Source organism: Acanthochromis polyacanthus, chromosome 8, assembly GCF_021347895.1.
Source record: "Acanthochromis polyacanthus isolate Apoly-LR-REF ecotype Palm Island chromosome 8, KAUST_Apoly_ChrSc, whole genome shotgun sequence".
NCBI lineage: Eukaryota > Metazoa > Chordata > Actinopteri > Pomacentridae > Acanthochromis > Acanthochromis polyacanthus.
This window is the reverse complement of record NC_067120.1, coordinates 26,880,615-27,024,793: the sequence shown is the minus strand read 5'-3', so window position 1 is coordinate 27,024,793 and position 144,179 is coordinate 26,880,615. Positions and strand designations below refer to the sequence as shown.

Sequence of the window (144,179 nt, the reverse complement as noted above, 5' to 3'; positions counted from 1 at the left end):
GGGTTTGCATATTTCAGGTTATAGCGCCCCCTAGATTGAAGATAGCTGAAATGCGTCAGCAGGTTTTCGTAGAGCTCGAGCAGACGAACGTGTGAGTGGTGGTTGCATGTCTGTACGACATTCCTGTGCAAAGAGCTGAGACCATTTGTGATTTTTGCAGTATTTGTGTCCTCAGGTGGCGCCATAGAGTTTTTCCAGAATTTGTTTTCAGAATATTGAAATTTTCAGCAGACTGGACCTGTGTCCCAAATTTCAGCAAAATACATGCACGTTTAGGGGGCGATATTGAAGCGAAACATGGTTTCAGGTGAAGACAAACTTTGACAGCTTATAAAAGAAAAACTAGACAAGTTAGCCTTTTTCTTTTGATAACTTTTATTTGGCTGGATATTCACTATAATCTGTGCAAATATGAAGCCGAAATATTGTACGGTTTCGGAGGAGATAATCTTTAAAGGCTTTTCATATTTCAGGCAATAGCGCCCCCTAGATTGAAGATAGCTGAAATTAGTTGGACAGGTTTTCGTAGAGCTCGAGCAGATGGACGCGTGAGTGGCGGTTGCATGTCTCTACGACATTCCTGTGCGAAGAGCTGAGGTTATTTGTGATTCATGCAGGTTTTTTGTGTCCCTCGGTGGCGCTATAGAGTTTTTCCAGAATTTGTTTCCAAAATATTGAAATTTTCAGCAGACTGAACCTGCCTACCAAGTTTCAGCAAAATACATGCACGTTTAGGGGACAAAATTGAAGCGAAACATGGTTTCAGGTGAAGACAAATTTTGACAGCTTATAAACAAAAAACTAGACAAGTTAGCCTTTTTCTTTTGATAACTTTTGTTTGGCTGGATATTCACTATAATCTGTGCAAATATGAAGCCGGAATATTGTACGGTTTCGGAGGAGATAAAGTTTTAAGGGTTTTCATATTTTGAGTTATAGCGCCCCCTAGATTAAAGATAGCTCAAATCAGTTGTACAGGCATTCCTAGAGCTCGAGTGGACAAAAGCGTGAGTGGATGTTGCATGTTTCTTCGACATTCCTGTGCGAAGAGCTGCTGCCTTTTGTGTTGGCCTTGTAGTTTGTTGCCGTTTCTCATGTCCCGAGGTGGCGCTATAGAGTTTTTGCAGGTTTTGTTTTCAGAATATCGAATTTTTCGCGTGACCCGATGTGCGTGCCAAATTTCATAAAAAGTTATGCATGTTTAGGGGGTCAAATTAAGTGAAACGTGGTGGACTTGTAAAATAATAATAATAATAATAATAATAATAATAATAATAATAATAAGAAGAAGAAACCAAGCAAATACAATAGGGTCTCGCCAGCTCCGCTGGCCAGCTCTGCTGGCCTGCTTCGCTGAGCTCTGCTGGCCTGCTTCGCTGGCTCGGTCCCTAATTAAAGCTGCAAGCAGCATTGGGCGGGACCTCGCCCTGCCCCCCGCGCGGTTGGCAAGCAAGTGCCGTCCGTGACCGAAGATGTAACCCAGAGGAGTTCCTCTGCCTCAATATTGTACGGTTTCAGAGGAGATAATGTTTAAAGGGTTTGCATATTTCAGGTTATAGCGCCCCCTAGATTGAAGATAACTCAAATTCGTACACAGGTTTTCGTAGAGCTCGAGTAGATGAACACGTGAGTGGTGGTTGCATGTCTCTACGACATTCCTGTGCAAAGAGCTGAGGCCATTTGTGACCTTTTCAGTATTTGTGTCCCGAGGTGGCGCTACAAAGTTTTTCAAGATATTTTTTGCAGAATATTGAAATTTTCAGGGGACTGCACCTGCGTCCCAAATTTCAGCAAAATACATGGGGTTGAAATTGAAGCGAAACATGGTTTCAGGTGAAGACAAACTTTGACAGCTTATAAAGGAAAAAACTACACAAGTTAGTATTTTTCTTTCGATAACTTTTGTTTGGCTGGATATTCACTATAATCTGTCCAAATATGAAGCCGGAATACACTATGGTTTCGGAGGAGATAATCTATAAAGGATTTTCATATTTTGGGTTATAGCGCCCCCTAGATTGCAGATAGCACAAATCTATCAGACAGGTTTTCGTAGAGCTTGAGTGGGCGAACGTGCGTGCCAAATTTCACAAAAAGTTATGCACGTTTAGGGGGTCAAATTAAGCGAAACGTGGTTTCAGGTGAACACAAACTTTGACAGCTTATAAAAGAAAAACTAGACAAGTTAGCCTTTTTCTTTTGATAAGTTTTGTTTGGCTGGATATTCACTATAACCTGTCCAAATATGAAGCCAGAATATTGTACGGTGTCAGAGGAGATAATCTTTAAAGGGTTTTCATATTTTGGGTTATAGCGCCCCCTAGATTGAAGATAGCTCAAATCAGTCCAACAAGTTTGGTAGAGCTCGAGCAGACGAACGCGTGAGTGGTGGTTGCATGTCTCTACGACATTCCTGTGCGAAGAGCTGAGGTTATTTGTGATTCATGCAGGTTTTTTGTGTCCCTCGGTGGCGCTATAGAGTTTTTCCAGAATTTGTTTTCAGAAAATTGAAATGTTCAGCAAAACGGACCTGCGTCCCAAATTTCAGCAAAATACATGCACGTTTAGGGGACGAAATTGAAGCAAAACAATATTTCAAGTGAAGACAAACTTTGACAGCTTATTAAAGAAAAACTTGACAAGTTAGCCTTTTTCTTTTGATAACTTTTGTTTGCCTGGATATTCACTATAATCTGTGCAAATATGAAGCCAGAATATTGTACGGTTTCGGAGGAGATAATGTTTAAAGGGTTTTCATATTTTGGGTTATAGCGCCCCCTAGATTGAAGATAGCTGAAATGCGTCAGCAGGTTTTCGTAGAGCTCGAGCAGATGGACGCGTGAGTGGCGGTTGCATGTCTCTACGACATTCCTGTGCGAAGAGCTGAGGTTAATTGTGATTCATGCAGGTTTTTTGTGTCCCTAGGTGGCGCTATAGAGTTTTTCCAGAATTTGTTTTCAGAAAATTGAAATGTTCAGCAAAATGGACCTGCGTCCCAAATTTCAGCAAAATACATGCACGTTTAGGGGGCGAAATTGAAGCAAAACAATATTTCAAGTGAAGACAAACTTTGACAGCTTATAAAAGAAAAACTTGACAAGTTAGCCTTTTTCTTTTGATAACTTTTGTTTGGCTGGATATTCACTATAATCTGTGCAAATATGAAGCCGAAATATTGTACGGTTTCGGAGGAGATAATCTTTAAAGGGTTTTCATATTTCAGGTATTAGCGCCCCCTAGATTGAAGATAGCTGAAATTAGTTGGACAGGTTTTCGTAGAGCTCGAGCAGATGCACGCGTGAGTGGCGGTTGCATGTCTCCACGACATTCCTGTGCGCAGAGCTGAGGTTTTTTGTGATTTATACAGTTTTTTTGTGTCCCTAGGTGGCGCCATAGAGTTTTTCAAGAATTTGTTTTCAGAATATTGAAATTTTCAGCAGACCGGACCTGCATACCAAATTTCAGCAAAATACATGCACGTTTCGGGGGTCAAATTAAGCGGAACATGGTTTCAGGTGAAGACAAACTTTGACAGCTTATAAAAGAAAAAGTAGACAAGTTAGCCTTTTTCTTTTGATAACTTTTGTTTGGCTGGATATTCACTATAATCTGTCCAAATATGAAGCCGGAATATTGAACGGTGTCGGAGGAGATAATCTTTGAAAGGTTTTCATATTTTGGGTTATAGCGCCCCCTAGATTGACGATAGCTGAAATCGTTCGGACAGGTTTTCGTAGAGCTCCAGCGGGTGAACGTGCGTGCAAAATTTCATATAAAGTCATGCACATTTAGGGGGTCAAATTGAAGCGAAACATGGTTTCAGGTGAAGACAACCTTTGTTAGCTTATAAAAGAAAAACTAGACAAGTTAGCATTTTTCTTTTGATAACTTTTGTTTGGCTGGATATTCACTATAATCTGTCCAAATATGAAGCCAGAATATTGTACGGTTTCGGAGGAGATAATGTTTAAAGGGTTTGCATATTTTGGGTTATAGCGCCCACTAGATTGAAGATAGCTGAAATGCGTCGGCAGGTTTTCGTAGAGCTCGAGCAGACGAACGTGTGAGTGGTGGTTGCATGTCTGTACGACATTCCTGTGCAAAGAGCTGAGACCATTTGTGATTTTTGCAGTATTTGTGTCCTCAGGTGGCGCCATAGAGTTTTTCCAGAATTTGTTTTCAGAATATTGAAATTTTCAGCAGACTGGACCTGCGTCCCAAATTTCAGCAAAATACATGCACGTTTAGGGGGCGAAATTGAAGCAAAACAATATTTCAAGTGAAGACAAACTTTGACAGCTTATAAAAGAAAAACTTGACAAGTTAGCCTTTTTCTTTTGATAACTTTTGTTTGGCTGGATATTCACTATAATCTGTGCAAATATGAAGCCGAAATATTGTACGGTTTCGGAGGAGATAATCTTTAAAGGCTTTTCATATTTTGGGTTATAGCGCCCCCTAGATTGAAGATAGCTCAAATCAGTCCAACAAGTTTGGTAGAGCTCGAGCAGACGAACGCGTGAGTGGTGGTTGCATGTCTCTACGACATTCCTGTGCGAAGAGCTGAGGTTATTTGTGATTCATGCAGGTTTTTTGTGTCCCTCGGTGGCGCTATAGAGTTTTTCCAGAATTTGTTTTCAGAAAATTGAAATGTTCAGCAAAACGGACCTGCGTCCCAAATTTCAGCAAAATACATGCACGTTTAGGGGACGAAATTGAAGCAAAACAATATTTCAAGTGAAGACAAACTTTGACAGCTTATTAAAGAAAAACTTGACAAGTTAGCCTTTTTCTTTTGATAACTTTTGTTTGGCTGGATATTCACTATAATCTGTGCAAATATGAAGCCAGAATATTGTACGGTTTCGGAGGAGATAATGTTTAAAGGGTTTTCATATTTTGGGTTATAGCGCCCCCTAGATTGAAGATAGCTGAAATGCGTCAGCAGGTTTTCGTAGAGCTCGAGCAGATGGACGCGTGAGTGGCGGTTGCATGTCTCTACGACATTCCTGTGCGAAGAGCTGAGGTTAATTGTGATTCATGCAGGTTTTTTGTGTCCCTAGGTGGCGCTATAGAGTTTTTCCAGAATTTGTTTTCAGAAAATTGAAATGTTCAGCAAAATGGACCTGCGTCCCAAATTTCAGCAAAATACATGCACGTTTAGGGGGCGAAATTGAAGCAAAACAATATTTCAAGTGAAGACAAACTTTGACAGCTTATAAAAGAAAAACTTGACAAGTTAGCCTTTTTCTTTTGATAACTTTTGTTTGGCTGGATATTCACTATAATCTGTGCAAATATGAAGCCGAAATATTGTACGGTTTCGGAGGAGATAATCTTTAAAGGGTTTTCATATTTCAGGTATTAGCGCCCCCTAGATTGAAGATAGCTGAAATTAGTTGGACAGGTTTTCGTAGAGCTCGAGCAGATGCACGCGTGAGTGGCGGTTGCATGTCTCCACGACATTCCTGTGCGCAGAGCTGAGGTTTTTTGTGATTTATACAGTTTTTTTGTGTCCCTAGGTGGCGCCATAGAGTTTTTCAAGAATTTGTTTTCAGAATATTGAAATTTTCAGCAGACCGGACCTGCATACCAAATTTCAGCAAAATACATGCACGTTTCGGGGGTCAAATTAAGCGGAACATGGTTTCAGGTGAAGACAAACTTTGACAGCTTATAAAAGAAAAAGTAGACAAGTTAGCCTTTTTCTTTTGATAACTTTTGTTTGGCTGGATATTCACTATAATCTGTCCAAATATGAAGCCGGAATATTGAACGGTGTCGGAGGAGATAATCTTTGAAAGGTTTTCATATTTTGGGTTATAGCGCCCCCTAGATTGACGATAGCTGAAATCGTTCGGACAGGTTTTCGTAGAGCTCCAGCGGGTGAACGTGCGTGCAAAATTTCATATAAAGTCATGCACATTTAGGGGGTCAAATTGAAGCGAAACATGGTTTCAGGTGAAGACAACCTTTGTTAGCTTATAAAAGAAAAACTAGACAAGTTAGCATTTTTCTTTTGATAACTTTTGTTTGGCTGGATATTCACTATAATCTGTCCAAATATGAAGCCAGAATATTGTACGGTTTCGGAGGAGATAATGTTTAAAGGGTTTGCATATTTTGGGTTATAGCGCCCACTAGATTGAAGATAGCTGAAATGCGTCGGCAGGTTTTCGTAGAGCTCGAGCAGACGAACGTGTGAGTGGTGGTTGCATGTCTGTACGACATTCCTGTGCAAAGAGCTGAGACCATTTGTGATTTTTGCAGTATTTGTGTCCTCAGGTGGCGCCATAGAGTTTTTCCAGAATTTGTTTTCAGAATATTGAAATTTTCAGCAGACTGGACCTGTGTCCCAAATTTCAGCAAAATACATGCACGTTTAGGGGGCGATATTGAAGCGAAACATGGTATCAGGTGAAGACAAACTTTGACAGCTTATAAAAGAAAAACTAGACAAGTTAGCCTTTTTCTTTTGATAACTTTTGTTTGGCTGGATATTCACTATAATCTGTGCAAATATGAAGCCGAAATATTGTACGGTTTCGGAGGAGATAATCTTTAAAGGCTTTTCATATTTCAGGCAATAGCGCCCCCTAGATTGAAGATAGCTGAAATTAGTTGGACAGGTTTTCGTAGAGCTCGAGCAGATGGACGCGTGAGTGGCGGTTGCATGTCTCTACGACATTCCTGTGCGAAGAGCTGAGGTTATTTGTGATTCATGCAGGTTTTTTGTGTCCCTCGGTGGCGCTATAGAGTTTTTCCAGAATTTGTTTTCAGAAAATTGAAATGTTCAGCAAAACGGACCTGCGTCCCAAATTTCAGCAAAATACATGCACGTTTAGGGGACGAAATTGAAGCAAAACAATATTTCAAGTGAAGACAAACTTTGACAGCTTATTAAAGAAAAACTTGACAAGTTAGCCTTTTTCTTTTGATAACTTTTGTTTGGCTGGATATTCACTATAATCTGTGCAAATATGAAGCCAGAATATTGTACGGTTTCGGAGGAGATAATGTTTAAAGGGTTTTCATATTTTGGGTTATAGCGTCCCCTAGATTGAAGATAGCTGAAATGCGTCAGCAGGTTTTCGTAGAGCTCGAGCAGATGGACGCGTGAGTGGCGGTTGCATGTCTCTACGACATTCCTGTGCGAAGAGCTGAGGTTAATTGTGATTCATGCAGGTTTTTTGTGTCCCTAGGTGGCGCTATAGAGTTTTTCCAGAATTTGTTTTCAGAATATTGAAATGTTCAGCAAAACGGACCTGCGTCCCAAATTTCAGCAAAATACATGCACGTTTAGGGGGCGAAATTGAAGCAAAACAATATTTCAAGTGAAGACAAACTTTGACAGCTTATAAAAGAAAAACTTGACAAGTTAGCCTTTTTCTTTTGATAACTTTTGTTTGGCTGGATATTCACTATAATCTGTGCAAATATGAAGCCGAAATATTGTACGGTTTCGGAGGAGATAATCTTTAAAGGGTTTTCATATTTCAGGTATTAGCGCCCCCTAGATTGAAGATAGCTGAAATTAGTTGGACAGGTTTTCGTAGAGCTCGAGCAGATGGACGCGTGAGTGGCGGTTGCATGTCTCCACGACATTCCTGTGCGCAGAGCTGAGGTTTTTTGTGATTTATACATTTTTTTTTTGTCCCTAGGTGGCGCCATAGAGTTTTTCAAGAATTTGTTTTCAGAATATTGAAATTTTCAGCAGACCGGACCTGCATACCAAATTTCAGCAAAATATATGCTCTGGAGTCCCACGAACCTCGAGGTGTAGGATCCTCAAGAAGTTTGCAAGTGTGCTTAAAGCTAATGTTCGGCCACCCCTAAACAATGCTCACAAGCAGAAACGGTTGCAGTGGGCTCAGGAATACATGAAGACTAATTTTCAAACAGTTTTGTTCACCGATGAGTGCCGTGCAACCCTTGATGGCCCAGATGGCTGGAGCAGCGGATGGTTGGTGAATGGCCACAATGTCCCAACAAGGCTGAGACGGCAGCAAGGGGGTGGGGGTGTCAAGTTTTGGGCTGGAATCATGGGGAGAGAGCTGGTAGGTCCCTTTAGGGTCCCTGAGGGTGTGAAAATGACCTCTGCAAAGTATGTAGAGTTTCTGACTGACCACTTTCTTCCATGGTACAAAAAGAAGAACCGTACCTTCCGACTAAAAATCATCTTCATGCATGACAATGCCCCATCTCATGCTGCAAAGAACACCACTGAGTCACTGGCTGCTATGGGCATAAGAGGAGAGAAACTGATGGTGTGGCCACCATCTTCTCCTGACCTCAACCCTATTGAGAACCTCTGGAGCATCATCAAGCAAAAGATCTATGAGGGTGGGAGGCAGTTCATATCCAAGCAGCAGCTTGGGACGCTATTCTAACATCCTGCAAAGAAAATAAAGCTGAAACTGTCCAAGAACTCACAAGTTCAATGGATGCAAGGCTTATGAAAGTGACATCAAGCAAGGGGTCCTATATTAACATGTAACTCGACTTGCTTATTCAAAAGTTATTTCAATCAAAAATATTTTATTTTATATGGTCTTATAATGCTACAAATTCAACATGTGACCATTTTGAGTTCTTTACAGCCTATAAAATGTCTTGAAACGCTGCTATGCTTAATAATTTGGAACAGTGGACTTTGAGTTATTTATTGTATTATTTATTGTAAAAATACTGTTATCATTACGAGATTTGTTCAATGAAATTTGATTGAAACTCTAACGGCTGATGACTTGAAAATTATACTGACTGACATTTGCATCAATTATTCATGAAAATTTGAGTAAAATGTACTTTGCATAATAATTTGGAACACAGTGTATATACGTCATTGGGTGTAACCGTGGCGAAGATGATTCCTCTGAAACACCAACTCACTTCCCGTGCTGTCGTCCCGATCGCACGCCTCAGCTCTGCGCCACCACAGCGTCCCTCCAGGGAGTAGACGGGTCCCGATCGGCCGCAGTCACGTAGAGTAGCGGGTCATGGCACCAATGTAACCATGCACAGCAACACTTTGTCACTGGCTGGTCCAAACCCCTCGACTCTGCGTTGTGTATTTTTAACAAAGGAGGCCAATGTCGTCTGCTCTGTGCCATTTAATGCTGGTAAAACAAAAGGAACCACTGGTCAGCAGGTCAGTCGTCTCAAGCACGGTACACTCATTGACGTCTCTCTGGAACTGACAGCGTTCTATACTAATTATACTACACATTATGCAATATAACAAATTACTGGAACAGAATATGTACCTGGTAAAACAAAAGGAACCACTGGTCAGCAGGTCAGTCGTCTCAAGCACGGTATACTAAAGAAAAAGAGCACGTTCATTCAGCTAATGGTCGCTACATAGCTAGCTCACAGAGTGTCTCATGTCCAAACACATATAAGAGAACACATACAAGCATAAAACATACACAACAAACACTCTCCACTCGACATCCGGATGATCATATTTAACATATACTCAAAGAATAAACAAAATAATAACACGAAAGAAACTATTTGTGATCCCGTGCTGTGCTCTCTGACCTACCTCATTGACGTCTCTCTGGAACTGACAGCATGCCCCCAACACCAGCCACACACCACAGCTCCAAAGAGGGCGCCACTGAGCCAAAAACAACAAACAGAAGCAGATTCCTGCAAGTGGAATTATATACACACGTGGACAAAATTGTTGGTACCCCTCAGTTAAAGAAGGAAAAACCCACAATTCTCACTGAAATCACTTGAAACTCACAAAAGTAACAATAAATAAAAATTTATTGAAAATTAAATAATCAAAATCAGCCATCACTTTTGAATTGTTGATTAACATAATTATTTAAAAAAACAAACTAATGAAATAGGGCTGGACAAAAATGATGGTACCCATAACTTAATATTTTGTTGCACAACCTTTTGAGGCAATCACTGCAATTAAACGATTTCTGTATTTGTCAATGAGCGTTCTGCAGCTGTCAACAGGTATTTTGGCCCACTCCTCATGAGCAAACAGCTCCAGTTGTCTCAGGTTTGATGGGTGTCTTCTCCAAATGGCATGTTTCAGCTCCTTCCACATATGTTCAATGGGATTCAGATCTGGGCTCATAGAAGGCCTCCTTTAGAATAGTCCAACGCTTTTCTCTCAGCCATTCTTGGGTGTTTTTGGCTGTGTGTTTTGGATCGTTGTCCTGTTGGAAGACCCATGACCTGCGACTGAGACCAAGCTTTCTGACACTAGGCAGCACATTTCTCTCCAGAATGCCTTGATAGTCTTCAGATTTCATCGTACCTTGCACACTTTCAAGACACCCTGTGCCAGATGCAGCAAAGCAGCCCCAAAACATTACTGAACCTCCTCCATGTTTCACCGTAGGGACAGTGTTCTTTTCTTCGTATGCTTGGTTTTTGAGTCTATGAACATAGAGTTGATGTGCCTTACCAAAAAGCTCCAGTTTGGTCTCATCTGTCCAAAGGACATTCTCCCAGAAGCTTTGTGGCTTGTCAACATGCATTTTTGCAAATTCCAGTCTGGCTTTTTTATGAGTTTTTTTCAGCAGTGGTGTCCTCCTTGGTCGTCTCCCATGAAGTCCACTTTGGCTCAAACAGCGACGAATGGTGCGATCTGACACTGATGTACCTTGGCCTTGGAGTTCACCTTTAATTTCTTTGGAGGTTGCTCTGGGCTCTTTGGATACAATTCCAACGATCCGTCTCTTCAATTTGTCATCAATTTTCCTCTTGCGGCCACGTCCAGGGAGGTTGGCTACTGTCCCGTGGGTCTTGAACTTCTGAATAATATGAGCCACTGTTGTCACAGGAACTTCAAGCTGTTTAGAGATGGTCTTATAGCCTTTACCTTTAAGATGTTTGTCTATAATTTTTTTCGGATGTCCTGGGACAATTCTCTCCTTCGCTTTCTGTTGTCCATGTTCAGTGTGGTACACACCTTTTCACCAAACAGCAGGGTGATGACTTGTCTCCCTTTAAATAGGCAGACTGACTGATTATGAGTTTGGAAACACCTGTGATGTCAATTAAATGACACACCTGAGTTAATCATGTCACTCTGGTCAAATAGTTTTCAATCTTTTATAGAGGTACCATCATTTTTGTCCAGGCCTGTTTCATTAGTTTGTTTTTTAAATAATTATGTTAATCAACAATTCAAAAGTAATGGCAGTTTTTGATTATTTAATTTTCAATAAATTTTTATTTATTGTTACTTTTGTGAGTTTCAAGTGATTTCAGTGAGAATTGTGGGTTTTTCCTTCTTTAACTGAGGGGTACCAACAATTTTGTCCACGTGTGTAGATAGATAGATAGATAGATAGATAGATAGATAGATAGATAGATAGATAGATAGATAGATAGATAGATAGATAGATAGAAATTGTTATTTGATTACCTTTACAGTTAAATCTTTTGATCAAAAAAAATATTTTCTATATATGTATATTTTTTCTCTCTCTCTTTTTTGTTCATATAGCTATATATCTAAGTATTTGCAATGTAAATCTTACATTTATATATGTAATGGCTGAACATAAAAGATTCCCTGGCCTCTGGATGTAAAGAATAAGATAACTAAAATTGCAGGCTACATTGGTAGAAAGCCTTTTTCCGTTTTTTTTTAATAAATAAAATTTTCTGTATTAATAGCACATGTTTTGACGTCGACAATAAAGTAAACCACATGAAAATCGGTTGAGAAATGAGCAAATTATGTTGCCTCCTCCAAGATGGCCGCCACGTAAGCACGTCGCTTAGCCGGCTGCTACAGAGTACTGGCGTATCGAGTCTTCTATAAATGTATCTATGGTCTTAACGACCCACCCTGGACAGAAAGCCCCACCCACAGCAATTTGATTGACAGCTCAGTCCATCAACTGTCTGTGGAGATGCTGGTTCACATTAATGTAAAGTTTAGAAAACCTAAATATGATTACAACAGTAAGGTTAAGGCTCTGTGTTGTCAGTAGTCCTGAATATCTGCTGAGTCTCTGAAGCTAAACTGGAGAAAACAGTAAATCTAAGAAAGTCCTGCCCAGAGCCATTTGATTGACAGCTCAGTCTATTTAAGTCACAGCACATGCAAAATGGAAAAGACAATGACAAAATAGAAAAAATGACAAAATGGAAAAATAAAAGGAAAAAAGAGAAAATTGAAAAGCAAATGCAAAATTTACCTTTTTATTTATGTATATATTTATTTAATTATTCTTTTATTTATCCCCCTTATATTTACACATTTATTTCCTTGTTTTTTCACAGAATTATTTATTTACTTGTTTATTTATTTATTTATTTTGTCGCCATTTTGTACAGTGCAGATTCAAGCCAGCAGGGTAGCTTGATACTTATATTAATTAAATTAAAAATCATTTTCAAAATAGTCACAAAGTCATTAAAATAAGGACTTATGTTTTTGCATTGAGACATCAGCAGTTTTCCTATTTATTTCAATACAGATTTTTCAAACTAGTGGAAATTGGAGGAACTGCAGCTCAATGCAGTCTGACTGAGACTCTTTAGCAGCTGTTTACAGTATGAGGCACTTGATAAACAGACAGAGTCCCAAGAACATGATGATGCACAGGCAGGAAAAATGGAGGGATAGGAGGAACAGGACATCTCCTAGTATTCTGTTCCCCCAAGGAAGAGGGAGCGGGACAGCAGGCTGGGGTTTGAGAGGGGGCGGGGTCAGAGCCTGAGGCATCTCGCAGTAAACACCTGTCCAGCCTAGGTAGCACTGGCAGGTGAATTTGTGCTTCATGTCCAGGATATCATGATTGTTGAGGTGACCACTGACGTGGAAGCGGGGGCCCCTAGGTGTTGGGTTGCGGTGGATGTGGAAGAAGCGTGGGTTGAGGTGCAAGTAAGCTCCTGAGTCCAGGCTCTTGCGAACACATCTACCATTCTTCTTGCACAGTGCTTTGCTGCACAGCTTAGCAGCTGACGTGACATTGATGACATAATGTCCCAGAGGACCATCAATGTATTTCTTCACTGTCAGGCAGTTCCTCTGAAGGAGAAAGGAGACAGAACATACTGTCAAAGTCTGAAACAGAGATCATAGTAGTGTTTTTCTCATTTTAAACTGGTAACCACAGATTTTCTCTGCTTTACATCTCTTTTGGGCATTTCTCTCCAGTATACCATCAGCTCTTACGTTGGTTTCCTTCACTGAAGGCTATGACTGTTTAGATTTTCACTTTATTGTTTGTACTTTTTGTCATTGTTACCATGTAAAAATTGAAAGGGGTAACAATCCACCATCATCAACATAAATTCTGCCCACTGTCACACATGAATCAGATTTTGTCTTGTAAATTTCCTGACAAAAAACATATAACTTAAATACATATCTCTGGAGAAGACATTAAAGCTGCTGTCCGGAGTTTGAATCGCAGCGTCTCCCAGAACACTGGTGGTCCCACCCTCCCTCCCTCTGATTTCGCCCCTTTATTTGTGCACACGCGCAGTACATGAGAGAAGTGCCCGGAGTGCTGCAGCATCTCGCCTGTTTTGCTGTTTTCCCCTCTTCTACATTTAGTAAATAATAAAGGAATTACGTTAGAATGCTGTATTGAGTCTAACTTGTCCTAATACCAAAATAACATGAATCTGCTAGGACGAACTAGTAAAGTTTCAATATGTGATTACACTCGTGTATCCCTCTCGATGACGTTGTTTATCAAACTTAGTGCATTTACGTGTGTATATGTGTTAGATTGTTTATTTATTTCTATCTAGAGTTCAGAATTGCATGACTCCTCTGACGAAGAGTATGTCCCAGACGCCCCAACATCTTCCTCCAGAGGTCGGGCATCTAAACGAAGCCGTCAGGCGGGCTATGGAGGGCCGTGGTCGGGGAGCGACGCGAGCACCCCGAGCCAAAAAACGTCCTGCAGTCTCTTGGCCTGACAAGCCGTGGGATTGGTAACTTTTCTGGAAGTTGCTGAGCCCTGATGCTCTCTCCTCCACAAGCAAAACAAATGTGCGCCCGGTTGCGTAGTGCGTAGCTCGCCCACCTCTGCATGGGCTTGCTTGCTGTGCGCGTAACCGTTGATTGACAGCATGACAAAGCTGAAGCTCGAACTTGATTGGTCGGCAGCAACCGGCGCTTTTTGGAATAACATGGGGGTCTATGAGAGGAAGGCGGAGCTCAGGAATAAATTTTCATATTGCGTTATACTAACTTTATATTATAGTATCGAACTAGACTAACACATTTAAGCTTTGTTAAAAAATGATACATAAATTGAAAACAAACGGAAACTCCGGACAGCAGCTTTAAAGACACCAAGTTTGCACCTGTGATTAATTTGTGCTACCTGTGATCGAGCATACTCTGATGAACCCCAGAGAACAACACCTGATGCTCCTAAGGCAGCACTCTCTCCAATGGTGTGAACCAGGTCACTCTTCAACAAAAAAACAAATACCTTTTTAGCAATAGTTAACACTGGAGTATAAAAAGTATCAATGTGCAATTTTTCAACTGGTAAGGTGCAAATGCTCTCAAGGCCACAAACACACTTAAGGAAGGAAATTAAGTCTGGACAATGGTGTATGTCGTAAGGGCCTTAATCACAGGTTATTTTTCAACTTAAAACATATCCAGTGGGCACACATACTACAGTGTTTTGGTCCATTAAAAAACTGAAAACTTACCTCTGCGAGAACTACAAAGGTATAGGCATAGAAAGGTCTGGAGTAGACAAATACTGGTAATGTGAAGTCTGGACGAGCAATGGAGGCAATCCTCATGGCTTCCTTCACACGATAGTGGACAAATTTGACAGTGTTGGAGGAAGACTTTAGCTCATAGTCCAGGTAGATGGATGGATAGAGGGCTGTACTCTCCTTCCAGAGCCACATCAGATGGTCATTGCGAACATGCTCAACATTGGGGCATTCCCCTGTGTAGCGTTGTGGATGCTGCTTGTAGCCATAGTTGTAGCAATCTGGGAACAGATAAAACCCCCACAGCCCATCTGGCCTGCGACCTTCAGCCAGTGCCAGGGTTAGGTTCATGAAAGTTTGCCCAGCTCTCTCAAAGCTTTCCTTTGCTTCCTTTTCTACTTTGCTTTCTGGCCAGTTTGGGTGGAGTTTTCGGATCTGTTCCTTGGACTTGTTGCGGTAAATATCCTTGGATCCCCAGTTTCGGACCCATTGAGGCCTCCAGTTCTCCCAGTCAATGACGCCTAGGCCTCGAAAGTCTTTATGGGGAATTAGCTTGTCAATATCAGCCCTGGCCTTGCTCAGATGTTTGGAAATGCTCTGGTTTTGTGGCAAGCCACCATTGACAGGGATGCCAGAGTTGGAATAGTATGGGTAATATCCCAGATGGCTGTGGTAGAATATGGTGACATTTGGTCCACTTAATGTTTCATTGAGGTTTGCTACAATGTCGAAAATGCTGAGGTCCAGGTCTACCTTAAACCGAAAGCGGCATGACTCAGTTGGAGCATTCCAAACTACGACAAAAGGCCGATGAGGGATCAGTGGTGTCCGGGCTGGCTTCATCTGCTCATCCCCAACGTGGAACTTTACCCCAATGCCAGCCCACAAGACCAGCGGTAGGAGATGGAACCCTATCAGTGCCATGGCCCCTTATTCCTCATGGAGCAATTAGTGGTCCTACACAGGGAGAGATATTGCATGTTTAGAAGGAAAATAAATACATTATGTGCTTCAGTGAGCAGGAATAATCAGGCAAGCCCTGTGTGAGGACATGAATGATGATCACTGAAGTGAATGCTCCAAATTCCACAATGCAACAAAACACAAAGCTGCCCTATTCTCAGAGAGAGCAGGCCTGTGATTGAAAGGGATGTTGGTACAAGTCCTAAAGAACCTGAAACAATGGGGACAAAGAAAATGAACTGGAAGTTCTCCATTATCACTCCTTCTTTACTATATGACAGCCACTGTAACTGTCCAATGCTTTCAGTTGGTTCTTCTGTGATTTTATAGCTTCTTCTTGCCCAATTATATCCATTAAAACATCACATAGAGCAGGCATGGGCAAACTACGGCCACATACAGCCCGTTGGGCTTTTCAATCCAATCCACAAAATAATTTTGTCAATATTAGAATTGACGAAATTACAGTAAAGACCACATTCATTTGGCCTTCCCCTGCAGGACCCGATGTTTCTGTTGACCCCACTAGATGGCACGCTCCAGACACAAGTGACCTTTGTTAGTTTATTTTCTCTTCTTCTACTCTGCAACTGCATTGATCCATACAGTAACAATGAGTGGATCAAAGAAAAGAAAAGTCAACAGTGAGTGTCGAGTGTTTCAGAAGGAGTGGATTACTAAATATTTTTTCGCTGAAGTCCATTCAAAGGCTGTATGTCTTATTTGCAATGAAACCGTTGCGCTTTTTAAAGAATACAATATCAGCCAGCACTTTTCCCCGAAGCATGCTAACTACACTAGCAACCAGTCAGCGCAAGAATGGACAGCTACAGCTCAGAGGTTGGCAGCCAGTTTACAGACTCAGCAAAAGTACGTTTTTTCGGCAATCTATGATTCAAGAGTCAAGCACTAAGGCAAGTTATTTGCTAGCATTCAAAATAGCAAAGGCTAGCAAGCCTTTCTCCGAAGAGGAGTTTTTGAAAGAATGCATGGTAGAGACAGCAAGTCTCCTGTGTCCAGAGAGCAAAAACAAATTTGAAAAAAAAAAAGTTTATCACGCTGGACAGTTACTTGCCGTGTTGAACTAATCGATGATGACTTAGCCAGCTCACTGAAGGAAAAAGCGGAGTCCTTCAAGCTATATTCATTAGCACTGGATGAAAGTAATGACATAAAAAACACTGCTCAGCTTTTAATTTTTATTAGAATGATTTATGAACATTTTGAGATAACAGAGGAATTTGTGACCATGAAATCCATGAAGGGGAAAACATGTGGAGTAGACTTGTAGGACAGGGTGTCTGGGGTCATCCAGAGGATAAAGCTGCCATGGTGTAAACTCGCCAATGTCACCACGGATGGATCGCCAAACTCAACAGGAAAAAACGTCAGGCTGCTGATAAGAATCCAGGATAAGGTGAAGGAGACTGACTTTATTCTCAAGACAAATGTCAAAAAAATCCTTCGCTCATTTCCCCTACACTGGCGACGCAGACAGAGGCCAGTCGACGTGGTGAAATATAAGGAATCACTCGATGACCGACATGGAGAATTCTGCCGGCGATTCTCTGATTTTGAAGAAATTGATAAGACACTTCAGACCCAGAAACAGCACCTCAGGAGTTGCAGTTGGAACTGATCAATCTTCAAAGTGACATGGTCTTAAAGGAGAAGCTCAGCTCCCTTAAACTGAATGACTTTTACGCTTCACTAAGTGAAGCCAAGTTTCCAAAGATTCGGAAGATGGTACAGAGGATGCTGGTGTTGTTCAGTTTTACCTATGTGTGTGAGCAGATGTTTAGCGTGATGAACATCAACAAAGCACACCACAGATCCCTGTTAACTGATGAACATCTCAGATCGATCCTGGGAATTGTCACAACCAAATTGACACCAGACTTTGATGCACTGGCAAAAATAGAGTGATCAACAACACTGTTCCCACTGAAACTGAATGTGAGTATTCTTTACTTTGTCAGCATTATCTTTAACATGTAATTCATATTAGTTTGCACAATCTCCAACCATCTGATGCTGGTCTGGCCCGTCTGCCAAATTTCAAAAGTCAATGTGGCCCCTGAGCCAAAAAGTTTGCCCACCCCGACATAGAGAGAACATGGGAGCTCTATAACAATTTTCGGTCATGAATCTAAAACACAGCAAATTAGCAAATTAAGAAGTACTAAGTTGACATGAAATTGTCAACTTAGTACTTCTTAACATGGATGTCATATTCTGATATACAGACAGGCGATAAATTCAAGGAAAAATGGCTTTCACAGTCATCAAATCTCAATTTAAATGAAAACCTATGAGAGATTTTGCACCAACTCATTTTACAGCACTCTTTATCAAGATCATTGAGACACTGTATGAAGGATTATCCTTTGGAAGAATAGTGTTCATGCCAAGGTACACTAAAAGAGTTGTTTTTCCTTGTAATTTGTCACCCTGGATTAGTTACCCTAGTTAAGCCTTAAATCCACAATGTATCTGTCTGTTCAGAAAATCTAAGTAAGTAACTCTGCCATCAGAATCCACATATTTTTGAAACATTGTAGAATGAATGAATAATATATCCCATTAAAATCGGATTAAATGAGATCTGCATTTTCGCTTCAGAACTACAACCTCAAAGCTTCAAAACCCTTTCAGCATTTACTCATGTATACAGTACATAGAAAAAAACACTTTGTTAGTCTCTTTGTAGCTTAGACTTTTTATATTTTCTTCTGGCATTCTTCTGAAACTGGTCCCTCCAGCTTTTTATGTGAGAATTCTCTAAAACCTCCTCATCTAATTGGTCTTGGCACCCCCTAATATGCAAGTAACTTATATTTCAGCTTTTCCATAGTTTTGGGAAAGACAGTGACCCTGCTCCTAGGAAACATGGTCACAGAGATTGCTTTCAAGGACACCATGGAAAATCTCCCATCATTTTCTTTTCAGGACTGTAACCAGAGCAGGGGAGCAGGAAACCACTGGTGGGCTGAGGCTTCTCCGATGATTTCAACTTTTCATTAATTTGAGGTGCTGGCCTGGAGCTGATGTTCTCTGATGATTTTAATGGCACAAGAATGTTATGCTCACAGTAACTTTGGATGTGGATCAGTGAATGGAGAGCTGGTGGAGAAGATGGTGGAAGAAGGATTCAGAATTACAGTTACAAATAAATTGTCTCCTTCAAAGCATTTTAAGAAGGCTATAATTCTTCAGAAAGTTTCCTTATGTCCAGCTCAGATTATGAAAGCATTTCTTTAGACCGAAGGTTTCACACCAGTTTCATAATCCTTCGAGCTGAATGAATTTTCTGGTGATGCTGATCCAAGACAAACACCATGTGGTGCAGTCACTCAGGCTGTCCTCCAAACCACCAAAAGCCAGGAGCCTCTGGAAACACAGGGTCTTCTACCCACAAAAAAGACCCCCCAAACACAAAGTCTGACACAGGAGACTCAGTTTTATGGTTTGTCTCTATTTGAGAAAAATGAAATGAATGAGATAATGAAACAGCAAAAAACAGCTAAACTCAAATAATTGCATCCAGATGTGGACAGGAGGGTGAATTGTTCATGTGAGCTAACTTTTATGATGTTTAGCCACACTAGTGCCGTGTCTCAATGGACAGTCAATGTCATTTTGTTGGCCTACCACTTTGATCCAGACTGAAATTTCTCAACAGTCAGAACTACAAAATAGACTGTCATTATAAAGTGCACAGACAGTAATAATACTTTTGGTTATGGGCTTTTGTGCCTCTATTGATGGGGGGGGGGGGGGGGGGGCAAATGGTCCAAACTGCCTGGATTTGAACAAGGGGTTTGCTGGTCAGAGCATTAGTGTCCACATGATATGCACCATTACTGGGTTGCCAATCCAATTGAAAATTGTATTTGTTTCTTACTTGATTTATAAATTGCGTATTATATTTGCAAAACAACTTGTTGTCTATGGCCAGGTAGCTAATAGAGTAAGTTTACATTATGAACTGGGCAGATGAGAACCAAAAATTCACTCACAAGAGCTTTCTGGTCTTATTTCTGTTTTGTCTGTCCTGGGCCATTTCTACCTTTGATATGTTGTTCTCAGGGTGGTTCATCATTTTCTTTCAAGACTGAGCTATGACGCATATTGTCATTTTGCCAGCTTATTACATGCATCGGATTCCTCCATCATATTGTGCTAAAAGATTGACACTAAAGCTACATGGCGAAAAAAAACAATCAGGTCAGATTCAACTTCAATGATCAAGTATGTTTGTCTCTAGTTTTAAATTTACAGTAGGATTTTCAGTAAGATTAATAAACAGACATAAAGTGAACCTATTCATATTCTTTATTCTTTCACTATTACCTGTGTAATTGGATATGAGCCCAAAATAGTCTTGAACAAGGAGTCTTGTAACCCTATCTTCCAGTTGCCTGTATCACACAATTAAAGTGACATAGCACCTCTATGTCACTTTAATTTAAAAAGAGTTATATCTTTTTGACAGCATTAGATATTATACCTTCAGAATTTCTCAATCTACCCACAGCCAATGTTCATGTTGCAGCTTATGTTAGAGCAGATAGCCCAATATTCAATCCATTATTTACACTTGAGCTTTCATTTTTGTGGCTTTGAAAAGACTGATTAAAAACAACACGTGCTCTTACTATAACCCCATACACACTACTGCAGTGTGAGAATGTCAGACCATCTGTGTCTGGTTAAGACTGTGAAGTTATCATCAAACATATTTATGCTGAATAGTATGATTCAAACCGTGTTTTTTTGGCAGCAGTGTGTGCAGATGTGGTAGTGTATCTGCAGGTCACAGACTGGTTTTAAAGAGCCTGAGTGGGTATGTTTGATTCAGGACCAAAGTAATCTGGAAAATATGAGTCTAACCCTCAATTAGCAGTTAATGATCCAGCATTAATGTCCAATAACCAGAGACAGAATGACTGGCGTTATGCAGAAACACCACACATCAAGGAGTGTGTGTGTGTGTGTGTGTGTGTGTGTGTGTGTGTGTGTGTGTGTGTGTGTGTGTGTGTGTGTGTGTGTGTGTGTGTGTGTGTGTGTGTGTTGGCGACCACAGAAACCACAGAAACTCTGACTCAGGCTGTTGATTGGACTCCCAACATGTACATAGATTATGGGTATGTGAAGTTACAAATGTGTCTGCAAGGTGAGGCCCCATTTGCTGAGTAAGTTAAAACATTTTTTTTATTCTTTAGACTCTTTTGGTTCGCACTTTCTCCTTGGAGCAAGAAGATCCCCGGTTCAAATCCCGGGGTGGGCCCGGGATCTTTCTGCATGGAGTTTGCATGTTCTCCCTCTGCATGCGTGGATTTTCTCCGGGCACTCCGGCTTCCTCCCACAGTCCAAAGATATGCTGAGGTTAATTGGTTACTCTAAATTGTCCGTAGGTGTGAGTGTGATTGTTAGTCTGTATATGTAGCCCTGCAACAGACTGGCGACCTGTCCAGGGTGTCCCCTGCCTTCGCTAGAGTCAGCTGGGATAGGATCCAGCACATCCCGCGACACTAGTGAGGAAAAAGCGGTGTATAGAGAATGGATGGATGGATGGATAGACTCGAGGTTATCGTGGACTTGATCCATAACATAGTCTTTAAATGAGTAAACCAGTCTTTAAATGAGTAAACCAGATTCAGTACTGGACAGACCTGAATTAGAAGTGATCCAGACTACGGTGGTCCTGAACAGACCAAAGCACAGAGATGAAAAAGACCAGGAATACAAATTTTTCTGCATTTCACAGTTCATGCACTTCATTTCAAAGGACATACTTTGATAACCTGAATCCTCTGGAATATTTGATATACTGCCATGAGACCTGCAGTCACACAGCTGAACCCGCCAGACCTAATTAGACAACTTGACTCAACTGTGGGATCTCAGTTATGATCGAGTAAGTGGACTTGTAAAGTTCTTTAGTCCAGAATATAAAAGCTAAGCTTGGCTGTCTTGGTTGAAATCCAACCTGAGAAAGGTATCAGTTTGTACCTCACGTCTGAATGTGCAGTGCAATACTTTGTACCACTTCTGTGGGGATAAATAATGTTTAAATATTGTATTAGAATATTCACATTTGTATTAGAATGTGAATATTCTAATACAAAGGGCAATAGATCTTTGCTAAAATAAAATTGTTCTATGCATTACAGTATCAGACATAAGATATAATACCTACAAATTATAATTTACATCCCTGCAACACATCTATTTACTGAGCCCTAATATTCCAATCAGTCACAACATTAAAACTGCTTCCCTAATCCTGTATAGGTCATTAAGTAATATGATATTTTGGACCCTGTCTAAGTCGCTAACATTTGTTTGCTTGCTTATTTTTCCTGCTTGCAGCACATCCATTCCAAACCCATGATTGAGTGTTCAATTGCTGCTTAAAAGGTCAAATCCAATTCAATGTCAGGTGCCACGGAAAAAGATCATCAATGTTATCTACCTCACCTAGCAGTGTGTTTTAAGCTGTTTCTCTTTGTTACATATAATTGATTCCAATGCAATCATGTTTTCTATACTGCAACATCATTTGACTGATGCTCTTTCAACTGTATCATCTCATGGCACTCTCTTCTTTAGCAATGATTTAATGACACCGAACGAAAAATTAGCAAAGCATGAAATGTGACAGATTGTACTACTCATATGTGTCCACAAAGACAGACAAAATATGCATTTGCAACCTAGTTTAAGCCTTAGTTGACTTCAAGCACAGTGCATGTCACATTTTTGGCATTTCACACAAAGAAGCTCATTTGAAGCCAACTGAGGTTGTTATACTTTAACACAGTGATTATATCTGGTTGATTTCCAGGTTTCAGTGGAGCCTTGTTTATGTTCATGTGTAGTTTTCAGGCTGGGGTCTCTCTGCGGCAGTTTCCAGATGTGATTTTATGGTTTTATTATAAACAGTGCTCAAGCACTTCTATGCTGCAAAATAGACAAGAGGAATTTTAGTTTCTACTTTCGCAGTCTGTCTATCCAACCATCTGCTATTCTTCCTTTTATCTGTCTTGCACATTGTTTCTCAGATGTCACCGTTCAGTTAGGTCAACAAAAAAATCACGTGTTGGCTTAAGAGTAGTGCTTTAACAGTTACAACAACCCACCAGTGTTGCAGCCTGCTTTAACTTGTCACTGCTTTGACTAAATGATTATTCATAATTATTCAGTTCATTCACATATAACATATATGTTTGTCAGGGCCAGTTTTAGAACGTTTTAACGAAGGTGGGAAAATAATACATGAGCAACTTGAAGGGTATGCAGGTCGTCCAGACGTTAAAGAAATGTAACATGAAGATTACAGTTTACAAGCATCTGCTCCTGTTTTAGAAATCATTGTCTTTTTTGCATGATGGTGACAGAAATAAATGTATTAAACAAACAATGGCCAAAAGTCAAAGTAACACAACACTTTGTTTCAATCCAGTCACAAGTTAGACCCATCTATGTGTTTGAGCACATAATTTTTCTAAAACATTGAGATTGTTTGTTCTTTTATCTAACTGAATAAATAAAGTAAACCGGTAAACATTTTATTGACTGGCCAGCAAATGTTTTAATAAATAGTTACAACTGGGAAATATTACAGATATACACTGCCACTCACAAGTTTGGGGTCACCAAGACAATTTCATGTTTTCCATGAAAACTCACTTTTATTCATGTGCTAAAAGAACTGCCCAAGCGTTTTCTAATAATTAATTAGCCTCTGAACCATTAGATCATAGGAGTGATGGTTGCTTGAAATGTATCCGTATGTAGATATTCCTTTAAAAATCTGTCGTTTCCTGATGGAATAGTAATTTAGCACATTAACAATGTCTAGACTACATTTCTAATTAATTTAATCTTATCTTCATTGAAAAAAAAAATTTTTTTCCTTAAAAAATAAGGACATTTCTAAGTGACCTCAAACTTTTGAATGGCATTGTATCTAACTTAGTGCTAAATGATACTGAAACCAAAAGATGAATAAAATGTACAGCACATGCCTGACAATATCCATAATACAAGATAATAAAACTGTAATTTTCCTGACAAGTGTTTTATAGTTGATACAAGACAACATTTCTAACCCTCACAGTGTAAACTCAGCAGCCATCCATCTGATTTAAAGTGTTCAATGTTTTTTAGTCAAGCCCAAGCCTTAAATTGGGTCATCATCAATGCTAGCAGAATGTCACCATCACCAGGAGCTATGTAAATACTGATACAAATCTGTTTCTATTTATGGTTTGATGAGGTAGAATTTTTTTAATAAGACAAAATATGCATACCTTTCCCTTCTCCATTAGCTGTGTTGAGGATGAAGATCTCCAGAAAGATTATTTCCCCATCTCTTGGTGTTTTGAACCTCGGAAGCCTCAGAAAATTGTATTCATCTGCTGAACTCAATTACTTGTCTCTGTCTCCTAGTCTAAACTCCCCTGGGTGTTATTGGGGCAGAGGTGCCCCACTATTGTTGGTTTGGCCCCTCCTTACCAATCAACAGGAAACTCATTTACCAAACAGCAAAAAAGGCTCCAGATTGTATACAGATCAGAACACATTTTAGGCCCTATTAAATAGTGTATGTGGATTACAATTCCTGTAACTGGTGGTAGTAAACTAACATAAAAATATTTTTGACTTTGTAAAACTTAAAGTGTTGGCTGAAGTAATTGTTCTAAATCAGGGGTTGGCAGCCCACGGCTCTGGAGCCGCATGCGGCTCTTTCAGCCCTCTGTTGTGGCTTCCTGTAACTGTGGAAAATAAATTGTTCTGCCTTTCAGGCGCGTTTCAATGCATTTTAATATAGAGAGTTTTACTGTGAAATTACCGCTCTTATTTTGACGTGTCACTCCACCAGATGTGCTGCGATTTTCCCCTGGGACATGAGAGCGCAAAGTTGATGCAGAGAAGATGGAGAAGCAACGCCTGTAGTTTCACATCGTTTTGTACTCAAGAATGGCAAGCCTGTATATTAAAGCTCCAGTCCAAGAAAGACACGTCTTGTCTTTGAGTCAAAAGTACTCATGTGTACTATGGTAAACTACGGATAATTGTCTTGCTCAGTATCTACTCTTTGATAAGGTAATACACATTACTGGCAAGAACATGTCCAGCATCCAGGCAGCAGGTCAGAGAGACAGAGGAGTGTCATCTTGGAAAAAAGGGCAGCGACTTACCGGAGAAAAGTTACTAGCTTAAGATAAATAGATTTTACAAGTTAAATAGACATTCGCAAAATATTGATTTCCAGCTAACATTACGTAACATATGAGGTCCAGGACCAAAAATGACATTAACCAGGTAAGATAAGTATTAGAGGTAGGACACAATTAAAAAAATGAATCTGTTATGGGTTTTTGAAGGAGCTCAGGCGCAGGGAGTGACAGACGAGGAATCAGATGTTAGTGAGATTTATTTCCTACACAAGGAAACTACAAGCCCCAAGCAGGGGAATACAACCGGAAATCGGCGAAGATGAACGTAAAAATATTTTCAAACAAAATAGCGCAGTCTAGTAGCCTAGCCGCGCTAGACAACCCACGGCAACGAATTTAATTCTCTGCCAGGGTGGGTCTAGTTACCCTCCATAAGGCTCGAGGCTGGATTCTCCTAAAACTGGCCAGACCAATCACCATGAAGTGTAGAGTCAGAAGGCGGGCGTAACGAAGTGACGACAGAGGCGTGACGATTCTGACAGAAACAACCAGTGCACAATAAACAGTTATCTTTCGACTCGGCTTTGGCCACAGCCCTTAAAGATTTGAAGCTAAAATTCAACTTGAAAGATAAACAAAGGATGGCACTTAAGTGTTTCATTGAGAAGAAAGACGTATTTGGACTTATGCTGACGGGATATGGCAAATCCTTAATATACCAGTTGGCTCCGCTGGTTGGGAAGCTAATGGGACTTAGCCACAATCCGCCGGTGCTCTCGGAACTACGTCAGCCTATTCGTTGCGTTGATTGGTTGTATACCTACCCAATTGCTGCAGAGGGATTTGATAGACAACCTTTTAGCCCGCCTCCCTCCCTGTCGAGCTTCCCTAGATCCTTGTGCCGTCAGAAACATGGGTATAGCATGGCTAGGCTAGCAGTCTAGAGGATCGGAGGACGAGTTCTCCGCAACTTAAATTCTCTATCACAAGAATACTCAAAACGAGGTTAAACCTTTAACTGAAGTCTAACTGCAATTTCGAAACCAACCAAGTACTAATTCTAACTTTAGGCAAAACAACTCAACTAGTTGCTAATATATAGCAACACACAAACTAGGATGCTCGGACTGGGTTCCAGCGTGATGGAGTGTGTTGCAGCTGCCCGGCGGTCCGAATTGAAGGAGAGTGGCCACAGGTGAGTGGCAGGGACGCCGGGTGACAGGAATGACGCTGGTGAGTATCCTCGAGTGGAAGATGGACAGAGTGGCATGGTAGAGATCCGTGATGAGAGGCGAAATGGAGCGGCTGGACCGAGAACTGAGGCGAAAAGAGCAGAGAACTGAGTTACAACAAGTACTAATGTTAGCAGTAGCAAGAGTCACCAACTGTGTGACATTACAGGAGGTGTTACAATCCGGCACAGAGGAGTGGGTGGCATCTGCTTATAAAGTGAGGGACGAAGGTGATTGATTGTTGCCAGCTTGCTCCTGCGTCATCAGATCATTTTGTGAAACGAGGAACACCTGTTTCCATTCTTGTCTGCCGGGCCAATCTAGGGAGAAAGAGAAAGGTAGAGAGGGAGAGGGAGAGAGAAAAGGGTGACACTAACTAGGCCCAGCTGCCGCTGGCCTGACAGAATCTATCTAATTAGAGGCTTTGTAATTAATTCATCACGACTGATTGACAAGGGCATAGAGGTAAAAAAGTGATATATGCAGTGTCGTCTTCATTTTAAATGCCAAAAGGATTTTGCGGCTCCAGGTGTTTTCTTTTCTGTGGGAAACGAGTCGAAATGACTCTTTGAGTGTTAAAGGTTGCCAACCCCTGTTCTAAATGCTGAATGCGCTACCACTTGTGACAGGGATGTGCCTGTATCAGCTACACATTCAAGTAGCACTGAATATGTATCTATGCTATATCCTGTGAATAAATAAAGAAGGTTTGCAGCCATGCTAATAATTCACCAGACTGTATTTTGGCATAGATCGTTACACATAAATGACTCATTGGCTGTTCCTATTTATTGCAGTGAGGCATCAATGCATCTGTGAAAATGATCACAACTCACTGGAATTTCCACCAGATTTCCTATTGTTTGCTGTAAATACCAAATTAAACACAACGGTACAAAACATTCGGTTAAATTAAAACAGTGAATTTCGATGTAATATATTATCCTTTGTGAATGCTGACTCTCTACATACTATTTTCTCATATTTTGTGATGCATTGTAAAATGGATTCCATTGTATTTTATTTATTCAGAAGTTTTAGTATGTGATCAAGACTAGATACAGTTACAACACCTACTAAAATTCAAAGATTGTTTACAATTTTTTCAGGCTTCACAATTCTACATAAAGCTCGGTGGTTAGCAATGTTGCTAGAAGTAGCTAGGAGATTCCCGGTATGCGGCCTGGAATTTGCATGTTCTCCTTGTGCATGGGTTTTCTTCAGGTTCTCTAGCTTCCTCCCACGGTCCAAAAATATGTAGAGGTTAATTAATGGTTCTAAATTGTCTGTAGATGTGTTTGTGAGTGTAATTGTTTTTCTCTATGTGTAGCCCTGTGGTAGACTGATGAACTGTCCAGGGACTCCCTGCCTTCACTCTAAGTCAGCTGCGATGGACTCCAGCCCCCCTGCGACTCTAATGAGGATTAAGCAGTGTATAGATAATAATCGATGGACAATTCTGTAATGACCCTGAAGCAATATTTCTTCTTCTATCTTCTGCAGACTGAGAGTCATCTTTTTAGCCGGTATTTTGCTTTATCCACAGAAATTCATGGTGCTATCCCACCTCTGTTCTTCACTGTCAGGATTCTGCATTCACTGTGGTGGTACTGGACAAGTTCATTAACCTTGCCAGCAAGTTGATTTCTCGCAATATTTGTGAGTTCACAAATCTCTCAAGAAACCATCTTGCTCCGCTCCTGCCTTCACTTTTCGTACAGCACCAAGTTGGTTCGGGCCAATCACGCAGCAGTATTCGTGTGTGGGGCGGGATATCCGGGTGTGACGACAACACCAAGCGCCAGTAGATCAAAACAAACATGGCAACGGAGGACAACGATCGTGTAGATGCTGCTATTAAGTCAGTTTTAGCTGAATCTCCTATCGCTTCTTTGAAGGAAGAACAACGAGAGGCGCTTTGCGCATTTCTGGATGGTAAATATGTTTGTGCTTTTTTACCTACGGGTTTTGATAAGAGTTTAATCTACCAATTGGCTCCGCTCATTGTGAAGATTCCGCGATTGGCTAAAAACAAACCTGTCAGAGGTGGGACATACTGTTGCATTGTCCAATCCGTGCCTCTTTCCTCTTCGGAGGAAAGAGGCACGGATTGGACAATGGAGCGGTCCAATTGGACAATGGAGCGGTCCCAGATTGATATTGTGGAGTGCTGTCAAGTAGTACACAATTATTAATCTAGCTATTGCCAGGTTACAAGTTCATGCTAAACTTGCTGAACTCCATCTGTACCAAAAAAATAACAATTAGCTTGGACTCATCTCACCAAAGAATATGCTCTCACTTTTCATCATGCTTCTTTTTATATCATTTAATAAATGTCACTCAGTTCAGTGTCAAACAGTAAACAAGAGTTTTCGTGTTGAATGTCATCCATAGAGGTGGATACACCACCCTTGGCACTGTCTGAACTGTCACACAAAGCTTGATTTCCACAGATACCTCTTTGATAGTCTAAAGCACTTGTTCATCTGGTTTTCAAACCTGGATTGTGCAAGGTGGGCACTGTTCATTGCGTCATTTTAAAAAAATAACAAATGTGGCTTTGATTAGTGGTGCTATGGCCCTTTTATACCGCTTATTAATGGCCAGAGCGCAGGGTCAGCAACACTATGGTGCTACTGGAGTAGATAGGGTTAAGGGCCTCGCTCAAGGGCAACTTGCCAGCATCTTCAGTGGCAGCGGTCTGATTCCTGACAATGGACAAGGTACTCCATTGTTCTTCTCCCCCATTTGTATCTATCCAGCTGAGAAAACATGTGGAGGTTTATAATGACTCTCTGTACAATCCCAGCACAACAGAAATGTCCAGAAACAACAGTCTGAAGCTACACAAACAGACAAACTTGGCACCAAAGTTTACTCTGTATCACATTTCCCAACAGTCGTCATGCAGTATCACATGAACGTGACCCGGGAGTAGCCCATATTAGCTAAATATTAGCTTACATGAGATTAAATCACAGCACATTCCTTCAACCGTGGCACTTCCTGGAGAAACAACTGAACAGCTTTACCTGCTGTTGTTCGATATTGTTTTACGTCTCCTCCCTGAATCAACACATCTCAGCTTACTGTGGCCTGACATTTTTCTGTATAATACATATGGTGTGTGCTACGGGTGCTAGTAAGATACCACAGTTCATGAAGTGGCCTATTCTCATTCCACCTAAAAGTGCAGAGCAGATTTTAGCTGTGGCATAATTGCTTCCAAAGTCACTGTCACAGTCAGCGACTGCATCTTTCCATTGTTTTTTTTTTGGAAATTTTTATTTTAAAATATTGAGAAGACAAATGGATACATTGCAATTACCCATCAGTTACAGATCCAGTCTGTAGTCGGTTCACAAATGACCCTTCTCAACATTTAAAAAAAAAAAAAAAACATACAACTGTAAAAATAAACAAAAAAACAACAAAAAACATTGAACATTGGATGCAATATAACACAACAGAAAATGACTAAGAGCTTTCTTCTCATCATAAATTAATAAGTATTTAAATTAAAGGTTGATGCTACGGGTACGGACCCGTACCCGTAGCATCTGTACTAGAGGTACGGACCCGTTAAGGTCACTGAAGAGCTGGCGCCAGTTAACTACTATTTGCTGCACATTACAGGCAGTTTATATGAATGACTTTGACGGCGAACATTGTATAATTTATCCAACAATACACCATCTCCTCTCACACTTTAGACATTGCAGTTTTTACGCTTTTAGACGCCGTGTCTAAATTGTTTGAAGTCCAGTTCCTATTCATTAGTTTACCGCGTTCAGTGGTGGAAGTGGCTGACGAACTCCATTGCAAATGTTCCCATTTAATTTCGGACGCTAATTTACAAGATAAAGTTAAGGATGTCGAATATGAAACAAACACTCGTGAATGGTGAGGAGCAGCTCTTTAATTCGGCATGAATTAAAAAAAAACACAAACTCGATTTACTGTGATATTGTGAGATTTCTTTGTGGTTATGTAACTTAGCCATTCAACAGAGTCCGCTAACATTAAAGTGACTGACGTGCAGGGTCTGTGTTGACAGACGTAGAAAATACGTCAGGGTTTTGTTTAGGTTGTTAATATGTAATAGTCTGTCGCTACTTTTGAAGGTAAAAAAATACTTGTATTTTGCTGGCTGTTAGTTCCGCCATTTGCTTTGTTTGCTGTTTGTGCTTTATTAAAACAGGGTCACGTGAATAAAAATTTTTGCTATTTTTAATAGTAGTGCTGATTTCAACCCCCAAATCGCTGTCCGTGAAAAAGTCAGATAATGATATTTATAAGACATTATGCATGATAGAAAAGAGAACAGCAGATGACTGACATGACAGGCTCGGCACGCAGATTCACCTCGAATCACGGAAGCGCCTTCATCACTCGGATTACCAAGCCGGCTCATTAATATTTATGTACGTCAGATTACCAGCCAATCACAAAGCGCGTTGATCAGCCGGCTCATTAATATTCATGTACGTCTCGTTAATATTTATGGTAAGGGAAAGTGCCGTATCCGTAGGCCACAGGCTACGGGTACGGGTCCGTATCTGTAGACACTACCTAAATTAAATGAAATAAAACAATTCCCCAGTGAAGATATTAACCCCTCTCCTTACATGTCCTGTACATTCAGGGTTGCTACATGCTGCATTTGGTTTGCTGAAACATATGTTATCCATTTTGACCATAGCTTTGAAAATGTTATCTGTAAGTGGAGTGAAAAAGTCAACCTTTCCATCTGATATATTTTGTTGACAATATCTGCCCATTGTCCTATACTGGGTGGTTCAGGGAGGAGCCAGCATCTGGTAATGGCCTTTTTACAAGCAGTTAAAAGAATTCTACACAAATATGTATTGTCTGGGTGCATTTTAGTCATTCCCATAATAAATGTATTACATTCAAAAAGCAATGTATCATTCAATATAGATTCCATAATTTTGTGTATATCCTTCCAGAATTGTATTAGTTTTGGACAGCCCCAGAATATGTGCCAATGATTGGCGTCTTCACTCCCGCACAGCCTCCAGCACTTATAGTGGGGCGGCTTAGCTCCAAATAACAGGTGGATTGTGCATTTTCCCTTAAAAGCATGAAACTTGGCACGTGGTTAGAGTAACACAAAACACAAATTTTTAGCCCAGAGGCCACCGGAAATTGCACCCCCTGAGGCGGCCATCTTGGATTTAAAGATGGACACCGTTCCGTACCTATTTTGTTGGATATCTCCTCAAACAGTAGATATTTTGAGGCATTTGGAATGCCTCTACCCATATTTAAAGGGTCTAGGAATCTAGTGGTGGCATACAAATTGTTAAAATTTGTGGTCGCCATCTTGAAATCCAAGATAGCCGCTATCCTCAGCCAGTTTTGCTGAATAGCTCTGTAACTAGTCCGGTAATCGAGATTAGTTGAAATGTCTATGCCCACATTTTAAAGGAGTAAAAATCAAATGGTTTCATAAAATGTTTGAAATGATTGCTGCTATCCTATTCAATCTAATAGAAAAACCTCACTACCCCACATTTCCTAGGGCTCAAAATCAATGGTCACACAACATCCTCGCAGTTGTATTATAAAGTCAACGTAGACGCCATCCAAGTTCATAAACATTAACTCAAGAAGGAGAGAAGGAATGACTGGCAGCTTATCATCTGTCGGCTTCTCTAGTCCCTGTCGCATTCCCCATCACAAGAACACAGCGATGTACATGGAAGTTGTCAAGTAAGATGCAGATGTTGAGGTCTCAGAAAGCACTCAGGCTCATTATGGCCCTAAGGTAACAAAGGTTTTGAAGCAGACACATAAAGAAACATTATAAGTTAACCACATAATTATGCTTGCTGAAAAGTATATATTCTAGAATGTTGATTTGATTTGATTAAAGTGATGATTTAGATGATTTATTATGTTTAGACTGAGAAGAATGATTTAAGAAGTGATTCTGTGTAAAGTAATCCTTGTTTAGGTTCTGTATGTGTGTACAGGCCTGACAGGCTCTGTGTGTGTAGCCTTAAAAAAGCAGAAGTGCAGAGAGCAACAATCACCATGACTCGGCAGCCACAGTGACACAGCAACCTCCTCAGAAAAAGGGGAAGTTTGGGAAAACCCAGAAGGATCTGTTGAAATGTGTGTGTGTTAAATGTATTTGCTGTAAAACACATGATTCTATGCAACTGTTGTGTGTGTAACAGGAAAAAGGTTGTGTCTTGAACCTATGAGTCAAGGATATGGGCGTACCAAAAGGTAGAATTGTGTGTGGAACGGTGTATGTGTTAGTAGAAGCGGAGAGAGAGTATAAAAATGGGAGAGCAGAGACATTATACGGGAGATGTTCGCCGGAGCTGCCAGAAGAGCTGCAAAGGGAACTTGGCCGGAGTTCTGAAGAATCTTCACCTTCCTCTATTGCCCTAGAGACGGGAAGACTACGCGGGACTTAGGCTCCAGAGATCGCCGAGGACATCGTTGGAAGCAAAGTCTTTTTCTGACTTTGTTCAACAAGCGAGGACCACACTCTGCCAAACGGAGAGTCCTAAGAGGTTCTGCAGTTATCCAGAAGAAACCAATAGAGGGAAGAACCGACTACACCCGAAGAGGCAAAGGAGGCAACAGCACTGGGCTGTTCCCCTCCCCGGGGCTGGGAGATCCAGTGTCCCACCATAGCCTGAACAGACGAGGGTTCTCCATCACCACCATCCCACAGAGAAGACAGCTGGGGCGTAAGCACTAACGTTCCAGCCGATTCCAAAGATAACTGCCAGACCACGATTGGCTTACGGGATTCCTCCGCTCCCCCTGCTGAGGGAAAAGATCCTTTTGTCCGCCAAGAAGACATCGTACTGAGTCCTCTGGACAACTGGACAACTACTCCCAGACGCAAGTCAAGACCGAGTGATACGGTAGTGGCCACGCTGTTCGCTCTCTCTCCTAAATTTAATAATTAGAGAAGATTGTCAGGTACGCTCAATTTAGTTACTTTAGTATAATTTTTAATCAGAAATAATTAATTGTTTAATCATGAATTGATGCTGTGCCCTTGCTAAATTTGCTTAATAAAACGCTTTATTGCATTTAAAGAGAAGCCTAATGAAATTATTATAAACCACTAAAAATCTGCATAGTGGTAAAAAGTTAAGTTGATTGTGTGCATTCAATCCAATGGTTCTTAAAGGTTACTTAGTCCAAGTTAAGAGTGTTTAAACATTACCCCTGAGGTTATTTTTTTCCAAACCTCTAAAACGAACCCAGGAATAGCACCAAGTGCATGCAAGTCCTTAGAGAGAAGCTGACCGATAACGAACATGATTGATAGATCAATTCTACTACTTAGAAAGGCTGCTTAGTGAGATAGCATTTATCAGATAAGAGGGGTGAGACGTTCGGATGCAAGGCAGTCAGAACCTGGGCGAGTGTCTCTCGACTCCAGCTTAATTATTCTGCTGAAACCTGTTAGGTGAAGTACTAATAGGCAGATAGAATCTAACCCATTAAACGGAGAGCTGGACCAGACTTAACCTGAAGTAAGGGTTAAGAAAGGCTAGACTGGCGAACAAAGTGCAGACTTTTTACACTTGCACCGACCAGTACATCGTTTTGTGCATCCACACCGGACAAGTTCATTGCAGATCTTTGCAGCTTCAGGAAGTGTTGTCCAAATCGGTTTGAACTGACCTTCAGGTGTCTTTTCCCAACCCCACTCACTTGGACACGGAAACTGAGGCTGTGCTTGAAATACCTGACCCCAGCATAAGGATCCTTGGTACACTGCACGTCTAACAAGCTGCACCAGAGCGTCATGTGTTGGCGGAATCGATTCTAGAGGTCTTCCTTTCTTTGCAAACAGTTTCCTTCGTGCTGTATTAATTTCGTTGCAGTTACTTGTGCGATCATACATGAGAATGACGAATCATGCAATGATACTCATACAGGACTCTGGTATATCTGTCTGTTCACAGTTAACCTCAGATAGTGCAGTCGTGAGCTCTGGGAACAACTTCCCACACAGCCCATGCAGTTCGCTTACCATGCCCGGCAAATGCTGACACAGTATCACATCCTGTCAATTCATGAAACATGGGGAGGACTTCGCATTTCTCAGGCCCGAAAGCAGTGGCTATGTCATGTGCAGAGATGAATCGAGAGTTCTTCCCTGTTCCGAAGGCTAACCATATGCCCACATTTTAAAGGATGCAAAGGATGCAGAGTTCCCATTTTATGACAGTTGTTTTTTCAGGATGTGGTTCAGATGGATCCACCAATTTCATGCGCTTTGCCATCTCAAGCTGCAGATGAAGGGGCTTTAGTAGCTTTTATCAACATCGATATTGTCCTGAAATGACAAAATGCACTGGTAGTTATTTGTTAGTAGGCTACGATGACCTAAGTAAACAAATTGCCTGAAAAGATGAGAAAAGATGTTCTGTGTTAATTTCCTAGTTTGAAGAATCACTGGTGGATGGCTAAAATGACAAAATGCAAACAGTTAGTTTGATGTCTTTGGTGTGTGAGAACATAAATTATCTGTATATTTTTGTTTCAGCAAATCGCATCTGGATAGCGGCCATCTTGAATTTGAAGACGGCAGCCACATATTAGTATTGTACATTAAAGTTTCAATGGCACAACTGGGTTGTAAAACTCTTAAAAGACGGGCAATAATTGACCAATTAGTTACGGATATAATGAACAAGATCACGTATGGATGACAGCCATCTTAGATTTCAAGATGGCAGCCAAACATTCCAAACATTTTTATGTCGCCATTAGATTCCTAGACCCTAAAAATATGGGTATGGCGTTCCAACTGCCTCGATATCTCTCCTAGTTCAGGAGATAGTCCACAAAACATTTACGCAATAGCGGCTATTTTGAAATTCAAGATGGCCGCCACACAGGGCGCAATTTCCGGTGGCCCCTGGACTAAAAATCCATATTTTGTGATACTCTAACCATGTCCAAAGTTTCATGCTTTAAAGGGAAAGTGCACAATTGGTTCGCTAAGCCGCTCCTCCTCGGCTCCTCCCCGGTACAATGCATCTTTTGTTTGGGAGTGACAAAAAATCTAATCAGACATTTCCAATTGAATTCTCTCCATGAGTGTGAATTTGTACATTTCCATACACATGTCCAGCAACTCCGCCAGTCTTCATCGGTTATTATAGGGGTGCCTTCTTTTTTCCCATTTAATTTTGACATACTGTGTTGAGTATGGCTTTTTACTAATAAACCCTTTATATAACCTAGAAATTACACCTTTTTTCAATTTTGCAGAGTATGAATTTAGTATTTCACTGACTACGGGTTCCTGCACATCCAGAGGAAAGGTTATCTTCTGATTAATATAGTGACGCAATTGTAAATATCTATAGAAATCGTGATTTTCTAGATTGTAACTGTTTTTGAGAGTTTGAAACTTCTTTATCACTCCTTTGTCCATTAATGAGTAATATGTTGTTATACCCTTAGGTATCCAATTTCGAAATCCGGTGTCAATTTGGTTGGGCTTAAAATCCGGATCATATGCACACCATCTCACAATCTTCAATTTGTATTCATCTTTAGCATTTGACCAAGATATTAATGATGACTTTAGCCATGGATTTTCAAGCTCATTAAGGATTTTTCCTAAATCTTTATTTTCCAATATCGCTGGTATTGAGGGGTTCGAAATAATACTCAATTCAATATCCTTCCACCGAGCTTGATACTTAGGGTTACACAGGTTTATTATGGGTTTTATTTGTGCTGAATAAAAATAGTCTTTTAGATTTGGTACTGCCATTCCTCCTTTTTCTTTGCAGAGTTGTAACGTTTTGAATCTCACTCGTGGTTTTTTCTCCAACCATATGTACCTAGACATTATTTTTTCCCATTCCAAAAACTGTTTTTGGTAGCACTTTATAATAACTATACACTATTAAGCATTAGTTAAGCATTGGTTAAGCATAATTTCAGCATTAGTTAATCCTTAAATCCTCATGAACTCATCATGAATTCACCATTAGTAATGCATTACAAAGCATTAGTAAAGACAGTTTTAAATGTTCAACCAACACATTATTAAGCATTAGTTAAACATTAGTAAAGTGCTTAATTCATCGTTAACTCATCATTTGTAACTAATTAGTTATACGTGCATAATTAATCATGAATTCATGATCTGTATGACATTTATTATGCATTACTAAGCACTTAATAAATCCGGTTAAAAATGTTTTGCTGCTCATTGATAATCTCAGATGTTAATACTTTATAAAGGGTTAGCAACTGTGTTAGTATATGATTTACAAACACATATTCATCCTCAATGAATAACTTATTAATGCGGTTACTACTCATTAGTTAAGTATATTCCGTGAGCCCATCTAAAGTGAGGACTATCTATGCTTTATAAAGCATTTATAAAGGACACAGAAGCAAAGATATACAAAGTGTCAGTTTTATTGGTCCCAAACAATACAAGCTCTTTTAAATACACACTTTAAACAAATACAATCTATAAAATTTCAAGTAAACTTGACAAACATCTTCAAATAACAACAGTCTGTGATCGTATAAAATAGAAAAATAAAATACAAGCTCTTTTAAATACACACTTTGCAATCCTTAACATTTCAAGTAAACTGGTGAACTATCTCTTCAGGGCACACACACCAGAGGTAAGTGGCTGCCTGATTCTGGGATTCCGCCAGTGCATTTCAATGGTGTGCCCTTGAAGTGCACAAAGTGCTTTACAGTAAAACAAATATACCGTTTTCAAATATTGCAAGATAACACTAGATAATTTCTGCAACCTGTTTGCCTCTACGATCAGCTGCCATCTTCCCAGCGTGATATGGCTCTCTCTCTCCGACTTCCGCATTTCAGAAAAATTAAAAAAAACCCGCGCGGTCTCGCTCTCCAGAACCGCGGAGGAGGCTGGGACTTGTAGGACTGTGGGACTCTGGGATTTTGGAGCATGCGCACTAGCATTTTTGACGGTAAGAGCATGCGCAGTAGCGTCCTACACGTCCCAGAGTCCTACAAGTCCCAGCCTCCTCCGCGGTTCTGGAGAACGAGACCGCGCGGTTTTTATTTTTTATTTTTCTGAAATGCGGAAGTCGGAGAGAGAGCCATATCACGCTGGGGAGATGGCAGCTGATCGTAGAGGCAAACAGGTTGCAGAAATTATCTAGTGTTATCTTGCAATATTTGAAAACGGTGTATTTGTTTTACTGTAAAGCACTTTGTGCACTTCAAGGGCACACCATTGAAATGCACTGGCGGAATCCCAGAATCAGGCAGCCACTTACCTCTGGTGTGTGTGCCCTGAAGAGATAGTTCACCAGTTTACTTGAAATGTTAAGGATTGCAAAGTGTGTATTTAAAAGAGCTTGTATTTTATTTTTCTATTTTATACGATCACAGACTGTTGTTATTTGAAGATGTTTGTCAAGTTTACTTGAAATTTTATAGATTATATTTGTTTAAAGTGTGTATTTAAAAGAGCTTGTATTGTTTGGGACCAATAAAACTGACACTTTGTATATCTTTGCTTCTGTGTCCTTTATAAATGCTTTATAAAGCATAGATAGTCCTCACTTTAGATGGGCTCACGGAATATACTTAACTAATGAGTAGTAACCGCATTAATAAGTTATTCATTGAGGATGAATATGTGTTTGTAAATCATATACTAACACAGTTGCTAACCCTTTATAAAGTATTAACATCTGAGATTATCAATGAGCAACAAAACATTTTTAACCGGATTTATTAAGTGCTTAGTAATGCATAATAAATGTCATACAGATCATGAATTCATGATTAATTATGCACGTATAACTAATTAGTTACAAATGATGAGTTAACGATGAATTAAGCACTTTACTAATGTTTAACTAATGCTTAATAATGTGTTGGTTGAACATTTAAAACTGTCTTTACTAATGCTTTGTAATGCATTACTAATGGTGAATTCATGATGAGTTCATGAGGATTTAAGGATTAACTAATGCTGAAATTATGCTTAACCAATGCTTAACTAATGCTTAATAGTGTATAGTTATTATAAAGTGCTACCCTGTTTTTTTGTCATCTTAACAGGGAGAGCCTGAAACAGAAAAAGAAATCTTGGTAGTATGTTCATTTTCACTGATTCAGTTCTTTGAATCAGGCTCAAAAAGGGGATGGCAGTCCATCTCTGAATATCTTGTTTGATTTTTATGAGAAGATCATTGTAATTATGTTTGACTATAGTTGAAGTATCCGTTGGAATGACAACTCCCAAATATTTCAAAGAGGTGAGGTCCCATTTTAAATTCAATTGTTTTTGTAAAGTTGATGGTGGATCATAATTATTTGAGTTTTACTCACATTCAATTTATATCCTGAAAAACTGCCAAAGGTGTTCAGGCATTTAACCCTTTAAGCTGCAGTCAATTCCAGCCGTTTTCAGTACAAAAAAATCGCTAATATTCTATTTTTAAATTAAAAAAATTACGAAAAATACGGGGAATATTGGACGCGCATCATGAGATGCATTTCCTTGAAAACGACCGATTCGTGGATTTTATACCGACTTCAGGACATGTTTTGGACAAAATAGTTTACTGGCTTGTGTCGTCTGGATGTAAAAGGTTGGATTATGGCCGTTTTTTTGTGGAATCTTTTTTTCTGTGTGTAATAATGAACCCGGAAATGTGAGTCGCGCTGTGTGCGTTGAAGCCGTGTACAGAGAACGGATGGATGAATATTCGTTTTTGTCGGACAAATGTGTTTTTCTCACCCGCTGTGGTAATCGCATCTGAAAGTGGTTTATACCGGCGGATTCATGAGAATCTAAGCTTTCCATCGGCGTATAGTGTTTGTATAATCGCGTTTGCAGCCGTCGGACATTCTTGAAATTCCTATGCAAATTAGTAGGTGTACCGCCGGCGGTACACCTACTACACACTGAAGCGCAAAGGGTTAAACAACTCCGGCAGTGATTTATTTGGTTCGCTTAAATATATTAAGACATCATCTGCATATAATGCCACCTTATAAATGTCTTCACAAAAAGCGATGCCCTGTACTTCATCTGTTTGTCTTATTATCTGTGCCAGAGGCTCTATATAAAGAGAGAACAAAAGAGGTGATAGCCCACAACTTTGTCTAGTTCCACGTTCTAATTCAATCATGTTTGATAGGTTACCGTTTATTTTTATTCGAGAAGTTGGTTTTGTGTATAACGTTACAATAGTCTCAATAAAATGATCATGGAAACCATATTTCTCTAAGACTTTATATAGAAAGCTCCATCTCACAGAGTCAAAGGCCTTCTCGGCATCAAGACTAACAAGAGCTGCCTCCATCTTATGCTTTTTGATGTGGTTCATTATGTGAAGAGTGCGTCTTATATTATCATGTGTTTGTCTCTGTGAGATGAAGCCCGTTTGATCAGTGTTAATGAGCGTGGGTTCAATATGTTCCAGTCTCTTAGCCAGGATTGATGTGAATATTTTACAGTCAATGTTGCGAACAGAGATGGGTCTAAAAGAGCTACAGTTAAGTGAATCCTCCCCTCCTTTTGGGATTACTGAGATTGTGGCTTGTTTCCATGTTAGTGGAATTTTCCCCTTTTTTAATGCCAGATTTAAAATTTTTAATAAGAATGGTGATAACTCATTTCTTAGTTTGTTTATACCATTCGGCAGTAAAGCCGTCTGGGCCAGGTGATTTGTTTACCTATAGTTTTGATTAGGGCTGGGCGATAAATCGAATTAATTCAATTAATTCGCATTTTTAAAACCCGACGATTTGAAAATTTGTGAAATCGTAAAATCGAGGCGAGCTTCAATATATAACAATACAGATTCTTCTTCTGCCTTTCACGACTTGTGCACTGGCGTTTGCTTCTGCCTCTCATCTCCTTCCGCCAAAACACTCACACCCCCATCAGACACAACAGCAGACGAAGAGTTGGTCGCGAGAAAAGGGCCTCATGTTACATCGATTAAATGGAATTGGTTCGGCTTTGACAAGACTGACAGAGCAAACTACAGTCATGTGCAAGGTTTGCAAAAGTACTGTGAAAACGAAGAGTAGCAGCACAACTAACCTCTTTCAGCACCTCCGGCAGAGGCATCCTAAAGAATGGGAAAAGTGCTCGCAGCTACGGGAGTGCGGCATAGGATCAATATGGGTCGCTACACTTAATAGTCAAATAAAAGCTGATTCCGTATTTGAAGGAACGGGTGGCAACCCTATGCCGCACTCCCGTAGCTGCGGGCACTTTTCCCATATTGATTCAATACGGGACGCTAATTGTTCCGTATTTTCATAAATGTCCCATACACGTCTGTCACACACGCATCAAAACTGCATAATAAACAAAATAAAACACAGGAAATATTAAGGGCAGCCAGTTTCATCTTCCTTAGACCTATGTAGCGAGGACCCAGTGTGAGGTCCAGCGGGTCTGTTTGCCAGTTCTGCCACGGGTTTCCTGGTTACAGATGCTGCTGCTGCTGCTGCTGCTGCTGCTGCTGCTGCTGCTGCTCCTGCGTGTTTAAAAATGTCTACACCCGAAACTCCACCACGTCCAAAGAAACAAAAACGTTTTCAAAAGCACAGGCGTGAGTGGGAAGACTGGAACCCTGGCAATAGGTACAGGGCAAACTGGGGTTTCTGTTGCTCATAGACTAGCTGAAGTAAGGCAGCATCAGGAGACCAACATGTAAGAAACATGAAAACAGATAGAACCCAACCAGCAGGTCACAGTTTATCATCATCTAATCATCTCCTGAAGTCCCTTTGGTAAGAGACATCAGTTGTTAGAGTTGAACTTGTAAATACATTTATCATAATCAAGCAATAGGGCATTAACTGACTGTACATAGTGTTTTTATATGATAATTTTCATAAAATACACATACACTTCTTCCTTTCCTAGCTCCCACATATCCTTGTACTTTTTTTCTCTCTCTCTCTCTCAGCTCCTCATACACACACACTCGCTTGCTTCTCACACACACACACACACACACACACACACACACACACACACACACACACACACACACACACACACACACACACACACACACACACACACACACACACATACCCACTTGTGTAATTTGAGCTATTTCTTTATCTTGTCAGCTATGTACCCACTTGCTTCTGTATAAATAAACCATGTATTGGGACAGCCCTTTGTAGCTGGCACTACCCTTGCAAGTAAACTACTGGTCTCCGTGTGTTTTTCTGGTCTGGTGAAGATCTTCTTATGTTACGTGAGAGCTCTTAATGGAGTTTCTCCCTGACATATACAGTACACACAGTAAAACAGGAGCTGAGCTCATTCACGTATGATTATGTGAATAATGATGATGATGATGATGATGATAATAATAATAATCACTCCACCACCCCTATTGACCTGTAGGAGTCAGGTCAGAGGAGCAGAGAGAGTGAGAGAGGAGAAACCTCTACTGGAAAGGTGACTCTAAGGGATTTTACAGGAGAGAGTCATTTGTGATGCAGACAGTCTTGGATTTTTATGGAACTTGATATGAATATGAAACATTTCAGTCCAGGTGCACCATATAAGACTTATTTAACTTGAGCTTTTATTTATTAGAGTAATCATTGGAAAGCAGAGATAGCCAAGAGAGAGAGATATAAGCCAAATATATGACATAAATAAATAAATAAATAATTTTGCTAGTTTTGGACCTAATATGACTCTGTTTTCACTGGTTGGACTAAAGAAGACTAAGACCAGGAGCACTGTGGCTCTAGAGGGAACACTCTCCTCTATTATGACTATTAAAATGGCTGGTTTGGAGCCAGGGCCGGCTCTCCCTATACGCGAATTAAGCGGCTGCTTAGGGCCCCGCCGCCACTAGGGGGCCCCAGAATTGACTGTGTCTGATGGTCTGACCCACAGACTGCCACCTAACATTACTTGCTTCGGACTAACCTGGCAACCACCCAACACGCGTTGTAAGTTCAGTGTCGCTGACTGGGCGGCAGCCGCAGCCCCAGACATGTCAAGGCACTTTTTTCAGCCGTTACAACAGCTCAACCCGTTATTAGCATCCAGTAACGTGTTTTCCCGAGCCGTCTTTGAATGCACCATGAGCGCATGCTAACGCAGGTGTTCCAGAGGAGACGTGCTGCTGTGCTGAGCAGTGCTGAACGTGCGTCTGGAGTAATGTTTAGCAAACCAGCCAGAGCCAGCAAGAAGCAAAAAACTTTACACAGTTTTTTTTCAAACAAACCGTGTAAGTTGTGTGACCTTGTTGGATCCAAACAATGTTGGACTTGTTAGCTAAATGATGACAAGGTAAAACGTGGCAATATATCAATATGTTAAGCTAGTTAACAATAATTTAAATGTTGTTGCCTCTGTTACATTACTGCTAATTAGTTTATTCTCGGAATAAACCCAGTCCTCTTTAATTTCTGGGCAGAAGATGTGCTGACAATTGCTCTTCATGTATTTAAGTCTTTTGGTCCCAAAAGAGGAGAGTCAGGGAGGAGAAAAAAGAATAGGCTATCTATGGCAAAAATTTACAACTATTTTTTTACTCCTTCTCTTTCTAATTCTATCTCAGAATTTTGATTTTCAGATTTTTTAATGATTATTTCCATAACAAAGAGCAGAGTCAGGCAGGAGATGGACCAGAGGCGGCGGCCAGCAGCAATGTTGACCATGCAGGGTCTGCAGTGGTGAAAAAAAAAATATAGAAGTGGCTGAGAAAAAAATATGTATCTATGGGTTAAAGTGATTTTGAGGTTAAATTCTACTGCAATTTTTACTCTCCCTAATGCTATTTCAGAATTTTTCTTACCACATTTTTTATGTTAATTGCCATAACAGAAAGAGCAGAGTCAGGGAGGAGAATGGATCAGAGGCCAGCAGCAGGGACAAGGATGTAGGGTCTTTACAGGTAAGGAGAGATTATAACTTCCTGAGAATAAGATATGTATTGCAGGGAGAAACCAGGCAGTACTGATCATTTCATGTTCAGTGTTTGGCACCTCTGGCTACTCGTCCAGTAGATGTTCAAGGGACACTGTTGTCAACTTAACTCGAGTTTGGCCACTAAAACTTTAGATTTTATAGTTTAAAGTTTTATACTTTATAGTTTAAAGAACTAGCCTAGTTGGTCCCCTGGTATTGCACTGTGGCTGTTAGGAATTATGTGGTTCTTTAGCCACTAAGGACGGTGCAATTAAATTTAAGAGAATGATAAATCGCTCTAAAAAATTTGTCCCCCTCACTTCTGAGATGGTGGTTACGCCCATGCCTGTCTTTATTCCAATAAAACATAAATCATCATGGTAACATATCAATTTAAACTGGCTTATTAGAAAACTATACGGGAAAAATACAGGAAAGAAAAAATAAACCAGCAGTCAGTTGGTGACTCCATGCTTCGTGCGTAAGTTAGGCTACTGTGACACCACGGCACCGTTTCAAACTTGATCGATTACACTGGTCTGGAGAAGCCAAAGATGGAAAAGCAGTAGCACTAGAGATGGCATCATGGCTCCAAAAAGGAAGTTCAGGAGTGGGCTGAATATTTGCTGTTAATCATGTGCATGTGTGTTTTAGCCCAATTACAAGCTGTGCATGTGATTTGGTAGTTGCCCTGTGCACGTTTTGGGGCCACAAAAAAAATCTTGCTTAGGGCCACCAAAGTCCTAGGGCCATAAATTGGAACCCACCCCAGAGATCATCAAGGCTTCAAAAAAAAGCCACCAGGGAGTACAACATGGCTCACAAAAATTCATTTTTCCCTGTTCTTTTCCTGTTTCTGTTTACAACTGTGCCATTTATTCTGAGTTGACAGTCTTTTTTTTTTTGGGGGGGGGGGGGGGGGGGGCTCATTAATAAGTTATTCATTCATTTATTCCTGGGTTTAGTCCATGATAACCTGCTCCTGTGATATCCAGTCAGATCTGGTTTAGTCCTGATTTTAGTCCATGTCACCCTGTTCCTGTGAGACAGAGTTTAGTGTCTGATTGTAATTCTGTTCAGTGAATAGATAATTTAAGTTATAAAGATGTTTTGCTTTTGCTTAAGCACTTTTTATTGTTTAGTTGGCTGATGTGGTCAAATTGAAGCTGTTGTGCATTAGAATCCTTCAAGACAAATGTTACAAGTGGTTGCTGGAGTTATTTCAGTTATGCAGATATTTATGGAAAATTCTGAAATGTGTTGTGCACATCCAGCCACAGAACTTTCATCCATATTTTACATGAAGAACCATTTTCAATACTGCCTGCCGTTGCAGGTTTTTTTTTTGCCTTTTTTTTTTTTAGCTCAGTGTTGTTGTTTTTATTATCCCTCTATAATAAGATTTTAACAAAATGCTCATAAAATATACCAGAATGCAGGAAATAGGATCATTAATTTTCAAAATTTTCTGGGGGAGGACCCCCAGACCTCCCATCAGCATCCTGCACAAACCAAATTTCACTCTGAGGTCTGGTTACAACTTGGCAGCTCTGAGTTATTGTGTTGTGAGCAAAAGTCATGGCCACTGTGGTGTAAAACATTTACACAGTAAAGTATCTCTGAATAAATCTAAATCTTAATGTGGAAAAGCAATTTCTCAGTTTTTGTTAGCTGTAAAATTAAATGTTCACTCACATCCTGTGCATCTCCTGGGGGCTAAGCCCCCCCTGTCCTTAAAAACTAGTGACGCCTCTGGTGGAGGCGCTGGTCCACATTAATGTAACGTTTAGAAAACCTAAATGTGATTAAAACAGTAAGATTAAGGTTCTGTGTTGTCAGTAGTCTGAATATCTGCTGAGTCTCTGAAGTTAAACTGAATAAAACAGTAAATCTACTCTCTAATGATTAACATTGTTTAATCACTGATTCACATATTTTAGTACATATTCCTGCAGTGTAGACTGGAAAATAGCCTCCCAGAATATGACCAAAGTCACAATTAATAGTACAGTTATTACATTTAAATTGCAGCACAGATAAGTAGAAGAATAAAATCCTTTTTCCTAAAGCTAAAATGACCACAGGCCTTTCTGTCTTTCAGTGCTTGGAAAACTATATGAAATCAGAAATCTTTCCAGGGTCACTTTAAAATGAACCTCTGCTGTTGATGCTGATACTGTGATGTCTGTCTTCATCTCAGGTGTCTCATGTTCACTCTGAGGATCTTCTGAGTGAAGCCACGAGAAGGAAAACCTCATCTGGATGTGAAGAAGGAGACTGAAAAGACAACATCCTCAGTGAACCACTTCCTGTTTTGCTTTCACTTACAGAAGGACAGACCAACTCTTAGTTTATTAACCACGCCCGACGGGTACGTCGGCGGGGTTATTGCATTTGGTGCAGTATCTGGTTGGGTAAGTATGTATGTATGTGGCTATGTCCGGTCCGATATCTCTGCAACCGCTGAAGTCAGGATAATCAAACTTGGCACTGAAGATCAGTCTAAGGTCCCCTGCTCAGTTGTGGAGTTACAGGTCAGCAGATCAAGTAGGGAGGGAGATACGTACGATGATCAAAATTGATACATATTGCATCAGTTGTATAGGGAGGAAAGGGTTTTCGCCAGCAGAGGGCGTGGTTCTGCCCTCTACTGAGGGCTCATCTAGTTATTCTCTGTGCTTAGTATTCACAAGTTCCATTTATCACCTTAAAATTCATCTCTGCTGTTGTAGCATAATGATAATACAGAGTACAAGTTGCCAGTATTTATAGCAGATATGCAGAATTAAAATATCAACATATTCAGAGCAGGAGCTTCATTTTTTTCTTTTACTGCACATTTAAAAACTGCATTATTTAACTATTCTGAACTGTAGAGATGTGTAAACACATGTAATAAATGGATGAAATAAATAATGTGTTGCTGACAGTGAAGTGTAAAAACTGAACAGTCACAAGACAAGTTGTATTATGAAGAGGGAAGCTAAATCTGCAGCATTATTGTTGTGACTGGAACGATGAGGACATCAGTGCTGCTCTTCCTCACAGTGATGAAGGAGAGAAGACTCTTCAGACAACCACAGTTGGATGTTCATGTTTTCTGTAGTTCTCAGTCCATCAGACCAGATGTTCCCAATGATCCAGACCAAGGCTGGAAGGAAAAGACACAGTGAGGAAAAGATCTGCAAGGTTCTTTCATTCCAGCTGCTGGAACATTAAATATCAGGGTGAACACATTAGGATATGAATGGAACACAAGAGAGTGTTGTGTTTTGTCTTATTTTTTTAATCTTATGGAAATGTTTGTTTTCCTGGTTGAGGCTAAAGACCATTTTACTGCCTTAGATGGACAATAAAGTTTATTCTGTTTAATTGTAATGTATCATTAGCATTAGTATGAGCTCCACACAATTATCTGACCATGCATTGTTAGAGAGAAAAAAACTCTGAAGCAAAGAACAGAGATATGAACTCAGAAGTGAACTGAAAGATTAATTATTTATATCTGCTGATGATTAAAACAGCAGTTATCGATCCATTATGATTGATTATCTGTGATCTGCAGAAAACTTAGCTCCAGCTAACAGTTAACTACTTTATGACACTGACTAACCTGATTTAGCATCACTGTTGACACTAAGTCAGGAAACATAACCACAGAAACATAACCTCAGAGTTACAGAACAATTTTAAAGCACAATGTTAGAACATGTTTATATCAGAGGTTACAGTCTGATGTTAACTTACAGTAACTTCACTGCTTTGTATGTGATGTTGTCCAGATGTAGAGAAGAGTACAACTAGTTACAAAAATGACTTACCTGTAGAATTTAGCTTGACTTTTGGACGCTAATGTTGTTACCAGCAGCCTCAGTAAACAGCAGAAGTCCGGAAATGTGGGTGGGACACAGAGTCCTCGGCTCTCAGCCAGTCAATCACTACTGTCCGGCTCCGCCCTTCTTTTCATCTCTGGCTCCAAAAATGCAAGATGTCAACCAGGAAGAGGTTTCATTTTCTCAGTGCAGAAACGAACGGTGACGTCACGGGTGCTACGTCCAGCTTTATATACAGTATATGTTATTCACCCAAAGTGCAAGAGTAAAAATACATAACAGGTGCAGTTTGTGGCGACAGTCAAAGTGTAATATATAGAAGATAAGATAAGATTGACTTTATTGATCTCACAAAGGAGAAATTTACTGTTACAGGGCTCTTCGGAACAAAAAACAGAGTGCAAAAGTCACGAAAGTGCAAGAACAAGATAATAAATATTGTACATAATAACAACTACACAGTAGTGTTATATAGTCTGATGGCAGTGGGGATGAAGGACCTGCGGTAGCGCTCCTTCTTGCACTGAGGGTGTCTGAGTCTCGTGCTAAAGGAGCAGCTCAGCTCCACTACAGTCCGGTGCAGTGGGTGGGAGCTGTTGTCCATGATGGATGAGAGCTTGGTCAACATCCTCCTCTCACCCACATCCATCACAGAGTCCAGTGGGCAGCCCAGGACAGAGCTGGCCCTCTTGGTCAGCTTGTTCAGTCTCTTCATGTCCTGCTCTGTGCTGCCCGGGGCCCAGCAGACGACAGCATAGAGGAAAGCAGAGGCTACCACAGTGTCATAGAAAGTCCTTAGTAGAGGTCTGCACACTCCAAAGGACCTCAGCCTCCTCAGAAGGTGGAGGCGACTCTGGCCCTTCTTGTACAGAGCATCAGTGTTGTGGGACCAGTCCAGTTTATTGTTGAGGTGAACACCCAGGTACTTGAAACTGTCCACTGTTTCAATGTCCTGCCCCTGGATGTTCACTGGTGGATGTGGGAGTGTCCTCCTCCTGAAGTCGACCACCATCTCCTTCGTCTTACTGGTGTTGAGGCACAGGTGGTTGCGCTCACACCAGTCCACAAAGTCCATGATGACCGACCGATACTCCAGCTCGTTCCCCTCGGACACACGGCCCACAATGGCGGAGTCATCGGAGAACTTCTGGAGATGGCAGCTGTCCGTGTTGTAGGTGAAGTCCGAGGTGTAGATGGTGAAGAGGAAGGGCGAGAGGACGGTGCCCTGGGGTGCCCCCGTGCTGCAGACTACCACCTCTGACTCACAGCCACGCAGCCGCACGTACTGTGGACGGTCAGTGAGGTAGTCAGTGGTCCAGGCAGCGAGATGTCCATCAACTCCCGCGTCCACCAGCTTCCCCCGCAGCAGCACCGGCCTGATGGTGTTGAAGGCGCTGGAGAAGTCAAAGAACATGACTCTCACAGCGCTGCCGGCGCTCTCCAGGTGAGTGAGCGCTCGCTGCAGCAGGTAGATGACAGCGTCTTCTACCCCCATGTTGGGCCTGTAGGCAAACTGCAGCGGGTCCAGGTCGGAGCTCACCACTGAGCGGAGGTAGTGGAGGAGGAGCCTCTCCATGGTCTTCATGAGGTGGGAGGTGAGGGCGACAGGTCTGTAGTGGGCCAGTTCCTTGGCGTGAGCTGTTTTTGGGACTGGGACCACGCAGGAGGTTATCCACAGGACAGGGACCCGCTCCAGGCTGAGGCTCAGGTTGTAGAGGTGGCATAGGAGTGGGAGTGTGTGAGAAAGTGTATTTGAATTCACCTGACCTCCCTACCCAGTCAGCAAATCTGCTTTCCAGCCAGTGGTATGGTTGCATGTACCACGCGCTGGGAAGGCTGGCCCTACTACTTAGTAGTGCAGTTTACCTACCTAGCTTGATGTGACAGTAAAAAAAAAACATATGCTACTGATATGTTTCTGAATGTTGACTAAAATCTGCTTGAAAAGCACAACCGATTATCTGTCAAAATGTGTGTAACAAAAGTGTGCACTGAACACTGAATAAAGTCTGTAAAGCATAGACAAAATTTGCATCTCTCATCTAGTAGGGAGGTTAATCACAAAAAATAGGCTTTTGACTTCAAGTCATGATGCAAAGGTCCCCTTTTGTATGGAAGTACCTTAGGGTCATACAAATAAATTTATCCTAAGACACAAGTGAGATCACCTTTAGTATTGGAAATAATTTTTTTCAAAAATGGCCGCCAATAGCTGGCGGAACGTTTTTGCTGTCCTGGACTCATTTGGGTTTGGACCAAAATTCATTAACTGGATCAAATTGCTATATTCTAATCCCCTAGCTTATGTCCGTACCAACTCACAGCTGTCAAAGTCGTTCAGCTTGCACCGTGGCACTCGTCAGGGGTGCCCACTTAGTCCCTTGCTTTTTGATTTAGCCATTGAACCTCTCGCTACAGCTTTACGTGAATGTGAGCACTTCTCAGGAATTATTAGGACCAAACGGGAACACAAGATTGCGATCTATGTTGATGACCTTTTACTTTTTGTGTCAAATCCAACCACTTCTCTCCCTCCGGTCCTTTCCCTGCTTCATCAATTTGGTCAACTTTCAGGATATAAATTAAATCTTAACAAGAGTGAGATTTTTCCAATTAATAGCAAATTACAAACAACTACACTCACCAGTTTTCCTTTTACAATCAGGAGCTATAAATTGTCATATTTGGGGACCACAATTACTCATAATTTCAAAGACCTATTTAAAGAAAATTTGGGGGCAATGCTGGACCAGGTAAAACAAACACTAACAAAATGATCACCTTTGTCGACCTCTCTTGTGGGGCGCATTAATTCAATTAAAATGATGATTCTACCCAAATTTTTATATCTTTTTCAGGCTCTCCCGCTCTTTATTCCGAAGTCCTTTTTCAATCAACTCGATTCTCTTATCTCCTCTTACATCTGGCACGGTAAACGCCCCAGACTTAACAAAGCCCACCTTCAAAAGAATAAGACCGATGGCGGCCTGGCACTCCCCAATTTTTGCTTCTATTATTGGGCCGCAAACATAAGATGCTTGTCTTTCTGGTGTTTTTTTCATGACCGCCCAGACCCTCCAGACTGGGTGACGATGGAATCATATTTAGATAACAACGCTTCCACTCTTGCACTTCTTAGTTCCAAGCTACAGTCTCTACCAACTAACTTTATTAAAAATCCTGTAGTTAGACATTCAATAAGGATCTGGGTTCAGTTTAGGAAACATTTCGACCTGATGGACTTCTCCCTCCTCAGCCCTCTAATCCCAAATCACTTATTTTTGCCCTCTATTCTCAACCCTGTTTTAAAAGTTTGGCACCGAAAGTGGATTGTTCGCTTTAAAGATTTTTTTATTGATAACAATTTGACTTCATTTGACAAATTAAGTGAGAAATTTGACCTCCCTAAGTCACACTTTTTCAGATACTTACAAGTTCAGCAGTTTATCCTCTCTCAATCTCCTAACCTCCTTCGACTGCCTCAAGAAAACTTGCTTGATATTGTCCTATCCTCTAACCCATTTAAGAAAAGACTTATTTCGAGTTTCTATGATAGGATGCAGAACTTAATGCTCACTTCCACCGATAAACTGAAGGTGGCGTGGGAGGAAGACCTAAATCTCTCTCTCTCAGCTGACACATGGTCCGTAATTCTTAAACTCGTGAACTCAACCTCTCTCTGCGCTCGCCATTGCCTCATTCAATTTAAGGTCATTCATAGAACCCACCTCTCTAAAGCCAGACTGTTGCATGTTTATCCGGACATTAACCCTCTTTGTGACAAATGCCACCATACTGAGGCATCCCTCATACACATGTTCTGGCTCTGTCCCTTCATTCGTAAATACTGGACAGGAGTATTTAACACTCTTTCTCAGATTTTTCGCATCAATCTGGAGGCTGATCCCTTGGCTGCTTTATTTGGTTTTATCGACTCAGGTCTCCACCTATCCGCTCACAGACGACACTCGCTGTCCTTTGCTTTGCTTCTTGCTCGGCGGGCAATTCTGTATATATATATATATATGTGTGTGTGTGTGTGTGTGTGCGTGTGTGTGCGTGTGTGTGTGTGTGTGTGTACACACATACATATATATATATGTGTGTGTACACACATACATATATATATATATTTAGTGCTTCCTCCACATTCATTCAGCAGCGGCAGGCAGCCATTGCTAAATCCTAGCCACTGCTCCTCAAATTTCTTTCTTTTTTGTGTTGTTGTCGCAAATACACCACCGCAGCATGTCTCCACCCTTATAGCAGAGTCCTGCACTGTGTCAGGTACTCGCGAATACCAAGGTAAACTACAGATAGTATCTACTCTTTGATACATCGGGTTATTACGACGTTGATGTTGCCAGAGCGCGACCTTGAAAGTGATGTTACATCAAGCAATGAGGCAGCAGGTCAGAGAGTTAGAGGAATGTCGTCTTGGAAAATAGGGAGCGACTTACCAGACAAAAGTTATAAGCCTATGAGAACTCATAATGTATTTTACAAGTTAAACAGACATTCACAAAATATTGATGGCCAGCTAACGCTACGTAACATATCGGTAGCTTGTGTGTGTGTGTGCGTGTGCGTGTGTGCGTGTGCGTGTGCGTGTGTGTGTGTGTACTGTGGTTAATCTAATGTGCAAAGGCATTTTTATGTTGAATTTTAAAAATTTTGTGACAATGCCATGGAATTGTGAAACTATGCCCCCTGCCTTAAGATTATATTGCTTAGCTGCCCATTGTAAAATGTTATTGATCCATCACTGAGTGAAGGTTAAGCATGTTAAATAAACACTGACACACTATTCAAGTACTGAAAGTATTTGATAATTCTGCAGGAAATCTGGTGCTGAACAATGCTGTAAAGCTGCAACAATTTTAGCCAGAAAGCATGATTAGTTTGTTGAATATTATTCATTATTATAGAATAAATTAACCATAAACATTTAAAGTGGATCAGTAATGCTTGGATATCAATGCATGAATCATACATAATAGTCAGTTTTGGGATGGTATTGCTGAATTTTCTTCCCCCGTTGAACAGAAGAGAGGTAAGATATGACTGCAAAGTGTCCAACACCATCTAGTGGTGCCATCAGTAAAATACATTACAGTTTTTCTCCGTCGCTTTGGTACATTTCTCAGATCAGAATTGAAATTCTCAAAACTACTTGTTCAATCTTCACATCATTGTGTCACTTGTGCACATCAAAAAAAGCAGTTTCTCATTTCTTTGAACAAGTTGCAAATGCTTTGGTACATCCATGCAAATGATTATGTACAATTCTCTGCTCTTTCTTACATTATCAATTGCTGATGTCATTTTGATCAAAATGTACTGTAATGGGTCTCTGTTGAATAGTCTCACCCTCCACAACATTTAGGCATTAGTTCATCGCGTAAGTCTTTACCTGCAAAATGGTTGAACGGTATCATAATATGTCAAGGATGTTTCTATACATTTCCATTAGATTTTTTTTTCTAAATCTGTCCTGAATTGATAAATTGCTCCCAGGTGAATCTTGACTTTCTCCTACAAAGGAAAATGTGTGAAGGGTTAGGATTTTCTGAAATCGCTCAAAGACGCAAGAGAAGATATTTCTAATGTGGGTAAGAATTTGTGGTTCAACAGACAGGAACGTCAAGAGGTGTACGAGGACGGCACTGTAATTCTGATAGCACTGCATGTACAGTTTTCCATAAGGAGGTTGCCCTTTGTTCACATTTCTACTTTTTGTTTTTTTGTTTTTTTTCTGTGTTATTCAGTACTGTTTTCCCTTCTGTATCACCATGGCATGATCTGTCAATAAATTACAATATAAACAGTAAAAGCATAAATGTGAATCTTGTCCAGTCTCTTGCAATCAATCTCTCACATACATTAAGGTGTAACTTACAGTTTACAATAATTGTCATCAAAACTTTAGCCATAGTTTACATCAGAACATCCCTCCAGAGTACAATGTTATAATGACAACATGACTAAGCAATTTGATTGTCTTATTCATACACAATGACACAAGGACTTTTCATTCTGATGGCGCTGACATGTTCATTGACACAGATATCTACTTTTGAGAGATGAACTAAGAATTTTGAGTAATCCAAGATGTTTTGCTGTTTGTACGAATTGTTTTGAGAAATGCACTTACTGTTATGCAAAGGTCGAAGATGATTGGACAAATGTCCCAAAGCAACTGAGAGAAACTGTAATACTGTAATTAAGCAGGGTGAACGACAGTAATGGTACAACAGTGCATAGGTGAACAGTACACAGATGTAGAAGAAGTGTTTACATTTGTTACTACAGTTAACATATGCATTAATTTACTCCTTTACAAGTACAAGTGAAAGCACAAAAGTATTAGCAAAATGTACAGAAAGAATTGAAAATAAAAATAGTTGTTCTGTCACTAGACTGGCGATCTGTCCAGGGTGTGCCCTGCCTTCGCCCGAGTCAGCTGGGATAGGCTCCAGCACCCCCCGCAACTCTCGTGAGGATAAAGCGGTGTATAGAGAATGGATGGATGGATGGATGTTCGGCAATCGCTGAGTTTTCATTCAAGGTTGTTAAAGGAAATGGTGGAATATGGAAGAATTATCTAGGAAGGCAGACAGCACATGGAACAACTCTTGGGAGACTGATAGAGGAAGACCAGTAATCTGCAGTTTTTATAAGCAAGACATCAAACCTGATGAAAACAAGAAGAAGGCATAAGGTGATTATCATCATTAGATGCATCTGTCTTGCAGGGTCTCTTTCACTCTAAATCTCTTCTGCCTCATGAAACATCAATAACTCCCCTTGCCCACTTCCCTTTGCCATCTGTTGAACCTAAGATGATAGTTTTACAGGGTTTATGAAGGAAAATAACAATAAGTTCGAAATGTATTCATAAGGAGGAACATGCTCTGTTGGTCTCTTAGTTCCAGTGTGAGGTCTCAGAATGACATGGCGACATGTGTTTTCATTAAAGCAACCTCCATGTTTGTAGCTCTACAGAGCAGAGCAATGTTCAACATCATTTTTTAGCAGGTTAGATGCTAAAATTTGCTACTTAGAACGAAATACAAAATACAACTGCTGAGAGTATTATTAGTTTTGCAGGTATTTTGTTATAAATCAGGGTACATTCTGATAAATACTGATCCGACAATGGTATTAAATGAAAACTTAGAAGATCACTACAATGATCAGTATTCATTCTGTGAGGAGCACAAATTTTTAAACCAAATTTCATGCCAATCCGTCCTGTAGATTTTTGGGCATCTCATTCAGAACTACAGGCTTACTGTGAAGGAAAAGTCTAGTGATCACCATTTTCAATATTTCCTGTAAATTCATCTGGTAGATGTTTAGAAATTTCATATAAGAAAGTTTAAGTGTGATGGTATGACAAGAGGAATAATGAGGCAGTGACCAAAGTCAAGTAAAATGCGAGCAGTGATTGCAATTTTGTAGAAATCTATCTTATATTCACTGAGATATTTCACGCGGTGTGATTGCAGCTTCTAGGAGACACCAGCAAACTGTCAGTCTTGTAACAGTGCAGATTCTCTGATTCTTCTAAAGGGCTTTTCACAGCCTGTCCTCAAACAAAAAACGACCACATAGGTCGTCTGTACACACCCGTATTATGACCCAGTGTTACGTTTTGACGTATGCAACCTCTAGCGGTTGAGTAAATATCGACACTCTGGAGTCGCAGATGAAACGTCACCATGAACAAACTTTTATCTAACACTATCCCTAGCCCTAACCCTAACCCATAATGCGTTCCTTTTCCCCGTAGGGGCGCTAACGTAAATACGCTCTCACGGGTCATATTCCGGTGCACAGTGTCCTCAAATTCATACGACCGATGCGGTCGTATGAATTTGAGGACTTGTTGGCTTTTCAAGCTGTATCTGTCTGACCTTTGATTAGTGTTTTATACCACGGAGCACAGAAAGCAGCTGGTCTACAGATTAGTGTTGGTGTTAATGCTGCTTGATGGTATTTAACCGTGCTGCATGCAGACTGGACCTGCATGACACCGACCGGCACTGCTGTCTGTCCATCTGCCATCATTGCTTTGACAGCTACACACGTGGACAAAATTGTTGGTACCCCTCAGTTAAAGAAGGAAAAACCCACAATTCTCACTGAAATCACTTGAAACTCACAAAAGTAACAATAAATAAAAATTTATTGAAAATTAAATAATCAAAATCAGCCATCACTTTTGAATTGTTGATTAACATAATTATTTAAAAAAACAAACTAATGAAATAGGGCTGGACAAAAATGATGGTACCCATAACTTAATATTTTGTTGCACAACCTTTTGAGGCAATCACTGCAATTAAACCATTTCTGTATTTGTCAATGAGCGTTCTGCAGCTGTCAACAGGTATTTTGGCCCACTCCTCATGAGCAAACAGCTCCAGTTGTCTCAGGTTTGATGGATGTCTTCTCCAAATGGCATGTTTCAGCTCCTTCCACATATGTTCAATGGGATTCAGATCTGGGCTCATAGAAGGCCACTTTAGAATAGTCCAACGCTTTTCTCTCAGCCATTCTTGGGTGTTTTTGGCTGTGTGTTTTGGATCGTTGTCCTGTTGGAAGACCCATGACCTGCGACTGAGACCAAGCTTTCTGACACTAGGCAGCACATTTCTCTCCAGAATGCCTTGATAGTCTTCAGATTTCATCGTACCTTGCACACTTTCAAGACACCCTGTGCCAGATGCAGCAAAGCAGCCCCAAAACATTACTGAGCCTCCTCCATGTTTCACCGTAGGGACAGTGTTCTTTTCTTCGTATGCTTGGTTTTTGAGTCTATGAACATAGAGTTGATGTGCCTTACCAAAAAGCTCCAGTTTGGTCTCATCTGTCCAAAGGACATTCTCCCAGAAGCTTTGTGGCTTGTCAACATGCATTTTTGCAAATTCCAGTCTCGCTTTTTTATGAGTTTTTTTCAGCAGTGGTGTCCTCCTTGGTCGTCTCCCATGAAGTCCACTTTGGCTCAAACAACGACGAATGGTGCGATCTGACACTGACGTACCTCGGCCTTGGAGTTCACCTTTAATTTCTTTGGAGGTTGCTCTGGGCTCTTTGGATACAATTCCAACGATCCGTCTCTTCAATTTGTCATCAATTTTCCTCTTGCGGCCACGTCCAGGGAGGTTGGCTACTGTCCCGTGGGTCTTGAACTTCTGAATAATATGAGCCACTGTTGTCACAGGAACTTCAAGCTGTTTAGAGATGGTCTTATAGCCTTTACCTTTAAGATGTTTGTCTATAATTTTTTTTCGGATGTCCTGGGACAATTCTCTCTTTCGCTTTCTGTTGTCCATGTTCAGTGTGGTACACACCTTTTCACCAAACAGCAGGGTGACTACTTGTCTCCCTTTAAATAGGCAGACTGACTGATTATGAGTTTGGAAACACCTGTGATGTCAATTAAATGACACACCTGAGTTAATCATGTCACTCTGGTCAAATAGTTTTCAATCTTTTATAGAGGTACCATCATTTTTGTCCAGGCCTGTTTCATTAGTTTGTTTTTTTAAATAATTATGTTAATCAACAATTCAAAAGTGATGGCTGATTTTGATTATTTAATTTTCAATAAATTTTTATTTATTGTTACTTTTGTGAGTTTCAAGTGATTTCAGTGAGAATTGTGGGTTTTTCCTTCTTTAACTGAGGGGTACCAACAATTTTGTCCACGTGTGTATCTTCATTTTATTGGTTTTGATAAAGTAGAGCCCTGACTTTTACCTAAAAAATTTCTACAAGACCTCTGAAGATGTCATAAAGATGTCCTGCGGTACCAGACACCGGCCGATTCTTTAACTGCCAGACGCTGTGAGTTGTGGTTGCACTGATCAGACTTGTTTCAGCACATTCCCAAACACCCTTTCACCACTTCCTGGTTCCACTTTTGACCAGGAGCACCCCACAAGACTTGCTGAATGCAGATACCATCGGGCCTTAATGATTTAGAACTTGTTACTGTCATTCTGTCTTTACACCTGCTCATTTATCCACCATCCAAAATGCTATTCACTTACAGTCTAAAAGCCAGTTGCTTGTTTCCATAAGGTCAATGTGTAACTTTGCTATCTGCCAGTTTTCATGACCTTTGACACACACATCAAAAAAGTTAACTGGATGCTTGTTTTGTTCACTGGATGTATGACAATATGCTTTTGTAATTTCACGTCCTATTGTTATAAACAAAGTAGCTCTTCTTTTTGCTGTCAGGAGGTTATCCTGCTGGTTTGCATCTCTGAAACATGCATGCATACACAAATCCTGATTGTAAATTTATAGCACATAGATGGTTCCATGGAATGGCTTTAACTTCCCCCAAACCTTAACATGTGCGAGAGAATTGCCAATATTACTTCATCTGAAAGTAGTCATGTTTTGGCGAATGAATGTATATATGTATAATGTGTATTAATATAGGGCCAGAGGAGCTGTAATATTCATAAAGCTGGAAATGACAGAGTCCATAATTGGTAATCTTTTTCCAGTATCATTATTCACTCACTTAATAGTAATGCGACTACTAGTAGTAGTAGTAGTACACCAACTACTGCTGCTGATACTGTCACTGCTACCAGGGCCGGCCCAAGCCTTCAGTGGGCCCTAAGCGAAATTTACCTTGGGGGGGCCCCCCCACGAACGACTTCAGTGCAAAATCTGAATATATGTCAAGTAGTGATGGGTAGATGAGACCTCATCGTGTGTGTCACACTTTTCCCTCATTGTATCATTCATGTATCACGCAGTGTCGGTTTGACTAATTGGTGCCACGAGTGGATTAAGAAATGTACTGCAGCCAATGAACAATAAAGTTTGAAACAATTTGTGATGAATGAGCTTGACTGAAGGTAATGCAACTATTTTTTTTAAACTGTATGTCTAAAAATAAATACAAATAGACTTGAAAGTGTTTTTGTTTGATAGAGAAAGTAGGCCTACATGTGATAAATTGAATGCTATATTATCATTAAAATGTAGTGTGCTTTGTACCTGTTGTGACCACAGTCAATGTCAAGTGTTGTTTATAATTTTCTCAATAAACTCAGTTGTGTTACCATGCAGGAAATCATACTGGTAGTAATTTTTAAGCCCCCAAATTATAATTCATAGCATGTATTTCAGCAGTTTTTATGCTTTTACTTTACAGCAAATGCTTCTTTACTTTCACTTCACTGAATTACTTTTACATTTATTGGGGTAAATTTTGACCCAATTTACTTTTACTCAAGTAATGTAATCAAGTTCTTTGATCATTACTGACTATGTTGATGTTGGAAGTTCATTTAAATGTTTTTTTTTAAGTTTCCTTTATCTTTTAACAGAAATTACCTGTAAGGTTGCTTAGCTTACTTTTTATTACAAATGATTATAAAACAGAGTATAAAAGTACAGATTGGCATGCCAGAAAAACATATTTTCATAATTGAAAAGGCACATGACATGTTTATATTATTATACATGGAAGATCTTTTCCAAAAGGACAATTCAAAATATTTTGATTTTATAACATACATAAAAAACCAAGTTCTCTAGAACACTAAAATCTTTGCTTTCTTTTTGCTTTTTCTGCTCTCTTTCTCTTTTCATCTGTGTGTAATAATAGGGTTGCCAACTTTCTCACAACTAAATAAGGGACAGGTGCACAGTGCCACTATGGTGTGAGCATGATATGTGAGCACAGTGTATATTCATTGAGTGATTTAACAGGAAATAAAAAATGTGTATATTCCCTTTAATTTTTAACCTAAAATAATTTGGCCCTTTAAATAATAACAGGCAAAAAAATAAATAAATGCAAAAAAACTCACCAAGTTGGATACTTTTTGCTGCCCTTGACTGACTCAAACTGTTTTTTGTCCTTTTGTACAGCCAAAGAGAAGTCCTTACATGACATATCACAGTTCACAGATATTTGAAGTTCATTTTTGATCAGCTCTGTGCTGCACCTGTTTCTTGACCGCAAAGTCCTATAACTAGCATACGTCTGAATGACAGTGATCTGGAGAAGTTTATTTGTTTATCACTGTACAAAACATCCTCTCAACTCTCTATCGTAACTATCAGGTAGCGATACTCCTTCCTGTTCAGTGCCTAAGTTATTGATCTGCATAAGTAGCACATGGCTAATTGAATATTCATGAGATCAGCACGGTCGAGTCGTTGCTGTTGATTATGCCCGGTAGTTGTTATTGACTGAATTCTGGAGTTTGGTCAGCTGCCAGAGTGTAGCGTGAGCTCTAGACCTATATATTTGTAATCAGTACTCTTGTGGTTCTGTAACGTTTTGATTACAAGCATATCTGCCGCTGTCTCAGCAGGCAGCATTTGGGAGTAGACGCACTGTTCCACCACAGTAATGGCGGCGCCCACAAATACGGGACAGCTGAGATCCCGTATGAGACAAATCAATTTAGCCCAATTTACGGGATGTCCCGGCTAATACGGGACAGTTGTCAACCCTATGTAATAATGAACCCGCAAATGTGAGTCGCGCTGTGTACGTTAAAGCCGTGTATAGAGAACGGAAGGATGGATATTGGTTGTTTGTTGGACAAATGTGTTTATATTACCCGCTGTGGTAATCGCATCTGAAAGTGGTTTGTACCGGCGGATTCGTGAGAATCTAAGCTTTTGTTCGGTGTATAATGTTTCTATCATTGAGTTGGCAGTGTCGTTCTATTTCGAAAAATGCTTATGTAAATATCAAAACGGCCCGCCCGCGGGCCGCTGAACCTTAACGGGTTTTAATTCCGGTTATGTTTAGAGTCGAGGATTTAGATCATTTTGGGTTAAGTGAAGGGATTTGTTATATATTAAAGGTTAGAAAATGTAATTGCAATTACCAAATATTCAACCGGAGGAGAAAAAGGCGCCGTGGCAAACAAGACTCAGACTGAGCCCTAAACTTGCGATGCTCACAACATTTATCAAAACAAAAAAGTCATACAACCTACCTTTATCCTTGTTTTTCTTTTCCTGCTCCTCCAACCGTTTTCTCTTTCTTTTTTGTGCCCCTGAGAGGTACATTTTCTTGGACGGCAACATTTCTGTTTGCTTCTGTCCGCCATTGAGCAATGACACTGTCACTGAACTTGCGCAGCTGCTAAGGCATTCTGCTGCAGGAGTAACTAGGTCCACTTATTGATACCATCGAAGGTTGACATACTTGGCAACCTAGCTGACATTAGAAAATTATACCAAAATTATTGTTGTACAACCTGAAACAATGGTTATTCATTGTTTTTATTTTCTAAATTTTTTTACAATTACACTTGCTTTTTATTAAGGACTCTGGGGGGCCCCCTGGTGGTGGTGGGCCCTAAGCGACCGCTTAACTCGCTTATGCCTTGGGCCGGCTCTGACTGCTACTACAACTTGTAATACTATTACAAATGCTGACACTTCTACTACTCTAACGGCTATTTATACTACTACTGCTGCTTGAACTTTTGGTATTACTACTACTACTGCTTGTACAGCTATACTACAGCTACTAATAATCGTCTGGTGTTTGGTTGTCCAGCTGTTAGCTTGCGTTAGTGTTTTGCTAGCGACTAACTGGTTAGCTCTCATAGACTCTGAACAAGATTTAACAATGAAAAAAGAACCAAAAAAAATTCTTACCTATGGAAAGTTATTCCAAGTTTCCTTGTCTCCAACGTTCGACGTAGTGTGCAATTAAATGCAGCGCAATGAGCCGGCATTGTTGAAAATGCCGTAAAATGCAGAAGGGGCCAGAACGAGGGGGGGTCCGTGATGTCACTTTCCTGCGCCACTTGAGAATGCAGGATTTGCATTTGAATTATGAGACACTTTTTGCGGGGCGAACACGAAAATGAAAAAGCATTTCTGAGTTTGCTTTTGCTTTTTCATTTAGTCACAGAATGAGCAGTGTTGAAGAAGAAAATGAAATTGCATTTTGGAATATTGCTTTTTCATTTCATTTTTGAGTCAAAAAGTGCAGTCATGACTTTGAAATGCAAAAGCATTTCTGCTAATGCTTTTGAATTTGAGTTTTGAGTCACATTCGCTTCCATACTGTGAGAGGTATTTACTCTTCTTTGAAATTCATGTAAAACTTTTCTGTTGTTAAAGATACAAATATTGTTAAATATTGTATATTTACACAACATTTTCAATGTGAAAAAGATTTTGCAAATGCCATACAAAACCATAATTTTTTAATGATGTTATGATATAATAGTAGTAGTAGTTTTTCATGATTTTACATGTCTTGTAATATATGTTGTTATTTATGTGGTCATACATTAAAATGTGTCATTATTTTCCCAAACAACTCACATCGTATGAACAAAACATTCATCATTTCATACAATATTTATGATGACAGGCTTCATTTACATTTTCACGGCCGCCACGTGGCTCCTCCCCACGCTACGTCACACTCCTATACAGGCTATGGTCCATCATGGATGTTAAAATCATAGACATATATACGTAGACGCCTCATTGACTGCGGCCGCGGCCATCTTTGATCGGGGCCACTCACTCCTACAATGCATTACTTCCATAGAGGAATGATGTGCTTATACAATTAAAGTTGTCATAAATCGCTCAAATCTCAAGCTATTTTGACGGGGTTTGCTTGTAACAAACGCCAGACATGCTAGATAGATAGATAGATAGATAGATAGACAGATATAAATAGAAAAAACAAACAAAAAACAAACAGAAAATGTTCAGATGTGCTCAGGTTTTTATTGACTTTACATTTACAGCTTTACATTGCATTGGAGTACAATTATTATTTTTGTATTATTGTACTACTACTGTATTACTGTTATTGCTGTTCATATAATTATCGTTATATTCCTATAATATTGTATGATTATTGTTTATTTTTTATATTATAATTACTGGTATTATTATGATTATTATTATTACTATTATCATTACTCTTACTATTATTACTGCTATTATTACTACTACTACTATTACTATTATCATTATTATTACTACTACTATTACTATTATATCAATTATTATTATTTTTACCATTATTACTGCTATTATTAGTATTATTTTTATCGTTATTATTATTATTACTGTTATTATTACTACTACTATTACTATTATATCACGTGTATAAATCACGTTCTTTGAGAAACATGTGAGAAAAGTAGCCAGAGATAAAGAATTGTCTACAACAAAAATAATTCCATCATAAATCAGGGCTATTATTAGATCTATCAGATGCTGTATTCTAACCCACCAATTACTGCAGTAAGTCTGTTTTTTTCTTTGTAACAGGCTGTTGCTAGGAACGCTAGATTCATAACATTGAATTTTAAACAAAAAATTGTCTCAGATCAGTTATTTCACCGGTAAGCAGCTGTGCAATACACAGGATGATGTAGAGAGCTGGTTAGATCATGGGTAGAAGCCAGACACGGAGCTGATGGGGTTCTATCCGTCTTGTCGGCGTTTATTTCACTCTAGCTATGACAACCTGCTAACAATATATTATTCCTTACATACATCTTACATGTGAAAAGTAATCACACGAGCTCTTGTTTCCTTACAGCGCTCATTAGAGCATCCATAGGCTGAACAGAAGTCCGGCATCTTTCGCGAAGCTCGTCTACTGTTTAAATAACTATGCTGGAGTCAGAGATAGTGTGTAGCTTAAGTGCTGAGTGGCAAAACCAGCATTGTAAAAAATATCCGAACACCTTGTATAGTAGCTACACGTGTGACGTTTCTAAAAAAAAATCAAACAGTTTGGCAATCGGTTCAAAATTCAGCAAATAATTCCACTTTGAGATTCAGCAGTACCTCTTGCCTCCGTAGATGTCTATGCACCGATGCCTCCGCTGGCCCCGTTTCAAGATGGGGGCGCTGTAAGCACGCCTCTCGACAGCCTATGAGGCGTCTACGTATATATGTCTATGGTTAAAATCATAGATATATACAAACACTAGATGGCTCGTGAGCACTGTCATCCTATGGGGAGCGACGTAGTCACATGGCGGCCATCTTGGGACAGGGCTGCTCTATCACTCATAACATTAAAGTCAATGGAGCATAGATTTTAAAATCACTGTAGATTTGGAACACTGGAATCACTGGAAGATGGAACACCAAACTGGAGTGAGCTCCTCTGCACATGCCTTTAAAAGCAGTGCAGAAATGCCATCAGGACCAGTGGATTTTTTTAGTACACACATGTTTAAAGATGGACTGAATTCTTTGTGGATCAATTACAATCCTGCAGCTAGCATCAGTTAAGATAGTTTGGTTTATATTGTTACATTCCTCAGCAAAGTCAAGATTTTCAAATCTAAGAAAAAAGTCATTCAGTTCGTTTGCTTTCTTCAGATCATCGTCCGTACTAAAATGCTTCTTAGTAGTATTCATATTTGTAATGGCCTTCGTAGAGTCCCACAGCTTCTTTGAGTCCATTGACATAAAAGTGTGCTCTATTGTGTCCTTATGATGCTTTCTGGCTTCCTTCAGCCTCTGGTTGAGTTCTCTTTGCACCATTTTCAGTCCCACTCTGTCATTGTTTGTAAAAGCCAGCTTTTTCCTATTAATGCAGTCCTTTATGCTCTTGGTAATGTAGGGCTTATTGTTAGGGTACACTGTAATGTCCTTTTTTGTGACCACATTGTCTACACAAAAATGTATGTAGTCTGTTATGGCTTCAGTGGCCTCATCAATCTCCAAATTAGAAAATATGTCCCAGTCTGTACAGAGAAAAGATCCTTTGAGTGTCTCTATGCTGTCCTTGTCCCACACTCGCACTGTCTTAGTCTGTGGCTTGCTTCTTTTAAAGACAGCTTTATAAACTGGAATTAACTGGACAGTATTATGGTCAGAGTTTGACAGTGGGGGTAGTGGTTTTGCAGTGTATGCGTTTTTTATGTTTCCATAACATTTATCTAAGACTCTGTTATGTCGTGTGTCGCATGTCACATATTGTTCGAATCCAGGGAGAGATAGTTCCAGCTTGCAATGGTTAAAATCCCCAAGAATCACAATCGGGGTTCCTGGAGTGCGTTGTAGTTGTTGATGAACACAGTCTGCTATTTGAATAGCAGCTCCAGCCGCGTTTCCGCTGGGAGGAACATACACCGCACATATTAGAACATTTCCAAACTCTCTGGGAAGGTAGAAGGGTCTCAACGACCGGCACAGTAGTTCTACATCGGCCGTGCATACAGTCTCTCTCACAGTGTAGTTCCTACACCAGCTGTCATTCACAAACAGACAGGTTTGTTATAAACGTCAGAGATGTACTTCTTTTACTGCTTACTTGTGAATAATTAACACCCTGAATTCATATAAAAATTATATTAAGTAGATAGGTAAAAAAGAAATAGCTATACACACAGAGATACTGTCAATCTTTAATATTTACAATATTCAAATAGACAAAATAAATAAATGATGATGAATAAATAAGAAAAAGTAATGCTAAAATGAAAAAAAAACAAATAATGACATTTGAACAAAAAATAAATAACGAATAAAGAAAAATAAGAACAGGGTTCCCACTCTTTTCAATAAATTATTTTCCAGGATTTTTGCAGTGTCCCATAACCAACTGAAGTTACAACAATGGAGTGGGCAATTTTTTTTTAAGTGAATCTAGCCTTCTTAAAAAAAAAAAAACAGATTAAAGGTTGATCACCAATATCTCTTTTTTTTCTTCACATTTTAAACTTTTATTTAGAACAGTGGGGTACGACATCCAGGCGTTCACGAAACAATAATCATTGATGTCTATGTATAAATATAGATAAAAATATATTGGTACAGTAGTAGTAGACGAGAAAAAAAAAAATATATCTACAAAATACACATACACATATGCACATACATGTATACACATACATATACCAGTCAATATTCATTACTCTGAAATGGACATTACTTTAAATATGTATTTGACCGTAGTGACAAATTAGATTTCAAAACAGACAGAACTAGTACCATATGATCTCTGGCCTACAGATGGTAAATTATAAGCCCTGGAAGCGACCACCTAAGCCCAAACCCCAAACAGACACATGTACACACACACACACACACACACACACATTATGTGCCTCACTGTGAAGGGGTGGATACCATTAGGTATAAGATGAAACCTAAACTATCTACTCTGGTAGCGCTCTAATTAGTCGGAGGGTAAACGGTGCATGGCATTAAAATGGGATATAAAGGGTTGCCATATATGAAAAAAATCGCCCCTAGATCCCCTGATAGTGTACTTTATTTTCTCCAATTTCAGAAAAAACATGACTTCTCTAAGCCACTGGGAAAGGGACGGACTCTTAGGGGAATTCCAATGTAACAGTATGGTGCGTCGAGCTATAAGGGATGTAAATGCAATAATTTGTTTCTGCTTAGCATTAAGAGCATTTAGAACTGTTACATTAGGGACACCCAAGATGGCAACCAGAGGGCATGATTGCAAATTTAGACCAAGTACTGTGGACAGAGTTTTAAAGTATCCATTCCAATAGCCATGCAGCTCTGGACATAGGAAAAACATGTGGCTGAGATTGCAAGGAGTATTATGGCACCTACTACAGATGTCTAAAACATGTGGATATATAACTGAAAGCCTGGATTTGGAGAGATGAGCCCTGTGCAGTACTTTGAGTTGTATCAGGCTAAGCCTAGCACACATAGTGGTGGTCTGAATTCTATCAATGGCTGCTTCCCAACAGTCCTCAACTATCTCCACTCCTAACTCCTGTTCCCACTTAGGTTTGGCTTTAATAGTGCCGCCATTTTTAAATGAGACTAGATAATTATAAATTTTGGAAATTAATGTCTTTTGATGTGTGTTCAAAGAAAGCACATCAGTCCATGGAGGTTTAGAGGGAAGTGAAGGGAAGTTAGGAAATTTGGTGGAAATATAATGCCTAATCTGAAAATATCTGAAAAGATGTGATTGAGGTAGCTCATATGAAGATGACAAAGAAGAAAAAGTAGAGAATACTCCATTTACATATAAATCTTGAAAGTTCCTGATACCTTTTCTGTGCCATTGCAGGAAAGTGGAGTCAACCGTTGAAGGGGGAAACAGATGATTATTGCATATTGGGGCCGAAATTGATGCAGATAAAAACTTAAAGTGACATCTAAATTGCTGCCAAATTTTTAGGGTGTTAAGGACAACGGGATTGTCTGTATAATAACTAATATTTAGTGGCATAGAGGATAACAGTAGAGCAGAGAGGGAGGATGATATGCAAGAAAGCGCCTCGAGTACACCAAGGGGTATCGGGAGGTTCAAGCCAGTAAAGAGCCTTGTGAATATGAGTAGCCCAGTAATACAACCGAAAGTCAGGTAATGCTATGCCACCACTGATTTTGCACCTTTGAAGCAGAATTTTGGAAATTCTTGGAACTTTCCCTCCCCATATAAAAGAGTTTATTAATTGGTCAAGAGTTTTGAAAAACTTTTGAGAGAGCAGAAATGGAATGTTTTGGAATAGAAAAAGAAATTTGGGTAAAACATTCATTTTTACTGCATTTACTCTGCCAATCAATGAGAGTGGCAGACTGCTCCATCTTTCAAAGTCAGTCTTGATCTTGGAGATGAGGGCCTCAAAGTTAGCTGTAAGCAGGCTGGGTAGTGTGCGGGTGACGTTAATACCAAGGTATTTAAAGCCGGCTCTACTGAATTTAAAGGGATCACCAATATCTCTAACTAGCTGCACAGTATCATGTTAAGCGTTTGAATTTATTTCTAAATCTCGGGCATGAAAATTGTCTGCTAGCTGTCTTTTTAGTCAAAGGTTACTTAGTGTCTTACTATTCTTAATTTATGGTTTATACTTAGCTATATTGTAATCTTCAGGGGCCAGTTGTTCAAAATAAGTAATCTGGATAAAAATTATCCAGATTTGGAAATCCCATTTCTTGCTATCCAGGATCAGGCAATCCGTCTTACTTTTATGCCGGTTTTTCAAAGCAACATTGGATTGGATCATCCTGATCCAGATACACAGTTTTTGAGATTACCAAATCCGGCTTTCCAGTGCTCTAAATGGGAAAACATAACACAATGTGGGCTACCGGCAATGTAAAGAACAGGTAAAACAGCTAACATGGGGTCACTAAGTGCTTTTTATTTTGAGACAAAACACAAAAATAAGATAAACATCCACTTCGATGCAGACTCGCTATTTAAGGGCTGAACAGTCCACTCCCCCTCCGCACTACGCGGTTTGGGACGGCCCATAATATGGAGGACCCTCCGCGGGAACGCGCAAACGGAGGGGTAGTGTGTAGGGATAGTGTGTAGGGGCGGTTTGGAAAAGGCCCTGCATCGATGCTCACTCTCTACAACTTTTTCAGGAAGTGCAACATCGAAATGGAGGAGGAAACAACATATCGATGTAAGTTCCACATGCGTCCATTATTTCTCCCACGCCTTTTTCACACTGACAGACCATCACAAAAAGAGTGGTGAAAAAAGATAAAACAAAAGATACAAATCTTCTTCTTTGCTGACATTTGATTTAACTGTGCACCCCCTGACACCTTAAAATTTGAACACAACTGACAGAATTCATTTATTCATTCATTTGTTGGATTTGAAATGCCAGATAATAGGACTGGAAAACATGTGGGATGACTTCAAATTATTTGAAGCAGAATGTACCCCCTACATCATTGCCTGCTGAAGGGCAACAGAATGTCGAATGAATCTGAAATCTCTCTTCAGGCAGGCTTCTGGATTGCTATACAGCCGCAGGAGAGGCACAGCTGGATTAAGCTGTACATACAGCATGGTGCCTTCCTGGGAAGAGAAAAGACTATTGTTTTGTCTGGATATAGAAATATCAGATTGATCAGTAACTCTATCTTCTCACATTTTGTCATCATCACGTAAATGACTTACAGTAAACCATTTCGTTACGTGAGCACAGGTTGTCATGATCAGTTGTGGTAGACAGTTTATGCATCACGATAATTAGCTGACATGATGATAATTTGGTGATGCAGCCTATGTGCATATTTCATGTGATATTTCAGGTTTTGTGTAACTGACGGGAGTCCTATTTTACAGTTAAATGTATTCCCTCACGGAGTTTTGTAGCATCACATTATGTCACTTTTACGAAATACACAGATGACACTGCAATACAACATTTACCTCTTGCTGATGCAGCAGTGCTAACAAACGAAGACGCTTTTGTCTTCTGGAAGCAGCAGCGATCCTTGTTAGTTGCAACCTGTGCCACAGCGCTACAGCCATGCACAGTAGGCGTCGTTGTGTTACCATGGCGATGACGTCTTCCGTTTTCCGGTGAGGCGACAGGGCGTCCCATTCCTGACGATCGTATTTATACCCTCCCCCTTCAATTGAAGTGCACTCCACAGCTGCGAGTGTGACTTCTTTTGGAGTGACACTCGGTAGTGTAGGGGGAGTGTGTAGAGGGCGGTTTGGGATTCAACCTGGGGGAGTGTGTAGGGGGCGGTTTGGAAAAGGCCCCTAGTGTTTGTAATACCCCTCGCGCCCCTCCCTTTCACTCCGCAGCATTGCATTCCTGCTGCCACATCGGACCAAACCATTTTGTATTAGCGTCCACATTTTATCCCAGTCACGGATCAAAATCAAATTCACAGCACGGGGTTTCAACTTTAAATAAATATTTAGCCATATATTTTTGCGTCTCTAGTTGCCAATTTCAGTATGTGATGTACACTGCAGTAGATCTTTGCAGAGTTTGCCCTAACCAACACCCCCTCAACTCCCTCTTTAAAGTGGTTTGTTCACTGTTGCTGCCATGTTGGATGTACGCGTCGCAGCTACAGGAGTTTCCTAATGAAAGTTGAGCGTTTTGTCATCGTTAGACACTTAGCGACTCTTTAGTTTTATATTTAACATCAGTCAGAGAAGTTACGGTTTCTTTATAGGCAGAAGCAAGCCTGGAAAACACCTTCTGTCCTCCGCCCTCCTGCCCGGAGTCGGACTGAGCGGAGATGATCCGGTTGCAGGCCACAGCAACCGGAGCCCGCATGGATTTCCTGTAATTCTTAGTGTTTGCTGAGTCCATTCCGGGGATCACTGCGTCGTTTTAGGGCTAACTAGAAGATTTCGGAGCCATGAACAGCCACCCGCCGCCCCGCAGGGCTGCTAACGTTGGCTCCCTGCTTCTGACCCCGCAGGAGAACGAGTGCCTGTTTGGCTACCTGGGAAGGAAATGCGCCGTAAGTTCCCCGTTTGTTTACCACCTGCAGTTCCAAAGTAGGTGCAGGTTCATTCAGCAGACTAGAAATGCCTCAAATCTACTTCCGTCAGCTGAAATGATACTGGAGAAACCAGTTTGGACGCCATTGTGGTGTTCAAACTTGGGGTTCTGTATTGCATTGAAATCTGTTACCATTCGTACTTCCAGGCGGGTTTGCTCCTAACTCCTGTGTTGTTTATTTGTTAAAAATATGGCGACCCCATCTTCATTCATTCAGGCCTTCAGTGTTAGTTTAAAGGCACAGTCATCCAAACTCGAAGAATTTACCTCCCGACAGGAATGGTGCACTCTCTTTAATGTTTTTGTTAAAGGTCATTTCATAACTCTTCATAACAGTTTCTATTTTGTGTATGTTTTTGTAATGATATGAACATTCGATGAGCACGAACTGCTAGTTTCTCCTTAAAATGAGAGCAGAAATGAATAACAGCTTTGTGATTTATTTTAGATTGATGCTAGATTTACGGACCCGTACCCGTAGCATCTGTACTCGAGGTACGGACATGTATGGTAGTACATAATGCAGATTGCTTTTCTTACTCCCTATTGTCATAATTTTATGAAGCTGATTAATGACTTGTGATAATGTATTGGGCAGACAAACTATTCATGATTCATGATTTATTTGCACATGGGGGAAAAAATGTCGTCTTGGCTTGGATACAATGTTTACACAAGAGTAGTGCAGCCACAAATAACAGCTGCTGCAATGTATCCATTTGGGCTTCTTTTCCTTACGTCGCACACAATTCAGATTCAAACCACATCTGTTGGTTCGAAAATGGTCATTCTCTACCAGGCGATGATGAACATAACGGCGATACGTAGCACAATGTTGCTGGCACAACTTTTGGGGACAGACCAGGGCTGTCAAACTCATAAGAATGACTTACCATCAGCAAGAAGACTCAAGACAATTTGATCCATCAGTCTGTTCTGAACACAGCTGCTCAACAATTGTCCAATTGGGCAAATGGAAAGTGCCGTATCCGTAGGCCATAGGCTACGCGTACGGATCCGTATCTGTAGACACTACATTTATTTTATCAAATTACTATAGTTTGTGACGTTTTGGGTTTTTTTTTTTATTTATTTTTTAATCACCCAGGTTTAGCTCAGCTCAAGGAGATATTTACTGGTTGTCTTGGACTTATGTGATAATGAAATGACTGCTTTTGGGATTTTAGAGTGATTGTCAGACTAATCACTATTTTAATTTTTTTATTTAATTTTTTTGTTGCTTTTCTTTTGACATGGTTGATAGATTAGCATACTGCCTTCATCTGCAAATAATCAAGAAGTCAAGGAATTGTTCAGTGGAACATACATTTTGTGAAAAGTAATTTGGTTGTACATTAATTGTCATTAAACAAGCAAACTTTTTTTGCACTTTATCCAATAGGAAGATTTATTGCTTTTCTCTGTTTTATGTAATTGTAAACTGAGCGTCTTTATTTTTTGGACAAAATTAACTATTTAAAGATGTCACCATGTCATTTAGAAAACTGTTATAAATATTGCTCTAACAGATTTTGTTTGTTTGTTTTCGCTTTTGTTAAAATGATCATCAGATTTAGTGATAATGAAATATGTGATGCTGTAGGAGTTCTCACCAGGCCTCTCGGTGGCGCACCACATATATCGGAAGAAGTCAACTTTATTTTTCATAGAATTTTAAGTTAGCCGAAAAATGCATTTTCTGTAACCACTTTTTACCTCATAGAATTTATTGTTTTGCCCTTTGAATATAATGTTATTGCATTTTCCAACTTGTACAGCCAAAATGTAAAATGTTGTTTGACTAAGGAATTACTGCAGTTCAGCATTTCCTTCTACTTCATCAAAGACAGCCATGTGCTTCCTCAGTGTATGGAGATAAGATGATAGGCCATGAAACGCTTTTCTTTAACATTGCTCATAGTCAATAAGTTGTTTTTATGGAGGCTACATGGGCATTTTAGCTGCTTCACTCAGCTGCAAACTGTTCAAAAACACAACCAAAAACGTTTTAACTCAAAACCCAGTAACATTTGTTTGTTGTACTCGTACATATGTTTTTTTGTCCTTCCTACACTTATACCTTGCTACAAAAAATCTCTCCTATTTGTGATTTTGTGGTTTTAATCTGATTGTCTTTGGAGGTGATGTACTGCGATAGCTTTAGGACAGCTCAGTAAGTTTTGTTGTCAGCTACTACAGGTTTCAGAGGTTGAACTCGAGCTAAGGCTGCAGGGTCGGCAGCAAGAATCAGCAGCCTGCAGGGGGAAACAATTGGAGCTCTGAGGTCAGAACAGTCAATTTAACCAAAAACACAGCTTGGGTAAATTTGTATTGACCTGTCAATTGTGACTGAACTGTTGCTTAGACTATCAAAAAGAGACAAATTACGAATCTTGTTGACTGATTTAAATCAGAATTTTGCCATTTTTGAACTGAGTTTTAGTGTAATACAGTTCCTGTCATACATGGCAATTTTCTGCGGATTTCCGCCGATTTAATTTCAAATTTGAACATTTCTGTGAATCGTCTAAATACGTTGAGAAAATTTTAGGGGGGGTTAGGTACTTTATTGTCGCAGATGTTAACGAAACTCAAGCGAATAGTTGTGAAATATGCAAAAATATGCGCGATTCACCTGCTGTCTGGCCGCGGAGGGATGTGTCCTCTAATCAGACACTGGGACTGCTGCGGAGTTACTGGACTGACAGCCTGTGCTTTGGGAGGGGGAGAAGCTCACAGCAGCGTGTGCTGCTCGTTGAAAACAGTAACTGCAGAATGATCCGATTTTTCCTGTCAGTCTCCAAAACGGCAGAAAAAGTCGCTAGATTTGTGGCTAGTCACTTTTGACAAAAAAAGTCGCTAGGACGCTTTGGAAAGTCGCTAGATTTAGCGAAAAAGTCGCTAAGTTGGCAACACTGGTGCCGCGCTCCGCGTCAGCTCGTGCTTCTAGTGTGTGTGTGTGAATGCGCGAACTGATGACGTCAGGCCGGGCATCACATAAAAACTCACTCACAACTCCATTTATATTGGTTATAGTTTTCTCATTTTATGCGGAAATTGTGAAATCAAGCGGGACCCGCATATTTCTCTTTTTTTTTCGTGGAAATGTGAGATTCTTGCGGGAATTATGCGCTGTTTTGCGGGGATTATGCGGCCTTTTGGGAAATAATTGACCCCCGCATAATCAGCGGCATTTTGGTGATTAATGCGGGAATTCATGCGATCACATAATCACGTTTTTCTGGAGGGTCTAGTTACACTAGCAGCATCAACAGCTACTTCAAGTGCCAAGGCAAAAGATACACTGAAAGAGAAGGAAATGGCTGCAAGAAAAGCCCACCAGCAGGAGTTGAAAAGGAAGACTGTCCAGAGACTTACACAGCTTGCTGCAAAGAGAAGAAAATTGGCAAAATAGGAGTGTTGCAGTGAACTGACTTGTATATAGTGTACATAGTAGTATAGAACTCTTATAGATTTGTGAAATATTTTGAACTGAAGATAGTGAGAAAAGATTGAAGAACATGTAAGTTAACTTTTCATTAAATTTGCTGACTTAAACAAGTCCAGTGTATGTTTTCTTTTTCACTACATTTTTTTCAAATTTAAAAAGATCCCCTTTATCACAATGCAAGCTCAGAGGTCTTTTCCACACACACACACACACACACACACACACACACACACACACACACACACACACACACACACACACACACACACACACACATATTTATATATTAAATGAATTTTTAGCTGAGAAGTTAGGCAAAGTATATATGTTCATTTGGACAGAATTCATTCAAAGTGAGAATTAAACTCTCTTTTCTCTAGTTGAAGAACATGTAAGTGAACTTTTCATTAAATTTGCTGACTTAAACAAGTCTAGTATTATTATGTTTTTGATCATTTTTATCAGTCTAACTGACTTCTATTTTTATCTCTCAGCTTCATAGCCCCCCCGTGTCTATAATTTTCAGCTGAAATCAGAATTTCCTGTTGCCATGTATGTCCTGTATATTTCAGAAAAACTTTCAGAAGCATGATACTGAAAACTGATACGGTTTGAGTCTAATGTATTAAAGCAGAATATCTATGTCACTAAGTTTCCTTTCTTTACTGGTTGTGTCTCATAGTTGATAGATTTCTTATTTTCATCAGCAGTTGCTATTCAAAAAAAACCAAACAATCCGTTAAAGAGTCACGTCAGCTGTTTCTAAAAACTTAAACTGTTAAATGGATCTTTCTGCATGGAGTTTGCATGTTCTCCCTGTGCATGCATGGGTTTTCTCCGGGCACTCCGGCTTCCTCCCACAGTCCAAAAATATGCTGAGGTTAATTGATCACTCTAAATTGCCCATAGGTGTGAATGCGAGAGTGACTGTTTGTCTGTATATGTAGCCCTGCATCAGACTGGCGACCTGTCCAGGCTGTCCCCTGCCTTCGCCCGAGTCAGCTGGGATAGGCTCCAGCCCCCCTGCGACCCTAGTGAGGATAAAGTGGTGTATAGAGAATGGATGGATGGAAGTACGTAAAGGGAAAGAGTAAAGTAACTGCTATTTACTGCCGTGCCCTCTTTTATATCTCTAGCAAAATTACAACAAATGTATTTTTGGTGTTCAGCTGGGGATAAATCCATTTTCACCAGGAAAGCAAAGTGTCATTTCATTCTTCTTAGTTAAAGACAAGAAGAGCACTTGTAGAGCAAAGTCCTCTGCCAAGTACAATGCCCCATCTCACAAGTTGGGGGGAAAAAAAATCACATCACACTAAATGTTGATGGGCTCTTCCTTTGGTCATGCTCCTGTCTGTAGAGTTTTATGAAATTTGGCTCAGTAGTTTTTCCGTATTTGTGCTGGCAGGAAGACAAACAAATGGCACTGCAAAACATAACACCTAGGTGGCAGAAGGTTTGAAAATTAAATCTATATCGGTTTTGGGATTTAGTTATGCATGGGGATTGTTTCATGAGAGAAAAAAACATACATATACAAAACATTACAAATAAGCTTCCTAAAGTTACTTGGCTGATTTACTAATCCAGCTTTGTGGTGAGCTCACAATTTTGCCATTTATGTAGTGGATTTATTTAGTGGCAGATTTCACAAAATGTTTGGGGATGCACTGTATTTGGATTTAAGACTTGGATGTTTTCAACTAGTTTCTTAATCTATTCTGACTCATCACTCTTTTTTTTTTTTTAGGGTCTTAGAATTTTCTTGACCTCAGCAGTTATTCAACAAATATTTTCTCTCGCTTCCAACTTAAAAAGTTGTAATTAATCCCAAAGCCTCATTTAAAATCTGAAGCTAAAATGCATCATTTTTAGATTGAGGTCATCTTTTGTGCAAGTCATCACTTTTAGTGTAAATGTATAAAAAAAATTGTGGCATATAGAAAAGTGTGCATTATAAGGTACCACAATTGGTGATGAAGTATGTCAAATGTGTTTTTGGTCCAGCCAACAGTTCAGAAATTAGTATTGTTAATTTTTAGTTGAATGATAAAATGGTTCGTGGCGAAATTTGTAGCCACCTCGTGGTAATGCTTTTATGATCAGAGGCGGTTTTCTAAAACTCATTACTCTGGTAACACAGTTGACTCAACAATCTCATGTGTAATGAGTGAACAAGAATCAACCACTGCAAGGACTTCAATGATCCCTAACTCTTTAGCCTAAAAAGGATGAGAAGTCCCTAAAGTGCTGGGAAACATTGACAGTTCAACAGTTTCTGGCAGGTTGTGCAAAGACTGTATTGTTATCTTCTGAACTCTTCTTTGAAAGATACCCCAAGAGAATCTGTTGTCTTTTGCTGAGTATCATTCTATTTATGAGGCAGAAAAACAACAAGCGTCTGTTGTGGCAGTGTTAATTTGTTCCTTCTCTATGTTCCTACCAGCTCATTCCTGAACACACTACCATTGAGAAGATGTCAGACAGAAAAATGTTCCAGATGCATGAAACCATAAACAAAGTTTACATAAGCATTGTGAATATTTCACTTTGATTCAAGTCGAACAATCGGTGCTAGAAGGGAATATGTTTGGTTTGACCGTCCAGATTTCTTTTTTCACCAGTAGCACAGTGCTTCCTAATGACAATGTGTGGATTGTGGGAAAAAACGTATTATTCAGCACCATCACTTAGGAACAGAAGCAGATATGAATGTAAACTGTGATTGTGGTAGTGTACAACCCACAAAGCTGTAATTTTGATTAACTATTGAGTCCACACCATAATTTTTCATTACTAATACAGTAATTGTTTCATTTATTTAAGGCGTGATAGTATACCTATTCATTCTCGGCGATTCGATAAGCGATGCTTGGATCGGTATGAGACTACTTTAATTTTTGCCCCGTAATCCCAGCATTACTGTCAAAGTGGTCAGTTTATGTCTCCCACCATGTGGAGCTCAACCTAGACACAAACACCTAGCCTCTGCCTGCTGTCGTACCTTGACAATTGAAGAAACCTCAGTATTACCTGCAAGAGAAAAAGGCAGTGATATTTTGTGCAGGTCTAATGCCGTGGCTACACCGAACACTGATAAAGTACAACATCAGGCGTGTTTCTGTCAACTGACTATAGCATTTGGCTGATATTTTCAGCTATAGCTCCAAACAGGCGCAGCCTTAAAGGAAATAGTCAATGACCAGTTGATAAATATTATCTGCTGGTGACCACCACTGATATTGTCCTTTAGGTTCCTAGTTATCAGATGCTTGTTGATGTAACCTGGAGAGAGTCTGTGAGCGTGCTGTGTCAGCATTTACTGCTGAATACTGTCCCTTAGAGAAAATTCACAGAACCTAAATGAAGCTTTTGACAGCAAACCTTTGACCTTGCCTGTGTGATGCTGAGCAGTGATTTCATGGCAAAAAGTGTTTCCTGGTACAGCTATGACCTGCTGCTCATAAATCACAGAGAAGGAAACAGGCCTAGTGGCATTTCCTCTTTCCTTCCCCAGTGGCTGGAGTTACTTTCTGCCGCAGAGGGAGGATTCCTGGCAGAGGATTTAACACAGTGCAACCTCTGCAGAAACCACAAACCAGAACAGTCCGAGGACTACGCAGTGCTGAGGGCAGCAACTGGACTCTGCTTCCTCTTATGCAGAAAAAGAGGTTAAAACATTGTGATGAAATGTCAGATCCACTGTCACTCTGACAAAGTTGCAGAGGTAATCAGCGCAATGCCCTTTAAAATTAGCAGGTTCTTTTTGGTCCTCCAAAGTTGGGCATCTGTGTATAAGTAATAACAAAGACTTGTTTTTATTCTAATTTAATACAGTACATTTCAGTACATCAAGACAACAAACAGGTCACAACTTACAAGTGAATGGGAAGATTCTGTGCAGACATCCTGCCATAATGTCAGACTTAATATATTATCCTGGTACATTTGAGAATCCACTGATAAAGCATTTGCATGTGTGACTCCTAATCTAATTTCGAAAGGTCTTAGTATTGTCCCAATGATCTGCTCTGTTTCTGCCCTGGTCTAGTAAGCCTTATCACTGTTTAAAGGTTTTGCATCATGTACATTTCCTCATCCTTGTTGGTTGCACTTCTGTGTCACACGATCTGAGAGGCTTGTATCAAGGGTCTAAATGAGTCTGCAAAATGTAGACGCGTTATGTCGATAAAACAGTTAAAATTCTTGTGATTAAGCAATGCCACTACTGCTTTAGAAGATTTTTATTGGTTTACTCTTTTAATGTACAATGAAGCGCACCTTTTCCTCTTTCTTTGTATATTCAGACCCTGTGCTCGGCGGTGGTTCAGGTGTATGTGGCCGACCGAAGCTGTAGCTGGGTGAAGAGGTGCTGTGGAGTGGCCTGCCTAGTCAAAGACAACCCCCAGAGATCCTACTTCATCAGAGTGTTTGACATCAAGGTGAGTGAGACTGTGCTGTAATGGAAAGATCTGTTAAAGCTTTTCACACTGCAGCATAGATGAATGAAGCATCTTCAGGGACTAGTTTGAGATTTTGATGTTTTCACTTTCTAGTAGAAAGGTGGATGAGAAGCCATCAGTTGGCGTAGCTAAGCTTGAAGACGGGGCACAGTGGAATCAGCCTGTTGTGCTTTGTCCGAATGTACTGTAACAGATCCCACCTATAAGCAACTATAATACTCACAAACAAATGTACTGTTTATGATCTTGATTGTTAAAGCTGCACAGAAATGCTGTTTTACAGGTGTTACGTTGAACTGTTTGCTAGTTGGAACCTATAACAATCGGCTGGTTTCTTGGGAGCCGCACAGAGCCAAGAAATTACTGAGCACACAACTTCAACATAAACTGACTAACCAGACAATTGCTCTATATATATTAAGCAGTAAGGATAAAATATGTTAAATAGTGAGCTTTAGAGGTGCCTCACATACAGAATAACATTAACCTTAACTTTATTAATCTCCTTGTGAATTTCTCTTTGGAGATTAATAAAGTATCTATCTATCTATCTAGGTTGATGCTACAGGTACGGACCCGTACCTGTAGCATCTGTACTAGAGGTACGGACCCGTTAAGGTCACTGAAGAGCTGGCGCCGGTTAACTACTGTTTGCTGCACATTACAGGCAGTTTATATGAATGACTTTGACGGCGAACATTGTATAATTTAACCAAAAATACACTGTCTCCTCTCACACTTTAGACGTTGCAGTTTTTACGCTTTTAGACGCCGTGTATAAATTGTTTGAAGTCCAGTTCCTATTAAGTAGTTTACCGCGTTCAGTGGTGGAAGCGGCTGACGAACTCCATTGCAAATGTTCCCATTTAATTTCGGACGCTAATTTACAAGATAAAGTTAAGGATGTCGAATATGAAACAAACACTCGTGAATGGTGAGGAGCAGCTCTTTAATTCGGCATGAATTAAAAAAACCCACAAACTCGATTTACTGTGATATTGTGAAATTTGTTTGTGGTTATGTAACTTAGCCATTCAACAGAGTCCGCTAACATTAAAGTGACTGACGTGCAGGGTCTGTGTTGACAGATGTAGAAAATACGTCAGGGTTTTGTTTAGGTTGTTAATATGTAATAGTCTGTCGCTACTTTTGAAGGTAAAAAAATACTTGTATTTTGCTGGCTGTTAGTTCCGCCATTTGTTTTGTTTGCTGTTTGTGCTTTATTAGAACAGGGTCACGTGAATAAAAATTTTTGCTATTTTTAATAGTAGTGCTGATTTCAACCCCCAAATCGCTGTCCGTGAAAAAGTCAGATAACTATAAAAGTCAGATGTGGACGTCTGCATTTAGATACAGCTGTATAGTAAATGCTGACATCCATGCTTACGATAGAACGCGGACATCCACGCTGCAGCATGCATACATAATACATGCACGATGCTGCGCTGACGTTCATCCGTGTTCCGCGCTCCGGTCGGAAGGGAATTTCTGGTGCATTGCACGCTCACTTCCGCTTTTGATGACGTATCGTGCTCAGACGACTCGTCGACGCGTCGTTTGGTGCAGCCCTAATAGAGTGGTACTGTTTAGCACTGTGGCCTCACAGCAAGAAGGTTCATGGTGTCAACCCATTGCTCTGTTAAGGCCTATCTGTTTAGAGTTTCCATGTTGTTGCTGTGGCTGTGTGGGTTTTCTTCAAAGCAGTTATTCCATGGAAGGTAAAACATCAATTTAAAAATGAGGGGCTTGCTTTTTAAACAAACAAGAAAGCAAAAATATACAGTGTAGATCTATACCTGTGGAGAAGTCAGTTTGTTCCCTCTGAACTTTTGCAAGAATCTTTTCTGATATGTCTTTATGTGCCTCATGTTTTTGCAGGAGGGGAAAACCATGTTTGAACAGGAACTGTACCACAGCTTCTCCATTAGCAGCTCCAGACCATACTTCATCTCATTTGCAGGCGACGTAAGTAGTATTCTTTGTGATTACTTCAGAAGTTAACATCCTCAGAAGCTGGTTTCACAAATTAGTCCCATATTTAATAAGAAATGATAATCAGAGATGATTATACAGACTCATATCCTTTAACCACTTTAGTTTAGTCTTTTCTACCTTGCCTTATTCAGTGCTTGCTAATCCTTATGATGTTTCTAAACCAGAAAAGGTAAGTTTTCCTAATAAAATTATTGGTAAATGGTCTGTAATTATATAGCGCTTTACTATACCTGCAAGGTACCCAAAGCGCTTTACAAGATACGTCACATTCACCCATTCACACACTGATGGCGGAAGCTGCCATGCAAGGCGCTAACCATGATCCATAAGGAGCAATTAGGGGTTAGGTGTCTTGCTCAGGGACACATCAACATGAGCACGACGGGCCGAGGATCGAATCGGCAACCCTCTGGTTGCAAGACAGCCACTCTACCCACTGAGCTATGCCGCCCCAATAATAAAATTATTGGTGAACAAACACCTTTAATCATTTTTTGAACATAATAATGTACCCCTAGAAAAGACTATCTATTTGTTTCTTTTCCTTCTCCATCAATCAAAATGTGGATCTGTCTGAATGAGTCATTCAAGCTTGTAACCCCTGGCTGGACAACGGATCCACCCATGTAGCATAGATCTACCCTCTTTGTTCCTAATGAATAGCTTTCTTCCATTCTGCTCACTGCTGTTAGCTGCAAGAGTAAACTCAAGAGTCCCTGTGCACTCTCAGCATCTCAGGAACTGAGGATTCAGGTCATTGTGTTCTTCAATGATGGCTATGTTCCTGGCAGTGATGATTAAATAATTATAATTAATAATCATAAACTTTTTATTTTTTGAATTTGAACAGAAATTTTCTGGTTTATTCTTGTACATATACACTGATCACACATAACATTTTGACCACTAACAGATGTAGGAAATAACCCTGATTATCTCTTCAGCATGACACCCATTAGTACGTTTGATATATTGAGTAGAAAGTGAATATTTTGTCCTCAAAGTTGATGTGTTAGAAGCAAGAAAAATGGGCAAGTGTAATGATATGAGTGAATTTGACAAGGACCAAATTGTGATGGCTAGATGACTGGGTCAGAGTGTCTCCAAAAACTGGAGCTCTTGTGGGGTGTTCCCGGTCTGCCGTGGTCGGTATCTATCGAAAATGATCCAAGGAAGGAACGGTGGTGAACTAGCGACAGAGTCATGGGCAGCCAAGGCTCATTGATGCACATGAGGATTGAATGCTGGCCCATGTGGTCCAATCCCACAGATGAGCTAGTGTTGCTCATGTTGCTGGAGAAGTTAATGCTGGTTTTGATAGAAAGGTGTCAGAATACACAGTGCATCGCAGTTTGTTGCATATGGGGCTGCGTAGCCACAGACCAGTCAGGGTGCCCATGCTGACCCCTGTGCACCGTGGAAAGCACCAACAGTGGGCACGTGAGCATCAGAAATGGACCACAGAGGCATAGAACAAATTGGCCTGGCCTGATGAATCACATTGTTTTTGCATCACGTGGATCGCCGAGTTAACACATGTGGATGACCTGGGGAATGCATGGCACCAAGATGGGTCCTGCCATCCATGTTGATGTTACGTTGACACATAACAGCAGGATAATGTGCTATGCCAAAAAGCAGAAATGTTCCAGGAATGGTTTGAGGAGCACAACAATGAGTTTGAGGTGTTGGTTTAGACTCCACCTTTTTCAGATCTCAGTCTAATGAAGCAACTGTGGGATTTGCTGGACAAACAATTCAATTCAATTCAATTCAATTTTATTTATATAGCGTCAATTACAATCAAATTGTCTCAAGACGCTTTACAGAACCCATATGCCTGACCCTCAGAGCAAGCCCAAACGCGACAGTGGCAAGGAAAACACCCTTTTAACAGGGAAAAAAACTCGAGCAGAACCCGGCTCTATATAGGGGGGGCCCATCTGCCTGCTGGCTGGGCGGGTTGAGAGATACAGAGGAGGGCAAGGGGGAGGGATGGGAGAAGAGGGAGGGGTGGGAAAGCAAGGATAATACAACACACATTTGGATACATGTATGATAAGATATGTCAATTGTAATTCCAGGGGGAAACCAATACATGATATTTTCTTAGTAGTCATAAACAAATGTGGTATGAACAAGCAGAAATAGATTAATGTTTTGATAGTATCAAGAGGAATAATAGGTACACAAAATAAACATGATGCCCAACATCGGTCACCAAAATTAAATTTACTCATTGTTGACATCATTGAGCCTCCCTTTCTCTGAAGAAAACCAAAGTTTAACTACATAATTGGAACCTGTATCGATACCACCAGATACGAGAAAACTGTGACAAACATTGAAAACTGACTCATAATTTACTCTTATGATGTACAGCTCTGACATTAAACATGCTACATAAATAGCTAGCAGTAAAATTCAAACAGTATGTAGATTAGCATAACAAGTATAGTGAGGGCGATGCAGAGTTGACTGGTGGAAAAGGGGAGCTGGAAGCGGATGGCTGGAGGAAGGTCAGCAGCAGCATCCCACAGTGGACATGGTGGAGACTAGACCAGTTGGTGGAACATCGACCGCAGCTCTGAAGCATCCAGTTCTGGGACCAGGGACACTCGGAGAAATAACACAGGGGCAAACAGAGTGAATGTACTGCAATAACGGTATACATAATTAAATGTAAAGGTAGATAGAGAAGGGCTCAGTGCATCAAGAGAAGTCCCCCAGCAGCCTATAGGCCTATAGCAGCATGACTAGGGGCAGAAAGGAAGGGACGTCCAAGAGGGAGTCAGCTGTGCAATGAAGACACAAGCCGAACCCCTCCGGGTCACCCAGTCAGCCCTAAACTATAAGATTTGTCAAAAAGGAACGTTTTAAGCCTGATCTTAAAAATAGAGAGGGTATCTGCCTCCCGAACCCAAACTGGGAGCAGGTTCCACAGGAGAGGCGCCTGATAACTGAAGGCTCTACCTCTCATTCTACTTTTAGAAATTCGAGGAACAACAAGTAAGCCTGCAGTTTGAGAGCGAAGAGTTCTACTAGGATAATATGGTACTATCAGATCTTTAAGATATGATGGAGATTGGTTATTAAGAGCTTTATATGTCAGAAGAAGGATTTTAAATTCTATTCTGGGTTTAACAGGAAGCCAGTGAAGAGAAGCAAGTATAGGGGAAATATGATCTCTTTTGCTAATTCCTGTCAGTACTCTCGCAGCAGCGTTTTGGATCAACTGTAGATGTTTGAGAGAGCTATTTGGACAACCCGATAATAAGGAATTGCAATAGTCAAGCCTGGAAGTAACAAAAGCATGAACTAGTTTTTCTGCATCACTCTGAGACAGGATGTTCCTGATTTTTACAATATTACACAGGTGAAAAAAGGAAGTCCTACAGACTTGCTTCATGTGTGAGTTAAAGGACATGTCCTGGTCAAAAATAACTCCAAGATTCCTCACAGTAGTACTGGAGGTCAATGTGATGCCATCCAGAGTAACTATTTGCTTTGAAAGCGAGTTTCTAAGATGTTTGGGGCCAAATACAATGACTTCGGTTTTGTCTGAATTTAGCAGTCGGAAGTTAAAAATCATCCAGGTTTTAATGTCCCAAGACAATCTTGCAGTCTAGCTAGCTGATCAGTTTCATCTGGCTTCATAGATAAATACAATTTTGTGTCATCTGCATAACAATGGAAATTAATACAGTGCTTCCTAATAATGTTGCCTAAAGGAAGCATGTATAATGTGAAAAGTATCGGTCCTAAGACAGAACCCTGAGGAACTCCATGATTAACTTTAGTATGCTCAGGAGAGTTATTGTTGACATGCACAAACTGGGACCTATCTGATAAGTAGGATTTAAACCAGTCCAGTGCTGTCCCTTTAATGCCAATTGAATGTTCTAGACGCTGTAATAAAATATTGTGGTCGATTGTGTCAAACGCTGCACTAAGATCTAACAAAACAAGTATAGAGACTAGTCCATTATCTGATGCTATGAGAAGGTCATTAGTAACTTTCACTAGAGCTGTTTCTGTGCTATGATGCACTCTGAAGCCTGACTGAAACACTTCAAACAAGTTATTCCTTTGTAAGTGTTCACATAATTGATTTGCAACTGTTCTTTCCAGAATTTTAGAGAGAAATGGTAGGTTGGATATTGGTCTATAGTTAGCTAACACATCTGGATCCAAAGTGGGCTTTTTAAGCAAAGGTTTGATGACAGCAACCTTAAAAGCCTGTGGTACATAGCCTGTTACGAGAGAGAGATTAATCAGATCTAACATTGAAGAATTAATTAAAGGTAAAATCTCCTTGAAGAGTCTAGTTGGGATAGGATCTAAAAGACATGTTGATGCTTTGGATGTAGAAACTGTTGAAATTAGTTCAGAGAGACATATAGGAGTGAAGAATTCTAAATATTCATCAGGTCTAACAGCCAATTCAAAAGCATCTGTGACATTTGTAGGAAGGGCCAGATTATTTTTTTCTCTAATCATAACTATTTTATGTGTAAAGAAGCTCGTGAAGTCGTTACTGGTTAAAGCTAAAGGAATACAAGGTTCAACAGAGCTCTGACTCTTTGTCAGCCTGGCTACAGTGCTAAAGAGAAACCTAGGGTTGTTCTTGTTCTCATCTATTAAAGATGAATAATAAGTTGTCCTGGCATTATGAAACGCTTTTTATAGAATACTAGACTATTTTTCCAAGCCACATACACTTCCTCTGAATTAGTGGAATACCACTTTCTTTCAAGCTTTCAGGATGCCTGCTTTAAAGTCCGCAAAACGGGAGATGGTATGAAGCGTTCTCTGCAGCAACACAAAAACAATTTGGGAAACATGAGGGGATATTTCTCTTGGTTTTGTGACTCTTCAGGAGTGTGAAAAACAAAAAGCTCTGAGGCTTTGTCCACACGTAGCCGGCTAAATCATAAAACACATACATTTTTCTACGATTCGGCCTGTCATCCATGCGTAAACGTAGCTTTTGGATTTTAAAAAAGGAAGTTTGGAAAACTCCCGCCAAAGTGGAGATTTGGGAAAAACCCCGGGTAAGTGTTTATGCGTGGACAGAAAAAAGCGGACTTTTAGGAGCGTAAACATCACTGCCTGCGACAAAACTGCTTTGACGTCAGCCATCCAACCTTTGTAGACAATCTGAGCAGAATGGACATGCTCAAAACTGTACTGGTGTCAACAATAGTACAGGTGCTTTTTGCGTGTTTGTTCTTACAAGCTCATTTACTGCTCTACCTCGAGAGCACTGGAGAAGGACTGCTTTGACTTATATTTTTCACCTGATAACCATTCCACGTCCTTGGCATGTTTGACGCAAGAGACGCCACCGCCGCTTCTGGGGAGACCGGGATGCACAGGCAGCTGGTGGGAGAACTTTGAGATGAAAGTCGTCCTCCCGGAAGAATGGCGTGATAATTTCAGAATGTCAGGGTCCTCCTTGCTTTCCTTGTCGGAACTGCTCACATCAAAAGACAGTCCACTGTCATGCAATCACCAGTCAGTGTGGTCAAGAAAGTTGCCTGCACCCTGTACTACTTGGCTGACGAAGGTAGACTGAGGAAAAACTGCAAATGCGTTTGGTTTGTCAAAGCAGGTTGTCTCAAATTGTTAGACAGGTATGCAAGGCTATAACAGTGCATCTGGGACCCCAGTATATACAACTGCCTACAACTGAAAGTGCTGTTACTTCACTTGTGGAGAGATTTGAACAGATACATGGCTTGCCCCAGTGCCTCGGTGCTGTGGATGGCACTCATGTGGGAATTAAACAACCATCCTCCAATTCCGCTGACTACCTGAACAGAAAGGGTAATTTTACCTTAACCCTTTACGCTTCAGTGCGTCGTAGGTGTACCGCCGGCGGTACACCTACTAATTTGTATAGGAATTTCAAGAATGTCCGACGGCTGCAAACCCGATTATACAAACACTATACGCCGATGGAAAGCTTAGATTCTCATGAATCCGCCGGTATAAACCACTTTCAGATGTGATTACCACAGCGGGTGAGAAAAACACATTTGTCCGACAAAAACAAATATTCATCCATCCGTTCTCTATACACTGCTTCAACGCACACCACGCGACTCACATTTCCAGGTTCATTATTACACACAGAAAAAAAGATTCCACAAAAAACGGCCATAATCCAACCTTTTACATCCAGACGACACAAGCCAGTAAACTATTTTGTCCAAAACATGTCCTGAAGTCGGTATAAAATCCCCGAATCGGTCGTTTTCAAGGAAATGCACCTCGCGATGCGCGTCCAATATTCCCTGTATTTTTCGTCATTTTTTTATTTAAAAATAGAATATTAGCGATTTTTTTGTACTGAAAATGGCTGGAATTGACTGCAGCTTAAAGGGTTAAACATCCGGGCCAGTTGTGACTATAAGTACTGTAAAATGGCCGGGAAGCATACACGACGCTCGTGTCTTTGCCAACTTGTTGTAAAATGACTTTTTCAAAAGTGGAAATATTCCCTCAGAATATATTATATATGCACTCTGGTCTCCTGGTGTGGTTTGGAAACATTACAGAAGATGATCTCGCTCGGTTGGCGCAGACTGTAAAAACTGTGTCAAGAATCATTGGATCCCCTCTGCCTCAAATTGGTCAGCTGTTTGAAAAGCGCTGTAAGAAAAAGGTCCTGAGCAGTATGCAGGACCCCAGTCATCCTGCTCATGCTCTCTTCTCCTACCTGCCATCGGGGAGACGTCTGCGCTGCCTACAAACTAAGACCTGTAGATCTAGAGACAGTTTTTATCCTAAGGCGGTGTGGCTCATGAACATTAGCCTGAAGAGGCGCTAATAACTTTTTATTGTCTGTTGTTGGTGTTGTGTTTTTAAATTGTATTTATTATTTTTATCGTATTAACTTGTAGAGAGTGTGCCGAGGGCAAACCATTTTTCATTGCTTATGGTACTTTGTACCCTAATGTATATGACAATAAACTAAACTTGACTTGACTTGACTTCATTTTTTTGTAAAGCTAAATGGAAAACAGAAAAACATCAACACTGGTGAACTTACAGCTTACGTGCAAATGAAACTGTAGTTACCTCAAAAGAACATTGAGTTTGATGTAATTTGTCAACAATTATAAACATTAAGAGAAATAGAATTATTAATCATCACTGAAAAGCCTGGTGCCATATTTTGTTTATTGCGGAATTGATGACGTGAGACAGAAGCTTATTCTGACTGGATAAGCTTGATGTATATTTACATTTATTCGGTTACGTGTGGATGGAGATTTTTGTAGAAAACGGGGACGTGTGGCCGCAGGTTTTTTCCTAAACGGAGGGGGGGGGCAGATATTCGGTTTTAAAAATACCCAGCTACGTGTGGACATGGCCTGAGACTCGACAATGGGAGAAAAGAGGCTGGCACTGGGAGCGCCTGGAACAGAGACGGTCTCTACTAGCCTAGCCGCGCTAGACCCAGGTCTGAAGACACAAGGGTCTAGGAACTCTCGACAGGGAGGGAGGCGAGCTAAAAGGTAGTCTTTCAAATCACTCTGCAGCAATTGGGTAGGTATACAATCAATCTGCGCAACGAATAGGCTGACGTAGTTCCCAGAGCGCCGGAAATCAGAGGATGCGGGAGTTCGGTGAAGCCTTATTTATACAGTCAATGGGTGAAGCTCAAGTATATTACACACATGTTAACAGAAAGATTATTAAGAGTCGGTGCTAATGGAGCTCAACGACTGTTGTCGTTTATGTTGTCGACTCTGGCAGAGAATTAAATTCATTGCCGTGGGTTGTCTAGCACGGCTAGGCTAGTTGTTTCCGGTTGTTTCTGTCAGAATCGTCGCGCCTCTGTCGTCACTTAGTTACGCCCGCCTTCTGACTCTACACTTCACGCTGATTCGTCGGCCAGTTTTAGGAGCATCCAACCTCGAGGCTTACCGAGGGTAACTAGACCCACCCTAGCAGAGAATTAAATTCGTTGCCGTGAGTTGTCTAGCGTGGCTAGGCTAGGTCTCTACCAGTAAGAGAGCGGAATGTTTTAGAAGTACACAGAGGAGAGAGAGCCAAAGTATGAATTTGGAACCTTCTACCGTTTGTTTTTAGTCAGGGGATAGTTCTCTTGTGTTGTTTTAGTCCCCGTCTCTCTCCGTCAGCCTCCCCCTGCCCCTCGCTGTGTCTGAGAGTGGCTGCGGGCTGCGCTGTCCCCCCTCCTCACAGAGCGAACAGGTCTTTCAGGGTCCTATAGCCCATTTCCATTGTTTTTGCCATTGCAGAAACTGTGGTGGACAGAAAAAGTTTTTTGGAGTGACTTCTGAGGATTTTGTAAATATCTGTCCAGAAGTACCTAAAATTTTCCTGCATTTTAGTGCAAATAGTGGTATAACTGTATTGATTGGTAAATTTGCACATTATTTTATGACAAAAACAATTTATATTTTCATTCTAAGTTCTGAAAAGGGTTGGTTACACAGGTTTATGGTGTTCACAGTGAAGAATCTAACCTTATCCTACTTGGGCTTTGTATTTTTTCTGCAATTTTAGGTCGTACATTATATCAAAATGTATAAATAATTGTAGAATCACACAGGTGAAGTTGTGCTGAAATAATAGACACCAAGCAAAGCGAAATCAACAATTTTTAAGGTGAAATATAAATAAAATCAGAATTAGTCAAAAAGAGACCCAGACCTCTGAATTTTAAAATCACATGTGGCTCTTCATCCTTCTTTCAGACTTGTCAGATTGGTCTGAACTTTGCTAGTGAAGAAGAGGCCAAACGATTCAGAGCTGCCATCAATGACCTGCTCAACCGACGACAAAGGAAAACAGGTCAGTTTCACTGTGTGAGTTGTTCTTTTTTCTGCTTCCTCAGTCACTGTAACCTTTCATACCTTACACTGAAGAACTCATCTCCTCTTGTACTAACCCAGCCTGAATCTGAGCCCCAAACCAGTCTGCCTCACTCATGTCCAACTGTACCAGTGACATAAGCATAGTTTTTATTACCTCCGCCAAGGAGGTTATGTGACACCCGGCGTTTGTCTGTCTGTCTGTCTGTTAGCAAGATAACTCAAAAACGCCTGGGAAGATTCAGATGAAATTTTAAGGGGATGTAGACTATGGTAAGAGGAAGAACTGATTTAATTTTGGTGGCAATCCGGAAAGGATCCTGGATTCTGGATCACTTTGAATTTTTTAGTATGTTTTAGTATGTGGTCCAAAATATGACAAAAACATCATAGGTTAGTATGTCGTCCAACAAATTGGAGTAAGGTGTCCAGATAGCTCAACTGGTTAAGAAGGTGATTCGTAAACAGCACTGTATCAGAGACGCAGGTTCGATTCCAGCTCATGATCCTTTACTGCATGGGTTTCCTGTTTTCCTCTCTATCCTTGGCGGAGGTGTGCATTCTCTGAGTGCTTTTCTAGTTCTACATGAAAAATGAAAACACAAAGAAGTTTTGTTGTCTGCATTAATCATATCATCTCAAGCAATGTAAATATTGACATAATACAACAACAGTTAACATCAACATCAGTAAGGATTCATGCTTTTACTATGATTTGTATGTATCAAATCAGATACATACTGATGTTTACTGATGTTCTATTATGATGTTGGAGTAGATTTTGAAAAGGATGTAGGAAGGCAGCTTTAGAAGGAACCAAATAGTCCCACACACTATTGGACACATGGAGATCTAAGGACTGAAAAGTACTCACTAGCAGTTGATAATATGTTGTGTTGTCACCAAAAAAGGCAGGTTTTGTCATACAATATATAGAACAGTCATCTTTATGAACACAACGCATTGTCTGGAGAATTTTGTTTAAGTTTATGGAAAATTTTTCAGAACATATTTATGCAGAATAAAAGACTAGAATGTCCTCTATCACTGATTCCTGATTGTATTGTTCCAATGCACAGCTCCATGTTTTAATACCACATGTGGAACAACAAAGCTATCTTCAGTAGGGCTGCAACAATGAATCGATAAAATGGATAATAATCGATTATTAAAAGCGATGGCAACGAATTGCGTTATCGATTCGTTGTGTCACGCGATTCATGCGTCACTCGTCATGTCGCGGAGCCATCTACTTCACCTGCAGAGCGAGTTGAACAGAGCGAGGTGGAGACAGAGCAGAGGAGGCATTTTCAAAGGGAAGTAAATTCAACAAATGAAACATGACCAGCACAGAGAAAACAGTTTGACCGAAGTCCTCAAAAGTATGAGAGCATTTCACGCTTCACAAAACAAAGACATGCTGCGTGTCCACTACATGCGAATGCACGCATCTGAAAATCGCACTGATGCCGGAAAGTCACAAGCGGGCCAGTACGTGGTCACGTGACCGCGCTTTCAGCTTGACGGTCCAGTAGATGAGTCTGATAAACACAGCGGTTGGGCCGCAAACTTTCTCTATTATTTCGAAAACACTTCAGGGAAAAGTATTTCTAAAGCATTTGAGGCCAGAAATAATCTGTGCAGCAGCTGAACCTGTCCTCGTTTTAGTTCACCGACGGCTAGTTTAGGTGTTTAAGGACAGTAGAAGTTGAGTCTACTTTATAAAAATGAGCTGCAGGTAAACACACTGGATCGCAGCTGGAAACGCACCAACCGGCCACATGTGATGTGTCGCATCTCGTGGACACGCACCTTACGTCACTGCATTATCCTACATTTGTTCCGTTTTAAAGTGAGGAAACGCAATATCAGTCTCTCTGGTAGCTTGCCTGATGCTAGGGTTAGCTTATTAACTGATTAATGACAGAGATAGGGCGTGTGTGACTGTGAGAGAGAGGTTTTTTTCACTTTCATCAGCCAAAGCATGGTTTGAATATGCATTACAAATGAATGTAACTTGCACACTATAGTGGTAATAATTTGAAGATTAAGCCTCAAGTTTTAATTTTCTGACAACATCTGAGTGAAGACACTGGTCTGTGTTGGAGTGAGGCAGGATGAACTGCATTGACAAGCTTCATGATGAGAAAGACATCATGTACACCACAGCAAGCATCTGTCTCACTGAGAGCATCCTCAACATCAACGCCTCTGTCTATGGTTGAAGATGAAGGCTTCCCTATAATGATCTTATTTGTTCTGTCATTCCAAATCTTCTATTTTTGAATAAAGAGGTGGAAATTAAAAATGTTTTTTTATCCGATTCATCGATTAATCAAAAAAATAATCGGCCGATTAATCGATTATTAAAATAATCGTTAGTTGCAGCCCTAATCTTCAGTCACATCTGCATTAATGAATACAGCCAACCCTTCATCTTGAACTATAGTACAGACTAGAGGTGCTGTGAACAGTGACAGCAAGACCAGCTGTCTGTGGACACATTTGCTCTATGAGAGGGGTACAAGTCACTATAGACATGACAATCAGCTTTCAGTGTGTAAAATCTGGAAAGGTTTTTTTTAATCTGAAAACATGAATTGAGTTTGGCTTGGGACAGTTTTCTTTTCTCTGCTGCTCTGAGCTCAGCATCTTTCTCTCTGCTCTTGTGAAACTGTGTAGTAAATACCTCTGCTGTGAGGCTCCTCTTTGGCTTCCCTCCAGTTCCTCTCAGCATGCTGGCCTTTTGAAGTGCACAGTTCAAACTGTGCTGATGAGTAGAGAGTTCAAAGGCTCACAGAGCTCAGACACAGAAGGCTTTAAAGGTAGTGGAGGCGGGGCAGTGGATGCCACAACTTGGCTTTCAAATCTTTTGCTTCTCTTTTGCTTCTGTTCTTCTTCTACTCATGTAGAAGACTTCCTGACCCTTCTGCCTGCTGTGCCAAAGATGTTATCTTTTTCGGCTTTGATACCTCAGGGCTTTAAAACTACCAACTCATATGTGATAGTCACCGAATTGTAATAAGTAACCCTTATAACACTTCCTGACTCTTGGGACCGCTCACCTTCTTCTTGCCTATTCAAAAGTCCAAACAACTTTGATTTCATGTGTTCTAAAGTTCGTTGGTTCCTGTTGACTTTGTCCTGCGACTATAATTGTGTTAATTTTTCTTTTGCAGAGAAAAGAGGTGACCCTAAAAATGGTATGTTGAACTTAATATTCATCATGCAGCTTCAATAAATCAGATCAGCGTGATTAAGTGTTGTTTTGGTACTTTATTTACTAATATCTATCAGTATCGGCATTGATCTGTTAACTTTTGTTTATTGTGGGTTTTTTTTTTTTAACTCCAGCCTCAAAAATACCAATAACATGGACACAAGATTAAAAAATAAATGCATCCAGGTCACCTTTCCACATCCTCTGTATCAATAAAACATAACTAGTACAATACAGCACAAAATTTACACAGGAAACAACAACAGCACCACCATGCTTTAAAACCCATTCATTTCAGTGGCTTTTGCTAAATCAGAGTAGCTGTACTTGTATGAAAGCAAGACCAGCAGCTTTGCTCTACTGCACTAAATTGTTAGGTAACTCTTGCATTTACTGAATTTTCATGTTCTGCTCGTGCTTTCATGAGCTTTCACTGGGTGCTCTGGCTTATTTCCACAGCTCATAGACAAGCTTAGGTTAATTGATGATTCTAAATTTAGCCATAGGTGTGAAGGTGTGAGTACATGCATGCCTGGTTGTCCCTCCAATAGCAGTCTATGGTTATTAGATAAATATATGATGGGCATTTACACATGCACCGAAATGTGTAGTCTGAGCATCCTCCAGCTCTGAAAAACTGAGTTCTGCAGTCTGTATACCCATTTAAATATTTGTTTTAGACAAAATGTATGTATACTGTTACTGAACACAGAAAATCTGTCTCAGACTAGGTAACAATCCTAGAGGTATAGTGTTGACCAAAAATTTACATACACTTGTAAAGACCATGTATGTCATTGCAGTCTTGAGTTTCTAATGACTCCTATAACTCTAAATTTTCTATGATAGAATTATTGAAACCCATGCGTCTTTGTCACAGACACAAAAAAGAACAAAGAATAATAATGCATTTTAGTGCTTTCATAGATTAGTTATGAGTTATCTGAAAATATAGCAGATCAAAAATATACATATAGCAATGCTAATATTTGGTTAAATATCCCATTTTCACCTCGCCTTGATGTTTTTGCTAGCCATCCACATGCTTCTGTCAAATTTCAAGTTGTATGTTTGAGCACTCGTCCTACAGAATTGGTACAGTTAAACTAAACCTGTTGGCTTTCTGACAGCCTATTAGCTCATGATGATGTAAAACACGCTTGACTTTGGACAGTGATGAAAAAAAATGATACTTTGTAATGCAGTCATTTCGACTGACTAATGAACGTGGACAGTTCGCTCATAATTGTTCCAGCTGTGAGTCACCTACATGGGGAAAAAAAGTAGGAAAAATTAAATGGAAGTGCTCCAAGGTCTCACTTCCTGTTAATCTGCCCCGTACTTGCCATTTTACGAGGTGTGATGATAAAATATTCCAAGATTGTTCCCTCTAAATTTCAGCAGCCACGCCTTTTCTAAATGTTACCATCATCTACCTTAAAGTAGACTTCTGTGCAGCGATGCACTGCTCCAACTGGCCCTATAATGTTTCTAATGGTACTTGGAACTTCTAGCATGTAAAAATCTCAAGTACCGTCTGTGATGGGCGATGAATCTTGCCCACTGTCTTTAAAATGGCAGCCTTCCAACTTGAATTTCATGTTGGAAGTAAAAAGTCGCAGAGAGCAAAATCTGGCAAGTAGGGTGAGTCTGGAGTGGTTGTTGTGGCCGAACAATCCAGGCTACTCTCACTCACTACTCTGTGACCAGGCACAATATGCAGTCAGAGCACCTATTTGCCATCACATCACAGTTAAGGTCTATTGCCTTAAATGTTCTTCTTCAGACACCTCAGGATGTTACAGCAAAACTCTGCCTCAACAGTCTGACTCTAGGGGATTAATTCACAACACGCAATCCTTTGTCAAAGAAAACCTACAATATGTTCCTGGAGTGATGCTGACCTCATGCACACTCTCTGGTCTTTGAGACTGCAGGGTTTTTTTCTCTGCTGCTGTTTCGTCTCTAAGTAGTAGCTGCATCCCTCATCATCATTAATGATCTTTGACATGAAGGTTGGCTAATCAAGGATTGCTACCTGACACAGAATGTGGAGTTTTCTTGTCCTCTACAGTTTTGGGCCTATGGAGAAATTCCACATGCACACCTACCAGTGATCAACAGGTTACAACTGGTCCGGCTGTTGATAGTCCAATACGCACAGTCTCCTGACTTGTGACATGTACTGCTTGCACATGTTGCATCTGTATGACAGTTTTTTTTTTCATATAGACACGATGTGCATAGTCTAAGCTGTGTGATTACGCCACGTAATCTAATGAATGACCATTCTGTCACTAACAATGCGAAACGCCATCTAGAACAAAACTGAATAAATAGCTAAACAAGGAAACAAAGCCACGCATATAAATATCAAACACAGTGTCCAGGTAGAGTGCCAAAGCTTGTTTCCAGCATGAAACACCAGCTTTTTGGTTACAAACACACAAAGGCTGTTGCCTCACATTGCTCTGACCTGGATTAACTAACATCTTGTATGGTTGAGTTGTTTTGACTGAGATCAGCATTTGGGGTATCTGTTTGGACTCTCATTGTGATGTTTGTGGGCTTCAGTGATCCTACAGGATACATAGGTGACCAATTAGTAAACTGTATGCATCTGGTAGAAGATCTAACTGTACAGCAAGACTAATAAATCAGTCCCTCCAGGAATTCGCGATGTTGCGATTGCGCGAATTCACGCGAAATCAACTAGTCTCAGCGAATTTTGCGCGGCCTTGCAATTTTGTCCAATCACCACAACTGTCCCACAATTTTGGCCCGCCTCCCGTGAGTTCCACCAATCATAGCAGCTCCCCGCGCAAACGTGATGCATGTACATCACCGAATTCAGTTTCTTGCTTCTGGTTTTGATGATGCAGTCATGTGCGATACTAATGTCTCTCATTTACCAACAAAAATTACTGCTGAAGAGCTAAACTGTTTTACAACCGTGCAATATTGTGGTGGAATACAAAAAAGAAAAAAAAATCATTAATTGATACACACTTTTTTTTAAAACACGAAACATATTAGAACGACTGAAATGAGCGGACAACATACCAGACAAATCACCATGATGGAAACTGTTGCATCCAGATCCCTTAGAGCACTGAAAGAATGAGGTAAATTACATTAATTATTCTCCCAAAGAACATGGCGGAGTTATGTGACGATCACGTGTGTGAATTCTTCCAACATAACTCGAAAACGGACTCAGGGATTTGAATGAAATTTTCAGGGTCGGTCAAAAATGACACAAGGACCAACTGATTAGACTTCTGCAGTGATACGGCTTAAAGTTTGGATCCACAGATTTTTTTTTAAGGATCCATAGCAGCACGGCATCTGATAGCGGCACGGTAACCATGGCAACAAGTGAACGCTACCTCAGCGGCCTGATGACGATCACATGATTGTGATCCTACTACAAATCTACCACTGTGGACGTATCGGAAATGACACAAGGAACAACTGATTAATTGCGGGGGTGTTTCTGAGTCCCATCGATTCCCGTCGCCCGCTACATGTTTAGGTCACTCGATTCAGTATGCACACATACATAACACACCTGTGTTCAGCACAAGGTCAGGTAATGAACTGTCTTGGTGGAGTACTGTGCTCTCTCAGCGCTGTTCTTGTTAATTGACATGACAAGCCGTAAGCATGTGTGAACACGTGTGGCAAGAAGTGAAATTAACTTTTTAAGCCACTGACAGATGTGCCCAAATAAGATTCATTCAATAGTAAATTATCATTTTGTTTCGCAAATCTACCAACCACGTCATATTAAACCAGTATCTGGCTGCTGCTAATGTCCCACCATAGTGTGCCAGCTTTTGTGGAAATGAGTTGGAACGTTAAATAATTAATTTCGGAATAAATATTGTCAATTACAATGTTGAAACATGTTCTACAAGCTCAGTGTTTCCCCTCCTATATGACCAACGAGGCAGGCCGCCTCGCTGGTATAGGCCACCGCCTCTTTACAATTTTGCCGACATTGCTGCCTCACTGGTCCGCGCCAAAAAAAAGAAAAGAAAAAAGTAATGCTAAAATATTAGAAAGCATTGACACATAAGTCCGGTATATTCGCCGCTGAAATCAACAAGCCAGAATGGCAGCCTTTTCTCGCCGTGGCTGAAGACAGCAAGGCACATCCCCATTGGTCGGTAACACTCACTTAAGGTGGAACTGCATTTTCAGGCTCCAGTCAAAACATTTAGGCACGACAAAACCCCTTCTCACGAACGAGACAAATGATTTCAACGGAATATAAAGTTCCTACTTTCTTTTGATTAAATGATTTATAGAGTGCCCAAAATTATATCGTTCAATGGCAAAACAAATTCTGTGTTCAAATTCTAGTTCTGTGTTCAAAAAGGTAACAGTTTTGAAAACAGAACTAACTCCTTCAGAAAACCAATTGTTAACCCAGAGTTGAAGTTTTCTTTCACATTTTTAAGTAAAATGAAGGTCATGACATAACCTTTTTGTTATAAATAAAAATGAAGTGGGAATTTGGTACCTAACATGTAGTTGTTTTTAGAATAAAAGTAAGTCACCACTTCATTCCAGATTCAAGTCCTTTGTCATCTTTTTCAAATTTGTAATAAGAACTGATGTGGCATTTTGGAATGGCTTGTGGAAATCTGACCAGAATATAATAGACTGGACTAGTTGACATGTTTTGATCGCAAGGACAAGTGGGTTTATATTTGTCATATTTTCTCCCTATCACTAATTTTTAGAAAAGAAACATGAAATTTTTATTTAATTTATTTTTTGGAAATGGCTACAAATACAACAAAATGTGCTCCAAATTGTGCCAGAATGCCCCATTTTGCCTCTTAATTTTCAAAATTTTTCCTTGCCTACACCCCACCACCTCACAGCCATTTCAACCCAGGGGAAACACTGCAGGCTGGAAAAAAATGCAGCTTTTTAGCAACTGTCACTGTCTCCTGCAAATTCATCACAACAAATAAGCTTAAAACATCGCAACTTTTATCGCAATTTTTTAGAAAAGCTGCCGCGAATTCAGGCATTTTCGGCCGCAACAATCGCGATAAACAACCGCGAAATCCTGGAGGGACTGATAAATACAGTGTTAATGCCCAAAGCAGATGTTTTTTGTGTGTGTGTGGATGACGACAGCAGTCTGCAGTAGGCATTGTGTTGTTTCCTGCACGTTGGCAGCGTTGTTCTACACTCTGTGTGACTCACACACTGACATAGCGTAGAGTCTGCCGCAGGTTAATCTGGTCAGCAGGAAGACCATCTGTGCCATATGTAGAACACATGGTCTCTGTAGTTGTACCCTTTAAACCTTGTTGTGATGCACATTAGTCCTAATCCGTAATCCCTAGGCACTGCTGCTGTTTATCTGGTTTTGTATGGATATAATTTATTCCTTGATAAAAATGTTGTGGTTTTTTTTTAAGAAGTCCGCTTAACATTTTGTAAACATAAGTGTAAATGGGACTGGGGGGAGCTGAGGGCTGGGGGCCGGAGTCTATCCCAGCTGACTTGGGGCAAAGGCATGGGACCCCCCGGAAAGGTTGACCGTCTGTCGCAGGACTACATATACCGATATACAATCGCACTCGTTTTCACACCTACGGGCAGTTTAGAATAATCACCTAACTTCAGCATGTTTTTGGACTGTGGGAGGAAGCTGGAGTACCTGGAGAAAACCCATGCATGCACAGGGAGAACGTGCAAGCTCCATGCAGAAAGCTCCTGGGAAGGCCAGGTCTAGCTGCATGGCACAGTGCTAACCAGAGGTGGGTAGTAACGAGTTACATTTACTCCGTTGCATTACTTAACCCTTTAAGCTTCAGTCAATTCCAGCCGTTTTCAGTACAAAAAATCGCTAATGTTCTATTTTTAAATAAAAAAAATTACGAAAAATACGGGGAATATTGGACGGGCATCACGAGGTGCATTTCCTTGAAAATGACCGATTCGGGGATTTTATACGACTTCAGGACATGTTTTGGACAAAATAGTTTACTGGCTTGTGTCGTCTGGATGTAAAAGGTTGGATTATGGCCGTTTTTTGTGGAATCTTTTTTTCTGTGTGTAGTAATGAACCCGGAAATGTGAGTCGCGCTGTGTGCGTTGAAGCCGTGTATAGAGAACGGATGGATGAATATTTGTTTTTGTCGGACAAATGTGTTTTTCTCACCCGCTGTAGTAATCGCATCTGAAAGTGGTTTATACCGGCGGATTCATGAGAATCTAAGCTTTCCATCGGCGTATAGTGTTTGTATAATCGTGTTTGCAGCCGTCGGACATTCTTGAAATTCCTATGCAAATTAGTAGGTGTACCGCCGGCGGTACACCTACGACGCACTGAAGCGTAAAGAGTTAAGTAACTTTTTGAAAAAAATGTACTTCTGAGAGTAGTTTTTCTCTACCATACTTTTTATTTTTACTTGAGTAGATTTGTGAAGAAGAAACGCTAGTCTTACAGTGGGCTACACTCAACTCCTTACTTGTTTATTTACCGCATTAGATCTGCTTTATTTTGCCAGAGAAAAGCCCCAGTGGATCTACCACATGACTATGTTTCACCAATCAGACGAAGCAACAATAATCACGTGACTGCGTTTCACCAGATGTCGCCCTGCCGACACATGACCACATACTAACTGTAGCAGCATCGCGACACAAACTGTACACACGTCGCAGACGAAATGAAAAAAACGGGGACATTTTCGAGACGTTTGATCTTGCTTTGGAGTCTGAAACCATTAGCAGAGCTTTAGCATGGATATCTTGGGCTTTTGTTATTTATTTTTGGTATTTTTCATTATTTGGAAATACCATGATTTGCACATTATTTTACATTTTTGTCTGTCTGATCACATCATTTCTAAAAAACAAATCGGGCATTACAATCAAACAGTTACTCAGTACTTTCAGTACTTGAGTAGTCCTTTCACCAAATACTTTTTTACTCGAGTAATTTTTTGGATGACTACTTTTCACTTATACTTGAGTGATATGTTGAAGTAATGTTACTCTAACTTGAGTGCGATTTTTGACTACTCGACCCACCTCTGGTGCTAACCACCACGCCACTGTGCAGCCCGCAACAAAGGTCCCCCACGTAAAATTGCTGACCAGACACCTCCAACTGCTGACAAGGTGTGACTATTACTCAGTCATGCAATCCAAGAGACTTCAAAGGCATTTTTTATGTTTGTGATATCCAAGTGGAGTGCGCAGCACAACACAGACGCAAACCAGGGAGTGAGCAGTTTTTTTAGTTTGTGGGCTAGCTACAATTCTCATACAAAGGAATGAACTCTGTTGAGTCCCATACTCAGTTCTTAAAATTCATCTGTGAGTTGTGTTGTTATACACTTTTGACACCCTCCATTAGAAAGCTCTGTTTTCAGGCTTATTGTCGGCAGAAGGACAAAACACAGCACAAAAACATTTAGCCACTTTAATCACGACGTAACAAAGAAGGTAATTTGTCTAATGAGCCTCTAAAGACTTAACTGACCTTTCATGAATTAAAGCCTTCAATTGTTCTGTTTTGTATGATTCTCTTATGCCTCCTGGGTTCAAATCATAAGTGGTTCACTTTAATTAAAGTGATTCGTGAGCCAGTATAGGAAACCTATATAGCTGTTGTAAATTTTTGGCTGTGTGTTTTTATTAGACATTTGTTTGCATAGTGCTGTTGACCAATTGTGCTAGTAATAATGAAGTACTTTAAAGTGAAGGAGTGCATATCCTGTGTTTTTAGTTATGGTTGTGGAACTTATATAATTGAGTAACTAGTTGTATTTGCAAAATTAGGCACTGACAAGTCTCTGCTTCAGGCTGAATGAAGAGTAAACATAGCAGTTTGGGTAAAATGGCTTCAGTGCAATGCATGTCTTTTTGTCCTTATTCTTCCCAAACGTACATGCTATTTTAGTGTGTTTGTTTGGCTGCACCTGAACACCAAAAATGAACAAAGTTGTGAGTAATGGTCCCAGTGCATCAGACCACCTGTTAGTTAGCTGTGTTTGCACGTTATCTGAATGACTTTTTACTTTCATTAAGTCCTCTGACTTTTGGCAAAATGTGATGCTGTAAAGACTGTCCCCAGGATGCTTTGAACAGGTCAGTCATCTCTTTGCTTCATGGACGTGCCTGGATCCAAGAACAATCTGGAAATTTGTACATAGTCATATTGTCAAATTTACTTTATTTGCAGTGAATGGATATTATGTGTTACATTGCACGAAAAGATAATAAACACAGCACGTGTAACTAATATTGTGTGTGATTAATTTACGGCAGTGTTAAAATCTATTTTAGTAAGCGTTAGGCATGGGATAAAAATGTAGATAGCTGTAACATAAAATTCAATGAGTAATATGAATCTGACCAGACATTTAAAGTCAGCTCTCAGAAGTTTAAAGATTCAGTAGTTTTTGTCTTTTTTGTCAATACCATCATATTGATGCCCCATTAAGAACCATCCCAGCAGCTCTCCTTGAAAGTGGGAAATGACCAATAACCATGTCCTGGGCCTCAGGAGACAACAGGTTTGAGGCAAGCCTTTTGGTCTGGTCAGAGAAATCCAGCATTTGTGGAGGGGCCAGGGATTTAGACTGGGATTAGCAATAGATTAGTGGTTATGTCAGATGTTGTTGAGGAATTATTGAGATTATAAGGAATTCGAGGACTGAATGGCTCAGACCAAAAGGAGGAGAGCAACGGTCAACATGTCCATTAGAAAGGATGGCTTAAAGGTCAGTGCAGACAGATGAAGTCACGATTAATGAACATGAAACAGAGAATTTAAAGCCGCCCTTTGCCATATTGATGCCTTAGGTACACAGATTATTAAAGCAGTATTGATGATTGATATAGCTAAAAAATCAATTTCTGTAATTGAAATCCATTAGTTAACTAAGGCAACGCAAAGAAAGAAAATAGCATACTTTTCTTATTTTGAGTGGCGTTACATTGAAAAAGCTTCTAGATTCTAACTTTTTGAACTGTGCAGAAGCCCTGAATAGTAAAATGTTGTACTGAACAAACAGCCTACTGATGCTAAAGAGCCTGTTCAGTGGCGGAGCTAAACATGTAAAATTTAAATGAGATCTAATGGCAAACTTGAAGTATGAGAAATCATTAACATTTGTCCCATACTGTGTACAGGTCCGGCTCTGCCCATGGCCACAGTGGACATCAAGAACCCAGAGATCAACAATGTCCGATTCCACAACTCCCACAGCCACCAGCAGCCGTACCACCTTAACAACATGCTGAGCCACAGCGGCTTGACCCGGAAGGACAAAAAGACCAAAGGCAAGAAGAAGAAGCTGACCAAGGCTGATATCGGCACACCCAGCAACTTCCAGTGAGTCGCAGTTAACATCACTGAGAACTTCAGCACTAATTAATCAGATCAGGCATTGTCTTTTATTATTCTTCGTAACTGTCCGTAAAATATCTAAAAAGTAATGGAAAAAAGCCCTTCAGAATTTGTAGACGTGGTAGGGATGTTCTTTTTTGTGTGAAACACAATCCCAAACCTACAATTATTAAAGTGACAAATTAGTGAAAGTTCAGAAGAGTTGGAGCAAGTAGGTTTTGGCTTTTTTGTTTGGACCAGTGTCTCAAACTATTTCTTATCAAAATATTTCAAGTTGAGTTGAATTTTCTCAATTTGGCAATTAGTCAACTAATTCTTTCAGTTCTAGTTAGGTGATTCACAAAAGGCAGAATCAAAAGGTTGGGCCCGATCCAAAGACAAAGACTGGGTAACACTCTAGAACAGTGGTCGGCAACTGGCGGCCCGCAGGCCAAAACTGGCCCGTCAGGAATAATATCTGGCCTGCCAGATGATTTTGAAAATTTGATTTGGCACAGAGCCAAGCCAGTCCGTCACTGCAACACGAAACTCGCGTGGTCGGCTACTGCTGGGCATTTCCGCGTTTGCGCTACTGGTCGGACAAGGTTGTAGCCAGATTTCACTGAGCAACAGTGTGTGCAAAACGTGTGTGTCTCGGGAGTCATTTTTAATACATCTGTGATCAGAATTGAGACGTGTGTCCCAAGCAGCAGCGATCAGTTGTAGAAGCTCTGTTGCTCGCGGTACCTCACCCCCCCCCCCCCCCCCCCCCCCCCCCGCGGAATTGGAGCGCAGCCCCACCGCAGGTTGGCCCGCTGTTCTATTGTTTACAAACATTTTGGCCCGAGGCCACATCTACTTGCCGACCCCTGCTCTAGAACCTCTGAATCTTATATTTCCCAAACAGCAGCTTAACAGTATCTATCTTTCATTAGAGCTTCACTGTCCAGCAAACACTTGCAACTTCAAAGATCTCCAGTATTGTAGCACAAGTTTTTGGTTGTTTGTTGTTGCATTTTTTTTTTTGTTTTGTTTTTTGTAACCTCAAGTCCAAGTTCAGATGCAATAGGTTACATTCTAGTACTTTATTCACTGAGTTGTAGTCGTAGGTGTACTCAAAACTATTGAACTGATTCACTTGAAAATCAATCTTCCTTTAAAGTAAGGTCTGATGGGCTAAATTAGTAAAATGGTCAGCAGGACTGTAACATGTACAGTTGGCCTTTAATGTGCTATAACCTTGAAGGCAAAGGCTAATTCAGTCAAGAGTTTAAAAGGAAGTTCAGCTTCTGTATTGTCTGTGCTGTCTGATCCAGCAGTGACAGTCTGCTTAATGGCAGCAGTAAACATGTTACGTAGAGTCTGAGTGCTCAATGACCACACTGTCAAGAGTGCGAGTGAGTGTGTGTGTAGGCTCTCAGTATTTAGCATATGCACATTGTCCTCCTCGTGCACATGGACACACAGTTTATTTACTTCTGTATATTTACATGTTGGCACGTGTGATCTCACCACATATCTGTCCCATCTTCTTCAGACATATCGGTCACGTGGGATGGGACCCAAACACAGGTTTTGATGTGAGTATCCCTCTTTACACACACGATCACACACAAGAGCACAATAGTAACCTGTGTGGTGGCTGCATGATGAAATCGCACAATAGGCTCTTGTAGCTTCTTGCTCATATTCACAGACATCTCACTGCATCTGAGAAGCTGCACAGACACTGAATGGTCCAGAGAGAACCCAAATGCAGCCTCGTAAACTAACTATTGAGCAGCAAGATGGGGAAATGAATATGGATGGTAAATACAAACTTTTTAAGGCACTCCTCTCTTTTATTAATTAGTGAGTAATGTGCTACTTCATTCTACTCTCCCTAATGTCATATTCATAAGGTTGTATACGGTACTTTCCGGAATATAAGCCGCTACTTTTTTCACACACTTTGAACCCTGCGGCTCATACAATGATGCGGCTAATGTATAGATTTTTACGGGCGAACTTCATGCCATCAATACGTTTAGCCTTGTCACATCAGACCAATGAAATTACCGAACAGGGCACAGTGGACCAATGAAACTTTTGAAACTGAATTGAATCAAACGCGGTCACACTACATTCTTCAGATCAGTCATTTTGCGCATCATACACACACACTCATAATGGAAAACACGAAGAAATGCATATGATGCAGCTTTTAAGTTTGTTTTTTTTTTATTTTAATTTATTTATTTGGACGCAACAGTGCATATTAATGAACATAAAATCTCATAATAGTTTACACAAGGTTGCAGTAAATATGCCATATTTAGCACAAGGCTAATATCCATCTGTTGTTCCACACATAAAAGAAAAAATAAAAGATAAATCCAGGATGGCAGCAGAGATAGGGGGATTTGACACCATCAACCACTACACATTATGTTCTACAAGACAAGTAAGATTTAAACCATGATATGGCGTCTGCAACAAAATTAAAATATGTGAGCTTTGCCAATTGGATTTGATGGTTAACAGCGTTCAAATGCCTTCTTGAGATCTAAAAACATGACTTCTACTCAGAGGTCCTTGTCCAGTAGAGAATGAACTTTTTTAGTAAAAACACAGTTCGCCGTTTCTGTTGAATGATTTGCCCTGAAGCCAAATTGCATGTGATGTAGTGGGGTGCTCCCTTTGTCAAGATGTCTGGTAAGCTGATTTGCTGTCCATTTTGCAGCATCCCTCAAAACTATTGGGAGGATGCTGATTGGCCAATAGTTGGCTACCTGTGTTTCAGTTTTAAAGATGGGTGTTACAGTGGCCTCCTTCCAAGAGGGTGGAACTGTTTTTTTTAATGATAGACTGATTAACCATAAGAGTGATGAGTCGTACAAGTACATTTGCATGTTTTTTTTTTACAAAGTTAGTGTCGATACCATAGACATCCTTAGCTTTGGAGGTTTTAAGAGCAGAAATGATCCTTGCTACTTCAGTCTCTGTTATGCTTTGTTGCTGGAAAGTAGTCGGATTGTTCTTTAAAGGACGAGGTATTATAGAAGATGCATTGGGGTCATTTCAGGTGAAATGACCAGATATTCCTTGGGGGTGTTGCTGCACCATTTTCAAATTAGTCCTAAATTTGTGTGCCATTAGATAGTCACAAAAGTACTTTCTATGCAAAATTGTAGGCCTGTAGCTCAAATAGTTTCTGAGTTGTGGGGGTCTGAAATTTTCTGAATTTGGGCTTTAAAAAGCCTCGCCAGCGTTTTCTTGCGTCTTTAAGTGGTTATTTCTCAGCCTCTAGACATACCAGAGAGCTGTGAGTTGGTAAACATGGCCTCTGCATGTAGCTAATGCCCCACAAACATCCCCAGGTGTTTCCCTACTCTCTGCAGGCCATGGGGGCTTGCTAAAAATGCTAAAAAAAATTAAGAGATACCTACTCACGAGTGGGATTTGGGACCTTAAAAGTACTAGAAATACTGCACAGAAGTGTTCTAACACCCCTGGGTTCCATTCTACACAAACTTGTGTGATAACTTAGCAAACTGGAGCTTTCTAGGTACCTCAGTTTGGAAAATATGAACTCCCAAAGTTGGACGAGATTTTTAATTGGCTATTTTTGGTGGCAAAAATCTCAGTGTGGGACAGGTACCAGAGACCCCAAATTTTTCTACAAGACAGTTTCATCTGTCTTCTATCACTGTACAAAAAATCAGCAGGGTTATATTTGTAGTTACTGAGATATTCTTACTCAAAATGGCATGGGTAATGTCAATTTTTTTTTTTGCTTTTCAGTACTTTAAATTGGGATACAAGTATTAGTAGTCATTCAAATGGTAGTATTATGTATGTTTTGTTCTTTCTGAAATGTTAGGTGACTACCTTCAAAAAGTGTAATGGTATAATTTAGGTATACCAAAGTTATAACTTAAGTAGGTTCTTTTGCTTGTAACATGACATTGCACAATTAAATTTAACATGTTTAATCCCACTGCACTTACACTGTAAAATTCAACATTATTGTTGTTATTTTTAAATGAATCAACCATGAACTACTACAGAGCTCCCTGAATTCAAGTTAGTACATGTAATTTGTATGTATGTTATAATTGCATGTATGCATTGCAAATGGGTGTCAACATGTCATATCTACAGGTATGGCTCTAAACTAGACCTTGTGACACGAAAGGGGCATTACATTTTTTTGCTTTTCAGTACTGTAAATTGGGATACAAGTATTAGTAGTCATTCCAATGGTAGTATTATGTGTGTTTTGTTCTTTTTGAAATGTTAGTTGTTAAAGGTGACTACCTTCAAAAAGTATAATGACATGTTGACACCCATTTGCAATGCATACATGCAACCATAAACTACTACAGAGATCCCTCAATTCAAGTTAGTACATGTAACTTGAATTCAGGGAGCTCTGTAGTAGTTCATGGTTGATTAATTTAAAAATAACAACAATAATATTGAATTTTACAGTATCAGTGCAGTGGGATTAAACATGTTAAATTTAATTGTGCAATGTCATGTTACAAGCAAAAGAACCTATACCTAAGTTATAACTTAGGTATACCTAAGTTATACCATTACACTTTCTGAAGGTTGTCACTAACATTTCAAAAAGAACATAACATACATAATACTACCATTTGAATGACTACTAATACTTGTATCCCAATTTAAAGTACTGAAAAGCAAAAAAAATAAAATAAAAAATTGACATTACCCATGCCATTTTGAGTAAGAATATCTCAGTAACTACAAATATAACCCTGCTGATTTTTTGTACAGTGATAGAAGACCGATAGAACTGTCTTGTAGAAAAATTTGGGGTCTCTGGTACCTGTCCCACACTGAGATTTTTGCCACCAAAAATAGCTAATTAAAAATCTCGTCCAACTTTGGGAGCTCATATTTTCCAAACTGAGGTACCTAGAAAGCTCCAGTTTGCTAAGTTATCACACAAGTTTGTGTAGAATGGAACCCAGGAGTGTTAGAACACTTCTGTGCAGTATTTCTAGTACTTTAAAGGTCCCAAACCCCACTCGTGAGTAGGTATCTCTTAATTTTTAGCATTTTTAGCAAGCCCCCATGGCCTGCAGAGAGTAGGGAAACACCTGGGGATGTTTGTGGGGCACTAGCTACATGCAGAGGCCTTGTTTACCAACTCACAGCTCTCTGGTATGTCTAGAGGCTGAGAAATAACCACTTAAAGATGCAAAAAACGCTGGCGAGGCTTTCTATAGCCCAAATTCAGAAAATTTCAGACCCCCACAACTCAAACTATTTGAGCTACAGGCCTACAATTTTGCATAGAAAGTACTTTTGTGACTATCTAATGGCACGCAAATTTAGGACTAATTTGAAAATGGTGCGGCAACCACCATCTGGTGAAACCACACAGAATGACCCATTGAAGACACTTTTAATTTCAGATACGCTGTCAATGAAATATTTTTTAAATTATTGGACACTGCCATAGGGTCCTTGACCAGGACGTTTTTCACTACTAATTCATGGGTCATAGTCTCCTGTTTGTCTTGTTTGCCTCGTAGTTTATTTAAAATTGTCCGTGTTTTCCCGTTACTTTTGGCACTATAGATGATGGAAATAAAAAAGTTTGCTTTGGCCCTTCTTAAAGTTTGTATGGCTTTGTTGTGTGTATATGTGTAATTTAACCAATCAGTGGACAGTCCTGACTTCAAATCTTTCTTGAGTAGTGCATCCCTTTATTTCAATACATTTCTGCAGTTTTGTTCCAACTATGGTCTGTCTTCGTCAGATGTCTCCGTCTCTGATGAAGACAGAAGGCTCCGTCGAAACATGTCAGGCATAATTTTGACAAAATTACGTGTCTGATCACAGAAAATAAGGTTTATACGTTTTCTTTCATCTTTGTGAATTTTCAGACTTTTCGGCAGCGTCTTAGTCATGTCAAGAAACCACTTCTTAGATAAACACTTCCTGTGCCACTGTAATGGTGACAAAATAAAAGCCCATAACATTAAAAATACGCCTTCAAAATAGAAGCCTGGAGGGAATGATTATTTTAACCTGAGCAAAACAAAGGCTTGAAAAAATGATGACCTGATCAACAGATCTTTATAAGAGTAACTTACACACAATTTGGTATTCATACATAACATGCACATGGATAACACATGCCTGTGCTCAGCACAAGGTCATTTTTTATTAAAGATTTCATCCATCGGAAATGATACAAATACTGAGCAACCTTGGCGTCGTACTGTGCTCTCTGTGTGCTTTTCTAGTTAATCATGTCACCTCAGTTTCAGGAAATACATTTTGCCAGTTAGACTTCTTTTCATAAAGAATTTCATAGTGATTATAAAATGTGACAAGAGCAAAGCAGACCTTGAAACCTTCTGAAATGTGTCAGGTACATTTTTAATAAACATTTAGATTCATTTTAGTATAGGCTTGGACTCTATATTGGAGATGCCCAATATTAAACGACTGAGATAGGGGTCAGGCACAAAGAAAACTTTGAGGACATCTCCAGTGGCCATGATTCTGCTCTTTTTGTTTAAGTAGGGAGATCAATATGATGGATCAAAGCAAATGTTGTTAGTTTCTCCCTACATACCACAAACAGCAATAAAAGATCAATAAAATTATACTATTAATAGATCTATAATGTAAAATTGATGTCTGACAATATAGAGTTAGGGAACATGAGGAGAGCGTTGGGTACAACATTTAACAGAGGACTCCAGGTTGAATGTAGGACAAATTGAAGTCCAGTTGAGGTATCAGACTACATTTTCAATAGAGGAAACTAAAGGTGACTTCTAGTGATATACTACACTTAAATCAATATGTAAGAAGAAAATCAAATATCGCGGTGAAGGAATCAAGAAAGAAAACAAGTTTTTGAGTTTCTAGTGTCCTGTTGAGACAATTTGAATTATAATTGGTGCTATATAAATTAAATTGAATTGAATTGTGCCAAATACCTGAATGGGCTCCTAAAGAGAGGTAAACATGAAAGATCTTGGATCATTTGACGTCTGACAAATATTTGCATTTGCAAAATGTTGGCTGTTAATGAGCTGGACTTGCTGTAAACCTCATTGTATAGTTGTCAGCTAACAAATTCCTTGTTCAGACTGATGGGCTTAATGAGCAGGAGGCTAATTGCTTTTCATTCTCTGCCTCTCAATTGTGTCTGTTTGCATGATTGACTGAGCCTGCTGAACCGTCCTGAAAACAAACACATCCCGTGACACTATGCCAGTTCCAGAATGCATTGCAGCATGACGGGAACAAAAGGCAGGTGCTGCAGGTGAAGATCTGATTTTGTGGAAAGCAGCAGTGTTATTGTTTTTGTTAGCTGTCAGGCATCTTGTGTTTCTACTTGCTGGCCACCAGGTGTCACACTGACACTTTGACTGAATGCTGGAGGGTTTACCGTCACTGCAGAGGAAGCAGACGCTCAAAGCTTCTGTATTGTGACAAGCGTTAATACAAATTAAACTGAATCAGTCCAAGAGGAGCAGGGAAATCTTCAGTTTTCATTGAATGAGTTCCAATAAAGATGTTTTCACACCTCTGACAACTTCCGTAGAACCCGAAAGAGCAGATTTGTTGTGCTTCTATACAATCTGCTGTCAGAGCCATGTGCACGTACACACGTCCCACACATGCACACTAGAAAAGCATGATGGCAACCTTATGACAAGGAAACTGTATGCTAACAAACAAACAAACATTATGACATACACAGATGTTACACCAAACGAGTTCTGGTGAATGATGCGCTTGCTGTTTGCAGTGTTTCAGTACTGGACAAAAATATATATATATCTGGTTTTGTTTTACTAAAACTCACAAGATTTACATTTAAAGTAATCAACTCAGCAAAATTGTGTGTATTTTAAAAGTGCTCCTTGTGTTCTCGACAGCTGAACAACCTGGACCCCGAACTCAAGAACCTGTTCGACATGTGCGGCATCTCTGAGGCGCAGCTAAAGGACCGTGAGACATCCAAGGTCATCTACGACTTCATTGAGAAAAAAGGAGGTGTTGAGGCCGTGAAGAACGAGCTGAGGAGGCAGGGTGAGATAACACACAGAAACACACAGCTTTGATGTGTCACACTGATCTAAAATAATGCTATAGAATAAAGCTCCGATCAGTGTCACTCGATTTTAATTTGCAGTGCTATAGAACTGTCTGTATAGTAGACATTGCCCAAGTTTTTATGACCATAGAAATTATAAATTATTTCTAAATAATCTAGATAATTCACTGGTATGTTGTTTTAATGTTTAAATTCTCCAAAACCCACTAGTTATTTGTCTTTTTGCTTCATTGCTTTATTTTGAATACATTTGAATTTTGCACTGTTGGTCTGATAAGACAAGCAATTGGATGTTTCTCACTTTCTCTGGTATTTTACAGAACAAATAATTGATTGTTTTATCTTGGCAATTAAGTCTAGTTTCTGTTTTTGCGCAAGTGTTGAACATACACTACCGTTCAAAAGTTTGGGGTCACCCAGACAATGTCATGTTTTCCATGAAAACTCACACTTTTATTCATGTGCTAACATAATTGCACAAAGGTTTTTTTTAATTATCAATTAGCCTTTTAATGTGATTAGCTAACACAATGTACCATTAGAACACAGCAGTGATGATTGCTGGAAATGGGCCTCAGTACCCCATGTGGATATCCCATTAGAAATTAGCCATTGGGGTGGCTGTGGATCAGGTGGTAGAGCGGGTCGTCCAATGATCGAAGGGTCGGCGGTTCGATTCCCGCTCTCGCCTAGTCATGTGCTGCATGCCAAAGTTTTCTTGGGCAAGATTCTGAACCCCGAATTGCCTACCAGTGACTGTTCCACTGGTGTATGAATGTATATTGACTGATGTTGCAGGTTGATTAGCAACCTGCACATTAGTGTGTGAATGTGTGTGTTTGGGTGAATGGGAGCAATTGTTTTAAAAGCGTCTTGAGTACTCTGATGAGTAGAAAAGCGCTATATAAGAGCAAGACCATTTACCATTGCCATTCCCAGCTAGAATAGTTATTTACCACATTAACAATGTCTAGACTGTATTTCTGATTCATTTTATGTTATTTTAATTGAAAAAAAGTCTTTTCTTTCAAAAAGAAGGACATTTCTATATGGCCCCAAACTTTTGAACTGGAGTGTAGATCTGGTAGTGGTCTCTGAAGCTCCTTCATGAAACAACCAAAAAAAGTTGCAGGTGTCACAGTTTGCAGAACAAATTGCACTGTTACAATTTAAAATGACAGAAAAGCTTTTTGGCTTAATGAAACATTATGATTCATCTCATGGCTTTATCTTGAACTGTCATTTTAAGACAGCAGATATGAGTTCTGCTTATGAAATTTATTCCCTCTCTGACTTTTTTTTATTCTTTGTGACAGGCTCTGGATACTTCTGTCCTGAGTTTTCCTCCATGTTTTATTCATGATAACCTGCACTGTTTTGAAAGCAGACGAAAGAAATGTAGAGTGATTGGAATAGGATTTTTTTGTGTTTATGTTTAAAACAGTGTTTTAAAAAATTGTTGTGAATCCCTCATTAGTCATGTAAATATAAATGTTATCAGTGGCTGGTAGGGTTAATCAGGTAAGTGAACAAGGTCTCTGCTTTAATTTTGAATGTCAATTGGTCAGCTGATTTTTTTTTTTTATTTATCTATTAGGGTCCGAGCACAGACGGTGCCGAGGATTGATGGTGGCAGGCACCGACGGTCCCAAGGCACCGCAGTGCCTAGGACCCTATTGAAACGCTAAGGTTTATTTATTAGGGTCCAAGCACCGATGGTGCCGAGGACCGACGGTGCCAGGCACAGATGGTCCCACGGCACTGCGGTGCCTAGGACCCTATTGAAACCCTAGGGTTTATTTTTTTTATTTTTTTTTTTTTTTTTTCTCTGGGCAAATGAATTGCCTTTTTGGTGACCTTATCATAGCCCAAAACATCAGGACTGGCGAAAATTTCATGTGCATGTGTGTGGCAAAATGGCTCCATAGCGCCTCTGCAAAATTGAAAATTTGGTCATTAGGTCAAATGGCAGAATGTTTCATCTACAGCTACAATATTTGGTGGGTATATGCAGCACATAAGAAAACGCAAAAAAGTCAATCACAGCCGTACTGTAAACCTAACAGGAAGTTGGCCATCTTGAATTACCTGTTAAATGAGCTCAGATTAATAACTCATCACGAGTTAGTCCGGGACGTCAAATTTGGCCAGCATATGCACCAATCTTACCTGATGAAAAGTTATCAAAATGTTGTGCAGAAGCCAAAGGGCGTGGCCATGGCGACGCCCACAAATATTGATCATTTGCCATGAAACAGAAAATGGTTTCGAACTCTGCTGAACATTCTCCAATCTCAATGAAACTTTACATGTATGATCAGAGACCTGCCCTAATCACAACCATGTGGCATCAAGAATTTGACATTTTTTTACACTTTCATGTACTATTGTCAGCCCGTTGGCCAGATTCAACTCAATTGTGGTGCCATAAGCCTCAACACATTGATGACGATTCCCAGTGAAAATGGTGACTTGTTATCAAAGGGCGTGTCTGTGGCGGTGCGGCGAATTTCGATGTTTTGCCATGAAAATTTAGCGATTTATATCTCAGCTGAACAAGATCTTATCTGCCCCAAACGTCACATGCTAGACACCAGGTCCAATCTGAAGACATCCACACTCATAAATTCTGAAAACGTCATAGCGCCACCTGTTGGTAACAGTAAGTTTAAGGCATTATATTTTCAGTTACTATGGCCCTAAACTTGGTGATATGCTTGAAATTGGTCAGCCAAGTCTTCACCTCTTGACAATCTCACACTGTGAAGGCTTTGACATTTCATGCGATGCTGTTGCCGTAACAACTAAATATTGCTATGAAAAACAAAGTACTGCCCAGTAGGCCCACCACCTACAGGGCAGGAAGTCGGGGTCGGGTGCTATGTCAACCGGGGAGTAGGCAGGAGCAGGCGCCTGGGTGTGCCGCCCCCTGGTGGCGTAGACTGGTTCTGGGGATGTGGAACGTCACCTCACTGGTGGGGAAGGAACCTGAGCTGGTGTGGGAGGTGGAGCGATACCGGCTAGATATAGTTGGGCTCACCTCCACGCACAGACCCCTCTCCAGGGTTCTGGAACCAGAATCCTGGAGAGGGGTTGGACTCTCTCCTATTCCGGAGTTGCCCAAAGTCAGAGGCGCCGGGCGGGTGTGGGGATACTCACAAGCCCCCGGCCGAGCGCCGCTTTGTTGGAGTTCTGTACGAGAGGATCGCCTCTCTGCGACTTCGTGTTGCGGAGGGGAAAACTCTTGACTGTTGTCTGTGCTTATGCACCGAACAGCAGTTCGGAGTATTCGACCATCTGGGTGGTGTCCTGGAAGGGGTACCGCCCGGGGATTCGATAGTTCTCCTGACAGACTTCAACGCTCACAGTGCAGTTGTGGTGGGGAGGGTTTTCGGTTTGGGAGCCTCAGGATCACATCTCTACTTTTTGCGGATGATGTGGTTTTATTGGCGTCCTCAGACCGTGACCTTCAGCACGCACTGGAGTGGTTTGCAGCCGAGTGTGAAGCGGCAGGGATGCGGCTCATCACCTCCAAGTCCGAGGCCATGGTTCTCTGCCGGAAACCGGTGGATTGCTCCCTCCGGGTTGGGGGGGAGTTGCTTCCCCAAGCGGAGGAGTTCAAGTATCTCGGGATCTTGTTCACGAGCGATGGGAAAATGGAGCGAGAGATGGACAAGCAGATTGGTGCGGCATCAGCAGTAATGCGGGCATTGTACCGATCTGTCGTGGTGAAGAGGGAGCTGAGCCGTAAGGCGAAGCGCTCGATTTACCAGTCCATCTACGTTCCAACCCTCACCTATAGTCATGAACTTTGGGTAGTGACCAAAAGAACAAGATCACGGATACAAGCGTCCGAAATGAGCTTCCTCTGTAGGGTGGCTGGACTCAGCCTTAGAGATAGGGTGAGGAGCTCAGACATCCGGAGGGAGCTCTGAGTAGAGCCGCTGCTCCTTTACATCGAAAGGAGACAGTTGAGGTGGTTTGGCCATCTAATTCGGATGCCTCCAGGGAGACTTCCTTTGGAGGTTTTCCAAGCACGTCCGCCTGGGAGGAGACCCCGAGGTAGACCCAGAACTCGCTGGAGGGATTATATATCCCGTCTGGCCTGGGAACGCCTCGGGATCCCCCAGGAAGAGCTGGAAAGCGTTGCTGGGGGGAGGGACGGCTGGAACAACCTGCTTTGCCTGCTGCCTCCGCGACCCGGCCCCGGGTAAGCGAAAGAAAATGGACGGAAAACAAAGTACTTTTTGACAGGTTAGGAATACTCCAACGCTCACTAAAATTACCACACACATAACCATCGACCCAAGGAATGACAGTGTATGCATCTTGCCACAGCATGTGGTATCGCGCCCCCTACAGCTTTTTTTTTTTTACACACAGCCCTTGAGGTGTGTTTAACCTGCATCCACGAAATTTGGGAGGCTTATAGAGTACATCAGGATGCACAAAAAAGCCTCTTGGAGCGATACCCTAAACCCAACAGGAAGTCCCCCATCTTGGAGTAATTGTGAGAATTTTGGGGATTTTTGTCATTTTTGAGAGCGAACTCCTCCTAGGGGGTAACTCCAGGAGACCTGAAATTTTGTCAGTCCACACAGCAGGACTTGGTGATGAAAAGTTATCAAAATGTTACCCAGAAGCCAAATGGTGTGGCCATGGCGACCTCTAGAGTTTTGATGCTTTGTCATGAAACATCAGCTGTAGTATCTGTAGCATCCTCTGCATGCTCCAATCTTTCTCAAACTTTCCATGTGTGATCACAGTCCAATCCTGATCACATCCATAGGCCAACATACACTCTCAGTCGCAGCGCCACCTGCTGGATGGACAAGAAATGCTGTATAACTAGCCTGTACATGCTCCAATCTGCCTGAAACTTATCAAATGTCAGAGTCCAGTCCTGATGACCTCCATTGATTAATATACGGTCACAGTCATAGCGCCACCTAATGCATTTACAGGAAGTGCTGTGTAACTAGCCTAAACATGCTCCAATCTGCCTGAAACTTTACATGTGTGATCAGAGCCCAACCCTCATCACAACCAAATGCTGAAATACAGTCATAATCATTGTGCCACCTGGTGAATGGACAAGAAATGCTGTATAGCTTAGCTGTACATGCTCAAGTCAGCCTGAAACTTTATATGTGTGGTCAGAGTCCAACCCTCATCACATCCACTGTTCAAAATACACTCTGTCGCAGTGCCACCTGGTGGATGGACAAGAAATGCTGTATAACTAGTCTTTACAAGCTTGAAACTGTTTGAAACTTTCCATGTGTGATCAGAGTCCTATCCTGATAACACCCATAGGCCAGTATACACTCTCAATTGCAGCGCCACCTGGTGGTTGGATGGTAAATGCTCTATAACTAGTTTGTACATGCACCAATCCACCTGAAACATTGCGTGTGTGATCAGCATCCGTTGCTGATGATATCCATTGGCGGAAATACGCTCTCAGTCCCAGCGTCACCTGGTGGACATGCGTGGATTTGCTGACCAACAAGGATGCGAGGACCCGTCCAATGCTGCTTGCAGCTTTAATCTTTTATTAAAACACACCAGATATCAGACCATGCCCAGTAGTAATTTTAAGTGCTAAAACTTTGAACTGCAAGTACACACGTGGACAAAATTGTTGGTACCCCTCAGTTAAAGAAGGAAAAACCCACAATTCTCACTGAAATCACTTGAAACTCACAAAAGTAACAATAAATAAAAATTTATTGAAAATTAAATAATCAAAAACAGCCATTACTTTTGAATTGTTGATTAACATAATTATTTAAAAAAACAAACTAATGAAACAGGCCTGGACAAAAATGATGGTACCTCTATAAAAGATTGAAAACTATTTGACCAGAGTGACATGATTAACTCAGGTGTGTCATTTAATTGACATCACAGGTGTTTCCAAACTCATAATCAGTCAGTCTGCCTATTTAAAGGGAGACAAGTCGTCACCCTGCTGTTTGGTGAAAAGGTGTGTACCACACTGAACATGGACAACAGAAAGCGAAGGAGAGAATTGTCCCAGGACATCCGAAAAAAAATTATAGACAAACATCTTAAAGGTAAAGGCTATAAGACCATCTCTAAACAGCTTGAAGTTCCTGTGACAACAGTGGCTGATATTATTCAGAAGTTCAAGACCCACGGGACAGTAGCCAACCTCCCTGGACGTGGCCGCAAGAGGAAAATTGATGACAAATTGAAGAGACGGATCGTTGGAATTGTATCCAAAGAGCCCAGAGCAACCTCCAAAGAAATTAAAGGTGAACTCCAAGGCCAAGGTACATCAGTGTCAGATCGCACCATTCGTCGTTGTTTGAGCCAAAGTGGACTTCATGGGAGACGACCAAGGAGGACACCACTGCTGAAAAAAACTCATAAAAAAGCGAGACTGGAATTTGCAAAAATGCATGTTGACAAGCCACAAAGCTTCTGGGAGAATGTCCTTTGGACAGATGAGACCAAACTGGAGCTTTTTGGTAAGGCACATCAACTCTATGTTCATAGACTCAAAAACCAAGCATACGAAGAAAAGAACACTGTCCCTACGGTGAAACATGGAGGAGGCTCAGTAATGTTTTGGGGCTGCTTTGCTGCATCTGGCACAGGGTGTCTTGAAAGTGTGCAAGGTACGATGAAATCTGAAGACTATCAAGGCATTCTGGAGAGAAATGTGCTGCCTAGTGTCAGAAAGCTTGGTCTCAGTCGCAGGTCATGGGTCTTCCAACAGGACAACGATCCAAAACACACAGCCAAAAACACCCAAGAATGGCTGAGAGAAAAGCGTTGGACTATTCTAAAGTTGCCTTCTGTGAGCCCAGATCTGAATCCCATTGAACATATGTGGAAGGAGCTGAAACATGCCATTTGGAGAAGACACCCATCAAACCTGAGACAACTGGAGCTGTTTGCTCATGAGGAGTGGGCCAAAATACCTGTTGACAGCTGCAGTACGCTTATTGACCAATACATAAATCGTTTAATTGCAGTGATTGCCTCAAAAGGTTGTGCAACAAAATATTAAGTTATGGGTACCATCATTTTTGTCCAGCCCTATTTCATTAGTTTGTTTTTTTAAATAATTATGTTAATCAACAATTCAAAAGTGATGGCTGATTTTGATTATTTAATTTTCAATAAATTTTTATTTATTGTTACTTTTGTGAGTTTCAAGTGATTTCAGTGAGAATTGTGGGTTTTTCCTTCTTTAACTGAGGGGTACCAACAATTTTGTCCACGTGTGTAGTTAGTGGACATTTCCGGTTTAAGCAGCTTATGGTCAAAACAAACATCTGTCAGTGTATGAACCATCAACACTTTAAACATATGCTGCAGCTCGATCTGGTCATGCATGTCAAAACAGGTCTCCAGAAGATAACCTGTTCAAAGCGGGTTTTACACTGCTGACATGTTGGTGATGTTATTTTTGATCTCAACACTGGCACACAGAGCCTGTTGTATGCAACACTTCATCACTGGGACTCGCCTTTCCTCCTTGCAATATTTTGAACTGATCTGCTGACCAAAAAAGTGCTTTGAGATCCAAGTACAAACAGAAGTGATGGGCTCAAATAAAGCTACCCACCTTCTGAGAGCTTAATGGAGCAAGGCTTTTAGAAAAGGAGATCTCTCATCAGCACAGACATGCAGTGTTGGAAATCATTTTGGTGTGCTTCTAGTCTTAAGCATTTTTAATAACCCATATTATATACTTGAAGTACCAAAGTACTGTACTGTACATTTCGAATCACATGATACACACTTAAGTGCATTCTGTTGCCTCATATTGTCACATACAAACTATAGTTACCTTCCATGATGGTTTATTTCCAGAAAAATTCTAACATATACAGTACAATACAATGACTTTATTCATCCCCGAAGGGAAATTCAATTGTCTGGTCTCATCTATTTACTTTTAAATTAAATAGTCTGATTGCTAATGGCAAGGAAGATTATCTGAGTCTTTATTCATTTAATTTATTATTTATGCTTCTGAATATACAGTAGCTAAACAGTGTGTTTAGTCTTGTATTTAGAGAGAGGGACTAAATTGTTGATTTCAGGGACAGGTTTGCATGCTGGTTGAATTTTGATTTGTTACCAATAGGGATAGTTATTGAAACACATCATTTAATGGACCCCAGGGCTAAATTATTTAATACTGGAGGATCAATAAGTTCTGACGGTGTCAGTTCTGCTTTTGGTACTGCAAAAATTAGGAAATTAGATTTCCTGTGTGTTACTGCTACATAACGGTTGTCTTGCACATTTTGTCTCAAAAAAATCCATTTCTATGTAACGGTCAGCTTTTACGTGGTGCAGCACACTGCTAATAGGTTAGAGAACATTCAAAAGTGGTTTCACTTCACTAGGAAATGCTCGTTGCCACAATGGCGACATCTGCGGAAGCATCCAGTAAACGGTCTTTATTGACAGGCAGGGAAATGGAAAATTATGTCTTGATTTAGTTTCACTCTTTCTATAACTCAGTGTTAGTGTTAAAAAATAGATTTAAAAAAACCTCAGTGCTCTGTTCAATTTTTATTTAAAAGTGAAGAGCAAAAGAAAGAAAATCTGACGGAGACTAAATAAAGCAATGGTATTTTTTTCTCCTGAAAAATAAAAAATGAACCAGTAAAACAACCCTCAAAATATTGAATAGATAAACAGTATCTAGAAGAGTGGGTGCACCGTTAAAATCTTAACAATCCCTATCCTTAGTTGCTAGACCGGTAAAATAAAGGGGTTTGTTAAACTTTGACACCCAATAAATCTTCTATTAAACCTTTTACTTTCATTGGCCTCTTTGGCCTGTCTTACTGACAGTACAAGCTTCTGCAAGGGAATACATCACTAATATATACAAATGGCTGACAAACCTGGCAAATCAACCAAAAAACTTGAAAGTCTAGGAAAACACTGCGAAATGCAATATTTGCAGGTAGATATTCATAGCTAAGGGAGAGATAATGCATACTTTTACCTGCCCTGGTTTAGCTTTGATAGTTAATCAATGTAGCTTCTGTTAGACTCTTTGTCTACAAATTGATCCTTAACCCTTTAAGCTTCAGTCAATTCCAGCCGTTTTCAGTACAAAAAAAATCGCTAATATTCTATTTTTAAATAAAAAAAAATGACGAAAAATACAGGGAATATTGGACGCACATCGCGAGGTGCATTTCCTTGAAAACGACCGATTCGGGGATTTTATACCGACTTCAGGACATGTTTTGGACAAAATAGTTTACTGGCTTGTGTCGTCTGGATGTAAAAAGGTTGGATTATGGCCGTTTTTTGTGGAATCTTTTTTTCTGTGTGTAATAATGAACCCAGAAATGTGAGTCGCGCTGTGTGCGTTGAAGCCGTGTATAGAGAACGGATGGATGAATATTTGTTTTTGTCGGACAAATGTGTTTTTCTCACCCGCTGTGGTAATCACATCTGAAAGTGGTTTATACCGGCGGATTCATGAGAATCTAAGCTTTCCATCGGTGTATAGTGTTTGTATAATCGGGTTTGCAGCCGTCGGACATTCTTGAAATTCCTATGCAAATTAGTAAGTGTACCGCCGGCGGTACACCTACGACGCACTGAAGCGTAAAGGGTTAAAGCAGAGTGACATTGAAACAGATCAGCTAAAGTTTTATTACTGTGCCAAAAGAAATGAAAACAGTATGTCTTGATTAATTAATGAAGATTGAGCAAACATGCCGAAGTCAGTTTTGTCACCATGAGAGCATCTAAAAGTGTGCGATTGTCTCTGTGCTGGCCTTATGATGGACTGTTAACCTGTCCTGTCCTGAGTGTCTCCTCCTATTGCCCAGTATCAGAAACAGATGGATGGATGTAGTGAAGCTAAAAGACTGATGATTCTTGTTCAGCTTGATCTCATATCTCTCATCTCTCCCACAGCACCCCCTCCACCGCCCTCTCGGGGCGGTCCCCCTCCTCCTCCTCTGCCTCCCCACAGCTCAGCTCCACCCCCGCCTCCACCTCCACCCTCCAGAGGAGGCCGAGGAGCCCCTCCTCCCCCACCTCCGTCCAGAGCCCCCGCCTCGGCTCCTCCGCCCCCACCTCCCTCCAGACCAGGAACTCTGGGCGCCCCTCCTCCCCCACCTCCTCCCACCAGAGGAGGTCACCAGCCACCTCCTCCTCCCCACCACCACCATCACCAGCCTCACCCCCCTCCTCCTCCATCCTCCTCACACTCCTCCATTGCTCCACAAGCTCCACCCCCTCCGCCTCCTCCTCTGGCCCAGCAATCTCCAGCAAACAGTGCCCCTGCACCACCTCCTCCCCCTCCTCCTCCACCTCCCCCACCAGGCCCACCTCCAGAGATGGATGGTGTGGGTGGAGGCGGAGATTCACCTCATTCGCCAAGTCCAGGTGGAAAGTCAGCGCTGCTGGAGCAGATCAGAGGAGGAACTCAGCTGAAGAAGGTGGAGCAGAACCACCGAGCACCAACGTCCAGCACCGGACGAGAAGCCCTGCTGGACCAGATCAGACAGGGAATCCAGCTCAAGACTGTGAGACCCTTGCAGTGATTTCCCTTCACATGCTATATGCTTAACTCACCCAGGTTAACACAGTTTGCAGTTCATGGCAGATGAACATGATACATTCCTTTGAAAGATGACACTGTATTTAATATCTCACTTCATAAACATTATGTTTTGAGGTTTTTGTCAGTAGGTAAACTAATGTTGAGGTTTTATCTGTACTGTATGAGCAATAACTGCTAGTAAGTAATTCACCATGACTTTTTATCTTTCAAATTTACCAAAATGTCAATGAACCAAAAGGGGAGACAGTCTGAGATTTCACAAAGCATTTTTATGAGTACTTACAAGCAAATGGATGCCATTTATGAGTGAACTGGTTTATTCAGACACAGGTAAGAAGTGTATTAAATCTGCCACAGTATGAGAGAGGAGATTCAAAGTGTTCATAATTTCACGTACGTGACATAAAGAATCACTGTCATTCTTAACCACACCAAGATGAGAAAACTGATGCTGATCTCTTGGCTGAACGTTTACGTAAAGTTTACTTTATCTGACCCACAAGGGTTCCTTTAAAAAAAAAAAAAAAAAAAAATCGAGTGCGCTGGTTGCTCAGCTGTTACACAATACACAGTGCAATACAAAAATGTTGCCCATCCAGAATGTTGTACGTGAATATACCTGTGATTTATATGGACATATGTAATTGTACCTGTAACAAACTGGTCTGGGCCTGTTTGTGCTTGTCCAGGTGTCGGATCATCCAGAGTCTGGCCCTCCAATGTCAGCTCCAGCTGCAGGCATTGTCGGTGCTCTTATGGAAGTGATGCAGAAGAGGAGCAAAGCCATCCATTCCTCAGGTAACTGCGGAGAAGTTTCCTGTGCCATCTGGCCAGGGACGTTCTCCCAAGATACACAGATAAGCCAAAGAATAGTTTTACATTTTCTTGAGATTTGAATTACAAGATTAGTACTGCTCTAATCTCTTCAGTAAAAACTAAGTTACTAAGCTGCATGTTAGCTTACCTTAAGTCAAAGATTGTACACAGGAAAGAAAGGATTAAAGAGAGAAGGTTTTGTCACTGATCAACCACTGTTGATCAGGGTCAGATGACCACATGAGAGGTTTATGTGAAAAGATGTGAAATTATGCTGGAATGCTGCTTTTAGTAAGTTACACTGAGGGGCAGCATGAGGTTTGTTATTTTGATCTCCATTTGTTGATATTTTGAATGTGCCAAATTAGCACAAGTAATACTGAAAGATTTTGATAAGCATTAGTAGTTTTCACAAGTACTGAAGCATTTCTAGACAGGGTATGCTTTTCAATGCTTCACCATCACCGCCAGTGCATTTTGTGCAATCAGACCTGTTAAATCTTATCAGCTAATTTGGGCTACGTACTATATAGTTTTACATTACCTGTTCACTGTGTAAATCATCTGTGTTAATAGTCAAGGATTTAACTTTGAAGACTTCATTTCATTTCATTGATTATATAGTTTTTGCTTATGTATTTGTCTGTATATATAGCCCTGTGATAGACTATAGACTGGCGACCTGTCCAGACTGTATTGCTGATTCATTTAATGTTATCTTCATTGAACAAAATGCTTTTTCTTTCAACAAGGACATTTCGAAGTGACCCCAAACTTCTGAACAGTAGAGTAAAAGTCAAAAATCTGTGTGTACTTGCTTATCAGAGTTTCTAAAACTGCCTACTTTCTCAACTGTTCCCTGTAGCATCTAATTCAGACTTCTCCTTAAGGGCAGAAATTGTTTTCTTCAGTTTCTCAGTCTCTCCAGGATTTCGCAGGCGTTTATCGTGATTGTTGCGGCCGAAAATGCCTGAATTCGCGGCAGCTTTTCTAAAAAAATTGCGATAAAAGTTGCGATGTTTTAAGCTTATTTGTTGTGATGAAACTGCTAGAAACAGTGACAACAGCTAAAAAAGTTGCATTTTTTCCAGCTTGTAGAACATGTTTCAACATTGTAATTGACAATATTTATTCCAAAATTAATTATTAAACGTTCCAACCCATTTCCACAAAAGCTGGCACACCACGGTAGGAAATTAGCAGCAGCCAGATACTGGTTTAATATGATGTGGTTGGTGGATTTGCAGCACAAAATGATGAATTTATTATTGAATGAATCACATGGACATATCTGTCAGTGGTTTAAAAAGTTAATTTCACTTCCTGGCACATACGTGTTCACACACACGCTCACGGTTTGTCACGTCAGTTAGCAAGAACAGCACTGAGAGAGTGCAATCCTCCACCAAGACTGTTCATTACCTGACCTTGTGCTGAACACAGGTGTGTTTCATGTTTGTGTGCATACCGAATCACGCAACCTAAACATGTAGCTGGCGACGGGAATTGATGGGACTCAGAAACACCCCCACAATTTAATCAGTTGTTCCTTGTGTCATTTCCAATACGTCCACAGTGGTAGATTTGTAGTAGGATCACAATCCTGTTACCATGGTTACCATGCTGCTATCAGACGCCGTGCCGCTATCTCAATGGGAAATCCTTAACAAATCCGTGGAGCCAAACTTTAAGCTGTATCACTGCCGAAGTCTGATAATTTGGTCCTTGTGTCATTTCTGAACAACCCTGAAAATTTCATTCAAATTCCCGAGTCCGTTTTTGAGTGATGTTGTGATGATTGTCACATAACTCCGCCGTGTTCTTTGGTGAAATAATTAATCTAATTTACCTCATTCTTTCAGTGCTCCAATGGATCTGGATACAACCATTTCCGTCATGGTGATTTGTCTGGTCTGTTGTCCGCTCATTTCAGCTGTTCTAATATGTTCCAATCAATCAAACTTTATATCGCACTTTTCATACAAAGAATGTAACGCAAAGTCTTGTACGTGTGTACGTTTGCGCTGGGAGCTGCTATGATTGGTGGAACTCACGAGAGGCGGGCCAAAATTGCGGGAAAGTTGTGGTGATTGGACAAAATTGCAAGGCCGCGCAAAATTCACTGAGATTGGTTGATTTCGCGCTATCGCAACATCGCGAATTCCTGGAGGCACTGGTTTCTTTTTTATTTAGAAAGAGCACTTTCAAATGGCAATGTCATAATCACATATAATAATCAGCGTAAAACATATGTAGACAATGGCATTATCAAATAAGTAGTCACAGATCATCTGAGTATATACTCTGTATACACACGTGGACAAAATTGTTGGTACCCCTCAGTTAAAGAAGGAAAAACCCACAATTCTCACTGAAATCACTTGAAACTCACAAAAGTAACAATAAATAAAAATTTATTGAAAATTAAATAATCAAAATCAGCCATCACTTTTGAATTGTTGATTAACATAATTATTTAAAAAAAAAAAAACTAATGAAATAGGGCTGGACAAAAATGATGGTACCCATAACTTAATATTTTGTTGCACAACCTTTTGAGGCAATCACTGCAATTGAACGATTTCTGTATTTGTCAATGAGCGTTCTGCAGCTGTCAACAGGTATTTTGGCCCACTTCTCATGAGCAAACAGCTCCAGTTGTCTCAGGTTTGATGGGTGTCTTCTCCAAATGGCATGTTTCAGCTCCTTCCACATATGTTCAATGGGATTCAGATCTGGGCTCATAGAAGGCCACTTTAGAATAGTCCAACGCTTTTCTCTCAGCCATTCTTGGGTGTTTTTGGCTGTGTGTTTTGGATCGTTGTCCTGTTGGAAGACCCATGACCTGCGACTGAGACCAAGCTTTCTGACACTAGGCAGCACATTTCTCTCCAGAATGCTTTGATAGTCTTCAGATTTCATCTTACCTTGCACACTTTCAAGACACCCTGTGCCAGATGCAGCAAAGCAGCCCCAAAACATTACTGAGCCTCCTCCATGTTTCACCGTAGGGACAGTGTTCTTTTCTTCGTATGCTTGGTTTTTGAGTCTATGAACATAGAGTTGATGTGCCTTACCAAAAAGCTCCAGTTTGGTCTCATCTGTCCAAAGGACATTCTCCCAGAAGCTTTGTGGCTTGTCAACATGCATTTTTGCAAATTCCAGTCTCGCTTTTTTAGGAGTTTTTTTCAGCAGTGGTGTCCTCCTTGGTCGTCTCCCATGAAGTCCACTTTGGCTCAAACAACGACGAATGGTGCGATCTGACACTGATGTACCTTGGCCTTGGAGTTCACCTTTAATTTCTTTGGAGGTTGCTCTGGGCTCTTTGGATACAATTCCAACGATCCGTCTCTTCAATTTGTCATCAATTTTCCTCTTGCGGCCACGTCCAGGGAGGTTGGCTACTGTCCCGTGGGTCTTGAACTTCTGAATAATATCAGCCACTGTTGTCACAGGAACTTCAAGCTGTTTAGAGATGGTCTTATAGCCTTTACCTTTAAGATGTTTGTCTATAATTTTTTTTCAGATGTCCTGGGACAATTCTCTCCTTCGCTTTCTGTTGTCCATGTTCAGTGTGGTACACACCTTTTCACCAAACAGCAGGGTGACTACTTGTCTCCCTTTAAATAGGCAGACTGACACATTATGAGTTTGGAAACACCTGTGATGTCAATTAAATGACACACCTGAGTTAATCATGTCACTCTGGTCAAATAGTTTTCAATCTTTTATAGAGGTACCATCATTTTTGTCCAGGCCTGTTTCATTAGTTTGTTTTTTAAATAATTATGTTAATCAACAATTCAAAAGTAATGGCTGTTTTTGATTATTTAATTTTCAATAAATTTTTATTTATTGTTACTTTTATGAGTTTCAAGTGATTTCAGTGAGAATTGTGGGTTTTTCCTTCTTTAACTGAGGGGTACCAACAATTTTGTCCACGTGTGTATCTCCATATAGCTCTTTCAGATGTTTGTGAACCTTTATGTAAACATTAAGTGTGAATTATTTACAAGAACACGGCAGGCCTAGACATTGGAGAGGTATAGAAACAAAATATCTGTCACACAACGGGGCTGGTGAACCCAAGCGGCAGGCAGGCAGGCAGACAGATGAATGAATAAGGCTTTAATATATAAGCAGTGTTTCCCCTCCCATATAACCAGCGAGGCGGCCCACCTCGTCGGTATAGGCCACCGCCTCATTAAAATACTGCCGACATTGCCGCCTCACTGGTCTGCGGCGCAAAAAAAAAAAAAAAAAAAAAGTGCAGTGCAAAACCCGCCGGACCGACGAGACCGTCCGTCTCCACCGTCCCGATAGTCTATATAATCCCCCCCCCGTCAACAACTTTCAGCTGAAAGTGACCCTACCACCTCACAGCCATTTCAACCCAGGGGAAACACTGTATAAATGAACGACGGGGCACTCAGAAAAAGAGGCACGGGGAATTAACAGAATGAAAAAAGGAAGCTAAACAGAACTAAAGACGGACCCGAAGGCCGAGTAAAACTAAACATGAAACAGAACTAAATTACGGGAGAGATGGAAACTCACAGACTGTCCAGGGTGTGAACGGGCGGAACGGGCAAACGGACGGAGCAGTTGGAGAGACGTGGCAAGGGCAGGGAAACAGGTATATTGTCCAAGGGGAGATTAAGTCCAGGAAGCGGCGTGCAGGAGATGAGGAACGGTGTGCAGGGTTTAGCAGAGTTGCGTGGTGTGGCATGGCAGATGAAGCATGGAGCAATGAACCAGCAGAGAGTTGTGCAAGGAGACAGGCTTATATGCAGCGGTGATTGTCAATTCCTGCCAGCTGCGCTCTCCGCACAGCCGTTCATCGTTTTGGCTGATTAAGCCAGTGCACTGGAGCAGGAGGATCTTGACAATATCAGTACATCCATACAACAAAAATAAAAAGGGTCAGGTTACAGGTCTCAAAAAATTACCTAGGTCAATGCAACACTGTTTGCCTGACCTTTTCCAATAATTTAAGAGAAGTCTGGTCTTATAGGTTTAACATACTCAGTCCATTTGCTCCCAATTTTGTAAAAATCTATCTTTCTGAACTTGAAGGGAATATGACAGCCGCTCCATTATGTAAATTTCGTAAATGATGTCTATCCATTCATCTATAGTGGGTAAGTGGGGTTTGAGCCAATTTCTCGTAATAACTTTTTTGCTTCCAGCCAGGAGAATTTGAACCAACTTTTTATCTTTGTTTCTCCATCCATCAAATTGAATATCTCCCATATAAACTGTATCCATAATAAAAGGAATATTGACTCCAAATATATAATGTGTTTGTGGATTTCCTGCCAATAAGGAACAATGACTGGGCAGTTCCAGAAAACATGATAATGATTGGCGTCGTCCTTCCCACATTGTCTCCAGCAGCTTGAACCCCCTCCCCCATGTCTCTTTTGTAAAGGTGTAATAAAAAACCTAGCAACGTTTTTCCAACAGAATTCACGCCAATTTGTCGAGCAAGTTGAAGTCCATTGTATGAGACATATTCTTTTTCAAGCAGCCTCTGTTATAATCAAATTGCCTTCTTTTTCCCCACTTTTCTTTTATATACCACATATTTCCTGATTTGGGATGGAGTACATCTTTATATAGTTTAGAGATAATCTTAGTACACGGAGATTCTGATACTGACAAAAGAATTTTCAGAATTCCTGTTTCTATTTTACCTACATTTGGTCTCAGATTCTGGTTGAGGCACTGGTTTCTGTACAGCTTGTGGCTTCTGTCTACAAAACCTTGACCTGACATTTTAATTTTTCTTTTCCCAGACGAAGACGACGATGATGACGAAGAGGAAGACTTTGAGGATGACGATGAGTGGGATGACTAGTGCAGATTTGTCTCCTCAACTCCCACCCCCAACCCCCCAACCCTGCACCTACAGCTGACACTTAAATATCTCCTAAATATCTTCCAGATTCTGACTAAAATTGTAATGTAAATGTTGTAAGAATTTGCTGTATATTTATTTTTGCCTTTTTGCTTTTTTTTTTTGGTTGTATTAATCTGTGCAATACCTCATCCGTTAAATCTGTTACATTCACCACACACCCTCATCGTTACAGCTCTTCCACCGCTCCTATGTCATTAAAAAGCACTTAAATCCATCATCAGCACAATGTGAAGATGCCACCAGCTACATTTCATTGTCAATGATCAATAGTATAAACACTCTGCTGAAAGGAGTTGGAGACCTTGTGTGGTCCTTGGGAATTTTTTATTTTTTTTATATTGTTCACGTTATTTGAGAAACTTAAAAGGAAGACTTATGCGCAACCAAACAGGCAGGATCCTCTTTGTGTTTGATAGTAGTTGGTTTAAATGCAAGAGAACACTATTTTCTTACTGCGCTTCTTTTCATACCTTCGAGTTTCCTACTAAATCGTAGTTTAGTCGCGTTATTTTTACATGAAGGCATCTGATGACCACAATGCAGCAGCTTGGTTGCCTCGTGGATGTTCAACTTTTATTTATGTTATTGAAGTCATTTATTTGCACAACTGTCTCTATTATAGTTCGGTTTCTTGTTTTTTTGGTTGTTTTTCTAGATGTGCATTTGTCAGTAATAGTCTTTATTTTATTTCAAGCAGGATGTATCAACGGTAAAATCTTTTGAAAAGCTTAAGGACTTGCAGTATTGCAGCCTTTAAATGCAGTTCCAAACATGACTGACAATGTTTAAGTTAGCAACTTTTTTAAGGCTGAACACACATGAACTCACACTCCTCACTGCGTGGCATTTGTGAAATGGTAAGAATTTTGTTCTTATGTCTGGTTGGTTGTTTTTTTTAGTAACATCATTCTATTATTCCCCGCAGAGGGAGCATCAACAGAGTCTTGCATCATAGCAAAACTAAAAATTTATAGTTTTGCACACACATACACGCATCAATCATACATCAGTTCCGTCCTTAACAAACTATGATTTTATGCAATGTGACTGTAAATGCCTCCTAATGGAAAATAGTAGAAAAAGCAAATAATAATGAACCAAATGTGGCATTTTCTAGCAGCTTGTGGGTTTGGCGATGCCTGTGATCTTCTGTAAACAGTGTAAAGAAATAATTGACGCTCGTTTTAACTGTTTGTCTTAGAGTTTTTACATCCTCCAGTGAGGCTTAATGCTGCATTGAGAAGCCGAGATACTGACATCAAACCTGTGAAAAGGGTTGGGGGGGTGGGGGGGCAATGAGAATACTAAATTGTATAACTAAATAAATGTTAATATTTACAGAGAGGAGTTTGTCTTCTGTTGATTGTCATACTGGTTTAGAGGGAATGGTCAAATCATTCACCCACTGAAGAGTTACTGGTACAACAATAATGTTTCCCTTTATTGTTCTCCAAAGAGGAATGCTGCTGCACAGTGGCTTGGTGGTTAGCACTTTTACCTTGCAGCTAAAAGATCCCCAGTTTACATCCCAGCCTACGCAGGATCATTCTGCATGGAGTTTGCATGTTCTCCCTGTGCGTGTGTGGGTTTTCTCCAGGTACTCTAGCTTCCTCCCACAGTCCAAAAACATGCTGAGATTAACTGGTAACTGTAATTTTTTGTCTGTATATGTAGCGCTGTGACAGACTGGTGACCTGACCAGGGTGTCCTCTGCCTTCATCCTAAGAGAATAGACTCCAGCTCCCACATGACCCTTTTGAGGATTAAGCAGTGTATTGATGATGGATGTTCAGTGGGGTTGAGACCATGTGACTGTGGAGGAAAGCGTAAATTGGTCAGCTCACTTTGGTCATCTTTGGTCTTCAGGTCAAACCACTGAGGTGTGTTTGGACTCATTACTCTGCTGCTGTATGATTCCACCATAAAGATCATAAAGAGTGGAAAACCTCTTCTTCTTGGTCAGGGTGGAGTTGACTGAGCCCCAGAGTATGAACTCTTAATTTTCATAGCAACATGTTTCATGGTGGCTTTGCTAGATCCTGACATCATTCCTTCTCCTCTCAGTATCCTTCCATTTACCCTTCTGTTACCTCCACTAATCTAAATGGATTTATCAGTAAATAGATATATGTTCTTCCAATATGTTATTTCCAATAGGCGTGGTCTCACTGTATAATTCTTGATCAGCTCACCAAGTTCAAAGTGAGGATGTTTAGAAGTAAAAGCCATTCATGGAATAATGTCACCACAACAGTTTGAAAGGAAACATCCGACACCTGCATATAGTGCTATTATGCTATTTATCTTATCAATAACCAAGAACAATTATACTAGAATCAAGTGGACGCAAACCAGAAATGCCATTAAATATTGATATTTTTGGTGTCAAACTGAAGTGTGACTTTAGTTCAGAGCTGCACCAGTAGGCAATGCAACTTGAACTGAATTGGAGTTTCTACTGGTAGAGATTACAATCGCAATCTCTACTGGCAGAGACTCCAGTCACAATCTCTACTGGTAGAAACTCCAATTCTACCAAATCGCAGTCTCTACCCTGACATATACATATTAAATGTTACATTCCAACTTTGTAAATCAAAGTGATGTTGGTATCTGCTGAATTGTTTTTTACTGGACCCCAGGAAGAATAGCGACAGCTCTGCTGCTTGAATAAATAAATAAATAAATCCTACAAAGTGTTTTAGAGCTCTACAGTGTCTCACAAAAGTGAGTACATCCCTCACATTTTTTGCAGATATTTAATTCTATCAATCATATGAACGCGTCCGCACAGCGTTATACTTGACCCTGTCATTGGGCTGAAGAGTGAAGCTGCCCGTCGGAGAGACCATGGCGTCTGATGGGGACAATGCTTTAAGTGTAAGTGAAACATAAAAAGGTTTACTTAATTTTTCTAGGTTGTGAGGTTTGCTCAGATAGTTAGAGAACTGTATGAAATGTGCATATGGTTAAGCGGTTTAACTGTATCTAGCGTCATGAGCTAGCGAAATGTATAGCATCAGCTAGCAACGTAACCAAATGGCCTATGTCAACAAGCTATGCTAGCGTTCCCGCATAAAATTAAGGTTACGTTAGCATCTTGTAGTTAAGTTTAGGTTGTAGTAAATATAATGACTGTTTGACAGGGTCTGTCGCCTCAAGCCGAGGTAGCAGCCCGGACTTTTGTCCAGCTGTTGGCCCGGGAGCTGACGTCTTCCACCCCGACCCCGACACAGAGCACATCAGTCAGGGCTGAAGGCAGTGCGCCAGCGCTTGCCAATGGTGGTAGGGTGAGACAGGCTATGACAAGGTGATTGATTGTATTTAAGGTCCTTACACACCGGGTGCGTTTTTTTGGGACGTCAATATTTTTTTTCGAACCTGTATCCTGTCAATACACGCGTTCACATCGGCAACGTTTTCTCACTCAGCGATTTTGCGGCATTTATTTTTTTGCATCACGGTCGATTTTTCTAAAGGTCCTTACACACCGGGTGCGTTTTTTACGTGCGTTTTTTTCGGACGTCAATATTTTTTTTCGAACCTGTATCCTGTCAATACACGCATTCATATCGGCAACGTTTTCTCGCTCAGCGATTTTGCAGCATTTATTTTTTCGGATCATGGTCGATTTTTCTAAAGTTTCGCATTCTTTGTGACCACTTCTGACCAATCAGATTGCGTGTTGTTGCGACGTCCCATTCACCGGCATACAACATACTTTTCACCATAGATATATACAAACACTAGGGCTGAATCCCAAACCGCCCCCTACACACTATCCCTACACACTACCCCTCCGTTTGCGCGTTCCCGTGGAGGGTCCTCCATATTAAGGGCCGTCTCAAACCGCGTAGTGCGGAGGGAGAGTGGACTGTTCAGCCCTTAAATAGCGAGGCTGAATCCCAAACCGCCCCCTACACACTATCCCTACACACTACCCCTCCGTTTGCGCGTTCCCGCGGAGGGTCCTCCATATTAAGGGCCGTCCCAAACTGCGTAGTGTGGAGGGAGAGTGGACTGTTCAGCCCTTAAATAGCGAGTCTGCATCGATGCTCACTCTGGACAACTTTTTCAGGAAGTGCAATGTCGAAATGGAGGAGGAAACAAACATATTGATGTGAGTTCCACATGCGTCCTTTATTTCTCCCACGCCTTTTTCACACTGACAGAACATCACAAAGAGTGGTGCAAAAAGATAAATCAAAAGAAATAAATCTTCTCTGCTGACGTTTGATTTAATTGTGCACCCCCTGACACCTTAATATTTGAACACAACTGACAGAATTCATTTATTCATTTATTCATTTGTTGGATTTGAAATGCCAGATAATAGGATTGGAAAACATGTGAGTGAAAAAAGTGGGATGCTTTTGTCTTCTGGAAGCAGCAGCGATCCTTGTTAGTTGCAACCTGTGCCACAGCGCTACAGCCATGCACAGTAGGCGTCTTTGTGTTACCATGGCGATGACGTCTTCCGTTTTCCGGTGAGGCGACAGGGCGCCCCATTCCTGACGATCATATTTATCATAGATATATACAAACACTAGATGGCTCATGAGCACTGTCAGCCTATGGGGAGCAACGTCGCCACATGGCGGCCATCTTGGGACAGGGCTGCTCGATCACTCATAACATTAAAGTCAATGGAGCATGGATTTTAAAATCACTGTAGATTGCTCAATTTTCAACCGATTTTACAACAGCTTGGTTTGTTATAAACGTCAGAGATGTACTTGTTTTACTGCTTACATAAGAATAATTTAAACCATTGAATTCATATAATAATGAACACAGATATCAGCTTTTTTCAGCATAAATGGATGTAAATGTAATTTTAATATTTAGCATTGCACTTTTTTATTACTATCAGCTTTCTAATGCACAGATAAAAACAAAGCTCAACCAAAATCAATGCACAACAAAAAGAGATGATGTCTTTTCTTTTCATGAACCTGGTGCCTACATTACCCACAATGCATTTCGGCTGCAGGCTAACTAATCCAGGCATAGATGTATACAAACAATAAGTCTAAGGTCTCAATCAAAGTCTCTTAACAAGCAAATAAATACAACCACAAACACAAAGAATGTAATTTCACCTAAAGATTAGGTTCTCAAAAAACGTTGGTCTCAGGAAAACCTAATAATTGAAAATCAGATTGTGAGTAACACCATCTTCAATGTGAGTAGCCAGGCAGAAAAGACACACAACTATGCCGCATTTTTCAAAACGAAAAGCTGTGATTTCGGAATTGAGCCTGAATCATAGCCACGTTAATAAGGTTTGTAATAAACGAAACCGTTTGTAAATCAATCAAGAATTGAGCGAGTTATGAGTGTTAAAGTGAGGAAATCATCCACCTTACCATTGACTACAGTACAGTGCGCCAGAGCAGTCCCCTGTCCTAAGATGGCCGCCAAGTGACGACGACGCCGACTCCGTCTCGAGACATCTAGCGTTTGTATATATCTATGGTATTTATACCCTCCCCCTTCAATAATAGGTGCCCTCCACAGCTGCGAGTGTGACTTCTTTTGGAGTGACACTCGATAGTGGAGGGGGAGTGTGTAGGGGGCGGTTTGGGATTCAGCCCGAGTCTGCATTGATGCTCACTCCGGACAACTTTTTCAGGAAGTGCAACGTCGAAATGGAAGAGGAAACAAACATATCGATGTAAGTTCCACATGCGTTTATTTCTCCCACGCCTTTTTCACACTGACAGAACATCACAAAGAGTGGTGTAAAAAGATAAAACAAAAGAAACAAATCTTCTTCTCTGTTGACTTTGATTTAATTGTGCACCCCCTGACACCTTAAAATTTGAACACAACTGACAGAATTCATTTATTCATTCATTCATTTGTTGGATTTGAAATGCCAGATAATAGGATTGGAAAACATGTGAGTGAAAAAAGTGGGATGCTTTTGTCTTCTGGAAGCAGCAGCGATCCTTGTTAGTTGCAACCTGTGCCATAGCGCTACAGCCATGCACAGTAGGCGTCTTTGTGTTACCATGGCGATGACGTCTTCCGTTTTCCGGTGAGGCGACAGGGCGTCCCATTCCTGCCGATCGTATTTATACCCTCCCCCTTCAGTAATAGGTGCCCTCCACAGCTGCGAGTGTGACTTCTTTTGGAGTGACACTCGGTAGTGGAGGGGGAGTGTGGAGGGGGCGGTTTGGGATTCAGCCTCGATGTCTCAAGACGGAGTCGGCAGCGTCGTCACTTGGCGGCCATCTTAGGACAGGGGACTGCTCTGGCGCACTGTACTGTAGTCAATGGTAAGGTGGATGATTTCCTCACTTTAACACTTGTAACACTTTTTATGCACTTACAGTACTTTTCTATGGTAGTTGGGCCAATAAGGAAGGTTCGTCCGGAGCCCAGGGTATGCAACAACAAAGGATACCACCACACAATGGTTGCAAGTTAAGCAAATTTACTTGCAGTTTTAAATGGAAGAAAAAAAAGAACATACATAAAATAACAACAGCGCGCTGCAAAAATACAATGTAAAATAAAATGAAATAAAAAAAGAGTCGTCTTGTCAGTCAGTTCGTTCCTTTGGCGAATGTCGTTTTCCGTTTTATGTCAGTCTTTTAACTGTTCCTTTGTGTTTGTCTGATACGTGTTTACCAGCGCAAAGTTGTCCTCAAGGTTGGCTCGCCATCCAGATCTGGAGAGTCTCGTAGCTTCTTGTGAATCCAGCGTTAGAAGGAATCCTCACTAAAAACCTGACCTGTGGGGCAGGTCACAACAAAAGCAGCTTACCATATGAACTTGAAATTCACTAGCTTTGAACCACTTTTGGTAAAGACTATCAAAATTAATCAAAATTAAAGTTATTCTCATGTTGCACAACCTTTTAAATTCAATTGTCTATTGTCTGTATTACAACAGAAACAGTAAACTAAATGAAATAGTTTACTTTGGTAATAAAAATATTTTTTCCTTAAGCACTATAGTGATTTGTTTTCTCAATTTCAATCCAGAGTAGTTTGTGCACTAGAAATACACATTATCTCTTGAAGTGACCAACAAAAAAAAATACAAAGATTCGGTCAAAGTACATATCAAGGCACTTCACATATCACATTTCGAAAGATAGGAAGCAATGAACCCAATTAGCTCCACAATTATAACAAAAGAACAAATGCTAACAGTAAAAGTTCCACAGATTCACAACATTTCACTCATAAAACTGCATATTTGCCAGGCTAAAACATACATTTCAACTGTCACTTCCAATTGCAAGCAATATCTACTGTTATAAGGACCTCTACTAATGATTTTAACTTGAAAAAGTGTGGTTTCCACAAGAAAATATTGGCGCGATTTAGCATCTTAAGCTAGCGGCGATTAGCAATGCTAACATTCTCCCCACACACACACACAGTGGAACTCACCATGAAAAGCACCACGTGAGGGACAAGTAGCTTCAAAGCTAGGGTGTGTTCGCAGCCTCCTCACTCATGAAAAACACCACGTGAGGGACAGGTAGCTTCAAAGCTAGGGTGTGTTCGCAGCCTCCTCACTCATGAAAAACACCACGTGAGGGACAGGTAGCTTCAAAGCTAGGGTGTGTTCGCAGCCTCCTCACTCTTAGTCCAAATATCCTTCTGGGAAAAGCTGCTACTTCCACGTTAGCTAGCCACCTCGTGCAAAGGATCTTCCCCGTCTGTGTCTCTGGCGTGTCTGACAGACAGGTCCAGGGCACGCACAGAGCAAGAGCGGACCTTGACCTGATTGGCCGATAGCAATATCAAAGTAGGTTGCGATTGGTTGCTCAAGTTGCCAGGCAAAATACGACAGTAAATATGTATAATACAGTTTTTTTTTTTTTTTTTTAAGGATATTTATGAACTTTTAATGAACTAATATGAACATGTTTTTAACCATATTTATTTCCATTGTGCAATGAAAATTTTTTAATCAGAATCAATATTTATCTTTCATCATGGTTTGTAACTCTGGGTTACACTATCCCCCCTTTAGAATCATGCAAGTCCCTTTGCATGTGGTTAGTTAGATTGTAATAACCGGGGTTTTAACATTCATTGACAGTAATTTAGGTTCGGAATCTGTTAAGGCACTAGTAAAAGCCATGCTTAGTCCTTGAAACAGAGACTGAGCAATAGACACGAGAGGAGTACCCAACTGACTATATTGCAGTCTTTCTGGTTGAGTTGTAATTCTCTCTGAGCGCCTCACAGATTGTGTGGGTTCAGGGTCTGGAGTTGACTGACTTGAGTTTGTTTGACTGTCACTCGGTTCACTTTCTTTCACAGGCTCATCACTGATAGGTTCGACAGGTAAGTTGGTGTCATTCTTGATTTCATCATGACTTGTTTTTTCCACATTTGTTTCATTTTCCTCTGTGCTTCCATCATCCGGTAAGTTTTCACATCCAGGTAAGCTATCCATTTCCGTTTCATTGTCACATTCAGGTAAGTTGTCATTTCCAGTTTCATTGTCACATTCAGGTAAGTTGTCATTTCCAGTTTCATTGTCACATTCAGGTAAGTTGTCATTTCCAGTTTCATTGTCACATTCAGGTAAGTTGTCATTTCCAGTTTCATTTGAGCTTTGATTTTTTGAACATGTCCTTGGTTTGGGGATCTCATAGACTTTTGTGACCTTTTCGGGCTGTTGACTAGGTTCCTCTCTGAACCAAAAGACATCATCATTTTCCAGCTTTGAGATTTCACATTCCTCAATTTGTTCAGGTGATTGTCTTGTTTTTGGTTTGCAAGTACAAGTTGGTTGGACTGGTTTCTCTTCAACAGGGGCAAGAAAACCACAGGGGAGTAACAGATCGCGGTGAACTGTGCGGACAGGGCCCTCTTTTGATTCAGGTTTTATGGAATACACGGGCAAGTCACCTGCTTGATTCGCCACAATGTAAATATCAGTCTCCCATTTGTCTGCTAATTTGTGCTTGCCTCTGAGGCGGACTGCTCGGGCCAACACTCTGTCGCCTGGTTCAAGTTTTGAAGGTTTCACACGCATATCAAATCTTGTTTTGTTTCTTTCAGCCATTTTATTTGCATTTTTTGTGGCTAACTTGTAGTTTTCTTGTAGCGTTGTCTTTAGTTTGTCGATGTACTGGGAATGTGACTTGAAGTTTTTGTCATGGAAGGGAAGTCCAAATGCCAAATCAACTGGTAATCTCGGCTGACGACCGAAGAGTAACTCGTACGGAGAATAACCAGTTGTGTCATTTTTCGTACAATTGTACGCATGAACGAGTGGTTTGACATGACTGTGCCACTGAGTTTTGTCCTTTTCCTCCAGAGTTCCGAGCATACTTAGCAATGTTCTATTGAACCGTTCTACTGGGTTCCCTCTGGGGTGATACGGTGTTGTCCGAATTTTACGAATGCCCATGATTTTGCAAAGCTCTTGGATGATGTGGGACCCAAAGTCAGGACCCTGATCGCTGAGTAACCGTTCAGGAATCCCATAATGGACTATGAAATTATCCCAAAGTGCTCTTGCAACTGTCTGAGCCTTCTGATTGCTGGTGGGGACGGCAATCGCGTATTTTGTAAAATGATCGGTCAACACGAGCACATCCTTTGTGTTGCTTCGATCGGGCTCAATGGACAGATAGTCCATACAGACTAATTCAAGGGGTCGGGTGGACTTTATATTGACAAGCTGAGCGGCTCTTTCAGGAGCAGTTTTACGTCGTACACAGCGATTACATGTCTTGATCTTACTTTCAATGTCTACCGCCATGCGTGGCCAATAGAACCTGGCTCTAGCAAGATCTAATGTTCGCTCAGTGCCTAAATGACCCATGTCACAGTGGAGACTTTGGAAGACTGAATCACGGAGCTGCTCAGGTAAGACAAGTTGGTAAGAAACATTTTCTCTGTCTTGACGTGTTCTGTATAGGATGTTATCATGCATTTCAAGTCGATTGAGTTCTCGGAGCAACAGATTGATATTGGGAAGTTCAGTGCGTGCAGTTGGTGGGACTTTTTCACCAGTTTCGATTTGGACAATGACTTCTCTTAAACAAGGATCATTTCTTTGTTCCTTTTGGATTTGCTCGGAGGACATGTGGGGTATGATAGGAAGACCACCACATTCGTTTTCGTTAACAAAGTCATTTGGAATGGCGGCTGCAAGCATGGTTAGTGAATGAACCAAGGGAATGGTGTTGTCTTGAGAGGTACAGACAAGGTGTTTCTCGCAAATGGCAGACACTACTTCAGAACTAACACTACTCTCCGGTAAGGACAGGTGAGTACGTGTGAACTGCTCTATGCGATCAAACTCTTTTTGAGACACAGCGTCGTTTAGCAGCTCGCCATGTGGCCTTCTGGATAGACCATCCGCATCTGAGTTAAGCTTGCCGGCTCTGTACTGAAGTTTAAAATTAAAAGTAGATAAAGCAGCAAGCCATCTGTAACTCATGGCATCCATCTTAGCAGTAGTTAAGATGTACGTAAGAGGGTTACTATCTGTGATGACAGTAAACTGGTTGCCATACAAATAGTCTGCAAACTTTTCCGTTACCGCCCACTTTAGGGCTAAAAATTCTAATTTATGCGCAGGGTAACGGGATTCACTTCTAGACAACCCCCGACTTGCATACGCTATAACCCTAGCCTGCCCGTTTTGTTCTTGATAGAGAGCGGCGCCTAGCCCTGTAGTGCTGGCGTCGGTATGTAGTGTATAGGGTGACTTAGGGTCAGCGAAACCCAGGACAGGCGCAGTACTGAGTTTTTCAATGATGGTTTTGAATGCAACGTCACAGGAGGAAGTCCATCGCTCACCAAACGGTGTCTTTGGGTCATGGTACTGGACAGACTTGGGTTTCGGTTTTGTGGATTTGCGCAGAGGAGGATAGCCTGCTGTTAGGTCGGTGAGGGGCTTAACAATGCTTGAGTAGTTCTTAATGAATCGCCTGTAGTACCCTGAAAAGCCTAAGAACGAGCGAAGTTGTTTCAGATCACGGGGCACAGGCCATGTACTTAAGGCTTTCACCTTTTCAGGATCCGTCTCTACCCCCTCACTGGACACAATATGGCCGAGATATCTGACTGAAGTTTGAAAAAACTTGCACTTCTCAGGGGAGAGTTTTAGTCCATACTCTTTGAGGCGATCGAGAACTTTCATTAAGCGGGCCTCATGTTCTTCAAGCGTCTTGGAGAATACAATGATATCATCGAGAAACACAATCACCTCGTGCAGATTCATGTCGCCCATACATTTTTCCATGAGGCGTTGGAATGTGCTGGGAGCGTTTGTAATGCCTTGGGGCATTCTATTGAATTCCCAAAAGCCGATGGGACACACGAACGCCGTTTTGGGTCTGTCCACCTCCTCTACCTCAATTTGGTAGTACCCCGACTTTAAATCGAGGACGGAGAACCACTGTGAACCTGTCAGGGTGGAAAACGTTTCCTCCAAGTTGGGGAGGGCGTAAGCATCTTTAACAGTCTGCATATTTAGCTTTCTGTAATCGATACATAGGCGGACTTCGCCATTTTTCTTCCGCACTATTACAATGGGGGAAGAAAATGGGGAGGTAGATTCTCTAATCACGCCTGCTTGTTGGAGTTCTTGGAGATGCTTACGGACCGCTTCCAGGTCGTTTGGATGTATGGGGCGCGCTCGGTGTTTGAATGGTGTTTCATCTGACAGTTTGATTGTGTGTTTCACTTGATCTGTTTTTCCGAAATCAATGTCATTTTGTGCAAATACTTCGGGCATTTGATTAAGTTTTTCTGTCAAGCGCTCCTTCCAATCAGTGCCAATGGGAGAAGAGTCGAAGTTGAACTTTAGGTTGGACTTTTGTTCTGGTTTAGGCGTTGGGGCTCTCACTGAGTGTTCTTGAGAAAGTACTCTTTGATATGCATTGATTTCTCCAATGACACATTTCTGAGGGATTGTCACGTCACGTTCGGACTCGTTGGTAAGTACAACTGGGACAAGATAAGGGGCTCTCTCAGGTAGGTCTACGAGACAAGGGTTTACGAGGATGCCACCAGGTAAGGTTGACATTAATGGGTGCTCTAAGAGAACAGACCTTTCACTGTTACCACCAGCTGTTACTGATACAGAGCCATCTAAAACAACTGTCTGGCCTGCAGGAACTAACTGTGGCTCTTTGTTGTGCATTGTCACTAAACCAAGGCTACTGTCTTTGGACTGTTTGTGCCGCAATTCAAGAACTTTTAGCACTGCCCTATAGCTATAAGGTGTAGATGTTTGCAGGTCTGAACATGCATCAGAGTACAGTTCGTAGAGTACATCTAATGTGTTTGTCCCTATTAGCACTAAGGACTGAGACACTGCTCGCACATCTGGGACAACTAAGGCAAGTGTAGGCACTTCAGCTTCAATACCTAAAAAGTCTTTAAGGAAAGTGACAGATATTTCAATGTAGCCTAAGTAAGGTACACACTGACCATTAGCTCCCTCCACTTCTAACAACTCATGAAGTGGCTTAATCTCGTGAGTGGACAACTGTTGCCGATAGTATGACTCAGGAACAGTAGTCACCTGAGAGCCAGTGTCAATTAAACAATTCACAGTATGACCATCAACTTTCACTTGTGCTGTACTTTTTGTACCAACTAAGCCACTAGGGAGGCGAAAGGTGTCTGTTCGGGAGTGTGACTTCAGATCAACACGCTTTCTGAATGGAGCTTTATGTTTGGACTTCTTGGGACTGATCAACTCTGCATTGGCCGCTGTTTGTCCCACAACAGGGTCATGCTTTAGTTTAAAGAGCTTTGGTCGTGCTGGCTGTCCCATATTTGTCTTTTCACTCTTAGCTCCTTTCGTTTAGCTTCCACGAGGGCAGGATTTGGCTCTGATTCACAAGTAGCCACAATATGCCCGTCCTCCCCACAGCGAAAGCAATACCACGGTTTGGGCCTAACATTGGAACGACTAGGTGTAGGTAAGTGTTCAGGTTTGGCATGATCAGGTTTTTTATGTTCTTGCTTTCTTATTTGCTCTTTCTTTGGTGGGACTTGTTTCTTTTGTTTCATAACTGCAGCTAACTGACTCTTCAGATCTGCAACTTGTTTCTTCAGCTCTTTTAGACTGCTTGATTCTGCTTCAGCTAGGCTTATGTTTGTTTCAGTGACTGTTTGTTCATGAGAGGCCGCTTTCGGCTTTGTGGCGCTCAAATGTTTTTTCATTCGTGTGCTTTTAACCTCTTGTCTGTTTTCTGCAGTACGGAGGAGAAGCAATAACTCTGCATACGAGGGTGGGTCTTTGTGCTTTAGCGCCAACTGCAGTTCATTTAGCAGACTTTCATCCCAACAGCCTCTGTAAAACTGTTTAAGAAGTTGTTTGTTCATTTCATTGGACTCAAGACCACCTCTACGCACTGTGAGATCGAGTGCCACCCGCAGGCGGTGGAGATATGCAGACGCTTTTTCTCCATGATCTTGTAGTGTGTTCATGAAACGCACAAGAAGTTCCTCACCGTCTTCCACGGTGCCAAAAGCTGAGTCCAACAGCTTAAGATAGTCAGCAGATGCAGCGTCAGGCCCAAGGGGGCGAATTACATCAGAAGCAGGAGTAAGGAGGCTTTCAAATATCTTACGAGTTTTCTCCAACTCCGACAGGGAAGGGTCTTCAAGCATTAAGTCAACATGAGAACGCCAGGTTTCGTAGTCTGCTTCGCTGTAAGGTCTGGGTGTCTTGCCAGAGAAAGCTCTGATTCTTAAGGTGGAGTGACCATGTGAGGATCTTTCTGTACTCTTGACAACATGCTCCACCACTATCTTCTGGATTTCCGGTGGGTTAAGATCGGTTGGACTCAACATGGATGTCAAGTTTGACTTTGTGGGGCTTTGGAAGGTGTTCTGAGTGGTCTTAGGAGAGAGAAGACTCTCAGTGTGGTGTGAGGGTGAAACACCACTTTGTGAAGGTTCTACAATAGGGGTTGGCGTAGTGAGGCTATTTTCAACCTCACTGGTGGGACTAGCTTCAGCAATAGCAACATTCTCAACAGTTTTACCTATTGTTGACAATACGTCCCGCAAAACCTCCTCAAAGTCTTTCCCACTTAACTTAGCTAAATTTTTCAAACTGCTAAGATAAGTGTCGGTAACACTGCCCCCTACAGCTTGTGCATACACATCAGTTAGACCTCGTATGGTGTATGTCAGTTCAGGATTGTCAGCGGATTTAAAGAGGTAAGGTAAGGCAGGTGCTAATTTTTCAACAGCTACACCGGACTCGAACTCTACAACTTGACTTCCGTGAATTTCAGATAATTCATCGTCAACGATAACTATTCTACTGATAGCACCATGTTGCTCTAAAAACTCAAAAACCTCTTTTTCCTTCGCTCTATTCTTGACTCCATCAACAACGACCGCATTGGGCACCTTAATGCCGTACACCTCGACAAAGTCCATTTTGGTAGTATGTTTACTCTTCAATCAGTGGTCCAATGCTGTCACAGAACACCCTAGGCTCCTGGCTGGCTCGCCACTTTTGTGTAACACTTTTTATGCACTTACAGTACTTTTCTATGGTAGTTGGGCCAATAAGGAAGGTTCGTCCGGAGCCCAGGGTATGCAACAACAAAGGATACCACCACACAATGGTTGCAAGTTAAGCAAATTTACTTGCAGTTTTAAATGGAAGAAAAAAAAGAACATACATAAAATAACAACAGCGCGCTGCAAAAATACAATGTAAAATAAAATGAAATAAAAAAAGAGTCGTCTTGTCAGTCAGTTCGTTCCTTTGGCGAATGTCGTTTTCCGTTTTATGTCAGTCTTTTAACTGTTCCTTTGTGTTTGTCTGATACGTGTTTACCAGCGCAAAGTTGTCCTCAAGGTTGGCTCGCCATCCAGATCTGGAGAGTCTCGTAGCTTCTTGTGAATCCAGCGTTAGAAGGAATCCTCACTAAAAACCTGACCTGTGGGGCAGGTCACAACAAAAGCAGCTTACCATATGAACTTGAAATTCACTAGCTTTGAACCACTTTTGGTAAAGACTATCAAAATTAATCAAAATTAAAGTTATTCTCATGTTGCACAACCTTTTAAATTCAATTGTCTATTGTCTGTATTACAACAGAAACAGTAAACTAAATGAAATAGTTTACTTTGGTAATAAAAATATTTTTTCCTTAAGCACTATAGTGATTTGTTTTCTCAATTTCAATCCAGAGTAGTTTGTGCACTAGAAATACACATTATCTCTTGAAGTGACCAACAAAAAAAATACAAAGATTCGGTCAAAGTACATATCAAGGCACTTCACATATCACATTTCGAAAGATAGGAAGCAATGAACCCAATTAGCTCCACAATTATAACAAAAGAACAAATGCTAACAGTAAAAGTTCCACAGATTCACAACATTTCACTCATAAAACTGCATATTTGCCAGGCTAAAACATACATTTCAACTGTCACTTCCAATTGCAAGCAATATCTACTGTTATAAGGACCTCTACTAATGATTTTAACTTGAAAAAGTGTGGTTTCCACAAGAAAATATTGGCGCGATTTAGCATCTTAAGCTAGCGGCGATTAGCAATGCTAACATTCTCCCCACACACACACACAGTGGAACTCACCATGAAAAGCACCACGTGAGGGACAAGTAGCTTCAAAGCTAGGGTGTGTTCGCAGCCTCCTCACTCATGAAAAACACCACGTGAGGGACAGGTAGCTTCAAAGCTAGGGTGTGTTCGCAGCCTCCTCACTCATGAAAAACACCACGTGAGGGACAGGTAGCTTCAAAGCTAGGGTGTGTTCGCAGCCTCCTCACTCTTAGTCCAAATATCCTTCTGGGAAAAGCTGCTACTTCCACGTTAGCTAGCCACCTCGTGCAAAGGATCTTCCCCGTCTGTGTCTCTGGCGTGTCTGACAGACAGGTCCAGGGCACGCACAGAGCAAGAGCGGACCTTGACCTGATTGGCCGATAGCAATATCAAAGTAGGTTGCGATTGGTTGCTCAAGTTGCCAGGCAAAATACGACAGTAAATATGTATAATACAGTTTTTTTTTTTTTTTTTAAGGATATTTATGAACTTTTAATGAACTAATATGAACATGTTTTTAACCATATTTATTTCCATTGTGCAATGAAAATTTTTTAATCAGAATCAATATTTATCTTTCATCATGGTTTGTAACTCTGGGTTACACACTCATAACTCGCTCAATTCTTGATTGATTTACAAACGGTTTCGTTTATTACAAGCCTTATTAACGTGGCTATGATTCAGGCTCAATTCCGAAATCGCAGCTTTTCGTTTTGAAAAATGCGGCATAGTTGTGTGTCTTTTCTGCCTGGCTACTCACATTGAAGATGGTGTTACTCACAATCTGATTTTCAATTATTAGGTTTTCCTGAGACCAACGTTTTTTGAGAACCTAATCTTTAGGTGAAATTACATTCTTTGTGTTTGTGGTTGTATTTATTTGCTTGTTAAGAGACTTTGATTGAGACCTTAGACTTATTGTTTGTATACATCTATGCCTGGATTAGTTAGCCTGCAGCCGAAATGCATTGTGGGTAATGTAGGCACCAGTTTCATGAAAAGACAACATCTCTGTTTGTTGTGCATTGATTTTGGTTGAGCTTTGTTTTTATCCGTGCATTAGAAAGCTGATAGTAGTAAAGAAGTGCAATGCTAAATAATAAAATTATATTTACATCCATTTAAGCTGAAAAAAGATGATATCTGTGTTCATTATTATATGAATTCAATGGTTTTAATTATTCTTATGTAAGCAGTAAAAGAAGTACATCTCTGACGTGTCAAGTGAGATGCAGATGTTGAGGTCTCAGAGAGGACTCAGGCTCATTACGGCCCTAAGGTAACAAAGGTTTTGAAGCAGACAAATAAAGATCTTAAGAAGAAACATTATAAGTTAACCATATGATTATGCTTGCTGAAATATATATACATTTTTGAAGTGTTGATTTGATTAAAGTAATGATTCAGATGATTTATTATGTTCAGATTGAGAGGAATGATTTAAAAAGTGATTCTGTGTGAAGTAATCCTTGTTTAGGCTCTGTGTGTGCGTACAGGCCTCATAGGCTTGTGTGTCCAGGCCTTAAGAAAGCAGAAGTGCAGTAAACAACAGTCACCATGACTCGGCAGCCACAATGACATTGCAGCCTCCTCAGAAAAAAGGGAAGTTTGGGAAAAACCCAAAAGGGTGGGCTGAAATGTGTGTGTGTTAAACAGAATGTGGACACTGTGTATTTGCTGTAACAACATGACTTCTGTATTACTGCTGTATGTGATGACAAAGTTGATTGCATAAGTTAGACGGTGTCAGAGGGCGTACCTAGCCAGTTTTGTGTGTCCGGAGAGAGTATAAGAATGGGAGAGCAGAGACATTACGGGGGAGTCGTTCGCCGGAGCTGCTAAGAGGAGCTGCAAAGGGAACTTGGCCGGAGTTCTGAAGAATCTTCACCTTCCTCTTTTGCCCAAGAGACGGGAAGACGACGCGGGACTTAGGCTCCAGAGATCGCTGAGGACATCGTTGGAAGTAAAGTCTTTTTCTGACTTTGTTCAACAAGCGAAGACCACACTGCCAAACGGAGAGTCCTAAGAGGTACTGCAGTTATCCAGAAGAAACCAATAGAGGGAAGAACCGACTACACCCGAAGAGGCAAAGGAGGCAACAGCACTGGGCTGTTCCCCTCCCCGGGGCTGGGAGGCCCAGTGACCCACTACAGCCTGAACAGACGAGGGTTTTTCCATCACCACCATACCACAGAGAAGACAGCTGGGGCATAAGCACTAACGCTCCAGCCAATTCCAGAGATAACTGCCAGACCACGATTGGCTCACAGGACTCCTCCGCTCCCCCCTGCCGAGGGATAAGATTCTTTTGTTCACAAAGAAGACATCGTACCGAGTCCTCTGGACAACTGAGTGCTTTTCCCAGACGCAAGACAAGACCGAGTGATACAGTAGTGGCCACGCTGTTCGCTCTCTCTCCTAAATTCAATAATTAGAGAAGATTGTCAGGTACGCTCAATTTAATTACTTTAGTATCATTTTTAATTAGAAATAATTAATTGTTTAATCATGAATTGATGCTGTGCTCTTGCTAAACTTGCTTAATAAAACGCTCTATTGCATTTAAAGAGAAGCCTAATGAAATTATTATAAATCACTGAAAATCTGCATAGTGGTAAAAAGTTAAGTTGATTGTGTGCATTCAATCCAATGGTTCTTAAAGGTTACTTAGTCCAAAGTGAGGTTGTTTAAACATTACCGCTGAGGTTAGTTCTTTCCAAACCTCTAAAACGA

At 40.7% G+C, this 144,179-nt stretch overlaps 2 protein-coding genes across 3 annotated transcripts; one reads left to right on the top strand and one right to left on the bottom strand.

Annotated features, from left to right (window-relative positions):
• Nucleotides 1-12,242: 12,242 nt before the first annotated feature.
• hyal6 (hyaluronoglucosaminidase 6) lies at nucleotides 12,243-15,629 on the bottom strand. Its single transcript, XM_022221277.2, has 3 exons — nucleotides 14,677-15,629; nucleotides 14,337-14,426; nucleotides 12,243-13,024 (listed from the first exon to the last, which is right to left on the bottom strand). The coding sequence occupies exons 1-3, from the start codon at nucleotides 15,610-15,612 to the stop codon at nucleotides 12,542-12,544; spliced, it is 1,509 nt and encodes a 502-aa protein (XP_022076969.1). The 5' UTR covers nucleotides 15,613-15,629; the 3' UTR covers nucleotides 12,243-12,541.
• A 53,032-nt stretch (nucleotides 15,630-68,661) lies between these two features.
• On the top strand, nucleotides 68,662-127,090 carry wasla (WASP like actin nucleation promoting factor a). Of its 2 annotated transcripts, XM_051951572.1 has the most exons (11): nucleotides 68,662-69,091; nucleotides 76,891-77,025; nucleotides 78,925-79,011; nucleotides 87,774-87,870; nucleotides 91,070-91,093; nucleotides 100,285-100,486; nucleotides 102,018-102,060; nucleotides 108,400-108,553; nucleotides 118,512-119,125; nucleotides 119,853-119,961; nucleotides 125,778-127,090. In XM_051951572.1, the coding sequence occupies exons 1-11, from the start codon at nucleotides 68,987-68,989 to the stop codon at nucleotides 125,837-125,839; spliced, it is 1,632 nt and encodes a 543-aa protein (XP_051807532.1). In that variant the 5' UTR covers nucleotides 68,662-68,986; the 3' UTR covers nucleotides 125,840-127,090. The 2 variants fall into 2 exon arrangements, with proteins under 2 accessions (XP_051807532.1, XP_051807533.1); XM_051951573.1 differs by lacking the exon at nucleotides 91,070-91,093 and having other exon boundaries at nucleotides 68,664-69,091.
• Nucleotides 127,091-144,179: the final 17,089 nt, after the last annotated feature.

Bases quoted from the DNA above. Each gene is read 5' to 3' on its own strand.
- hyal6 (XM_022221277.2), bottom strand. From the start codon at position 15,612: ATGGCACTGATAGGGTTCCATCTCCTACCGCTGGTCTTGTGGGCTGGC. The intron at 14,427-14,676 runs GTAAGTTTTCAG...TTTTTGTTGAAG, and splicing joins CCTTTGTAGTTCTCGCAGAG to AGTGACCTGGTTCACACCAT. The intron at 13,025-14,336 runs GTAGCACAAATT...TTTCTCCTTCAG, and splicing joins CAGAGTATGCTCGATCACAG to AGGAACTGCCTGACAGTGAA.
- wasla (XM_051951572.1), top strand. From the start codon at position 68,987: ATGAACAGCCACCCGCCGCCCCGCAGGGCTGCTAACGTTGGCTCCCTG. The intron at 77,026-78,924 runs GTGAGTGAGACT...ATGTTTTTGCAG, and splicing joins TCAGAGTGTTTGACATCAAG to GAGGGGAAAACCATGTTTGA. The intron at 119,962-125,777 runs GTAACTGCGGAG...TTCTTTTCCCAG, and splicing joins CAAAGCCATCCATTCCTCAG to ACGAAGACGACGATGATGAC.